The sequence below is a fragment of the Sciurus carolinensis genome, chromosome 2, assembly GCF_902686445.1.
Source record: "Sciurus carolinensis chromosome 2, mSciCar1.2, whole genome shotgun sequence".
NCBI lineage: Eukaryota > Metazoa > Chordata > Mammalia > Rodentia > Sciuridae > Sciurus > Sciurus carolinensis.
The window spans coordinates 195,879,467-196,019,745 of NC_062214.1; the positions used below are offsets into that span (position 1 = coordinate 195,879,467).

The 140,279-nt window shown below is 45.6% G+C and overlaps 1 long non-coding RNA gene, 16 other non-coding genes and 29 pseudogenes across 17 annotated transcripts; all 46 read left to right on the plus strand.

The window, feature by feature from the left end:
- Nucleotides 1–12,944: 12,944 nt before the first annotated feature.
- Nucleotides 12,945–13,021, plus strand: LOC124978545 (small nucleolar RNA SNORD112). Its single transcript, XR_007107521.1, has one exon. It is a non-coding gene; the product is annotated as a small nucleolar RNA SNORD112 (small nucleolar RNA).
- A 26,084-nt stretch (nucleotides 13,022–39,105) lies between these two features.
- On the plus strand, nucleotides 39,106–39,177 carry LOC124978472 (small nucleolar RNA SNORD113/SNORD114 family). Its single transcript, XR_007107479.1, has one exon. It is a non-coding gene; the product is annotated as a small nucleolar RNA SNORD113/SNORD114 family (small nucleolar RNA).
- Nucleotides 39,178–42,160: 2,983 nt separating this feature from the next.
- Nucleotides 42,161–42,236, plus strand: LOC124978470 (small nucleolar RNA SNORD113/SNORD114 family). Its single transcript, XR_007107477.1, has one exon. It is a non-coding gene; the product is annotated as a small nucleolar RNA SNORD113/SNORD114 family (small nucleolar RNA).
- Nucleotides 42,237–45,227: 2,991 nt separating this feature from the next.
- Nucleotides 45,228–45,302, plus strand: LOC124978468 (small nucleolar RNA SNORD113/SNORD114 family). The gene has a single exon (XR_007107476.1). It is a non-coding gene; the product is annotated as a small nucleolar RNA SNORD113/SNORD114 family (small nucleolar RNA).
- A 1,975-nt stretch (nucleotides 45,303–47,277) lies between these two features.
- LOC124978465 (small nucleolar RNA SNORD113/SNORD114 family) lies at nucleotides 47,278–47,354 on the plus strand. Its single transcript, XR_007107475.1, has one exon. It is a non-coding gene; the product is annotated as a small nucleolar RNA SNORD113/SNORD114 family (small nucleolar RNA).
- Nucleotides 47,355–50,210: 2,856 nt separating this feature from the next.
- On the plus strand, nucleotides 50,211–50,284 carry LOC124978464 (small nucleolar RNA SNORD113/SNORD114 family). Its single transcript, XR_007107474.1, has one exon. It is a non-coding gene; the product is annotated as a small nucleolar RNA SNORD113/SNORD114 family (small nucleolar RNA).
- A 1,956-nt stretch (nucleotides 50,285–52,240) lies between these two features.
- On the plus strand, nucleotides 52,241–52,311 carry LOC124978469 (uncharacterized; annotated as a pseudogene).
- A 3,961-nt stretch (nucleotides 52,312–56,272) lies between these two features.
- On the plus strand, nucleotides 56,273–56,344 carry LOC124978455 (small nucleolar RNA SNORD113/SNORD114 family). Its single transcript, XR_007107467.1, has one exon. It is a non-coding gene; the product is annotated as a small nucleolar RNA SNORD113/SNORD114 family (small nucleolar RNA).
- A 1,190-nt stretch (nucleotides 56,345–57,534) lies between these two features.
- LOC124978457 (small nucleolar RNA SNORD113/SNORD114 family) lies at nucleotides 57,535–57,606 on the plus strand. The gene has a single exon (XR_007107469.1). It is a non-coding gene; the product is annotated as a small nucleolar RNA SNORD113/SNORD114 family (small nucleolar RNA).
- A 1,716-nt stretch (nucleotides 57,607–59,322) lies between these two features.
- Nucleotides 59,323–59,394, plus strand: LOC124978456 (small nucleolar RNA SNORD113/SNORD114 family). Its single transcript, XR_007107468.1, has one exon. It is a non-coding gene; the product is annotated as a small nucleolar RNA SNORD113/SNORD114 family (small nucleolar RNA).
- An 8,388-nt stretch (nucleotides 59,395–67,782) lies between these two features.
- On the plus strand, nucleotides 67,783–67,850 carry LOC124978478 (uncharacterized; annotated as a pseudogene).
- A 497-nt stretch (nucleotides 67,851–68,347) lies between these two features.
- Nucleotides 68,348–68,415, plus strand: LOC124978479 (uncharacterized; annotated as a pseudogene).
- A 289-nt stretch (nucleotides 68,416–68,704) lies between these two features.
- LOC124978480 (uncharacterized) lies at nucleotides 68,705–68,772 on the plus strand (annotated as a pseudogene).
- Nucleotides 68,773–69,283: 511 nt separating this feature from the next.
- Nucleotides 69,284–69,351, plus strand: LOC124978481 (uncharacterized; annotated as a pseudogene).
- A 468-nt stretch (nucleotides 69,352–69,819) lies between these two features.
- LOC124978498 (uncharacterized) lies at nucleotides 69,820–69,889 on the plus strand (annotated as a pseudogene).
- Nucleotides 69,890–72,170: 2,281 nt separating this feature from the next.
- LOC124978462 (small nucleolar RNA SNORD113/SNORD114 family) lies at nucleotides 72,171–72,245 on the plus strand. The gene has a single exon (XR_007107472.1). It is a non-coding gene; the product is annotated as a small nucleolar RNA SNORD113/SNORD114 family (small nucleolar RNA).
- A 2,446-nt stretch (nucleotides 72,246–74,691) lies between these two features.
- On the plus strand, nucleotides 74,692–74,765 carry LOC124978458 (small nucleolar RNA SNORD113/SNORD114 family). The gene has a single exon (XR_007107470.1). It is a non-coding gene; the product is annotated as a small nucleolar RNA SNORD113/SNORD114 family (small nucleolar RNA).
- Nucleotides 74,766–75,760: 995 nt separating this feature from the next.
- Nucleotides 75,761–75,835, plus strand: LOC124978454 (small nucleolar RNA SNORD113/SNORD114 family). The gene has a single exon (XR_007107466.1). It is a non-coding gene; the product is annotated as a small nucleolar RNA SNORD113/SNORD114 family (small nucleolar RNA).
- Nucleotides 75,836–79,281: 3,446 nt separating this feature from the next.
- LOC124978463 (small nucleolar RNA SNORD113/SNORD114 family) lies at nucleotides 79,282–79,354 on the plus strand. Its single transcript, XR_007107473.1, has one exon. It is a non-coding gene; the product is annotated as a small nucleolar RNA SNORD113/SNORD114 family (small nucleolar RNA).
- Nucleotides 79,355–83,124: 3,770 nt separating this feature from the next.
- Nucleotides 83,125–83,192, plus strand: LOC124978475 (uncharacterized; annotated as a pseudogene).
- A 391-nt stretch (nucleotides 83,193–83,583) lies between these two features.
- On the plus strand, nucleotides 83,584–83,653 carry LOC124978459 (uncharacterized; annotated as a pseudogene).
- Nucleotides 83,654–84,245: 592 nt separating this feature from the next.
- Nucleotides 84,246–84,313, plus strand: LOC124978500 (uncharacterized; annotated as a pseudogene).
- Nucleotides 84,314–84,623: 310 nt separating this feature from the next.
- Nucleotides 84,624–84,691, plus strand: LOC124978476 (uncharacterized; annotated as a pseudogene).
- Nucleotides 84,692–84,979: 288 nt separating this feature from the next.
- On the plus strand, nucleotides 84,980–85,047 carry LOC124978484 (uncharacterized; annotated as a pseudogene).
- Nucleotides 85,048–85,553: 506 nt separating this feature from the next.
- LOC124978485 (uncharacterized) lies at nucleotides 85,554–85,621 on the plus strand (annotated as a pseudogene).
- Nucleotides 85,622–86,117: 496 nt separating this feature from the next.
- On the plus strand, nucleotides 86,118–86,185 carry LOC124978486 (uncharacterized; annotated as a pseudogene).
- Nucleotides 86,186–86,493: 308 nt separating this feature from the next.
- LOC124978497 (uncharacterized) lies at nucleotides 86,494–86,561 on the plus strand (annotated as a pseudogene).
- Nucleotides 86,562–88,375: 1,814 nt separating this feature from the next.
- On the plus strand, nucleotides 88,376–88,447 carry LOC124978503 (small nucleolar RNA SNORD113/SNORD114 family). The gene has a single exon (XR_007107483.1). It is a non-coding gene; the product is annotated as a small nucleolar RNA SNORD113/SNORD114 family (small nucleolar RNA).
- A 5,382-nt stretch (nucleotides 88,448–93,829) lies between these two features.
- LOC124978487 (uncharacterized) lies at nucleotides 93,830–93,897 on the plus strand (annotated as a pseudogene).
- Nucleotides 93,898–94,185: 288 nt separating this feature from the next.
- On the plus strand, nucleotides 94,186–94,253 carry LOC124978488 (uncharacterized; annotated as a pseudogene).
- A 510-nt stretch (nucleotides 94,254–94,763) lies between these two features.
- LOC124978489 (uncharacterized) lies at nucleotides 94,764–94,831 on the plus strand (annotated as a pseudogene).
- A 908-nt stretch (nucleotides 94,832–95,739) lies between these two features.
- Nucleotides 95,740–95,811, plus strand: LOC124978474 (small nucleolar RNA SNORD113/SNORD114 family). The gene has a single exon (XR_007107481.1). It is a non-coding gene; the product is annotated as a small nucleolar RNA SNORD113/SNORD114 family (small nucleolar RNA).
- A 1,242-nt stretch (nucleotides 95,812–97,053) lies between these two features.
- LOC124978461 (uncharacterized) lies at nucleotides 97,054–97,123 on the plus strand (annotated as a pseudogene).
- Nucleotides 97,124–97,296: 173 nt separating this feature from the next.
- LOC124976852 (uncharacterized) lies at nucleotides 97,297–98,540 on the plus strand. The gene is made up of 3 exons (XR_007107079.1): nucleotides 97,297–97,420; nucleotides 97,897–97,976; nucleotides 98,461–98,540. It is a non-coding gene; the product is annotated as an uncharacterized LOC124976852 (long non-coding RNA).
- On the plus strand, nucleotides 97,726–97,793 carry LOC124978501 (uncharacterized; annotated as a pseudogene).
- LOC124978490 (uncharacterized) lies at nucleotides 98,291–98,358 on the plus strand (annotated as a pseudogene).
- Nucleotides 98,541–98,666: 126 nt separating the features above from the next.
- Nucleotides 98,667–98,734, plus strand: LOC124978491 (uncharacterized; annotated as a pseudogene).
- Nucleotides 98,735–99,641: 907 nt separating this feature from the next.
- On the plus strand, nucleotides 99,642–99,713 carry LOC124978473 (small nucleolar RNA SNORD113/SNORD114 family). Its single transcript, XR_007107480.1, has one exon. It is a non-coding gene; the product is annotated as a small nucleolar RNA SNORD113/SNORD114 family (small nucleolar RNA).
- A 1,255-nt stretch (nucleotides 99,714–100,968) lies between these two features.
- On the plus strand, nucleotides 100,969–101,038 carry LOC124978466 (uncharacterized; annotated as a pseudogene).
- Nucleotides 101,039–101,644: 606 nt separating this feature from the next.
- On the plus strand, nucleotides 101,645–101,712 carry LOC124978502 (uncharacterized; annotated as a pseudogene).
- Nucleotides 101,713–102,209: 497 nt separating this feature from the next.
- Nucleotides 102,210–102,277, plus strand: LOC124978492 (uncharacterized; annotated as a pseudogene).
- Nucleotides 102,278–102,585: 308 nt separating this feature from the next.
- Nucleotides 102,586–102,653, plus strand: LOC124978477 (uncharacterized; annotated as a pseudogene).
- A 505-nt stretch (nucleotides 102,654–103,158) lies between these two features.
- Nucleotides 103,159–103,226, plus strand: LOC124978493 (uncharacterized; annotated as a pseudogene).
- Nucleotides 103,227–103,511: 285 nt separating this feature from the next.
- On the plus strand, nucleotides 103,512–103,579 carry LOC124978495 (uncharacterized; annotated as a pseudogene).
- A 498-nt stretch (nucleotides 103,580–104,077) lies between these two features.
- Nucleotides 104,078–104,145, plus strand: LOC124978496 (uncharacterized; annotated as a pseudogene).
- Nucleotides 104,146–105,320: 1,175 nt separating this feature from the next.
- Nucleotides 105,321–105,391, plus strand: LOC124978467 (uncharacterized; annotated as a pseudogene).
- Nucleotides 105,392–140,279: the final 34,888 nt, after the last annotated feature.

Here is a 140,279-nt window from a genome sequence, read left to right on the forward strand (position 1 = left end):
GTGCCCCGTGATGATGTTCATGATGTTCTTGTTCAGCTTCACCCCTTTGGGGGACACGACGAAGCCCAGGATTTCCGCCGTCTGTCGGTGGAACTGGCTCTTGTCTAGTGAGCAGTAGACGTTGTGGTGCCGGAAGCGGACTAGGACTTGGCGGACGTGCTGGAGGTGCTCCTCCTGACACATGGAGTAGACCAGGACTTCCTGGCCGTAAGAGAGCACAAAGAAACCTAGCATGTCCTTCAGGATGAAGTGAATCACGCTCTGCGGTATGATAGGGTCTGGGGACAGCGCGAAGGGCTGGTAGCTCTTCATGTCTTGAAGCTCCAAACCAAACGCTGCTTTCCATGTATCTTCTGTCCGGTGTGCGTTCATGCTTTCCTCCACTATGGTCCCACGCAGCTCCAGTTTTGTGAACCATGCAGCTCCGTGTAACTGGTCAAACAGTTCCGGAATCATCTGTATGTAGTCCTGTCTGTCGGTCAGCATGTCCTGCAGCTCCCAGAACTCCTCCTGCTGCCTGGCTTCTTCTTGCATCCTGGCACCAACAGGTTCCCAAGGCGCGGTGGAGGGACATTCGTAAAAGGTCTCGCTGTGATCACTGTCTCCAGCCTGCTGAAGCTCAGAGGGCTCTGATTCAGAAAGATCATCGGATCCGTCTGAGCTTGGCTGGTCGGAAGTCTCATCATCTGCTTCCTTCGGGTTAAACACGTCGGCCAGGTCTGAGTATGGGTGCGGCAATCCGGGCAGCAGGCTTATGCTGTGTCTCTCCAGTGCGATGCATGGTGGGGGTGGGCGGAAGCAGTTCTTCAGGCAGTAGGGAGAGTGGAAGGTGCAGCGGCCTTTGATCCAGTCGACTTCGGGGGCGTGGACTCGGAGCCAGTTGATGCCCAATACCACGGAGAAGTTAGGTGAAGGTACGATGTCGAATTCGATGGACTCCTGGTGATTCTGGTGAATGCACACCAGGGGCTCAGTGTAGAGCCAGATGGGCTCGTTGCCGATCAGTGAGCCATCCACAGTCTGGATGGACTGTGGATAGGGCTTCTCATACAGCTCCACGTAGTGCTCTTGGGCAAACCTCTCATCCATGAAGTTGCCTTCTGCTCCGGAATCCACCAGGGCCTGGACTGCCACGCTGTGGTAGGGGTTCACTCTCACCAAGAGCAGCAGGAAGAGATGGGCGCGATTGATGGCCGGATGGAATTCGCTGGGCAGCCAGCTGCTAACCATCCACCTCTCTGGAGCAGGTGAGTCGATCCAGGTTAGGTTCCGTGGGCGGGCCTCTGGGGGCAGCCTGAGCATAGCTCTTCTCTCTGCCAGCTTATCTTCTATTTGCAGGATGAGCACAATCAGGCTGTCCAGGGAATCCGGTTGTGGGACGCGAAATAGATAATGCCTGATGTCCTCGTTGAGCCCCTGGCACAGGTGGGCCTGCAGGACCTCGTCTGGCCAGCCCAGGGTAGGTACCAGGCTCTGGAACTCATTGATGTACTCGGTAGCACAGCGATTGCCCTGCCTGATGTTGAACATGGCCTCTTCTGCCACACGCAGTGTCTGACGGTACTCGAACACTTCTGACATGGCCTCCAGGAAGGCGGGGAAGTCTCCCATCAGGGGGCTGTTCTGCTGCAGCAGAGCTTTGGCCCATTCTAAGGCTAGGCCGGAGAGGTGGCAGATGACATACTTGACCCGCAGGCGGTCGCTGTAGAACATTCTCGGGTAGCTCTGTAGGATCAGTTGGCAGAGCACGATGAACTCGTGGTATTCTCTGCGATCGCCAGAGAAGCGCTTTGGGGAGGGAAGCTGACCTGCATTGATGCCCCGTACCAAGATCTCTTCTGCTACTCTTTGCTGTTCCTTGAGGTCTTGCATTCGGAAGTACAGTGAGATGATGGACCGCATCATGGTCATGATTTCTGCGGGAGAGCTCTCGGGCTGGTTTTCCTCTTCAGGATTCTCCTTCTTTTCTGACTCCTTCAGGTCAGTGTTGTCTGCCTCTTGCTCTTCCTGGGTTCTGGACGGGTTTACTGATGCTTCTCTCATTCTCTCAGATGCTTCATTGAGTGGATCCCCCTCTGCCTGGTGTGAACCGTTGTATGACTCCTCCAGGTCTTGGAGTAGGTCATTGGGTGGATCCTCTATTTCCTTATGTGGGCCACTGGATGGCTCCTCCATGTCTTGGAGTAGATCAATGGGCAGCTCTTCCATTTCCTGGAGTGAGCCACTGGGTGGCTCCTTTCTTTCCTGGGCTGGGCCACTGGATGGCCCGGCCGCCGCCTGCGCTCCACTGCCCGGTGTCTCCATGGTGGTGTTGGATGAGCCCTCGGAGGACTCCATTTGTTTTGATGATGGATTCTTACGCTCCATCATCGTCTCAAATGAGTCTTCAGAGGGTTCTATCATTTCGTCGGTTGGAAAGGAGTGTTTTCTGAAGATCGGTAAGGTTGCTCCGCCTCCGGTCAGCGACTGGGGCTGTGGAGATCAGAACCTAGGAACGGAGGGGATGGAGTGGGGAGTAAAAGCGGCAGTTTAGGGACTCATGAGGTCAGGGTCAGGTTCTCAAGGACAAATCAGATGCCCAAGCAATCAGAACACAGAGGAGCTAGGGAAAACCTTCCCGTGTCCAAACCAGCCTCCTTGGCTGGTCACTTGGGCACCCCCAGGGAGAGATTCAGTCAACCCTGACCTGCCTCCCAGGCGGAGTCTGTCTGCCCAGCCCGCCTACTTCCTCCATGGTGTGAGAAATTCACAGCCCATAAATTTTGTGGAGCAACTGGCCCAGAGCGGCCGCCGTGGCAAGCAGGCAGGCACCTGGCAGGGTGCAGGGCTGCCCCATTTCTCCCTGGCACGCGTGCCTGGTCAGTCCTCCTCCCCGTCTTTGGTCACCCGAAAGTCCCAGAGGTCACATCTCAGTGCCATTCCAAGCCACCCCTGGCAGGCGTGGGGCTCTGGAGCAAGCCCAGCCTGTGTGGTTGTGGAGGCAGGAGGCTCCTGCAAAGGCACCCGCTTTCCCTCCAGTTCAGTGGGAGAGGAGAACACGGGCACTTGGCCACTCTCCTGCCAGCTGGGTCAGCAGCTCAAAATAGCTCTTACTTCCTCCTCCAGGTTCAAAATAAAGAATACGGAGGGGGGAGAAACTGAAGTCTGGGTTCTGGCTTTTATTTTTAACGCCCCCCCCCCATAAATGTTTATAAAATGCCTACTATGTGTTGGATAACTCCACCTTGGTTACCTGATCCTAGGCCACACTTTTTGGGGATTTCTCTTTCTCGATTTGATCTCCTTCCAATGCCATGTTCTCTCCAGCTCTGAGCTGTGGAGGAGATCTTCAGGTAACCTCCCGCCCTCCTAAGGTCTGCACTCTCTCAGGATTTCCTTCTTGGTCTGTTGGCCTCCTGGAACGTCCCACATCTGGCCTCAATTCTATGCATGCAAACGTATTTGCGGGCCTCTCCAATCACATCTTCCCAAGTCCCCTCCTCTGCTCAGGAGGGGCTGGCCTCGTGCTGGCAGATGCCCCTTCTCTCTGTCCCTGATCGATTTCCACCTACATGGGGTGTATCTGTCAGAGATGTGACCTTGGGTGTGGCAGGGCATGAGATACCTTTGAAACCTGAATGTCCTGAAATTTTGGGAAGTCTGGCAATGGGTGGTTTTAGTGGGATGAGATGGAATTTAAAGAGTTGCCTTGGTTTGGGACTATTTGCATATTTCTTCTCTGGGGCAGAATAAATTCAGTGTTGACTATTCGATAGATAAGCCATAAAGTTATCACTCTTTATAAATTTAATGTTTTTTGTTACTTCTCAGTTTTCTTCTTAGGGCCACTGGTCTGGTCTATAAAAAAAAAAACAAAAAAAAAAAACAGGCATTCCCTTTTGTAAAATATCCTCGCTGGCTAAGATCCAAACTTTCCAACAGGATACAAAACTCAGATCTGCTCTTTCTCAGAATTAAGTATGCCCTTGTTAGCGTGACACTTAAATTTGATCATGCAATCCCTCTGATTAAAGCCTTTCACTGTTTATTTACTGTCTGCAATATTAAATCCAAACCTTTTAGTGTAAACATATCTGACATGTAAACTCACCAAAACCATTCTCTGGACAAAATTTAAAGGTCTTAACATGATATGAAATTCTGACATGTCATTCCTCAAAGCAGGGCTCACATTTTTTAGGCATGGTGTACAAATTAGGCAAAATCACCGTCATTATCATCATCACAGAAACATGTAGGTAGCAATTGCATAAATTAACTCATTTCCTCCTCATGAAAGTCCTCTGAGGTCTGTACTATTGTGAAATTCCAAGTCTCTGATATAAAATTCTAATTGAAACACAAAATTTGGCTAAGTAATTCATCTGCAGTCTCATCTATCAGAAATAAAAATCTCAGCATGTCTCTCACTTAAAATCCTTCATTGGCTAAAATTCAAATTCCTTAGCAAGATGATTTTAAAACCAGATTATATACCTTCTTAATGTAAAATCTATAGTAGATTAAATCTTTCAACTTTCCTGCTTTCAACCTAAAATCTAGTCACAAAAGTCTTTACACTCCTTAACCCTTAACATCCAAGTTTAAAATTTTTAGCAAGATAAATAAAAATCATCCCATATTTTCTGTGTTCAAAATATATAAAGGTCCCTTTTGTTGGTTCTGACCACAGCATAAAATGAAAATTTTCACCATATAATTAATTTGCCAACTGATCAATACAAAATCCACAATCTCACCAGGCCACTCCCTGAAATCTTTGTTTGACTTAATTCCAAACCTCTTAGCAAGATATAAAAATTGGCCATGTTATTTCTCAACAGTCTCCAAAGGTCACACTTCTTGCAAGAAACATGGAATTTGCTCTTGTAACTTGTGCTTAAAGCTTTATACTATCTTTGAATTACCTATGAGAGAAGGTCTGAACTGTTAGCATAAAATGATACATTATATCCTGTGATTTCTGTGCAGACCGTTTCATCCCCCACCCACATTCCCCATGTCACTCGCTCAGTCTCTTAATGGATGGAATCCAAATTCCTTAGCATGGCATAAAAATGTGATCCTGTCATTCCTCAAAACTGTGTCCCAGCTTCTTAGCATGCAGCATAAATTTAATCATAATTTTACTTCTCTGCCCGGTGTACAGATGACCCAGCTCCTCAGTGAGGGCCCAGGCGGGTGGCCTCTGGAGGAGGGGGCCAGTGCCCTTTAGTTGTCTGGTTCGTCAGCTTCAGACACCTTAGCTAGAGTGTGCTTCACCACCTGATTCCTCTGGAGACAAGACACTCTTCAGCCCACTCCCTGAAACCCTGTGCTCTCCCAACCCCAAGTGCCCCTGCACGAGGATTCAGAAATGAAGTCATTTCACTCCGGTAATAGCATGCTCCAGTGCCTTCGGCCTGCACATAAAATCAACCTCCTTAGCATGTTACAAAAACCTGATCATATCATCTTAACCGTAAAAATCCACTCTGGCCATGCTGAAATGCAGAAGTTGGAACATGTAACCCCCCAACTTAAACTTTTCAAAATTTCTTCATTTCCTGTAACATTAAGTCCCAAGTACTTAACATAAAACACAGCATTTTACCATGTAATTTATCTCCAGACTGGTCTATAAAAAACCCCCCAGTCTCACCCTCTCACTCTCTTAAGCCCTTTATTGGCTTAAATCCAAACTTATTAGCATGGTATAAAAATCTGATCATGCCATCCTTTAAAATCAAATTCACACTTCCTAGCACAATACATTAAATCTGCTCTTGTAACTCCACCTCTTTAATTGTGTATGACAGAAAAGTCTAGATTCTTGGCATGAAATATAAATTTTATTTCTTAATTTCACTGCATACTGTTTACCAAACACAAAGATCTCACTGCATCACTCCGTTTGAACTTTTTTTTGGATAAATCACATTCCTAGGCATGTGCAAAAATCTCATCATGTCAGAACTTCTAGATAAATCCCAAATTTCTTTGCATATTCACAGTGCTGATCATGTAACTCCTCTGATTAAAACCTTTCAACTTTGGTGTCAACATGAATCAGGTCTTGGCCCATACTGCAGATCAGACTTTGGCATTCCCTCGACATATAAAGTCAGAATGTTTGGGCATGATCCTTAAATTTGGGGCTGTTACTTTTCTGTTTACAATTTTTCAATGTTTCCTTCTTGCCTGTAATATAGAGCCCAAAGCTGTTAGCCATAAAACAGATTTGATCATGTTTTCTGCAGACCCATCACCCACAAGCCAAAATCTCACCCTCATGTTTCTTAAAACTTGGGCAAAAATCCAAACTCCTTAGCATGATGTAAAATTTCGAACCTGTCACCTTAAAATAAAGTCCAGATTTCTTTCCATGAGACCCAAATCTATTCATGACCCCCCGCCTGGAATCCGTTCCTGTGGTTCCAGCACCAGTGGAGCCCCTGGTCTCTGCATGGCACCCAGACTTAACATTGCTGTTCTCGGCTTCAGGCCTTTCATATTTCATGTACAGCATACGAAATCCAAATGCCCCAGCGTGAGATGGAAAGGAGAGAGAGAGTGTGTGTCTCATGCTGAAAATCTTTAGGGTGCCCTGTGTTCCTCAGGATAGAAAGCTTAAATTCCTTTGCCCAAAACCCTAGTTTTCAAGCATCTACAACGTGCTGCTCAGCCCCTCTCCCGAGGCTCCTCTCCAGAAAGACCGAGTGTCTGGTTCCTCACCCCCCATGTATCCTGGTTTGATTGTCTTTGAAAGCCCACAATTCCTGAGTTCATACAGCAGCATGCCCTCTTTCTTTTCCTGGGCCAGGCCCTGTGTAGAAGCCCAGCGCCAAGAGATGGAGGAGCCTGCCTCCGTGCCATCGCCAGCAAAGAGAGGGAAGCCTCCCCCTGGCGCTGCTGGAGGTGAGCGGGGTCTGTGCCCCTCTGTGCCTGGTGAGTGTCTCCCGGGAGGCTTGGCTCACAGCTCTGCCCTTTGGTGGTCCTCAGTCCTCTGTCCTGTGCCCCTGATGTGGCTGTGACAGTCACTGTGGGCTTCCTGTCTGGCTTCTACCCTCTGCCAGCCTACCCTACCTCCACTCTGGTCTCTGCAGAAGGAATATGTTCAGTCCTTCAAATGGATCTCCGTAAACATCATTCTCAAACTTCATGGACTTTTTGTGAGAAATAGCTATTGATTAGGAAATTCCCACCTTACCAAAAAAAAAAAAAAAAAAAAAAAGAAAGAAAAGAAATCTGGATTTGGTATTTGGGTTCAGATCTGCTCTTCAGATCTTTGCTGGGTCCCTCTGCCCCCCAACACTCAGACAGACACCCCAGCCTCACCACTGTCAGTGCCCAGAGCCTCGGTCAGGTCAGCTCCTTGCTTGTCTCTGAGCAAGTGGCCCATGGGGTCAGTGCTGCCAACGTGCATCTATGAAGGGTTGGGTTGGGGGGGGAGCGGGGGGGGGGAATCCCTCAGCAAATACCTCTCCCTGTACAGTAAAGGAAATCTGATTTTAAAAATAGAGCTTGGAAGAGGAGATGAGAGGATATTTAGGAGCAGAGTTGGGCACGGGCGGGGGGTGGGGGGGGTGGAGGAATTAGGGAAGAGGTGAGGACAGAGCAGGGGGCGGGAGGCCCTCAGGAGCTCAGGAGCAAGGTGAGCCCTGGGCGGGGGGATGAGGGAGCAGTGTGCACAGCTCCTCTCCCTGACTCCTAGACACCTGCCCAGGCATACCTACAGCCCCAGCTCTCCGGGCTGCAGGAGGGGCTCAGGTGAAGACCCCTGTCACTTGGCCCTCCTTGTGGGTGATGCTCAGAGCCACGTGATTGTGAGGGACACAGCCATGAGACTTAGGGTCTGAGTGGCCTTAAAATGAACATGTCCTCTTCTCCCACCGCCAGGCCTGCTGGTAGCCTGTGTGGGAGTCAAACCATGGGATGGGGGTGGGCACACAAGAACACGGTGAGGACCACGGATTGCTGTCTGCTTATTGTGTTAAACAAATGTCAAGGCAAGATGTGCCGAGGCTTGGGATTTGTCTTAGTTTCCCTCATAGGGAGCAGTGGTTTGGAGGGTCACTCTTCTATTCAACCCCCTGGGTGGCGGGGGCAGGCAGGTGTGGGACACTCGGGGTACTTCCACAGGCCCCACGAAGTACGTGGGCAGGACCCATGGTTGCAGTGGCCCTGGAGCCTGCAGGTAGCCAGGCGGACGTGGCACATGTTGGGGTCCTTCCTGCTGGCGTCCTTGCCTTGCCTACGTGACCCTGACTCGTGGCTCAGGACAGCTTGGGCCTTCACCCCCTCCAGGGTCTCCTGAGGGCCCCCTGCTCCTCACCTCCCTGTGCCATTGAGAGAAGGGCAAAGCCCTTGACCCAGTGGTGCTCCTGCGGCTGTGTCCCTGCCCCTCCACACTTGACTGGCAGCTCCAGGGGCAGCTGGCTCACTCTGCCCAGAATAACCCTGGGGGCGGGCGGGGGCGAGGCGGTCATGTGTGCCCCTCTGCAGGCTGCCCAAATTGTGGAGCCAATCAGCTGCTCCCGAGCCTGCTCTTGCCTTTCAAGGCAAGCGGGCAGCCACAGCCCTGTGAGCTCTAGGCCTGCATGACTTTCCGCTTGACCTTCTCCTCCCCAGCCTCAGTTTCCCCTTGTTTGATGGGGAGATGGGCGTAGATCCTCTCCTTTGTATCTGTAGCTCTGGGACTCCTTAGAGGTGGCTTCTGGGGTCCCCTGAGGAACAGTGGTATGTGTGGGCAGCGGCCGAGAGCACCGCCTGCCGCTTCGGTAGCGTTTGCCTCGACTTCACAGCTGTCTCTGGTGGGCTCCCTGCTTGGCCTGTGTTCTCCTGGCTGTGTGGATGCACCTGCGTGGTGGAGGCTTGGGATGTGGCAGTCCTCAGAGTCAGAAAGTGGTGACTTCAAGGCACAGGAGGAGGGCCTGACCCTGGGGCCGGTGGAACTAAAGCCGGCACTGAGGCAGAGTGGAAGATGGCGCAGAGCCTCAGTTTCCCCATTTACAAGACGCAGGGCCACCTCCTTCTGGAGTTGGGCCTGTTCTTGTCATTAGGGTTCATGGCCACTGTTTTTAGAACACCCGCTCCAGTGTAAGGGTCAGATTCAGAGCATTGCAGGCATGGAGTCACCTTCAACTTTCCCATTAGCCCCCAAGGGATGAAGCCCAGCTTTGAAAGCGGGTCCACGGGAGCCCAGAGGGTGGCCTGACTGCTCAGGAACCCTGACAACCAGTGGCAGCTGGACGCCCCTGTCCCCACTGGGGTGGGCTGACCTGTCTGGCGAGGGATGGGATGCAGAAAAGCGGAAGATGGGTTTGCTTCTTACGGTGGGGACTGTTGCCCCATGTCGTAGACTCGAGCTGAGGTGTGGAGGCCTTGGTGCTGGGCCTGGGGCTCTCGCACGGGGCTGCAGGGGCAGAGCTAGAGGTAGAGCGCAAAGCCCGCTTTGTCCCGTGACCCAGCAGATGGTGCAGGCCACAGCACACACCCAGGGAGGGGTCAGCGGTTGCCCTTTGGGACCTGGAGGGGGCCTAGTGGCCAGAGAGGCTGCCTTCATTCCACGGAGCTGATGCAGCCAGCGCGTGGCCGGATGGGCTGCCAGGTCGCAGAAGTGGGGCTCGGTGTCTGTCTCCATCTCCCCAAAAGGCCTATGCTCTCATTCCCTTCTCATTTTGGCTTACTTGGTATCGGCAGAGGGACAGGACAGCTGGCTGCAGGCCTTCTAATTATAGCGGCTCGAGTGTTTGAACAGAGGTATTGAGTACCTCTGACCATGTCCTGGTGTCTTTTTGTACAAATAACCCTTTAACCTTTCTTCTGAAGCATGGCCCACCCTGTTATCACCAGTCCGCCCACCTACTCCCTCCCAGTCCCGGGGGGAGGCCAGCATGGGACCTCCTACCCCCAGTCTTACCTTGGCTGCAAGGGTCCAAGTGGATCTCCTCCTGTCCCACTGGACTTGAAGCGAGCTTCTCTCTAAAAAGTTATTGGAAAAATGCATTTTCTTAACAGTGAAGGTCCAGTCCTCTTGACAGACAGGCCTTTTCCACGGTAGCGGGCTCAGAGGCACTTAGAAATCCCAGTTTTCTCTTTAATGAATACAGGGTTGATGTGAGTCTGGGGCCTGGGCCCGTGTGGGACCTGGGTCCAATCTCTCAGCTCCCTCAGCTCCCCCCCTCCTCCCAACTGCTTACCTCTACCTTCCTCATGCTGGGCCCTGTCCCCTGGTGTCAGTCCCTCCCTCCCCCCAACGCGCAGTAGGGCTGCTGGTGGCAGGCGAGGCCTGGGAGGAGGGCTCAGAGAGACAGGAGGTCTCTGCCTGTCACACCTGGTGAGCAGTCTCTCTTCTTCCTCTCAGGTGGCCTGGAGGTGAGATGGCTGCTTTCTCCCAGAAGGGAGCAAATGCCTGGACCAGGATCAAATCAAAAGGTCTGAAAAATGATTCCTGCCCCCGCCACCATGTGTCGGTTTAGACAATTTGCAAATTTGTAAACTTCTTAGACCAGAACTAACTCATGCCCTTCATTCTGCAGCCCGGGCTCACTGCCCCCCACGGGCAGTGAGTCAGTAGGTTCCTGAGGCAGCTCTGTCCTCTCCCAGTGTGGCCACCCTCCTGGCTGACCTTGGAGAACCGGCATCCCAGCGTCTGTGGCCTGCTAGGTGCGTAGCCCTCCTCTCGTGCACCGGAAGCTGCTTTGGGGAGCTTATACAACCTCCACAGAATAACCCTGTCTCTGTTACGTGTGACCCAGGAACGTCCTAAAACCTATCACCACGACAGATAGAGAGAAGGTAATCTGCCCCTCAAGGAGCTGGGTGACCTTGGACACATGACCGTGACCTCCTTCCCTTTCTGTGGGGTGGGCAGCAGTTTTCAAGGGCTGCTTTGATGCCTTAATGAAATACAAAAGGCCTGGCCCATGGTAGCTGCTCAACAAACAGGACGGCGGCTGCTGAGGTAGATTCGTCTCCCCTGCGTCCCTCTGAAAACACTTCTCATGGTTCAGAATTCAGAGGGACAATGAGGGGAACAGGTTCAAGAGGGAGGACTGTGTTGGCTTCCAGAGGGCATGTTCTTGAAGCAACTAACTTTTTGATTGGCATTGCCTGGATTTATGAATTAGTGAGGGACATTTGTTGCTCCATAGGGTCACCCTAACCTGCAGGTTGGGTGCAGGGAACTTCAGTCTGGGGACTGCATTTTATTTTTGTTTATCATAAAATTATTTCATATTTCCAAAACTCTGACAGTCACCTCAAGGTATTGACGAGGACAGAAACCAGTTCGTAATAAAGCACCTTGTAATAAATGGCAGAGTCGTGCGGGTGAGAAGGTGGTTGAAGGCTGGACACACAGGCAGCACAGGGCCATTTGGGCTGTCTCACAACTTCTGCACAAAGTTGTGCTTGGAAATATGGTTTTGCCTGGCCAAGGGGCGAGAAGTTCCCCAAGACCCCGTGGACCCCCGTGAGCCCAGAGGAGGGCTGTCACCAACTCCCTGACCAGTGGTCTGTACAGGTGGAGGCCAGGACAAAGCTGGCCAAGGCTTCAGACTGCTCTGAGTCTGAAGTCATCTGGTTGTGTTTTCTAGGGTCTTGAGTCTCAGTCTGCAGATCACCCCAGCCTCGTCACAGCCTGGGTGTTCACGGATCCTGACAGCCTGCGGCAGCTGCAGGGGCCCGGGTGGTTTGTATGTGCCTGGGAGACAGCCTGGGGGCCTCTGGGAAGGGGCTTCTGCTGGGGGCCGGCGTCCCGCCAGACTGCTTCCCTCTCACAGAGCTGACAGGCTCCTGGTGCTGGCGCCCTTCCGCCACGGGCCCTCTGGATCTGCTGCAGGGAATCGAATTGTCAGGGGACCTGGCGAGGCCCCGGCTCTCCGGCTGTTGGTGCGGCGAGCGGCTGTGGCGCTGTTCCTGGGCCCGTGCCCTTCTCTCCAGGGCCTATCTCGTGTCACATTCCCCCGAGTTCCCATTCCAGGCGGCTAATCCCCGAGAACATGGGCCAGGGCATTAGCTTTCTTAAAGACTGAAAAGGAAAGCGCTCCCCCATGGGTGCATTGCGGACATTGCCGGGCGGCGACTCGGAGGGATTTGGGGCTGTGAGTGGTGAAATCATAGCCATAGGCAGGCACACACCTGCTGGCTCCTGTCACTGACAGGCTGCCGGAAGGCCCCCGCTCCTGCGTTAGCACATATAAAATGAAAAGAAAAAAAAAGAAAAAGAAAAGAAAGGGGAAAAAGAAAAGAATGATAGAAGTCCAAATCCTCGGTGTCTATAGAGCTTGCTTTGGGCATATGTAACCGGCTTCTAGTTCGTCAGCCAAGGGCTCTTTGCATTAGTAACGACAACAGCAAAAGCAGAGAATGCCACAAGCAAGCAAACCAAACAACCAAAACAAAGAAACCCACACAAAATGTTTATTTTAATTATACAAGAAATGCATTGATAATTAATATACTCATTAGTAGAAAATCAAACATGCAGATAAAGTTAAAGCCATCTTTAACCCTCCCTTCTCCTCAAATTAGTCTCTGTGATCAGTTTCAGGTATATTGTTCCAGATAGTTCTCTGTGCATTTGCATATGTATGTAAATGTGCCCCTACAATATATTACTTTGTTTCTATTTTACATAAACTGTATCTCAGTGTACATTTCCCTTTGCGGTTTGCATCAGCTTGTTTTTCTTCCCTCCAGAATCGGCTCTGAGGAAATAAAGATCAACGCCATTCTTTACAATAGCCCCTTGGTACCCTCAGATTCATATACCCAGGATTTATTTAACTACCTCACTGCTGCCATGAAACCCTGTACCCCCCTCCGCCGGATTGGATTGCAGAGACAGGTGTAAGTAATTGCCAAGGTCTGAATTTGGGGAGTGGGCTCACGAGTGTTTATGACATTATTACAAATGAATATATGAATGCATAAATTAGCAAAATAAAAGGGGACATGCGTGGACCAATGATGAGGAAGTCTCTCTGAACAAAGGATCATGATTAATCCAGTTCTGCGCAAAATACTGAGGTCCATTAAAAGACAATAGGTCTCGGCTGTTCCATTCTTTTTAAGAGCTGTTTAATATTCCGGGGTATGTGGGCCCCATTCGTTATCACACCCTCCTCCATTGTGGAGAAGCCCAGCTGTACCTCCTCTGGGGGAGGAGAATGTGTGCAGAGACTCTTTGGTCCAAGTCCTCGTTGTCAGGGTGGGTCGTGGGTTTGTGAGTGCCCATTATGTTATTAAAAAAAATAAAAATGAGTACGTAAATAAAGGTGTTCCACGGGACTCAGCGAAGAGGGTACGGCATAAGCCGACATTTTAGTTACTAGGGTTCTGCTCAACTGATGCCAGTGAATACGGTGAAGCTGTCTCCACCTTTTGCCGTTACTGAGCACTGCGGAGAGCAGGCTTGTAGCTACATCTGTAAACACACCCCAGCTGCGCTCACCCCACCTTCATGGAGGTGGGACAGCTGTGTTAAACGGCTCACGCAAGTTTATTTTCATTGAGCGATCTTTCTAAAATGCCATTTTGACCTTGTTTCTGTCTTGCCTTCAATTCTCTATCTGACTTCCCGGAGCTTCCGGGACATGGTCCAAAAAAGAGAGTAAAAAAAAAAAAAAAAAAAAGAAAAAAATGAAGCCTTAGCCTAGCATGACGTCTCCTTTGGGGTCTGGCTAAACACCCCCTCCCACCTTGTGCCCCCGACCCCATTTCCCTGCCAGGCACACTCCAGCCTCGCTGACGCCACAGAGTGGTCTTTCAGCCAGCTTGTCCTTGACCTTTAAGAGCAGGCTTGAAATATCCGGGGTGGTGAACCCAGAGTTAGTCGAGTCTCCCCTCCACCTGTTCCACAGTCCCTCGAATTGCCACACCTCATTGGCACTGCTTCCGAGTATGAGAGGGTGTTCACATATTTCTAGAATTGATAAGTGGCCAAATGATAATCACCCCCTTTCCTTTGTCCTTTTCCAGAAGTCCCCACCGTGTGCGGGGTCCGACTTCCCCTCCCTGGGACCACAGCATGTTCTCCTTGGGTCCATCGAGCTGTCAGAGGGTCGTGCTGCCTGCTCTGTGGGGGTGAGTCTGTGGATTGCTGTACAGTCACACACACACCCCCCTGGGGGACCCAAGCCGGCACCCCACAGTCCCAGACTGCTCTGTCCCTCTCTGCAGGGCCCTGGGACCAGGACACAGGGCACAGGGCTTGGGCTGGGGATCCTGTGATGAGTGTTCCCGTGTAATCACAGCTTGACGTGGCTGATTGCATCTTTACAGCTTGTTCCTTGCCAGGGGCAAAGGGGGTCTGGTTCTAGGACGTGTGACAGCTGGGGACATGTGAGGACTCTGGGGACAGGGTAGGACTGGTCTGAGAGTGGGTGCTTCTGCGGCTGGGACAGTCATGTTGTAGAAGGAGCACAGGGAGAGGGGCCGGGGTGGGCTCAGCACAGGACTTTGCGTGTCAGGGAACCAGAGCTCCCAGCGTGTTCTCTCCCGGGCGCCGGCAGGCAGGGAGGCATCTCAAGCAGCCAGCCATCCTGAGCTCAGACCCAGCTACAGAGCAGGGCTGTGTGTCCTTGGCAAGTCCCCAATTGTTTCTGTGCCTTGGTTTCTTGATATTAAAAAAAAAAAAAAAAAGAACCATAATCTCCCTCACACAGGGCTATTGAGATCTCAGTGAGAAAATAACGCAGATAAATCATCCAGCACAGTAGCCAGCACAGGGCACGGCGTGCCCAGCAAAGACCCCCGCGGTCCCCAGCTCATCCATCCCGAGTGCTTAACCCGTCCTGTGGAGCCGCAGCCGCTCCTTTCAGAGAGTGAGACCCAACAGAGGAACAAAAAGGCCGACCCCAGAGAATGCCGCGCAGAGAAAATAGAGCGGCCCTGTGGCCCGCGCCCCTGGCCAACGCCCCCCAGGGACACGTGTGCCTTTTCTCAGACACCTGGGGCTGGAGAAGGGGCTGCCCCACCCCCCGCCGTAGCTTTTAATTGGGTTCTCCTGAAAAGTTTGGTGAGAGTTTATTTTATTTTTATATTCATACATATAAAAAGTCAGACTGCTCTCAGGCAGATTTCTTCAGGCTCATATTTTACAGAGTTTGGCCAAGGGGGCTGGGAAGGAGCTGTGGTTGCCGTCTCCAGAGGTAGGAATTCCTGGAAAAGTCCTGGCCAGCCCTGACTTCTCCTCAGTTTCACAGGAAATCCCCCTGGGCCAGGCCCAGTCTAAATGAGCTTTTTGTGTGTTGGGACAAGGTGGCTGTGAGGCAGGACTTGCAAGCTGCCTTCATGCAGAGGCCAGCCTCCTCGGCCCTCTGCGGGGCACAAAGGCCCCTCTCTCCTAGATTTTCAGTTTCTTTTCTCTGGAGTGTGAGCCTCACACAGGGAGATCTCTATTTTAGACCAGCTCAGGTCTCTGCAGCAGAGCCCCGGATTTTCTGTTGAGACCCCATTTCCTACCTTCCTCAAGCTTGAGAGTGGGAGCCAGGCCCCACTGGTAGTGAGAGCGTGGCCCTGTGTTCCTCCCTGCCCGGCAGGGCTAAGGGGCTTGTTGCCCTGCAGTCTCTGCTCCTGGTTGGGGTCTTGGGGTAAACATGCTTTCCCGATTCACACCAACGCTCCTCAGAGCCACTCCCGACCAGAAAGGTTTGTTCAAAAAATTCCACGTGCCAGTGCCTCCTGGTTCCAGGTCCCTGTGGTCCCCCCTCCCAGGTTCTGCCGCAGGGGCTGCGACACACATGCACATGTCGCAGTGCCAAACGTGTTTACATCGAGAGTTTCAGATCGATCCTTTAATAGGCGAAAACAACATCAGCCACAACAGCACAACAAAAAACAAGAGAAAGCAAACCGTTTCTCCCCGGCGCGCGGCGCTCAATCAGGCGGCCAGGGCAGTCTGTCTGTCCTTTGGCCCCGCAGAGAACCGGCCAGCCGGCGCTCTCACCTGCAACGCGATGCTGCCCCCCCACGGCGGGCTAGAGCAGCTGTGCGACCCTGAGGCCAACAGGCTGGGCTGTCGGAGCGGGACAATTAGGCGGCAGCCCCGGGATGCTCTTCCCGAAGGGCTCTGCCCTGGGGAGGTGCATCCCTGCCCCTGAGGATTCTCAGGCTTCCCCGTCAAGTTGTGCACAGGAGACCCTGGCTACGCACACATGCTGAGTGCCTGCCCTGGGAACAAAGACGAGAAACCCCTTCAGACGCTGCAGACGCAGGCGTGTCTAGCAGAGGCCCTCTGATGAAGGCCCCGTCCACCCGCAGCCCCTGGGAACGTGCTAAGGGGGTCGCTCTGGGCCCCAGCACAGGCTGCATTGTGTGCACGCAGGCCCCTCATCCCCAGTGCAGGCGAGGGGGCTGTACTGAGTACCCTGAGCATCCGAGACACAGTCCTTCAGCCAGCTGGACCTGTGGCTATGACCCAGCCTCCAAAACAGACCTTTTCCTTGACCGACTGGCACCTCAACTAGCCAGACACCCCCGCCCCACCATCCTTGCTCGCTCTGTAGTTAGCCACCCTACTGCCCAGAGATGACCCTGGCCAGCACTTCTGGGCCTGGGGGTTGTGCTGGCACTTGGTCACTCCAGTTGGCCCAGCCCTTAAGAGGGCAGTTAGCTCTGGGACAGCCCCCACCACTCCCACAGGCCCCGAGCACTCACCCCCATTTTCTGTGCCCCTCCCTCATTGCCTCAGTGGGACAGAGGTGCCCCCCAACCGTCTCTGTGCCTTTGCCATTTAGCCCCAGGGCAAATGACGGGGCAGAGGTCATGCACCCTTGCCCTGACCCCAGCCTGCGCCTCTCGGGCCGGCCCTACTCACTTGCTCAGGACTTAGAGCTGTGGGAGCTTCTCGAAGGCCTGGTATGTGGGCTGCCAGCATGGGTAGGAAGCTGCTCTGAAGCTTCCCCCCAAGTCCTGGCCTGCCTCTCTGCTTGGATGCCTCCTGTGACAGGGAGCTCCCTTCCTCCCTGAGCAGCCTGCTCAGGCTAACACGCTGGCTGCTCTTCTCAGCTCTCTCCTGCCTTCTGCCTCTGTGCTGCAGCACCCCGGCCTCTGTCCTCAGGTCTTTGCAGCCTGTCAGCTCACTTTCCTTTCAGTCCTCTCTGTTGTGCTGAATAGAAACCCCCATCCACCCACCACCGTTGAGCAGGTTTTGGGGCCTCTACACCTGTCTGGGGTACCTCTCCTCTGCCTCTTGGCACCTCAGACAGAGCCCTTTGCCCTGCGGTTCTGCCAGAAGCCCAGGGGAGGGTGTGACACTCCCCAAGGGGGCTCTCCACGTATGTCTGCTAAGCAGCTCTGAGCCCTCTTGGGTTTTTTTATGGCCCCTTCGCCAGTTGCCAGGGAGCAGGATCTCTAGGCAGAGCCCCCTGCCTTTCCTGCGGGAGCCGCTGGCTGGCCTTGGTCAGCCCTGCCTCGGCAGCAGCAGCAGCAGCAGCAGCAGCAGCAGCAGCAGCAGCAGGGCCGGGGGGGGGGGGCTCCCCATCCAGACCCACCGGCCTGACTCCCGTGCTCTAGCCACAAGACCACGCAATTCCCTTTACTTTTCAGAGTCTTGGTTTTTCCCCTGTGAAATGGAGATGAGAGTTTCTCTCTCACCGGCTTGAAGAGGGGACTCAATGAGATAAGAGTAGCCTAGCACACATCAGACACTTCATAAATGCTTGTGGAACGGTTGATAGGACCCAGGGAGGGAGGGATACATGTAACAAGTGTCCTAAGAGAGAAAACAGTCTGGCCTTTCAAGACCCTGCACCGAATACAAACGGGAGCCTTTCCTGGCAGAGTCCCCTCTGCCGGCTTAATCGCACAAATCAAGTCAGCCGCAGGCAGCCCCCGGCCTGCGGGACTCACAGTAGATGCAGCAGGCGGCAGAAATGACACACAGAGCCCACGTCTGCATTTAACGGACCCAGAATTTGCATCATATATATAACAGCACCGAAGGCAAAGCATGAAGACATAAAGGAACATTTTTCCCTGCTACTTTTTTGAAGGGCCAGCTTAGACAGAGAGGGTCTGTGGGGGAGAACCCAGCAGGGTCCAGCATCCCAGAGCCTGGGGAGCTGCTGCCCCTCCACTCACTCCCTTCCCAAACCCTGCAGTGCACCTACCTTCCCCGGGCCCAGTCCTGACCCGAGAGTGAGGCTGGGTTGAGGCGATGCCGGCCGGCTTCCTGTCCCCGAAGCTCAGTCGACCTGGTGGGGGAAACAAACAGGGAACAAGTCACTCTAGATCAGGGTGCTTGGGAGAGTGAGGGCAGTTGGCATTCAGGGAGCTCTGTCCAGGAGCTCAGAGTTGAGCTGCCTGCACAGGACACACTAGGCAGTAGTCTTATGATCCCCATTTGATTGATGAAGAAACTGAGGCACAGAAGGGGAAGTCCAATACTCACCGTCTCAGCTGGTGTGAGGTTGGGCCAGGATGGAACCCCAGGCTCTCCGAGGCTCCCCACCACACCCTGCTGCTGGAGACTGCTCAGCGAGGCTGTGCCGAGTGCGGGGGGTGTGGGTGGGCAGGGGATGGATCGATTAGTTATAAGCACCTCCCAGTGGTGCTTGAGATCCCAGCTCCTCTGTGGCCCAATCCGTTTGAAGGGCAGATTCAAAATTAGGTGTTAGCACCTATGGGCAGAGGCTTATGAAAATGGCATTATTAACCTGATGTGCAGAGGGCTCTGCCTGTCTGCAAGCAGATTGCAGATGGAGATGGAGGGGGCTGGGGTTTGTTTGTGTGGACAGTGAGCTAGAGAGGCAGAGAACATCCAGGGGCCCTCCAGGGCTTCCTGATGGGAAGAACCAACCTTGAGAGGCTGAGGCTTGACAGCTGGAAGCAGACACCTCCTAGGGCAGCCCCCTCGCCTTAAGGAAGGGCCCCACGCTGGGACCCCCATGAGGGGAGGGTACCCAGCCCTTGCTCTGACACACACAGGAGCCCCGCGCTTGCCCCCTCCTCAGTTTCCCATCTGGAGAGAGATGGAAAGCAACCTCATTGCAAGGAAAGACCCTGTTCCCACCACATCCCCTGGCCACTGCCACTGTTGCCAGACACCTGTCTGCTTGTCAGAGCAGTGTTCAACAGGAGAGCGCTGTTCCCTTCCTTGAGGAAGGAGGAATGATGCGGCCCGGGAGGGGGAGGGAGAGGAGCCCCCCACTCAGCGCAGCAGCGGAGCGGAGTTCTGCATCGGGTAGGAGTTGGGCCACTTAAGATTTGTGCCAACTCACGGTGCGGTGGAATCAGACAGTCTGAATTCTTCAGACACCAGCCAAGAGTCTGTGGCGCCCCCAAGTGCCACAAGGGGGCTGCCTGGGCCACATTTCTGAGTCCGTAAAGTGAGGAGGGGGAGACGGTCAAAAGGGACCCGCGTGGGGCGCTTTTTAACTACGGCAGAGGCGGGTGGGCGGGCAGGCAGGACGACTGTCCCGGGCTGGGGTCTGCGAGGAGGGGGTGGCCCCGGCTGCAGGCGGTGCTGCAGTGCAGCAGCCTGAGCCGCGGAGGGTCAGAGCTGGAGCTGTCCGGAGCTGGCCGGCGGCGCGCAGCTTCCCAAAGTGAAGTGAAAGCGCGGGGGGGAGAGCTTGCGGAGTGCGCAGTGGCTGCGCGCCCAGGAAGCCGGTGGGAGAGGGAAGAGGGGCCGGAGCCTCCGGCTGCCGCTGCAGAGGGGCCAGGAAGGTGGGGGCGATGGAGGGCTGGGGGCGGGTGGACAGCGGGTCGGGAAGTAGGTGAGGACCCCACCCCAGGTTGCGGGGAGAGTCCGTCTGCTGTACTGTGAGGGGCTGAGAATGACCCAGGGTGGTCTGGCACAGTTTTAGGGGAAAGCAAAGCACCAACTCTTGTTCCTTCAAAAAGGGGGAAAGGGGGACAGAGAGAGGGAGAGAGGACCAGAGGGAGAAAGAGAGGCAAGTGTTGGAAAGCTAGACAGCCGAATCCTTCCAGCAGACTGAGCTGGCCGCTCTGGGGTCTTCCCTCAGAGCATGTCTGATGGGTGACAGCATTGTCCCAGTCACCAAACTGGCACCAGCATCGTCAGGTGGCTGGCTCTGCTGCGAAGGGAAGAGAGACCTGCAGTCTTTTTAGAGCCAGGGAAGGGCCCGGGGGACGCTGAAGGGGCAGGGTGGCAGGAGTTGGGGTAGAGCATGTGGCACCCTTGCCCGTTTTCCTTGGTCCACCCACCCTTGAATCGTTTGTCCCTTTAGTCCCCGTTCCGTTCGAGGCATTTGCTCCCTGTCAGTCTGTACCCCAGGATTTTGTTTGGACCCCCACCCCTTTGTGCCTTCCAGTGTACCCTGCCCATCTCTTGCACTTTACTATTACTGGTAGATTAAAAATAAAAATCCTTTTATCATGGGAAATTTCAAATGACAGACATGTAGAGAAAATGAATGCAGTTTTTAAAATCATAATTTTAACTTTTCTATCCCCATGACCCAGATAGAGTTGCCATCAAATCCAGGCCTCTCCTGTTTCATCCAAACCCCAAACTGTACCCCCAATTCTAATCCTCCCAAATCCCACCCTCTGGACTGTTTTGAAGCAAATTCCAGATAATATATCATCTCCCCTGAGCATTTTTAAGCACGTATCTCTAAAAAGGGACTCTCTTTTTTCATAAAAATATATACCACAATGCCATTATCACAATTAAAAAATTAGCAGTGTGTCCTCAATGCCAGTCAACTTCTCCTCAGCACTGCAATATTCCTGATTCACCCATAAATTTCTTTTATGGCTCGTGCTCAGATCTGTGTCCAGATGATTTCCTGTACTTGCAGGGGACAGGTGGGGTTCTGGGAGGTCAGTGGAGCTATTGCCCAGACCTCAGGGCAGAAACACAACCCTGGCTAACCTTGCTTTTCTCACTGAACATGGGGCAAGCCTTGGCTCTCTCCAGAGGCACTGCGAAGCTTAGAGACGTCACACATGAAGACCCTAGCCCTGGGTCTCACACACAGTTGACACTCAGTAAAGAGTAGCTGTTAGAATTATTCTTTTTCCTAGAAGCCTCTGAAGGAGATTTGGGCTGGGGTAGGCAAAATAGAGTTGGCTCTCATCCACAAACAGGCTCCTGGCCGTCCAGGGCCCCGAGTGATGAAGGCAGTACGTGCACCACATCACAAGCAGGGCAGCCTGCAGTCTGGGGGTCTGGTCCACTTGGACCTCATAATGCAGTGCCTGGCAGCAACTTCTGTGACCTGGGATCAACAGGGGTCCCTGAGGGGTGCTGATTCATTAGGTGGAATCCTTCTCTGTGACTCCAGGGCAGACCATTACCCCTCTAGCTGGGCCCTGGGTGTTTCTGGAGTGTGCACACCATTGAAACATTGCAGATGTTTTCTCAGAAGCATTTCTCAACATGTCATGCAAGACACAGCGGTTTTTTCCCTGCTTAAATCCCAGCCTGATAGCAGAAGTAGAGAGAATGAATGTTGAAGGACAGTTGGCTGAGGGGAGGCCCTAGAACGCCACTCGCTCCGCCTCTTCATTCCAGAGACATCTGGTTTCTCTTTATTTTACAGATGAGAGAACTTGGGGAGGTCAGTGACTTGTTCACATTACTCTAAGACACGAGACCCAGGTTCCAGCCCAGGTTCGTCTGAATCCTTTGCCAAAGCGAGAGGCGGAAGGATAGAGGTTTCGATCTGATGGGTGGATGGTACATGAAGAGAGGGCTGTCTGGCTGATGAATGTTGGTCATACAGGTGAAGGATGGGAGATGAATGGGAGAGAATAGGCAGTCTCTCACCAAGGTCAGATACTTACTTGATTTTCCAAGTCGGACTTCCTCTGAATGGAGTTGCTGGTGAAATTCCTCACTGCTGTGCTGCCTCAGAGTGTACTGACTGGCTCAGGTGGTTCTGGGACACCTGGTAGGTGAGCTACCAGTTTTGGGACATGTCTCGCCTGCGATGCTGGAGCCGCTTCGTGGTGGTTCTCAGCCTGCTGTCTTCACATAACACTGGCGGCAATAGGCAGCTGCCTTTCCACTGCACTCCGGATAACTAGCCTGACCCCAGCCGCATGCTGAGTCCTTCCCTAGTGTTTGGCGTTATTTTATCTCCTCTTTGTCATCACAGTCACTCCATGATAGTAACTGCAATCCTTAATTAAGAGAAAAGGAAACCGAGGTGTAGGCATGGTACAGAACTTACCCAGAGACTCACAGAGAGCAAGTGCAAGCCCAGAATTTAAACGGTGGCCTCTTTTCCATCCAGACATACCCCTTAACCTCTTCCCTTTTCCTTATGGCAGTTCTTGAAAAAAGTTCGTACTCCTCAGGCTTCCCGCTGATCAGACTCGCTCTCTGGCCCTGCCTTAGCCAATCAGATTGTTAGTTTTCTCAAGTAACACCTTCCCTCGTGTACCCTATTTCCAATTATCACACAAACGGGGGCCACATGTGTCTCTCGAGCCACGTAGTCAGTGTCGAATGCTCACGTTTCAGCTGGTGACGAGATGCTAACAGAAGCAGATATAAAAATGATTCCAGAGCCTTCGGGTGTGCAACACAAGGAAGGAGGGGACCAAACAGAGGATGGAAAGGTGAGTCAGCACCCCCACCCCCCAAATTGGCTAGCATTTGCCAGGTGTGTTTTGGGAGCCTGCTTATGGGTCAAGCTGCTTTGCACATCCAAGATGCTGAGATTTCACCCCACTCTGCCCTCTATTAGTTTTGCAGTGTGTTTTGACAAGGTATTTAACTTCTGTGCCTCAGTTTCCTCAGTTGTGAAATGGAAATACTGATACAACCATACTATTAATGGGTACGTGTAGGTTAGAATCAAACATAATCAGGTACTTAGAAGAGTGATTCCTCAGGGTGGGCACTCAATCAATATTTCATTATAATGAAAATTATAATTGTTATAACCATTCTCATTGAGATATCATTTAATATCTATGGTAAGAACTGTTACCCACATTTTATAGATACCCAAACAGGTGCTCAGACAGGTATGTGAGTTTTCTTCTGGAGAATGAATCAGTGAAATAGAAACACAAACACAAATTTAAGACTGAAACATTTTAGTTCTGGCCATGGAAGTGAGCAGACCAAATGGATGTGATCATGTCAAATGGCCATGATCCATCTAAGGAAAGACTAGGCCACAGACTTGGTGAATTCCTAAGCAGCGCAGGGTGTGGAATGGAGGGAGGCGAAGGGCAGGATGCATATGCAAATTGTCGTCCTTGAAGCTTCCCAAGTAGAATTTAGTTAAATGATATCACTTCTGGAAATAGTGGGGAGACCCTGTTCTCACATGCAGCCTTCTTTTCCTTTCTATTTATTTATTTATTTTAGAAACTAGCCACTTTAGACAGGTTTCTTGGCCTGATCTTTTTGAACAGTTCTAAATCTTATATCATGTGAGGCAAGAGGACAGGTGACCTCCTCCCATTTTTGGGCAGGACCTTTGCAACTTGAGCCTAGGTGGCCTGAGACTGTGTGTGAGTGGCAGGGTGGCTACCACCGGATGCCCTGCAGGCTGGTGGGAGAGGCAGGCTTTGCATTGGTGCTGACTCGCTGGCTGCTGTTGAGTGGACACTGTGGCCCCTGCATGGCCTGGATTTGGAGTCTGAATGACTGTAGAAACTGTGGGCACTCTCTTTCTCCAAAAGCACAGTTGATGCATTCACTCGACCTCCTTGGGGCTCGATTTCCCCGTGTGCTGAGAGGACTTATTACAATATCTTTGCCTCAATGTCACCATCTTGGTAAGGCTCTCTGTCCTTTTCACTTCCTGCTTTATGTTTCTCCTGGGTTCTTGTTACCATCCCCTACCACATGTGTTACATGTATTTATTTTCAATATTCTCTGTTCCTGTCTTTACCTATAGAGATGTTAATTCTTAGAGAATTTGTCCATTTTGTCCATCGCTGTGTCCCCAGCACCTGGACCCAGTGCCTGGAACAGAGCACAGGTGCACTAAAAACTTTTAAGGACAGAAGGGTGGGGGGAGTTGGTGCCATTGAATCATATCCACATCTGAGTGTTGTGGTATGCAAAGCAGGAAGCGAGGTGCTGGGTCCTGAGTATGCATCCAATAAATATTGACTAATAATGATTATTATGTCTAATTCACAGGATGGTTGTGAGGATCAAGCGGGATAATGTATGCTAACCCATGCTGTGAACACTGCGTGCTGGGTACAGGAGGTACAATGTGAAAAGTCCCGGGTGCTGGGAGGGAACCTGCACCTCTCTGTTGCACCTTCCATCTTCATACCACGTGGGAGGGAGGGAGACTGCCTTAATTATTGCCCCCTGAGGCTCAGTGAGGGCACAGGCCTTGCCTGAAGGCAAAGGCAGGAGAGGGAGCCCGGCCTGGTGGTCTTTCCAGGGCGTTTTTGTGGAAGTTTCAAATGGATGTGTTTATGTATGCATAACATTCTGCTCAAACACATAACTTACAGAATGACTTTCATGTCTCTCAGTGGCTCTGGGGCCAGTGTGCTGGGCACCTGCCCAGGCCATTCTGGGAGGCCTGGGTGGAGACTGGCTGTGTATTGTCAGTAGGAACCTGCTTTGGTTCCTGGTAAATAATTGGACTTTTAAGAATCTTGAGGCATGGTCTCCCCAGAGAGCAACCCCATTACATGCAATGAATTTTGGCTTTCCAAAGTGCATTCCTTGGGTGGGTTTCTGCTTTCCAGGGCCCTTGTTTAAGCTTTGATGCCATGTCCAAAAAAGAACAGATTCCAACAATTTCCTGAGTTTGAGGCCCATCCTCCGTGAGACCCTCGGCTTGGCCTGAGCATTGAGACCATGTGTTTCTCTTATCCGACAGGGACCTGTTGGACTGGTGGGGCGGGCACGTGGGGTGTGCGACGTGCAGCAGGAGTGGGCATGGCCTGCGCAGGTGTGCAGGGCGGCAGCTGCGTGAGGATGGGTCCGCCCGTCGGTCGGTAGTCCTTCACTCTCGCATTGGACCCAGGAGGGTGTGGCCGTCCTCATTCTACAAATCGCACAACTCGGGCACAAGACAGAGAGGCCAGGTCACGTCTCTGCAGTTACACAGCTCATGAGTGCCTGCTGGGGTGGAACCTGGTCTGTCTGTCTGTCTAGCACCACAGCTCGGGCGCTGCTGCAGAGGGAGAGATCTGGATGAGGGGCTCAGGGGCGCGGGGGCTTTCACTGGCTGCCGTGGCATGCAAATGGTAACTAACTCTGCTGGAGCACTAGTTTTGTGACTGTGTTGCATGGAGAGGTTAGTGAGCTTTCCTAATGTCACCTGATTTAGTCAGAGCGGGGGCTGGCTTCAGAGTCAGGTGCAGTAGTGTGAGCCTGTGTGCTCCAGCCCCCGGGAGACTCTGCCTCAGGACAGTCCAGGGAGTGGGGGCCGGGGTTCAAGTCCCTGGAGGAAACACAGGTGGGAGCAGTTTGAGGTGGGGCTGGAGGATTTCCTTCCCCACGGGTGCCTGTGGCTGCCACAGACCCACCGAAACAGACTGCATGACCACACACAGGTGACCACAGAGACGGACTGCATGACCACACACAGGTGACCACTGAGAAGGACTTCATGACCACACATAGGTGACCACAGAGACGGATTTCATGACCACACACAGGTGACCACAGAGACCGACTGCATGACCACACATAGGTGACCACAGAGACAGATTTCATGACCACACACAGGTGACCACTGAGAAGGACTGCATGACCACACACAGGTGACCACAGAGACAGACTGCATGACCACACACAGGTGACCACAGAGACGGACTGCATGACCACACACAGGTGACCACAGAGACGGACTTCATGGACACACACGGGTGACCCACAGAGATGGATTTCATGACCACACATGGGTGACCCACAGAGATGGATTTCATGACCACACACAGGTGACCACTGAGAAGGACTTTATGACCACACACAGGTGACCACAGAGATGGACTGCATGACCACACACAGGTGACCACAGAGAAGGACTTCATGGACACACACGGGTGACCCACAGAGACGAATTTCATGACCATACACAGGTGACCACAGAGACGGATTTCATGACCACACACAGGTGACCACTGAGAAGGACTTCATGACCACACACAGGTGACCCACAGAGACGGATTTCATGACCACACACAGGTGACCACAGAGACAGACTGCATGACCACACACAGGTGACCACAGAGACGGACTGCATGACCACACACAGGTGACCACAGAGACGGACTTCATGGACACACACGGGTGACCCACAGAGATGGATTTCATGACCACACATGGGTGACCCACAGAGATGGATTTCATGACCACACACAGGTGACCACTGAGAAGGACTTTATGACCACACACAGGTGACCACAGAGATGGACTGCATGACCACACACAGGTGACCACAGAGAAGGACTTCATGGACACACACGGGTGACCCACAGAGACGAATTTCATGACCATACACAGGTGACCACAGAGACGGATTTCATGACCACACACAGGTGACCACTGAGAAGGACTTCATGACCACACACAGGTGACCCACAGAGATGGATTTCATGACCACACACAGGTGACCACTGAGAAGGACTTCATGACCACACACAGGTGACCACTGAGGACTTCATGACCACACACAGGTGACCACTGAGAAGGACTTCATGACCACACACAGGTGACCACTGAGGACTTCATGACCACACACAGGTGACCCACAGAGACGGATTTCATGACCACGCACAGGTGACCACTGAGAAGGATTTCATGGACACACACAGGTGACCCACAGAGACGGATTTCATGACCACACACAGGTGACCCACAGAGACGGATTTCATGACCACGCACAGGTGACCACTGAGAAGGATTTCATGGATACACACAGGTGATCCACCGAGACAGATTTCATGACCACACAGGTGACCCACAGAGATGGATTTCATGATCAAACACAGGTGACCACAGAGATGGATTTCATGACCACAACAGGTGACCACAGAGACGGATTTCATGACCACACACGGGTGACCCACAGAGACGGATTTCATGACCACACACGGGTGACCACAGAGACGAATTTCATGACTACACACGAGTGACCCACAGAGACGGATTTCATGACCACACACGGGTGACCACTGAGAAGGATTTCATGACCACACACGGGTGACCCACAGAGACGGTTTCATGAACACACAGGTGACCCACAGAGACGACTTTCATGAACACATGTGTAAAAAGTGTACACATGAACAAGGGGATCGGGAGGCCCCCAGAGACTTGAGTGGTTGCAGAGGTTAGCGGAGGCAGAGGGCGGGCAGGGGAGAGTGGAGGTGGGGTCCCGTGTGGCTGGCCATAACTAGTTTTAACAATCAATAAAGTAGGAGCAAGGCTCGCCAGGGGCAAGGGCAGAGTGGGTTGTCAGCCGGGGACTGTGACTAATCCACCACAACTGAGGGACACAGAGAAAGAACTCAGAATGGTTTGTGGCTGTTAATTTTATTATTAAGAAATAATAAAAGAATACGAAATAATGTAATCAAGGCCTTGAATGGAACAGTTGTGAGAATCCTCTGGACAAAAGATTGTGACTAATTCAGGCTGCTAACCTGACATTAACGAACAGAAGGGTCCAGCCGACCCTTTTCTTCCTTTCAGAGTGGTTTTGTGTTCCCTCAAACGGGCACGCTGGGGTTCCTCTGGCAGAGAGGAGACTGTGGACAGGTAAAAGCCAGGCCTAATGGATGTTCTCTCAGTAGGTAAAAATGAGTGACGGCGTACAGAAAAGTGAAGAGCGCCAGGCAGGGACCCAGGTTGAGCGGGCTTGTCCCCTCCAGCATTGTCGAGGTTCAGTTGGGCGTTAAAACTGTACATCCCTGAGATGGGATGTCTCCATTTCCCCATGTGCATCGTGGGGAAGCCATCTCCACATCCAAGCCAAGCAGCTTGTGACGCACATCACAGTTACCTCTTCTGTGAGTGTGGCAAGAGTACGCCTGAGGCACTCCTCGCAAATTCCGAGAATGGTTAGCTCGAGTCACTGTGCTCCAGAATTTTTCTCACAACTGCATGCTTGTACCCCTTGACCAGCCTCTCATGGTTTCCCCACTTGCTGACCCCTGTTAACCGCTTCCTCCTCTGTGTTTCTGTAAGGCTGTTTCAAACCCAAAGCTCTAGGCTGTGGTACTTCAGGCAAGAAGCTACCAACAGTGTCTAGGACTGGCATTAGCCTTGGGCTGAGGGACTTCAAGTGTATTTGCTGTATATTAAGCATGAATTAAATGAATGAATAAATAAAGGTCGGGATGCAAGAAGGTCAAAAATGAACCACCAAAAATGATGTATTCTGAACTAAGAATTAAGATTCACTTATGCATGTACAATTGTAGACCATTTAAACGATTAAAAAAAGTGAGATTTACTTCCTTCTGTGGATAAGAAGCATTTGGATGTACTGTCTAATCAATTTGTTGTGGATTAGTGCTGGGTTCATCTGTACTTATTGTATTTAAAAAATAAATAAAAGCAATCAAAGGATGAGTAGGAAGTCATGATGAGATTGTATGTGGCATCGAGGGTCATGTTGACTGACCTTGCATGCCTGTCTCAGGGAGGATGTCGTGGTTCCTCTGTGGATAAGAGGCGTAGGGGCAGATTCTTGTAACAATGCATGGTTTTGATTTGGATGCTAAATTAATGCCTCTCTATTGTAATAATAAAAATGAGTAAATACAAATACTGAGAGTCATGTCTGGGCCAGTGGGTGAGACTATGTCATGAACCAAAATCTGTGATCTGTCCTGTTCTGCTCCCCAGTGGCCACCAAAAGGTGTAGGCTTTGTCATCATTGTAACATCTGCCTTATGTCTCACAGAGCAAAGGGGACCCCGCTGTGGGCGCAATGCCACTCTACCAATGGCGACCTTGGTGGTGACCTCTGTGGGAAGTGCCCTGAACCAGCCAAGGTGAGTTGTGGCTAGTGCTGCTGTTTTGGTAGATAAGCTGCTGTTTTATTGAATTATTAAGCGTAAATGGATATGTACATAAAGTCAAAGGCGACTGTGCACAGGACAGTGATGAGATTGTTGGGAATCTGGAGTGACAAGTAGAATTAGACCCGAATGTCACCAAATTAAAGGCAACTAACATTAGGTTATTCTCTGTGTAGGAAGTAGCAAAGGAAAAAGGAATATATCTATACATCTGCTTACAGATAAATAATATCTATCAGATAACAGGTGAGATATATGTTTGTTTTGGAGTTGGGTGGTGGGTTCATGTGTATATAGATTTATTAAAATAAATGGATGCCTATATAAATAGGATCAGAGGGTCAAGGATGGAGTAATGAAGATCATGTTTAATGACTTCAAATTTATACCTATACAATTCTCCAAAGTTAAGAGAGATGAAGACAGTAACATCTATGCTTTCATTGAGTTTAATAGCATTTTACTATTTATGCACTATCATTTATGTAGACACTTCCTTATTGTTGAACTCTGGGATATTAACTGTGAAAGAGGCTCATGTAAGGAAAAAGGTATCGGTAGTCTTCTGTTTGTTGGGCATGATAATATGGATATTCGTACATGAATTTTTGTTTTTATTTTATTTTTTAGCACTAGGGATTGAACCCAGGGTTGCTTAACCACTGAGCCATATCCCCAGCCCTTTTTAATTTTTTATTTAGAGATGGGGTCTCTCTAATTGCTTAGGGTCTCCTGAATTCCTGAGACTGGCTTTGAACTTGTGATCCTCCTGCCTCAGCTTCTGAGCTGCTGGGATTATAGGCGTGGGACACTGTGCCCTGCTCTTTTGTGAATTTTAAGGGATACATAAAATTGAACAGTGCCAATCATAGACCAGTGAGGCTGATATTTATTAACTTTGGTGTTATTAATCCAACTCTACACCAGCGGGTGCGACTAAAAATGATCCAGGGTATTTCGTTTTCTAATAGTTGCTTCTTGTTGCATGGAAAGGACACATTCTAGTTTATCATGTAACATTTATGAGGACTTTGACTCTTACTTGGGTGGATAAGGTACATAAAGAAAATGTAGACCCCTGCTTTTTCACTGGGTCCGTGTGCATGGTATATTTTGCCCCATCCTTTCACCTTTAGTCTGTGGATGTCTTTTTCTAGGAGGTGAGTCTCTTGGAGGCAGCATATTTTTGGGTCTCTCTTTTTAATCCACCCCAGAAAGCATCCTGTCTCTCTGCAACTAGGGCTGGGAACACTTAAGGGTCTGGATCTTAGACTCTAATGGCTCATGGATATTGATTATCTTATTGTATAAGTCAATCAATGAGTGAATCATTAAAAATTGAATAAGTGTATAAACAAATTAATTAAACAATCCTGTAAATGAGTGACTAAGAGAGCCAGCAGGGACCAATGATGCCTGCATGTAGTGCAACAAGAACTGTTGCTAATATGCTTTTGAAGTACCAAGTCCATTAACGTAGGTGCACACTCTTGTTTCTAAAAAGAGAAACATTTTATATATATAAGAAAATGGAAGAAAACCATTATTGAGAATTGCAGGTAATAAGAATTTCTATTAATCCAGTGAAGATATAATTGATTATCTCTGTGGGTCAGGGACAGATTAGCAGATGTTAGTTTTATATAGAATTTTTGTCCTGTTTCTTTGGGTTCCCAGCTATGAATTATAAAGGAACAAGTGAATAAGTTTATGTCACAATTAGTTAAGAGAAGCAGGTGATGGGTCAGTCATGAGAATAAATTAAGAAGCACATATTGAGATCCAACTGTTCACATGTGGCTCATTTCCGTATAAATGGCATTAAGCCAGGCTCCTGTGTGTTTAAGGCTCCCATGTAGGTTCATGTGAAAAGACAGAGATAGCGTTAAATTTTCTATAACATTAAATGAAGCAATAAACAAACAGTTATATAGCGGGTCAAGAATGATTTGCCAATTAAAAATAAAATAGTACTTGGAGGACATGCCATTAGGACAAATGTTCCATGGAACAAAATTAATATGGCTTCAGTTGTGAACAGGTGGGATCAATTAAAAAGGATGGAGGAAGAAACTGTAGTTTAATATTTCATTTGACTTCCTCCCTGCTGGTACACACCTTCTGCCATTGATAAAGATTTAGGTCTGTGATTTATTAAGAGAAAGAAAACATAGGAAGGGTGGAAATACTGTTGCTGAAGTAAAATGAGAGGTTTCTGGATATTCTTTGTTAAATATTTAACAATTTGGGCAAGTTGAAGGAAGGGGGTCAGTGTTGCGTAAGGGACACTGGCTTGTCCCTGTGGACTAGTGGTCCCGTAGGGCAAGCTGCCCAGTGTGTTAGCACCTGGAGAAGCCAGCCCAAAGATTGAAGTGGGTAGTATTCCTGATCTTATTCTAGCTTTGTTGTGATATGTGGTTAAGTACTTATTAGCCAATTAATGACTAAACCAATAACAAATCTGGAAATGAATAGAGAAAATCACTCCCCAGCCTAAATCAGTGATCAGCACCCTGGAGTGTCTGAGTCAAGGATTTTGACTGAGCCTGAGGACAAACCTAATTCATTGTCCTAGTGGGACAAGAGCTTGTAGTCACAGGGAGGAGAAAAGGCATCATCTTGGTTTGGTCTTCAGTAGATCTTAGATCTGCCTCCAGTGAATTGGGATGGCGGTGGCTATGTATTCATTAATTATGACAGTATGTAATGGATATTGATTATTATTAAAGTATCTCTGAGAAATCGGCCTGCAGAAAGTCCACGGGCCAAGGGTGCTGCCATGTGGGTCAGTAGCATGCATGGATGTGTGCGAGCTGTGGTTCTAGCCTGGTGGTAGTTAAATCTGTTAGGAATCTTATCAGGGGCCTTGAGTGTACTGCAGTGGTAGGATACTTGCCTAGAGCCACCAGCCCTGGGCTCCATCCTCAGCACCAGGAAAATCAATTTTTTTAAGAGAAAGGAAAAAAGAAAAACATGGCAAGTGATTCAGAACTTCCTATCTGATAGAAGATCAAGTGCTGGCCCATAGAACGAGGTGTCGTAAGACAGGAGTCTGCTCCGTGAGTTTCCCGCCTGTGCCCTGGCAGGCGTTAGTGTTATGTAGGACTCTTTCCCAGGGTACGTAGGCTCACAGACAGTGACGGCATTCTTATCAGTGAACGAAGGAAGGGAATATTTAAAAGAGGGCAGACACGGACTGTGGAGGACGATGTGTCATTTGAGAAGTTAGTTTCAGGGCTGGGGATGTAACTTAGTGGTAGAGTACTCCCTAGCACGTGGGGGCCTCTGGGTTCCATCTCCAGTACTGCAAGTAAGTAACTAAGCCAATGCAGGAATGAAGACTCATTGTTACTCTTCTTCTACCCCACCGATGTCCATGTAAATAAAAGGAGCCTGAGATTCTGCCCACATTGGATCAAAAGCATAGAGACAGTTATCTGTAATGATATTCTAGGCCATTTTGCATTTTCTATGAAGATTAAAAAAGTCATTCTATGGGTAAATAGGAAATAAATGAATAATTGAATAAAATCCACAACGTAGGGTCAAAGGTGGACAATTGGTGAAGCTGTAGAGGAAATAAGAAGGTAAACTTGGTCACCATCAAGGAGGACCCATCGAGAGGAGATAACCCAACTTCTCCCCTGTACAGTGGCGTTTCCTAGACAGAATGAGACAGGCGTAGTTCTGACTCTGCTACTGGGGTGTTTAGTATCGGCAGTTTTTCTTGTACCACGTAAATGAACATGGGGGCCATGCGGGGCTAGCAATGGGAATGTGATAGGTCGATACTGCAGTAGTAAAGTCCTGCGAACAAAGCCTAAATCTGCACTGCCGGGATTTTCTAAAAACTGCTTTGCACTCCACAGAGCCAATATACCAAGTCTGATTCATTTATTGTCCGTGGCCATTGTTTCTCTGACTGAGGACCAAAGGGACCCATGTAAGTACCAGATCTGTGCTCGGGCCTGCAGGGGGCTAGTGACGCTGACAGTGCGCTGTGACCAAGGGGACTGCTGGTGAGAGCGGAGGGAGGTCGAACTTTGCACCTGGAGACCCTGACTGCACAGGTGCCTCACGTGTTAATTAGCTAGAGTCAGTCATCTCGTCTTGCCATATACTTGAAAACATCATGTGTGCATTACTAATGCACACACCTTTATCATTCAATCAAAGACTCAAGTAAACAAAAACAATCGAGAATGCCACACAGGGCACATTGGGAATGAGCAGTGAACCGTCGATCAGGCCGTCTCAGGCCACCGAAGTCCACTGGACACGGAGTTGAGTGTGGCTTAAAATCCCACTCTATTTCTGTCTCACGTTTTAAGAAATTACATCTGTGATTAAGGATCTGGGGTTTGGGCTTGAGGAGGAGGATACAGAGCGTGGGCCTTGCCCTAGCAGTGGAGTCGGAAGCCGGTTGGTCACTGTACTGGGTTTAGTTAGGAGGATGTGGAATGACAGGCAGAGAACAGAGAAGCCCCGGTTTGGGTAGGAAGCCCTGCTGATTGATCTGCAGGGGCAGCACTGAGGTCCGGTTGAGAGCCAATCTCCCCTACCAGCTCTGTGGGAAACGGTCTGTAAGCAGCTTTCTGCAGTAGGCAAAGGTTTGTTGTTGGATTTTTGTGGTGAAACCATGAGTAGAACAATCAATAGGTGATATGTAAAACAATACTGTATAAATAAGTAAATGAAGAAAAGTGCTGAGCTTGGGGCCATGATGCATTCTAGGGAAGACAAATCAAGAATTTTGATCAAATCTGAAACTGCAGTCCATTAGAACCCAGGTGTTTCCTCTAGGGGAGAGGAGTTCCCAGTAGAAAGTCAGGCCAGTCCTGAGTGTGGCTGGGGCCTCAGTGGGTCCTGGGTAGGGATCACGTTGACGTAAGTGAATAAGTAAATTCACGAGTATTGAGTGTAGTGAGGATAAATATTGTTATCTGTGGGTTATTTATGAGGGGGTGTCCTGAAAGAGGTCTTATCAGGAATGAATTTGTCTAATACTGAGTTCCCATGTGACACGCAGGTTAAAACCATTACTCCCTTAGGGACACACAGGAACTTGGTCAGGGGCACACAGATTCACAGACACAGGTGCATCTCCGTGTCCATGCTGGCATTCTGGATTTGCAGGAGTTGCCTAGTTGTTGGTTTTATTAAAGAAGCATTTACATAGACAGATGATTCCATGACTGTGAGTTGCAAAGGACCAAGCAGGGGCCAGGTGTAGAGAACGTGCTGTGTGACAGTAGTCATGATTGATTCCTGTTCACTGAAGTTCATGAAGAACAACAGCAAAAATCGACAAGAGGTGTATGGTTAAGTATTCCTGTGGGCCATGAGCAGGTGGGCAGTTGTTAACATTTTTGGTGTTCAAGGGTAAGGTCTGGGCTGGGGGTGGTGGCTCCTGTCTTGGCTACTTGGGAGGCTGAGGCAGGAGGATCACAAGTTTGAGTCCGGTCTAGGCAACTTAGTGAGACCCCATCTCAAAATAAAAAGGGGTGGGAGTGTAGCTCAGTGGTAGAGTGTGTCTCCCTAGCGTGTGCCAGGCACTGGCCTACAGCCCCAGTACTGAAAAGAGGAAAGTGTAGAGTCCACAGGTCCTCAGGTTCTTAGGTAACTTAAAGACTCACTTGAAGTGAGTCTTCAAGGTGCTCATCCAGTGACTACTTAAGAGGAGGCCAGTGATGGGCAGCACATGGCGTGTGATGGGGCGAAGCTGCTGTCTCCACTACATTCACAGAGACGGTTATGGAAGGAGAATATTTCAGTTTTGCATTATTTGTGATCTTACTATTTTTTTTTTTTAATTGTGAGAGGACCAAACATGAGCCAATATTGAGAAGGTCCTATCAGATCAGGGTTATGATTAATCCAAATACATTCACTGAGTTTTATTTTTTTAAAAATTCAGAGGGTTTAGTTGGTCACGTCCATGGGTCATGAGCACATGGGCAGATATTCCATATTCCTGCCTCTTGTTCTGACTTTCACTGCTCTCAAGAGAACCAAGGACCATGTTTGCATCTTGATCAGTTTCACAAAAGAAGGGTCAAAAAACCGAAGGCCATGGTTACTCCTATTGTACCCAAGTGGCTGTCCAGACAAATAAATAGCACTTGAGGCCCCCTGCCGACCCCCACTTTGGGTAAAGTGCAGGAAAATGCATAATTAATTTATTCTATGCATAATTAAGTACACAGATAAATACATGAGCCACTAGCCATGGAAATAAGAAAAACCTGTTCATCTTTTGTGTGGACATGCCTTGAAATGAAGAACTACATTTATCCAGTTTTGTACAAGTGAGGTCCATTAAAATCAATAAATTTAGTCCTTAAATTTATGGATAGAGAGTGTGTGGACAGATGTTTGCGATAGGACTCTTATTCTCATGATAATATTTATTATACTGTTTAAAAATAAAAATGAAGTAAATCAAAACTAAAAATTACCCTTCAGGGCAATGATGAAATTATGAGGTGACAGGTTTGCCCGATACTGCAAGATAAACTTCATTAAACAATACCTAAGGGTAGCTGCTTTCTTTTGATCTTTGTTTTACTTACCAAATGAACATTCCACTGTTGATTTAACGATGCTGTCATGCTAAAGGTCTTGGTTTTTATCTCTGTGGGTAAGGAGAGAAGAGATTTATGTAAGTAATAGCTATAGTTTCATGTTCTTTGCTTGGGCGGTTGGTTTATTGGTATTGTCTGCATTTTTCAAAGTAGTAAATGAATATATTCATAAGTAAAACCAACAATAGCAGCTCTGACCACTGATGAGTTTGTGCTTAGATTTTGGATTTAGGGTTAACCTGATCCAATAAACTTGCTTCATATTCTGTTTTATTTTTGCATCGTGATTCATTTATGTACTCCTCCCTATAAAGATTTTGACTAAATTGAAAGAGAATCACATAGGAAGATGGACAATATTGTTAGTGTTCCTTATGGAGTAAGATTGTGGCTCCTTGGTTATTGGCCGCACCATCTTTAAATGAAAAGGGCCCAGGTGAGTGGCTAGCATGGAGCTGACCGGAAACAAGAGTGTCAGTCAGTTTATGTGTGCAAAATGTGATCTTGTCTATTAGGTCCGTGGAAAATAGGCATTTAGACAGTTACGAGTAGCATTCAAGGGATGTTGCTTGCAAGGCAAGTACTCTACCAACTGAGCTATCTCCCCAGCCCCTGTTTGTGGACTTTTGATTCATCAGAATTTATTCTGTTTTTAGTGCATCATTGGATTAAAGAATAATCAATGTATAAACAAAGGAAGAAGATACAGCAAGCATAGAGCAATACATATTCTGAGATGTCTGAATCAAAGATTTTGATTGCATTCTGTAACTTAGAGGTCTATTAGGAAATCCCCTCCTCTTTTCTCTGTGGGGAAGGTATACAAAAGTTAGAATGGTCGAAGTCCTGGATCTTTGTTCTTCATGTCTTGAATTGTATCAAAATGGAACCAATTCAAGAATAGATAAAGATAATAGATAATAAATAGCAAATAACTTATTATTCATTGTTATCATTTTCTGAAGCAATGAGTCTCATAAACAGGTCAAGTCATCGTTAGTGTTTTCCCTGTACGGCATAACTTATTGCATGGGAGTCCTTGTTGTTTTTGTGGTTTGGGATAGCTGGTTGTTGGCTCTATTTAGAAAAGAAGAAAATCTTTCATGTTAGAAATGATCATTGAAGTAAGTACCTAATCAAAAGGAGGTCGCGCATAGACTGTGGTTGTGCATGTGATAGTTAATATTATTAATCCTGTTCTGTTCACTGCCCACTGTTTAGAAAGAAAAGCACATAGTTAGTGACGTCTGTGGGCCATGAGTTTATGGACGGATACCAGTACTGTTAGTTGTTGACCTTGTGTTGTCTCAATTTTGTTCATTTTGATGGATTGTTAAAAGTGAATGAATGTGTGAGTTCATATCTTAGTCCATTACTTAAAGGAAGGCATATCTTGGGCTGGTGAGGAGCAGGTGTCATGAAACAAAGTTTTGATTAATACTTTTTTTTCTTTGCATAGGAAGAAAAAAGAAATCTAGACTCATCCCACTTTGGAAAAAATGCCAAAAATCAGAGGTTGCATGAAATGGTATTTCAATCATGAACTACTGGTGGGTTTTATTCTTTCTTGTTTAAAAACTGAATAGGACCAAATTATTATTTGAATAAAGAAAATCACAAGTGAGTCAGTTAATGCATAAATTAGGGTAAATCTTGGATCAATGCTTCATGATACATTCTTAGCAATGCACAAAAGATTAATAAGGTTCGGGTCTCTGTGGTTAGGGAGTATATAGGTGGATAATTGTGATAGTATTATTTATTTCTCTTGTGTTGGGTGGTAGATTTAAGTGTTTATTGTATTAAAAATTAGACAGTAAATAAGTCAGTACATAAAAAGTAGCATTATTCTTAAGTCGGTAATGAGAATGTGAGAGGAACCAAGGCTTATGATTAATCTAATCCCTCATGACTCAAGTCTATTAAAAGAAGTTAAGTCTATCCTGTTTCATTTTTTTTTTAAAAAATGTGCATTTTACTTTGCAGAATGAGAAAACCATAGCTGATTTAATTATTCAGCAATAATATAGATGTTAGCTTTTCCTCTGTGGGTAAGAAGCTTAGAGACTATTACAGAGAACAGTCAGATTTCATGTGCTGGGTTTATGTGGTTCTTTTGTCACTAAATTTTATCAAATAAATGAATAAATGACTAAATACAGAGGTAAAACAGTACCATGCAGTAGCCAATAGTGAAAATGAACCAAAGTTTGTGATGAATCCAATTTAGCACAACTGAGGTCCATTAATAATGATGGGGGGCTTAAAATATGAAAATATTAAAATTTATTTTGCACCATCATTGATTTAATATTTCTTCAATCATAAATATTGAGGCCATGGATTTGTTCAGATGGGTAAAGACAAGAAGTGGGAGGTTGTGTGAGCGAGATGGTGGTTCATGATGTCCCTGGTCTAGGTTGAGCATCCATAACCTGAAAATCCCAAATCCGGAGTGCTCTTAATTCTGAAACTTTCTGAGCACTAACAAGTGGAAAATTCCGCAGCTGACCTCTGGTGATGGGTTGCACTCAGAATGCAGGCACACTAAAAGTATTGCTTAACATTACCTTCAGGCCATGCATATACTATGTGTATGAAATATAAATGAATTTCATGGTAAGACTAGGGTCCTATCCCTAAAATATCTCATTACGTGTATGCAAATATTCCAAGACCAGAAAAAATCCAAGTCTGAAATATTGCTGGTCTCAAACATTTCCAGATAAGGGACACCCTCCCCGTGTCATGTTAGCTACCTATTGCTGTGTAATAAATCACCCCCTGACTTAGTGGCTTAAAACATCAGTAGACCTTGTTCTTTCTCACATTTCTTGTAGTACAAGAAGGATTCAGGGGAGGTCTCTTGGGCAGTTGTGGCTTGGGGTCTATCGTGAGGTTGCAGGTGAGATGTTAGGTGGAGTCCCCTCAGCTGTGGACCTGATGGTGCCACGGGGTTGGCTTCCTGGCTCACACACAGGACAGTTGAATTCCCCAGAGCAGTCAGTCCAAGAGAGCAAGGTGGAACCCAGAGGAGGCATAACTATCACTTCTGCAGGGCTCTTGTCAGTCAGAAAGGCTGTCTAACATGAGGCCATGTGCATGCGGGGCTGCCCAGAGCCATCTTGGAGGCTGGCTTCCACATCTACTGTCTCTACACTGTGGACAGGTAACACAGAAGGAGGTTGAACCTGGACGGACTGTGGGCAGGGAAGGTGGGCCCTCTGCGTGGGAACATTCGTGAAGGGCAGACGCAGCCTCTCAGGTCGGTGGAGGTTAATCCAGGAGAAGTAGCGTGGTTGTAATTAAGGACCTTGTTCATAGGTTTGTATTTCATGTACAGTGGCTTTTTTAAAAAAAAACCTTTGATCTTTTTTAACTTTATTGTTTCTTCTTAGTTATGCACGACAGTAGAATCCATTTTGATAAAATCGTGCAAGCATAGAACCTATCTTATTCTGATTAGGAAGCCTCTTTGTGGGTGGGCATGGTGGTGGGGTTCACCTAGATATGTCCAGGTGTGTCAACTTTGCTAGCATTAGTGACTCCGTGAGCGAAGGGCACAGGGATGCCTGCATGAGGACAGGTGTGTTGAGCCTGGCCAATGATGAGTGTTCTGGGGTGTCTGAATCAATGATTTTGATTAAACCCTGTAACTCTGAGGTCCATTTTAAGAACAGCCTTTATGAATTCCTTCGTGATAAATTATCTCACAGCAGAAGGTAGGGACGTTCATTATTTTGTTCTTAGGTTACTAAGGTTCATAGGTCTGGATGTTATTACTATAAATATATCAATAAAAGAATAAGAAGGCAAATATGTCAAGGATTGAAGACAAAGGATAACCATTCACAGCCTCTTTATGAGAGCAGGTAATATATTTATTATTATTTTACATTTGAAGTGGTCAGTTCCAACACAAATTGATTAACTCTGATGCCTATCTGGGTAAGAAATAACTAGAGATTAAATACTGAGAAATTAATGTTATAGTCCTGCATTATCAAGTTGCTGGTAGCTTGGAAAATGAGAAAATAAGATCTTCTTGGTCATATCAGGGAATAATGAGCATGTGGGCAGCTGTTCCTGCTACTCAGATTTCTGCCTTCCTTCTTTCATTAATTATTTGGCTGGGGATTGAACCCAGGACCTCATGCATGCTAAGTACTACCAGCCAGCTCCATCCCAGTCCCACTTCACACTTCTAATGCCCTTCATTTCCATGCTCACAGATACTGATGATGTTGTGAGTGAATCTATAAATATCTTCATCTTTCAACCAATTATTTTGGAGAGGGTAAAGCAGTGTTTCTCAACTGTAGCAGTATTGGTATTTTGATCTGGATTTGTGTGTGTGTGTGTGTGTGTGTGTGTGTGTGTGGTGTTGTTTAGTAACTGATAGCTTCAAAATGTCAGTTCCCTCCACCCCCATCTTAATCTATAGATTCAAAGCAATCCCAATGAAAATTCCAGAAGGTTGTTTTGGGGATGTCAACAAACTAGAGAGACAAAAGATCCACCATTGTCAACACAACATTGGAAGTAGTGTTCCACTGGGTGCATAGACCATATTTCCCTTATCCATTCATCCACTGATGGACATTGGTGGATTACAACATATATTGACTCTTGGGAACAGTGCTACAAAGAACATGGAATTTTGTTAACAACTCCAAAATGATCTTGACCATCATTTTCACTGACTAAAGAATGGGATAGACAGGGGTTAGTTTATTCAGGATTCATTTCTACTATGTTTGCATTTACAGATTAATGTATTACTATTGTCAAATAAATAAAATTTTATTTGAAAGAAGACAAAACATAGATCAATGAGAATGATGTCTTATGAGAGAATGACCATTATTTGAGTTTCACCACTGATATTTATAGGAAAGTACCTAGCCTGCTGCCATTTAAAAAAATTTTTTTTGATGCAGATGGACTTAATACCTTTATTTGATTTATTTATTTTTATGTGGTGCTGAGTATCAAACCCAGTGCCTCACACGTGCTAGGCAAGTGTTCTACCACTGAGATACAGTCCCAGCCCCTACTGCCATTTTTTTGATAAAGTGTATGCAGATCATTGCCCAGAGATGTTTTTCAGTTGTGAATTATTGGCTCAGTTACAATTTTGGTTATTCTTTAGATAATAAACATGGTCAAATCATCCATGAGTGATTAAATGAGTCAATAAATTAAGATGTAAGATAGAATTAAGCATAGACTACTAGGAATTGAACGATGATTTAAATGTCCACAAATTCTGCAAAAGTAGCATCCACGAAAATGATTTTTATGTTTGTTGAAGCTATTAAAATATTTTTCACAGACAGTTGTTATCTTTCTTAGTTAGTGGTGGATTCAGTAGTATTTTTCTGTATTATTTAAATTTATTAAATACATAATGAGGAGAATTGGACATAAAATAGGGGTCTGATTAACTTGGTCCCTCTGACAAGTATTGATTGAAAATAATCTAAGTCTGTATCATATTCTTATCATTTAAAATGTCCTTTCTCTCTTTTTATATTTATTAAATGCCACCCACCTGCTTTAGCCAGTCTCTAACTGGCTTTGGCTATGTCTTTGGTGAATAAAGATCGTGGATGAGCTTGCAGAGTGATTAGGTACACACCCAGAAGTACCAGTAGCAGGCAAATCTTGTAGCATAGTGAGGACATGCTGTGGAATAGGTAGGCAAATGTTCACCCCACGAGGAGTTTGCCTGGGTGAGGAGGGTGTTTGTGTGGCAGACATTTTTCACAGGGATAGATCTTATTCTTGGGTGGTAGATGCAACAGTGACTATTACATTATTTAAAAGCAAAAATAAGATACTGAATTAATTATAAATGATCAGTGTTTATTACTATCTAGTTCCACATAATTAACATTCATTACAAAATCCGTCTGGCTAAGTCTACGCTTCTTCCACAGGGAGACCACAGGAGAATGACTTATTCCCGAGAAACACGACCCGGGTGATTAGCTCTGTGGGTAACAAACACAGAGAACAATGTAAGTGAGACCTCACCTCCACGTCCTGATGCTTTGCTCCTGTGTTTAGTACTAGTGCAGAGACACCCATGTGCACACGAGAAATAAACGTCACCAAGAATGGACCTGTGATGGGATCATGTCAAACCCAAATGCATGCTTCATCTAATTAGATGCAATAAAGGTGACTTTATTTTCATTTTTAGTTTTGGGGGTGATTTTTAAAAGGCTGTAGTTGTTTAATTTATTTTCAGAACTGATTAGCTTTGTATCTTATTTCCACCACCGATGATTTGGACACTCCCGTTCTGTGTGGTCCTGAGTGATAACTGCGCATGGCACCGAGGGAGAACGGAAGATGCCGAGAGCGTTACCGGGTGGTGGTGTCATGACTTTTCCTTAGGCCACTCTTGGCAATTGGGCAAATGGAGTCCATGAAGGTCATGAAGGACAAGGGCCCCGGGCAGGTCTGCTGTGCCACACGGGTGTCATTGATTCCGCATCTTCCTGAAGTCCTGTGTTGAAGGGCTGCAGTCTATGAGGGAAGGGCAGCTCTGCAGGAGATCTGGTTCCTAGAATTTTGTGATTGTATTGCTCATTAACTAACGAATCAATAAACGAAGGATGATAAAAAGGAAGAAGGATGCGCTTGGACCAGTGATGAGTACCATGGGGTATCTGAAACAGGATATTTTGATTAAACCCATATGTATCTCTGAGGTCCATAAAGAGACACCTAATCATTCCTCCTTTGGAAATGAGTTAAGGTAAGGTAATGTTTCCTCGGGTTTCTATGCTTTTGGGGCTATATTTTCATTTTTTTTTAATTTTTTTTATTGGTACAGTGCTAGTGATCAAGTTCAGCAACTGCTCCACCACTGATCTACACCCTCAGCCCAGAGTTTACTGTTTGTTTAAATTAGAAAGTCAGCCCATCAATTAAAAAATGTGAAAAAAAGAGGGCACATCATACAATTCTTATAAAGGAATGTAATAAAACTTGTCTGAGACTCCCAACAAATTAAGTCAAGGCTCTTGCCATTTTGGCGAAGGTGCCGGTGGTCATTTGTACACAAAATCTCGTGTTCTATCTTGGTGATGGTTACTGACTGGTTATTTTGTTAAGGAAACAAAGTGCATTTATTCATATAAATAGTTGTTATATAACACATAATTGTGTGGCAAGCAGAGGTCAATCATCAGACTGTTTAATCTTTTCACTTTACTAATTTTTACTAAAGCGATAGAAAAAGAAATGGGTCTGTTGTCCTGAGGTCAATGACTATGGACATGTAAATACTGTTTCGTGTTGTGACCTGATGCCGTGACATTACAGATTTTGGTGTCTTTGAAAAGCAAGGCATGATTTTTTAAAAAAAATTTTGGTCCTTTTTGTTATACATGACAGTAGAATTCATTTTGATATAATTATATAAGCATAGGATATATCTTATTCTAGTTTGGATTGCATTTTTATGGATATACATGATTTTATGACTCCATTTTTTTTTTTAAGCCAGCAAACCATGTCATAATATGAGAATTCCTATCCACGTTTTTTGTCCACAACAAAAGAGAAACCAGGAGCTCTTGTAAGTTTTGGAAAGATGTACATGGAGTTTTAATCTGGTTCTTTAAAACATGAGGACATTTTTTAAAAGCAGGCTCCCTGCCACCACCCCATACCGCAAACCACATCGGAGATGTTATCACTCTCTAATCAGGGAAACCATTGCTCTCACTTCTCAGACAAGGAGCATAAAGACCCATGTGAGTAAGCATTAGAGTTGGTGCTCTGGGCACAGATGGCCTTTCTTCAAGGGAACCCCCTAAATTATTTCAATAAAATAATTGTTAATAATACATGAATTTAAAGAATGCCAGACACAGACTTGTGATTGGAACGTGTCATGAACAGAAGATTTCAAGTAATTCACCTCAGCCCAACTAAAGACCATGACTAACGAGATGGGGTGCCTTTCATACATTTAACCTCCCACTTATGTCTTTTCCGACCATCACTTGGTATAGTCTCTTATTTACCAACATGGAACTTGCTAACTCCTTGAGGCAGGATGCCTTGAAAGGTAGCCAGTGTCAGTTTTGAAAAGCGAGGGCTTTGTTGAGGGGTCCGTGGCTGCTGGTTGCACCAGCTCTGAGGAATAGCCAATCAGAAGTGAGGGTCTCCCTACAGCATGGCATGCTGATTGATCTGGAGGTTGGAACCAGGGGCTCCCTGTGGTAAGGTATCTCCTCTCTGCTCTGAGTGAAAAGGAGCAGCGAACCCAGTTTGGTTCCCTTATATCCTTTTGTCCTCAGTCTTCTTGCCATTACAGGGTTCTGAATGTATAATTATTATTTATGAATCAGAGGATGACTGAACTGGTTCAAGGAGGGATAAATACACGAAGAGATAGAAAGCCAGCAGGTCAGTGGTTAGCACTGGTGGAGGTGCCTGAGTCGACCTTCTGATGAAGCCCCCTGTAACTCCGGGGTTTCTTACAGAACAAGAGGTGGCCCGTATGTTCTGTAGACATTACCTAAGAGCAGAAGGTAGGATAATGCAATAGACTTGGCCCTGGGATTTTGTGGTTTGAAGATACAGAATGTATTATACCAAGTAAATCAATACCTATGTGAGTTGAGAAATGTACATGAAAGATTAACAGACCTATTCATGGAGCAATTAGTAGAGTACAATAAAACAAATATTGTTAGCATTATGACTTGCCATAAAGAAGTGCAATTATTAATCTGAAGTAAAACGAACAGTCTATAATCTTTTTTTATGTGAAGCATTATGATACTGATAGTAACAAGACTTTTTTTTTTCAATTTGCATTTTTTTTTTTAATTAAGAAAAGGGAAAATGTATCAGCCACTAATCCTCTGAATACTCATCTACTTATGAATGTTTATCTAGGCAGGTATTTGTAATGGTTATAGATCTTATTTTTGGGCTAGGTGGTGTACTCAATAGTATTTATCATATTATTTCAAATTAAAAGTTGAACACTGAACTAATGAAAAATTGCATTTTTGAATGAAAGTTTATTGCTACCTAGTTCTGCTTGAATAATTCATTAAAAATAAATCTAAATCTCTTCTAAATCTTTTCCCTCCCCAGGGTGAACACCGGTCTGCTGATTTAATCATTTAATCAAGAATTATCATCCTGAATGAGGAGCAGAGATGCTGATAAAGGTAAGACCCTTGGTTCATGATCTGTGCTTGGCTCAGTTTTTCATGGTTATTAGCCAAAGAATTTCAAAGTAATAAATGTCTTCATACATAAAACAAGTAAAATTCTCCAAATATGGAGCCGTAATGGGAATGTGTTAGGAAAACATTCCACATTAACACAACTGAAGGTATTTTAAAAGAAGATAGAAGTTATTTAAATTATTCTCAGGAGAGTTTAATATTATTCTTTATTCTGAAATCATTATGGTTGATTTCAGCATTCCCACGTGTGTTGAGATCCTGACTGGTACCGCCTTTGGACAGTCCACAAGAACACAGATGACCTGTGAGTGTCTCAGGTGATGGAGGGCTGTGGTGTTATTATTTTTCATTGAGCCATGTTTGCCTATGGACAAATTAAGTAAAATAAAGCCTTTGAGTGCCATTGAAGAGCTTTAACCACAAGGCAAACGGTCTTGTCTTGGGGATTTTGTGACTGTGTTGTTATTTCTGAGTAGGTGAATCAATCACAAATGGACCCATGATGAATGGCATGGGGTTTCTGACTCGAGGACAGTGATTAAACCCATCTGCAACTCTGAGGTCCATTGCCAGGAGGTACCGGTGTTTATCCCATTGTGGGGAGAAAGCCTACAGATTCTGGTTCTTTTGGTTTGGGGGTATGAATGACATTGTCATATCCATAACTAGTCATGAATAAAGACTATGGCAATGAGTGAAGAATAAGAAATACACACATGTGATGATTTTTTAAGAGATGTAATGGAACATGGATCATGATTAAAACCATTTTGAGATTCTTAGCCCCAATGAATTAATAGTTGAGTCTCTGTACAGTAGGACCATGTGGTCATCTGAACATAAGAGGCAGCGATTTTGTTCTGTGCCCACTGATCATTTTATTAAGAAAGTGGAAGAGCATTTACATAAATACGTTCTTGATTGAATATATAAGTGAGAATTTGGAGCAAAGATGAGACTTTTATACAACTGCACTTAAAATGAATGCAAATTTACTGTGCAGTTTTACTTAAGCAAACAAATTGATCCAATTTGCTACTTTTTGGGGTAATTACATAAGAAAAATGTAAATGTTATTCAGGGTACTTATCTAGTATAGTCGGGCTCACGTATAATGAATTACAATTCTAAGAGAACAAATTCATAAATTTGTGTCTTAATTTTTCAAAATGTTAGTATTCAAAGTGCCAGTGGAAAACATGTTATTGTGTATAAAGATCTTGATCATCTTATTATTTGTAACTCATATCCATTGGAAGGCGAAGATTTCTAGGCCTTTCTAGTGGTACACATAGACGTTTCTTATATTAGTGTTTCAGTTTTATCTTGATGGTTGTTTAAACTTCCAAGAGTTCTCTTACACAAATGATCTCATGAGTAAATTAATAAATCAGTTAGTGAATTAATAAGGTTCCACCTTGTACCATCAGCAAGAGTGTATCAGGAATCTAATCTCCCGTGTATCCAGTTTTGCGCAAAATTCAACAAAAAGAGGATCTTGGTCTCACCTATGTGGGCAGCAGTAACAGAGAGGCAATCCTAAGAGTTATTTTTGTTGTTTTCAAAGTTGGATTCAGTGGTGTTCATTATATTATTCTCAACAAAAATATTATATATACGTTAATAAAATATTTTCCTTTCTTCCAAATTAAAGAAATTAACAAATGTAAAGTAGTGCTCTCTTTTCCAATGTTCAGAATAGAACACAAACCAAGGTTTATGGTTAATTGATTGCTACACAAGTATGGTTTGATTAAAACAAGTAAATTCAACTATTCAATCCATTTGACCACTTGCTTTTTACTCTGCAGGGTAACATTCCACCTATCCCATCACTGTTTTCCTGTGAAGTCCTTCCCTTTCCCCTCTTTGGATAAGGAGAGAAGATGTCTATGTAAGTACAAATCAAAGTTCATGTTCTTGCTAGGGTAGGGCTTGATCGTGTATGCGCAGAATTATTTAAAGGGATCAGTTCAAAAGTGGTCATGCATTGACCAATGGTGAGATTTTTATAAATTAAGATTATGTTTGATCCAATTCAGAACAATTTGTTCTAAGGTTAGAACGAAAAGACGAAAGGCATTTCTGTCATATTAAGAAATTTTAATATGTAATTTTGCTTTTATACCCCAATGGATTTAAACACTTCTCCCTTGATATTGTTATAGATTCTTAACTCATTGAGGGGAGTAGGGAAGGAAATGGAGACTCTATTCTTTTTCATTAGCTGTGATATAAGTTGGTAGTTCATTGCAGCATCTTGAAAATATGGATGTACTTTAAATGAAGGCAGCCCAAGCATGGACCAGCAAATCAGAGCAGATGGATGTAGTGCTTGGGGGTGGATTAATTCATATTTGCATCTCTGAGGTTTATTGCAGAGATTAAAGTCCCCAGCTCTTTGGGGGTGTGAACTTTGACAGACATAATTGTATCTTCAGGACCCCCCCCACCCCCGTTCATGGCCAGTGATCATCTTATTGGAGAATCAATGAATAAGTCAGGACTATTAACATTGAATAAAAGCACAGAATACCACGTCTGGATCCATGATGAGTATGCGTGGGGCATCTGAATCAAATATTTTGATTAAACCCGGTCTATCACTCTGAGGTCCATTCTATCTATTCGAAATGTGCTTATAGAGGAATTTAGAAATATTCAAGGGGACATTTTTTTTTGGTTTTGTTTTGGTTATACTGGGGATTGAACCCAGGGGCACTTTACCACTGAGCTACTTTCCCAGCTCTTTCTTCTTCTTCTTCTTCTTCTTCTTCTTCTTCTTCTTCTTCTTCTTCTTCTTTTTTTGCGGTGCTTGGGATTGAACCCAGGGTCTTATGCTTGCAAGGCAAGCATTCTATCAACTGAGCTACATCCCCAGAAAATGTTTTATTTTGAGACAAGGCCTCTCTAAGTTGCTGAGGCCTCCGACTTCAGATCCTCCTTCCTCAGCCTCCTGAGTTGCTGGGATTACAGGCATGTGCCACTGTACCTGGCTTAGGGAATGTATTTTTTGCTCTTTTGTTTTTCATGTGTATAAACTGTATTATTTTAAGTAAATCAATGCATGGAAAAAGACAAGGAGGGCCATAACTTATCTAATAATGAAGGGAGCGAATGAATCAAGGATTTTTTTATTGTTCATTTCTAAAATTTTGAGTTCAAATAAAGTGGGTGCTGATAGAGTTGCTCCCCATGTTGTTTTTGGGCTAGTGGTGAGTTGCTTATTGCATGTCTTATTTTAAGCTGTGGCACACAATTTATATAATTAAATTTTGTATTTGACATAATAATATGTATTATGTCATAATAATATTTATTATTATGTAATGTCATATTTATTATTATATCATAATAACATAATAATATAATAGCACTTATGCCATAACATAATAATATAATATTTATGATTATGTCAAATACATTGATATACATATCAATTATGTATATTCCATAATAATTCTAAAACCAATAATTCTGCTAAATTCATTAATATAATAGTATTTTAATAAATAGTTATTGAAACATGGAAAAATCCTAAGCAAGAAATGTTAAAAATAAATAAAAATAATAAAAGTATGAATATAATTACCACAAATCCTCTTGTTCAATGATTTTTATTTAGAGGAAAATTATAAATGCGTTTTTAACTGATTTTGATAATAATTGAATGTGGAGATGGGAGCTTGCCCATTGTACTTAGGGTTTATGTATATTGCTTTTTTTTTTTTTTTTTGGTACCAGGTATTGAACCCAGGGGCACTAACACTGAGCCACCTCCCCAGCCCTGTTTTGTATTTCATTTAGAGACAGGGTCTCACTGAGTTGCTCAGTGCCTCACTTTTACTGAGACTGGCTTTGAACTAGCGATTCTCCTGCCTCAGCCTCCTGAACTTCTGGGATTACAGCGCCCACTGTTCCTGGCTTGCTTCTGTTTTTATAATGAGTGAAAGAATAACATCACAATTCACTATTTAAAAAAAAAAAAAACAAGCCATGGCCCAGTAAGAGACACCTTGCCATTTGCATTTAAAGTTCAGTCTTTGGTCATACTAGCCACTTCCCAAGTGGCACGTGCATCGTGGCTGCCATATTGGGTGGTGCCGACAGAGAACTTCTGTTATCACTGCAGAAAGTTCCCTGAGGGAGAGAGGGCTGGTATAGAAAGTGGCAGGAAATGGTGCTTAGTTTTAGGTAGCAGGTAAATTATTAATTATTGTTATATTAATGAAGCAGTAAATATAGTAATTAAAGTACAGTGTGACCCATTGTCTAGATTGTGCCATGAAACATGAATTCAAATTCATCCTATTTTGTAAAAGTTTTCTTCATTAAAATATTATCCGACCTTGGTGGGTATGTTGGTGCATACCAGTTATCCCAGCAACTCAGGAGACTGAGGCAGGAGGATTGCAAATTGGAGGCCAGTCTCAGCAATTTTGTAAGACTGTCAGCAATTTAGGAAGAGTGTCTCAAAAATAAAGGTCTAGGGATGTATCTCAGTGGTAAAGAGTCCCTGGATTCAATCCCCAGCAAACCCCCCCCCCCCCCCAGATTATCTGGTCTTTTGGCTGTAAGGTAAGATTATCTAGATATTTATTAATCATCTTTTTTATGTTGGGTGATAGAGTCACAGAATTATATGTATCTTTCATACTAAAAGTACTTCAGTACATGAAGATAACATCACTGCTGGATTGACGATGATTGTGTGATATAAACCAATGATTGTGATTAATCAAATAATGCAGAACTAAACTTTATTTAAAAATATTAAAATATTATACTTTTTGTTTTCTTGGAAATCTGTCTTTTCCTCCTGAATGAGCACAGTACCATGGATTTGGTCCTTCTCCCACGATGAAGACCTTGACAGTTTCTGTAGGTAAGGACCAATGTTAGTAACAATCCTAGTCTCTGTTCTCTGTTCATATGTGGTTCTTGAAGTATGGGACCAAAGACTGTAATGCACAAAAATTGAATATAGGAAGTATGGACCTGTCGGAGAAATGTGTGAAGGGTCAGTGAGCAGGATGAATCCTTTTAGCTCAACTTAAGTAAAACGATAGAAGGAATTTAACTTCCAGAACTGTTTGATATTCTGCATTGTTCGTGCACCATGGCTGGCTTGGATCTTCCGTAGTGGTGGCGATCCTGGCAGTTAACTCTTGGGGGAGGCTCTTAACAGGTGACACGTATCATTTGGGTCCTTGTTGTGGGGCACTGTGTGGATTCTGATTGCTCATTATATCATCTTCAGTGAATGTGGCCCTCATGGATCATGGGTGCGGATGGTACCAATGTGAAGCCAGATTCACTGAATACTTCACAGGATTGGCACTGAGCCCTCGACTGTGCACTTTGTGGGATTGTGTGTAGGGACATTTCGTAGTCATACCAAGGATCTTTTCTTTTGAGCCTGTCACTCATGGGGAAATGAAGGAATAAGGGAATGGAGAAAGAGCATGCCAAGTCTGGACCAATGATGAGATTGGAGGGTGTCTGAATCAAAATTTTTGATTAAAGCCATCTGGAACTCTGAGGTCCGCTTTAAATAGTAGCCTCCTGTTCTCCTCTAGGAAAATGAGCCTAGGGCAGATGCTCAGACTCTTCAGGTGTCTTGATTAGCAGTGTTTACACTTTATGGGAATAGACTGGGTTTATAAGTAATTCAGTGCATGAATAAATAAAGAAATGTAGAGATGGGTAGATCTAGAGAGAGCCGAGTGTGGTTCAATTCCATAATGCACTGTGCTTTATTACTGTATATTTCTATAGCCAGTGCTATAGAAACTCCACTGCTTTATATGAACAAAGCTGTTGCTTTATTGGAAAGAAGTATGTGACTGATGTATGTAAGACCTGATCTAGTATTTTGATGTAGGGTGTTGTTTGTTAATTGTTTTTGCTCAGTGAAAGGAAAATCACATAAATAAATAATAGAATAAGTGGTAATGTAATCGGAGAAATGAATGCACATTTTCATCTTGAGGATATACCTATGAAAGGAATTATTATTAATCGAATTCTGAATTATATTAGAAATAAATAAAACCATCTGTTTAATTTGATTTTTGATTTACATATGCTAATTGTATACATTGTAAGTTGCCCAGGCAGCTCTTGAACTTGTGATCCTCCTGTCTCAGTCTCCAGAGTAGCTGGGGTTTCAGGTGCATGCCCCCATACCTGGCTCACATCTTAATTTTTAAGAGTGGGCAAAGCATGGCCCAGGAAGAAGTGAAAATGACACTCTTCCTTGTTTGAGTGTGGGAGTGTAGGCACTTGAACATGAAAGCCAGCTCTGCCCGGGTGGCTCTTGAGTTTACCACTGTGTGTCTGTGTGTCTGTGTGTGTGCATGTGAATAGATGAGCAAACATTCTGTGGCTCATTGTATAAGCAAATAAGTAAAACAGTGGATGATAAAATTAATATGTAAGTAGGGTCAATACAGATTGTTGGTGAGGACAGGCAATGAACCAGGAATTTAAAGTCATGCATTTATTTTTAAGACTACATTAAAAAAAATTATCTGTGAGTCAGGGTCTGTAGACATATGTGTGCAAAAGTATTAGTTCTTGCTTTTGATTGATCAATTTAATAGTGTTAATCTTATTATTTAAAATTAATAGGTCAGTAAATAAAAAGGAGTCCTTTAATAATGAAAACTGGACTTGAATCCACAACCTGCTATCCAACTTCATGTCTTTTAAAATATCTAACCCTGTGCTGTTTATTCTTTTAAAAATTGATATTTGATGCCACAGAATGAAGACCAAGGCTGATTTATTTAGTCTCTACTGAAGAAGATCTTGCTGTTGCCTTTGTGAGTAAGATACCCAGTGACTAAAGTAAGTAATAGCTAACATTTTGTCAATTTGGTTGAAATTCTCATTAGTGGCTTATTGAATTGCTTGAATTAAGCTACACATGGAAGAAGGATTTGTTATGAATCTAAGTTAAAGATTGATCCAGTTAACCACAGTCATAGTTAAAACACAGAAGACAGTCCACTCATTTTCAGAGCTTCAGTAATAAAGTCTAGGGTGGCCATGTCCAGTAGGGTCTCCTCTATCCATACGTGGCCATTTGTGTTTTGAATGATTGGAGTTAGATGAATTCTTGCGTTCTGTCTGCCAGTTGCTTTAGTCCTCTGTGCTCGGGGGCTGTGTTAAGGAACACAGCTGAGAGCATATTTAGAGCATCACACGAACTCCTCTCGCAGCTCCTCCTTGAGGAGGAACACAGGGCGAGAAGGACACGTGGAACAGGCCAGCTGTGGGTTAGGGTTAGGGTTAGGGTTAGGCCATCAAGAGACCCTGTTGAGGTAGAAGGCCTAGTGTAGGGAAACCACCTCTAACCAGATCCTGGTAATATTCCAGGTTGTTGTTCTTAGATTTTTTTTAAAAAATATTCATGACTATTGATATTTTTTAACTCTAGTGAAGCAGTGCATAGATCAATAAATAAAGGTAGAAATTAAGAAAGAGATGGTTTATCATCCTGAATCAATGGTGAACACCCGGGGTGTCTGAATCAAGGATTTTGACTAAACCCTGTAACTGTGAGGTCCATTGCAAGAAGATTGCTATTTGTTATCTCTATGGGAAATGAGCTTATTCTAGGATTTAAAAATAATATGGATAGTGTTCTTGGGCTTCTGAGTGTGGAATATATTATTTTCAGTAAAACAGAGCATAAATAAACCAGGAAACCTACAGATGAATGCAGAGGGAATGGATTATTCCTGTTCTAAATGTGAGTCTTGATAAAGCAGTGAGAGACATCAGTGACACGTTTTAGGAGAACCGTTCCAGGGACAGAGACTGATCAGAGCTGTCCCTCTGGGGTAAGGAGCATTGAGACAGTGGATGCTAGAGGCTACGTTGTTCTATATTATGTTGTTTTCTCTTTTATTAAGAAAAGGGCAAAATATTTACTTAACTTCGCTATTGATTAATTGAAAGAGGGCTTAGGTAGGGATCTGTGTTGAGCCTGTCACATGACCAGTTCTGATTAATCTGGTGATCTTCATTGTGTTTAACGTCAGTTCCTTAGTTGAATTAAAAAAAAAATGATAAAGACGATTGGATCTTTTTTCTGTGTCTAATGAGCATCTAGAGAGGCATTAATATTGTGCAGTTCCTGTGGAGTCACAGAAATAATGGTCTCATTATCAATTTGAAAAAGACTAAGTTAATGCCTCAGTTAATCATTTAATAAAAACAGCAAATCATGGACCAGAGAGGGCCCTGGGTTATGAACTAGGAGTTCAATCAGTTCAGTTCCACACACATGCTCCAGATAATGAAAACAGACCTAGGACCTTGCATTTTTAGAATGATGGTTACATCTATGTATTTAGATAGAATTTCCCTGTTTTGACCTGTGGATGCAATTTCCTTAACAATGGAATAGCTTAATGACCTCACATGTACCTATATGAGTCCCGTGTGTTCACGTGCACATGGATCATGGCTGAAAATATGCTTCGGTCCCGGTCCTGCACCAGGACTCACTCAGAAGGGCCAGCACCTGTCTGGTGGGCAGGGGTGTGCAGATAGACATGGGAGGTAGTCAGGGTTCTCATTCTTTTGTCTGGTGCTCATTATAGTAAATTTAATATTTATTTATTTAATATTTGCCCAATCAGTGAGTTCATAGATATGCTATCCAGGTTTAAATGTATGCCAAGCTCTGAGGTTAATGCTGATCAAATACCATTGGCTTGAACAGAATTAAAAAAATCTGTCTATATCCATCTATCTATGTAACCTGCCTTTTTTCTGTTCCCTTTCTATTCAACAGAATGGATGCACAGAGATAAATCTTTCTCCAGTGAGGAAGGTTTTGGTTGTTATCCTTTTGAGTGATGAGCTTAGAAATCTATGTAAGTAACAGATTAATTGATTCTGGTTTTATGGTTTATCATGGGTGTTAATTCTGTCATTGAGAGGGAATAAGTGGGTACATATACAAGAGAAATGAATGAAGGTCATACCTGGGCTAATTCATCATATCTTTGGTCCATTAAGGAGAAAGAAGCAAGACCATTCTATTTTCATAGTTAATTTATTTGTGAATTAATTAATGTAACATTCATTATTCAGTATTATTTCTGAGTGACAGTTGATTTATCCTCCCTCTGCTTATGAAAACATAGTTCAGTCACATTCCAAGATGTAAGATATTGTCAGCACTGCACGTGTGGAGTGAAATGGTGCACTCATGCTTGTTTTTGTCATATCCTTAAAAATGGGTGAAGTAGCCAAAAGATGATCCAGCCCTGACTGGTGAGGGTATGGGACTGATATGAAGCAAGGGTGCTCTTTAATTACTGATCCATAAAACCGAGTCTGTTACTTAAAGAGAACTATTTACTAGGTACTCCTCTCTATAAGAAATTTATTTATTTGTTTGCAGTACTGGAGATTGTACCCGGGGCTTTGCACATGCTAGGCAAGTACTACACCCCTGAGCTGTAGCCCCCGTCCAATAAGAAACTTCAGTTTCTTATTGTTGGGTTTTATGATCCATAAGTATTGATTATATTATTAGTGGATTTGAGCCATGAGCAAATGTATGAGTGAAGATGATGAAGAATGCTGAACAGGGACAGCGCTGGGTTTTTGTTGGATATAAACCAAGTTTATGGGGCGTCCAAATGTGGTCAGTGCCAAATCAGTATCATTTATACCCATGAGGACCCCTGTGGCTGAGAAGCATATAAACAGATCCCAGTAATAGGCATTGTTCTTATTTTTCTAATAGGGTGATTTGGTAGCTGTTCATTTTATTACAAAAAAGGAAAAGAAAAAATGTCAAATAAATAAATGAAAGATTCACCTAGTAACTAAGGAAAAGATGACCAGACAGTACAGGGAAGACTGGTTTATGGAACAAAAATGATGATTTATCCTGTTGGTTGCAACATCTGCCCAGATACAGAAGACTCTGGCTTCCTGTGCCGTGGGTATTACAAATGCAGGGAGAAGCACTCATTTATTTTACTTCTGCATTGCTGGTTTGTTTACCCCATTGATTTTTCTTTAGCAGTGTGAATGCATGATTAAATTAATCAATGAGAAAGTACATATAGCATAAATACAGATGCTCACCAACTTACACATTTCATCGACAGAGGTAACCATGGCCCAATGGTGAGACTGTTCTATCAGTCCTTTAGACTAATTAGATTTGAGAACATTCCATATTAAAAGTAGACAAACATTGTGATCCATATAGGAAGGGCATCAATATAGCTGCTTATAGTAGATGTACTCTTTCTCTTGCCTTTGCTGATTAATCTTATTCATCATGCAATTAAAAAGTATGTATGAGAAGATCCTAAGCCAATCATAAGCCAGTGGCAAAACTCTGTCACATCTCAGGGACTTTAATTCTTTCATTCATATATGACATCCACAACACAGAAAACAACCACAGAGTTTCCTTCCTTCTGAGATGAGTTTTCTGTGTCACAGCCTGAATGCCTGACAGCTGGTTTCATTAGTCTCTGGTGATGGGGACGTGGACGTGTGCCAGTATGGATGTGTTGTGCAGAGCTGACCCCAGTAACTCTCAGTCTTCTCATATCTGAGCACAAAACTTCTGTCAGGTTTTGAGTTAGAAAGTTGTGATTTTATCATTGTAAGTTGATCCATTACAGAACCAATAAGCAAATCTATAAATAAACAAAAGAGGGTGAAACATTGTCCAACTCTGAATCCATGTGGTGAGGTAAGGAGTCCACGTGATACCTCCTTGAGTAGCTTTAAGGTAGTGACTAGGAGTAATAGTCAATGTAATTTTTCTGGGTCATATCAAGTTTGACAGTGTTAATTTTATCATAGAGGAAATATGTAGATATTATCACAGATTAATAGATACCTAAAGGGAAAGGGCAACAAACAGACTAATAAAGTCAGATCTCCATTTTACCATTCACTCTATTCTGAGCCTCCAACCTGATTTCAACCTTGTGCTCCCAAGCTGCTGGTCTGTTAGCATGAAGACACTTGTTAATAATAGTGAATGTCTCCTTTTTGGATTAGTTTGTTGAAAGCAATTCTCTGTACCAGGGAAAAGATGTTCTCACGATGGTCTTCCCAAGTTGGATATTCCCAAGATGGTGACTGCATTCTTCCGTGGTCATGAGGTCCTTGGCTCCCACCATGTGTTCCCAGCGTAGGAATCAACGTGAGTTGAGTCGAATTACTTGTCCTGGATCGGGTGGTATTGTAAGTATATTTGTGATATTGGCAAATGGGTTACATATAATCTAAAAAACATGTCTGAATGATAAATATGGTATGAACATGAAATATTATATTGATTAGTCAATACTTGTACAAGTAACATTTATTAAGGAGGGATGTATGCACTATGGAGAAAGATCCTATAATGGGCAATGCTCTGTTCTTAAGGATCTTGTTCTCAGAGATTTGTTACTCATAGTTACATAAATATGATCAGGAGAAGATAAATTGGTCATTAAGCAACTATAGGTATTAATGGAGAAGAGATGAGATGAACTTGGATCAATGATGACCACTGGTGGCATATGAGTCATGGAGGATGACTGTAGGCCTGGAAATCTGAGGTCCAATCCACAATGACATCGAGTATACACTGTGTGATGTTAGGCACAGAAGTTAGGAAGAGTTAAAGATGTTTTTCTTGGTCTCCGGATTCTTGAATTTTGATTTTATTTTATAATTTGTTCAATAATCTGAATTAGTAATGTAGAAGAGGCATTCTCCAAAGGATAAATGATGTGGGAAGGCACAAAACACTAATGGTGTATATCAAAATGAAGATATCCATTAGGAAGTGAAAGATCAGAGGTGCTATCACATTGGATGAAGATGGTGTATTCATGAAAAAAATGTCCTGTGTCTTTGTTCAGAGCTGGTCAATGTTTGTTTTCTCAAGGAAAAAGAATCACAGTTCAATATAATAAATAAAATGAAATAAAAGATTCATGCAGAGGGCTGGGGAGATAGCTCAGTTGGTAGAGTGCCTGCCTTGCAAGCACAGGGCCCTGGGTTTGATCCCCAGCACCGCAAAAAAAAAAAAAAAAAAAAAAAAAAAAAAAAGTCATGAAGAACAAATGGATGGGGTAAGAGTGTCTCTAAAAATCTGTTGTACTTTGTTCCCTTCAGAATGAGTATTCCAAAGAAGACCAAGGGTTACGAGGTCCGTGGATCCCTCTTGTGTTCTTGGAGCAGAGACCCATGTAAGTGGAGTAAGGTTTTCTTCCCTGGATTGGTTGGTGTTTCAGGAGACTCATTGTATCTATAAAAGCAGTATATATAATTTCTGAAGAGCAAAAATTTCCAGAAGATAAACATGTCTTGGACGGGTATTGGCCAGGTTCAGTGTTGTTAGTTTCTTGAGCAAAAGTGTGATGTAACTCCTACTGAATGAATTATGAAATGGAAGGAGGAAGGCACGGGTCAAGGGATGTAAGGTCAGTCTTTTCCTAATCTCTTGTGCTCTGTACTCAGAATGGTCACAGTCACAGTCTTAGAAAAAGCATTACACATAATCCATGAAAATCAATGGCTGAATGATAAATAGAGCCCGGCTGTGACCATATTGGTTGATCACAGTTTGCAAAATCAACATGGCAAGGGGAAGAGATGTAGGCCATGGGGCCAAAGGTCTTGTAGAAGGCCACGTCATGTCCTTAGGGTTCTTGATCTCAGATACTCGAGACTCATAGTTTTTTAGTTGCTGTGAGTGACAATTTGTCAATAAGCAACTGAAGATATTATTGAAGAGGAGGGTTGGTCTTGGATCAATGATGACCGCTGGTGGCGTATGAGTTGAGGATCGTGACTACAGGTCTGGAAGTCTGAGGTCCAACACCATGAGATAGCAGTGTATACTTGTAATCCTAGGGATAGATGTTATCAAGAGTCAAGTGTATTGTTCTTGAACTTTAGTTCTACTTGTTATAATTGTATCAAAAATAAAAATAAGGAAAGAGGTGGGCAAGGCTTTCTCCAGAAGTCTAGCTGGGAGGAAATGTATGAGTTATGTTTTGTCTGGAATGGATGCTGTATCCAGTTTAAAAAAATGGTGTTTGTGTTATACAGGAAAAAGTGTGATAATTTAGTGCACAGTTCTTGAAGAAGTAATGGAAGAATGAATGGTCAGAATGCCAATGTCTTTAAAATCTGTCCTGCTCTGTACTTTCAGAGTGGGTGCTCCCAGACGACGAAAGCATTCTGCCCTGGCCACGAGGTCCGTGGAGCCTGCTTATGTTCACAGCGTAGAGACCAATATGAGTTGAGTCAAATTTCTTGTCCTGGGTTGGGTGGTTTACAAGGAAGTTCACTGTGTTCATCAAAACAGTACATGCCATCTAAGAAGAGTAACCATGGCCAAATGATGATCTCGTCATGGCCATGAATCATCACGTGAACTAATCAACAATGGCTATGTTATTATTGAGTGCGGAAAGAGTCTTACTCAGAATAGGGAAAGCTCCTGTAGATGGCTGTAAAGTACACTTCAGGAAGTTATCTTAGGGGCTTTTGATACATAGTTATCAAAATATTATCATCGAATGGATGGTTAAGTCAATAAATGAAGGCAGAAATTAAGAGTGAGGATGAGGGCCAATCTCAGTCTGGTCAATACTGGTGACATATGTGTTGTGGATGATGGTGACAGCTCTGGAAGTCTGAGGTCCACACCAGAAGACATCTCGCTTCTGATCCTAGGGATAGATAATAGGTGTTGTCTAGGATGTTGTTCTTGGTCCTATGGTTCATAAATTTTCATTCTGTTTTCTTAATTGGAACAATGGTAAAATCTTTACATCAATATGTACAGTATTTATTGATGTAAAGATAAAGTGAGTGAGGCATTGTCCGGTTATGAAAATATTTGTCAAGGCCAGAAGTAGCAAGAAAATGTTTGAAAAACATGGGAATCTATTCAGAAAGAAGCAGTACTGATGTTTTAAGAACCTCAGGCGAGGATGGCATGTGCAGTAAAAATAATGGTTCTGAATCCTTGCTAGGGTCAAGGCCATGTTCACTGTTGTTGGTTTCTTGAGCAAAAGTGTGATTTAACTCCTACTGAATGAATTGAAATGAAAGGCGGAAGCCAAGGATCGAGGGACAGAAGGTCAGTCTTTTCCTAATCTTTTGTGCTCTGTACTCTTAGAATGGACACTCAAGATAATTGAAGCATTCTTCTCTGGTCCTGTGACGTATGGTTCCCTGTGTGTGTTAGGAGCAAGGTGAGTAGAGTCAAGAGCTCTTGTCTTGACTGAGGTTGTTTCTCTAGGACATTCACTGTCCTAGAAAAATATTGCACATAGTCTATGAAAATCAACAATGGCTGGATGATAAACAGAGCCTGGCCATGACCACATTGGTTGACCACAGTTTGCAAAATCAACATGGGGAAGAGATATAGGCCAGGGGGCCCAAGATCCTGTCAAAGTCTGTGCTGTGTCCTTTAGGATCTTGGTCTTAGATGTTTGAGACATGGTTGTCTAGTTGCTATGAGTGACATTACAAATTCACAAGTACCTGTTGATATCACAGGAAGGAAAATGGCAAGTCTTGGATCAATGATGACTACTGGTGGCGCATAAGTCAAAAATGATGACTGCAGGTCTGGAAGTCTGAGGTCCAACACTGTGAGACATCTAGTGTGTACTTTGTTATCCTAGGGGCTGATGTTGGCAAGAGTCAGGATATTGTCCTTGGTCTCTGTGCTCTTGAACTTCTATTTTTTGTAATTGTATCAGAAAATAAAAATAAGGCAAGAAGTGGGCAAGGCTCTCTCCAATGGGGAAAAGCATATGCTATGCTTCCATGGGCGATGACTTCAGCTCTGGAAGTCCTGAGCCGCCATCACAAGTGTTGCTCATTTCTTCTCCCGGATGTGGCCTTGTTACCTGATGCAGGAGTAGCAGTTGTGTTCTTGGCTGTTTGTACTAATACTTTTGTTTTATATTAAGATAAACAGTCCAATGAAAGTGTCAGTATTTTACTATAAATGAATACATATGAATAAGTGAAGCATGATAGCATTTTTATAGTCAGCTGATTTTTGAAATGTGTCATCAATTTTTATTGAAAATGTAAGTGTATTAATGATACATTCTTCCAGTATTTTACCTCTATCTAAAGCTGATACAGATGATAAAACAAATAGCCACTCTTCTTATTCTGAGTTTTTGGAAATCATTTTTTTTTAATTTCTAAGGAAAAGTAGAATGTGTGTTACTCCAAATCAAAACCTACGTGTGTGTCTCTCTGAATTGCAGATTGAAGCGTCAATGTCAAGAGCATGTCCATATTTGATCCCCTGCTTTTCTCTCATTTCTAGAATGGATGTTCTCTATCTGATTGAGGATTTTTGGAGGGTCCTGACTTCTGAGGTTGCCTGTCTTGTTGGGGAACTGATAGAAATGTGAGTAGTGGGGATAGTTTAGCTTTTTGAATGTTTTTCAAGTAGGCATTCCATGTATTAATATCACGTGTTTAGTATTGTCAAAGAAAGCCGGTTGTGATGATAGACATGCGTTCATGTGAATTCACCTTTCATGTGCCTGGGTGAGGAACACCCTGTGAGCAACCAGAAGTTCCAGAACCAAAAGCAACCTAGCATGCTGCCTCAGCAGAAACTGATCCTGCAGCGGGATTGTGAGATGCGAGTATTGCATTCTTGATCTCTTACGTTCACGGATTTTAATCCCATTATTATAGTTGGATGTATTAAAAGTATCAGCAAATCAATATAAATTAATAAATAGGTAAAGTGTCATCCAATTATGAAAGTGTGTCGTGAAGGAAGAGAACCCATTAATATAAGTAAATTAGAAATGTTGAAGTCTATTTAGAAAGACATCATTTAAGAATGTTAGCTAATGATCATATAAATTGTACAAGTAATAATCATTATGATTAGGACAAATAGGGCAACGAAGAATTAATAAACTAAGATGAGCAAATATGTGAAGTATTTTCCAATTATATAAATGAACATGCATCTACGGGCCTGAGCTGGCGGCAAGTCCAGGGCGGCCCTGGCTCAGCACGTCAGTCACAGTGTTTCTTGGTCCCCCTTGAGTAGCTGTGCCGGCAGGGGTTACGGATGCCACGGGGGTGAGTCCTCGCCCCAGACTTGCTGCTCGTATAGGCTACTGTCAAGGGTGTCCCCTCTGTATTAAAGTGTGAAATGGAATCATTGAAAGCCATCCAGGATGCAAGAGCATATATATGTGTTACAAATGCGTAGATAAAATTTAAATGACGTATTACATAAACTAATCCATGTATGAACATTAAGAGCAAAAGCACCTACAGATGTAGCAATTGAGTCTACAGAAAGCTACAGCATCACAAGACGCCTGCCCTTTAATTTCCTGTGATAGCCATTTTATTATTATTAGAGAATTAATGAATGCAGTCGTAAGGAACTGAATATGAGAATGAAAAAAGATAGGCCCAGCCAGGAGCCATGGTGATCCTGTGGCACCTGAGTCAGGGTGATGACCACTGTGTTGGGAAGTCCGAAGCCAGAGCAGTCTCCCCTCTGGCCACTGCTCGAATTGGTCCTTTTGGCAGATGCTGGGAATACAAAAGAACGCGGTTTCCATTTTGTGTTTGTGGATTTAGTTTTCATTACAAGTAGATCAGTGAAAGAATTGGCAAACACGAACGAATAAATATGAATGAGCGCAATCTTGTCTTATATAAATCACATGAGATCGGAGAAAGTAATAATGTACATTGAAAACAGTGCAGTCTCCTAAGAAATTAATGATGGAAAGGTGTCATTGTGTGGGATAAGGGGGAGTGAAGAAAATACATACACATAAATACGCGCACGTGTGTGTGTGTGTGTGTGTGTGTGTACGTACATATTTTAATGTTCTTATTCTCTTTGTGCCAACATAGATATTGTTGGTTTACTAAAAGAAATATCAATACATATTAATTCCAAATAATAAGTACCTAAATGATTAATGATTGACAGGTGTCCTGCATGGAGAGATGGGGATCAGGCATTGATTTTTACTTTTGTTCTTTGTTCTGCTTTATACTTCCCTCAGGGAGCACCTGGGCTGCTTTGAGCATTCTGCTTGGTCATGTGTTCAAAGGCTGCCTATCTGGGTCTGAGCTTGGGCACCTATGTGCATCCTGGCTAATGTTCTTATCATGTTGTGGTGGTTTGTTTAGGGCGTTCCCTGTAATAAATAAGTACCAAAAATAATCAAAGAAAAACCTATCTATAGACCCAAATAGATAAATATAGGGGGGGCAAGAAATATGTTAATTAATATTTACAGTTTCAAGTATGATTAAGGAGAAGAATATAAAATGAAGTAAATGATTCTGTAGGTGGGCGTTGAGGATGTTTAAGGATCTTGTCCTCAAGGATTTTGGGAACTTGTTTATGTTTTTCAGTCATACGTGTTTATTGTTGTTAGATTACTGATAAACCAATCATCAAAGACACAGAAATGAGCTAGATGTGGTGACAAGCACCTGTAGCCCCAGGTACTTGGAAGGCCGAGGGTGAAGGATCACTTGAATCCAGGATTTTGAGGTCAGCTTGCTCAACTTACTAAAACCCTGTGTCATTTAAAATAAAACAAAACAAAACAAAACAAAAAAAGATATGTAGAAGTAAGTATGAGAAAGAGGCCCAAGCCTGGCCAGGCCTGGAGAAACGATAGTGGTTTTTGGCTTGTAAGTCAGTGCTGATGACAACACATGCTTGGAGCGTTGAGGTTCATTATGATAAGAAATATAGGCCATTCGCTAAGTTGCAAATAACCTTTGGGTGAGATATTAGGAACATACAGAGAGCTTGTTCTTTTTTTTTTTTTTGATTTATGGGTTTAATAGTATTGTTATAAATAGATCAATGATGAAACTACTAAATAAAAATATAAATCAGTAAGTATGTTTTGCTGTACTGTAGGGAGTGAAACATTGCTTAATTATTAGTGTAGGTGGTCAAGCAAGAGAGATCAGGAAATGGGGGTGAGAAAAAGTAGTGTTGCTGGTGCCTGAGTCACAGGTGCAGAAGATGTTCTGAACTCTGAGGTCCAAAATGAAAATGACGTTTGCTGTCTCTCATGGAGATGACTCTGGAGATGGATTTAGGATTTCATCAGTGTCTTTTTTTTTTTTTTTTTGGTGAATTTTGATTCTTCTGCAATAAATCGATCAATAGAGAATCAGTGTACAATTAAAATATGTTGCACTGTTTCAATGTATGGAATTTCTATTCAGAATAATTTAAAGATGAAAAAAAATCAATGTACAATCAAAATAAGTAAAAAATGAAGACATTGTGGCATCGTCCTATTATCAGGAGTAGGTGAGGCGAGAGAAAATATTAATGAATAGTGGTAACAGTCAGGTAAGGAAAAACGTTTCTGGGTCTGATGACGGAGGTAACGTGGGCAACGCCAGCCTCTATTTCCACATTGACGGAAGTTCGACATTGTTTTTTCTTAATGGAATGTGAAATGCATATCAAGCCAAATTGGGAGTAGCCTCAGTGACTGAGCAATGACCATGGGTGTGCGATCAGAGGGGACACCCCAGACACGCTGCCGTCTGCTCTGCTTTCTCCTAGAGTGGACACACCCCAGCTCGTCAAAGCCTCTGGTGTCGACTGAGACCTCTGTGGTGTACTCCAGGTGCATTAGCATGGAGACCAACACCGGTGGTCATCAGTTACCATCTTTGGGAAGTTCGTTGACTTTGGAGCAAAGTGAACATAAAAAAAGTGTTAAATATAAGTAAAAAGAACAATTGTAATTCCAAAAAGCGAACACGGGATCAACACGAAACATGATGTTGTTTAATCATTTTGCTGGCAGTCGGGATGATTAAAGACATAGGTACCCAGTGGCAAGTGATTCTGGAGACGTTTCCGTGGACACTTGAACCACTCTATCCGATCCATCCAAGAAACACTGAGGACCACGTACGGATAACACTGGTGTTGACGATGGTTCTGCAGAAGCACGTGGGTACCAAGCCTTAGTTCTGTTTTCTCTTTGTCCCTTGATGTTTTTGTCTCCTAGGACCTTTTTTCCTCACAGGATTGTAAGAAATTAATATTCATGGATTCATGAATTAATCAATGAAGAATTGTGGATGAGAATTAAAGCATGCGACACCTGGACCTTTGATGGAACTGGTGTCATGTGCGTCCTGGGTGTTGAGAGGAGGAATCCAGATAGTTGTTCCCAGAGGCTGGGGAGGGGAGGGAGCGACGGGCCGCAGTTCACAGCACAGCCGGCGGCTGTCCGCCCATGAGAGCGGTCACGAACCATGGGTAGCACATTTCAGAATTGCTCCAAGATGGGACTGGTAAATATGGGACTATTTACAAAAATCTACCAAAATATGTACAAAAAATTACAAGGCTGTGACTTGATAGATGTGTTTCATTAGCTTGATTTCACCATTCCACAGAGTAAACATATGTCAAAACAGCACATTTTATCCTGAAAATATATATAATTATTTGTCAATTAAAAATGGTAAAAAAAAAAATAAAAACCCAACTAGAATGTTATACTCACGTTAGGCAGATTTAGGAATATGAAAGGATTGTTTTTTCGGTTTGTTCATGAATTTTGATTCACGTCATTTGTGCACCCTCGGAAGAGCCGGTGTGTGCTGTGAACGAGGCAGGGCAGAGGTAGTGGGCAGCGGGCACAGGGTCACCTCTCAGTACCTCACTGAAAACTGACAGTATGTGGAAACAACCAAGTTCCTTGAAGAAGTCGGATGGTTCAAGTGTCATATCTCCTTGGCCAAGGGTGCTGTTGAGAACTGGCTCAGTTTTTATCTGGGTCTGTGGCAATTTTGATATTTCTCATTTTCTTATGGCAAAATAACAAACATGAACCCAAAGTAATATATACTGAATTGCTCACTAAACAAAAGGTGTACTGGTGCTCGGACCAGGCTTGGTCATCGACTCTGTCTGTCTTTCTCAGGATGGGCACACCGTGGTGGGACAGGACTACGCCGTGCTGTCTCCTCTGTGTGCTGGACCGTGGAGGCTAGTGCCGGTAATGGCCAACGTGCTCCTCATGGTCTGGTGGCTTGTCCAGGATGTCCAGTGTGATATCACAGAACGTAAGTGTGATCAAAGAGGGCAGCTGTTGCCCAGTGATAAATGTGGAGATGAAAGGGAATATTATGTTGATCCATTGAGCTGGGATTTTTTTCTGTCAGAGTGAGGGTGGATAATGATGGAAGAATAGTCAACTAAGGTGATTCTATTGAAGAATATTAAGGATCTTTTGTGGCTTTTAGTGATCAACAGCTCTTTATTTTATCATTATTAGAGAATTATTAATTAGTTAACAAAGGTGAACGAGGCTATAGAAGAACTGACCCACACCAGGGTGATGATGACCAGCGTTGAGGTGTGTGTTGTATGCAGTGAGCGCTTACTGTGTGCCTCATCAGATGACCCAACAAAAACAAAACAAAGTTTATTCATTTTGTTTGACGTGATCTCATATACAGATTCTAGGAATGTGAAGGGACCATTTTCTTGGATTTTATTTTTGTATAGTTGTATTCTATTATAAATAATTAATGTAAGAATCATTGGAGAAATGTAAATAAGGGAAGATAAGAAGTGTCCACTCCGTAAACGCAGCAAGGCAATAAAAATATTAAAATATATTGAAAATACTGGTTTCTATCAAAAATATTATATTTTATAAAAATTAAAAACATTTTATTAAAAAACAAGTGTCTTCTTCAAATGGAATGATCTAGACAATTTAAATTGTCTCTGGATCAGTGGACATTCTGGTATTCCTCATTTTCTTAGGAGTACACTTAGTATGTATTACCTCGGTCTTGTTTCCTTGTTTCTACCAGCTCGACTCCTGCCCTGCTGACCTGGCCCCAGCACCTGCCCCACCCTGGGTTCCCTACCACCTCACGGGGCAGAGGTCCTCGGTCCATTCTGGTCAAGTTTCTGTCTAGGTTTGGCTTGTGTTCTTAGGGCATTCACTGTAGTACTTAAAATCGGTATGAAGTAGAATTTTTAAGAGGCCAACCATGACCCAGTGAGTGACCTGGGACTGCCTGAAGCACAGCCACTTTTGACAGTTTGTGACAGGAGGCTGGTCATTCAGAGGCCTAGTCAATCAGGCAGGCGGTTCCCAAGACAGAAGGTGGGCACACAGATTTCATCCTTGAGCGTTTGTGATTCACAGGTATTTATTTGTTAGTGAAGCACGGGATCAATAAATCAGCATGTATATCAAACAGTAAATAAGTGAATGAAGCCTTGCCCAACCATGAATGTTTGTGATAAAGCAGGAAGTAATGTTAATATAAGCAATATACCAATACACTTCAAGAAATACATGGACCAAAGATGTCGTGACTTTTACTAAGGACTGTGTAGGCAATGACTCTGTTCAGCAGCATTCAGACACACACCCACCTTTATATGTTTACATCTGTTTATATTATGAAAATAATACCTCAATGGCTGCTTGAAGGAAGACAATAAGGACTACTTAGGGACCATCTTGATCTTTATGCATTTTCTTTGTCTATTGTTCTCAGGAAGGACACTCCCTCTGAGTTCAGTGTTCCTCCATGGTCCGAGTTTTGAGTTCCCTCCATGCTGTGGGCGTAGGACCACTGTGAGCAATGGTTAGGGTTCATATCTTTCTGGGGGAGGTTTTTCAGGAGTGGTCACTATGTTATTAAAATCGTGGAACGTCATACAAAAGGCCAACCTTGGGCAACAATTAAGGTGGACTTAATATGAAATATTATATTTATAAATCCAAATGTGATGAAAATTAAAGGAAAAGATACAGGAATGTGCTGAATGATTCAGCAGACATGCATGGTATTCATTGCACTGCTTCTTAGGTTATTGTGAAACAGTTTTAAAATTAATATTAGTATGTTAATTAATTGATCAATTAACAAATACAGATGAGAATGGAGAAAAAGAGGTCCTTATCTGGACCAGGGATGAAGACTGGTGGCATCATGAATCACAGGAGGAGTGTCCCATGTCTGAAACCCTCATGTCCAATAAAAAAGTGGGTGGAGTCTACTGCCTCTATTTAAAGCATCCCATGGACAGATATCAGGAAAGTTTAATGCTCTCTTTCTTGGAAATGACCCAAATAAAGAGTTAGTGCACAGATATGATATGATGAAGACTGTGAAGCATGCATACCATTCCTGTCGGTGGCTAGGTAGTTAAATCCATTAACACATTGGATATACTGCCATTTATTAAGAAATGCTGATGTTTCCACTATCCTCCCCTCTCTGGATGGGCATGGTATATAAAGCCAATAATCAAGTTCTGTAGTGTGGGTTTTCTGCAGGGAAGAACAGTGAATTTCCCACTTCCCTGTGCAGTACAAGACCGAGCAAGGGCAAGATGAAGTGCCTGGGTCACAAATAGGAGTCCCAGCCTTGTGCTCATGTGCTCTGCATCGTAAGCTGAGGCTGCGTGGTATAGCAAGCGTGGTGTTAGCGTGTACAGCAAGTGCTAGGTTACGTGTACAGACACCAGTGCAGTTCACACGGAGGCAACTGGTACGAGCATGTCTCCTTTTGACTAATGGTGGTACAAGTATAATTATGGACAGTGTTTGGGCCAATGGCAAGTTCAACCTTGTTAATTTTATTAAGAGAAAATGACATTAATGTACTCCAAATAATAGTTAAATGAATTGCACAAATCAAGGATGCATAGTGAGAACATCCCATTGGTTGTCAACTTCTCTTCTCTCTCCTCCTCAGAGTGGACATGGCCTGTGGACAGGAGGACTGACTATGGTCAGGTGCTATAGCAGCCTGCTGAGAAGGCGCTGCTCACCAGTGAGTCATAGTTAGCATTCCTGCTTGGGATGGGGTGGCTTCCTGAAGACCATTTGCTGAATTCTTAGGAGGTGTACAGCATGGTCACACACGTGAGGTTGTGTACTTTCAATAGACAACAGGAAAAGTAGCAAGGGTTGGGAAGATTGAGGCCCCATGCTGGATCGATGATGACTGCTGGAGGTGTCTGAGTGAGGACGGTGACTAGCCTCTGGATCTGAGGTCCTTCCCTATCCCCAGTCAAAGGGGACTGTGTAATGTGTCACTTCAACAGGTGATGAGTAGGACTCATCTCCATTTGCTGTCATCTCCTCTTCTCTCTCCTCTTCAGGGTGGACGTGTCCTGTGGATGGGAGGACTGCTTCATGGTCCCTGCTGGGAAGGAGCTGCTGCCAGTGTGAGTCGTGACAGAGTTCCTGCTTGGGACAGGTGGCTTCCTTAAGACCATTTTCTGAATTCTTGGGAGGTGTACAGCCTGGTGACACGTGGGAGGTTTTGTACCTTCAGTAGATAACAGGAGGGAGAGGAAGCATGGCACTGATGATGTACGTGTGACATTAAGTAATGACACAGAGGTGTCAGTGTTCTATGATTCCACATGCAGATTAGTAATAAAAAGGCACTTCAGATGTAGTGCACTATAGCACTTATAATTACTCAATTAATGAGCTAATAAGTTAATTAGTCACAAACTAGCAATGGTTAGGAAGACTGAGGCCCCATGCTGGATCGATGATGACTGCTGGAGGTGTCTGAGTGAGGACGGTGACTAGCCTCTGGATCTGAGGTCCTTCCCTATCTCCGATCATAGGTGATTGTCTAAATGTGTCACTGTGACAGGTGACGAGTAGGACTCATCTCCACTTGTTGTCATCTCCTCTGTCCTCTGCTCCTCAGGTTGGGTGTGGCCTGTGGATTGCAGAGTCCTGCATGGTCCCTGCTGAGAAGGAGCTGCAGATAGTGTGAGTCATGGTCCTCGTTCCTGCTTGGGTCAGGGTGGCATGCAGAGGGCTCGTCGTTGATGAATTCATAAAGTAATGAATGAGAAAGTCGCAGTGGTTGGAATAAAGGAGGCCCCATGCTGGATCGATGATGACTGCTGGAGGTGTCTGAGTGAGGACGGTGACTAGCCTCTGGATCTGAGGTCCTTCCCTGACTCCAATCATGGGTGGATGTGTAATGTGTCACTGGGACAGGTGACAAGTAGGACACCTCTCCATTTGTTGTCATCTTCTCTGTCCTCTGCTCCTCAGGATGGACGTGACCTGCGGACAGCAGGACTTCTCCATGGTCAGGCGCCATTAGCACCCTGCTGGGAAGGAGCTGCTGCCAGTGTGAGTCATGACAGAGTCCCTGCTTGGGACGGGGTGACTTCTTTAAGACCATTTTATGAATTCTTTGGAGGGGTACAGCATGGTCACACATGTGAGTTTCTGTCCTTCAGTAGACAACTGGAGGGACAGGAAGCATGGCACTGATAATGCATGTGCGATAGTAATTAATGACTCATGTTTCCATGTTGCAATGATTCCACGTGCCGACCAGTAATAACAAGGCCCTTCAGCTGTAGTGAAGCATAGGGCTTGTAATTAATTAATTATTGAATTAACAAATTAATTAATCACAACATAGCAAGGGTTGGGAAGACTGAGGCCCCATGCTGGATCGATGATGACTGCTGGAGGTGTCTGAGTGAGGACGGTGACTAGCCTCTGGATCTGAGGTCCTTCCCTATCTCCAATCAGAGGGGACTGTGTAATGTGTCACTGTGATAGGTGACGAGCAGGACTCATCTCCATTTGTTGTCTTCTCTGCCCTCTGCCCCTCAGGTTGGGTGTGCCCTGTTAAAGGAGGGCTGCTCCACATCCATGTGTGTCAGAGGCGTGTTCTGTCTTGGTTTGGTGGTTTGCGTGAGTACGTCCTCAGTTATATAAAATGTAAAATATATTAAAAAATGGTTAACTGTATTCTTGTGATAAATGCAGGTGCAGCACGAAGTACTGTTACTGCATACATGAAAAACCGAGGGTCATTAATGAATTAATGCCACCATACTGACATTGCAATGATTCTATTACAGATTAGGAATAACTCGGGTCTTCCTTGGGTTTTATGAATCAAGGGTCTATGATTATAATTATTGAATTAATGAATTAATAGCAAAGTAGAAGTCATTGGACAAACAGAGGATCAATGCTGGATGGAAGATGAGTACTGGTGGCTCATGAGTCATAGAATGTGAATGCATGTCTGGCATTCTCTTCTTGAAATAGTCCTGTTAGACAGGTGGCAGTAATATAGAACATATTTACTTCTGGTCTGTGTGTTTATCTACTTTCATTCTATTTTTGTAATTGGATCAATGAAAAATTTACATATATGCATACATATGAAAATACTTAAGTGGGATGACAAGAGTCTGTAGTATATATGGAAAATAGCAGCAGCAGTGTAAAGAAATGTTATGATGCTGTACCTTCCTTGGGTGAGGGTGTTGTGCACAGTTTGATTGATAGGCACATTAACATCTGGGACATGGAATGTTTCTTGTTATTCAGTTTCTTGTGAAAATGATACAAATATCCTCCAGGAAATATGAAAGGCCAAGATCAGGGGATAGTCATCCTGTGTTAATGGTCTGCTTTCCTCTCTCTTCCTCAGAGAGGATGATTCTGATCCTACTCATGCCACTGAGTCATGGAGTTTGGATTACAACATGAGTAATAACCGATGTTACATTTTTACTGTTTTTAAGAGGTATTTACTACATTTAAAAAATTAAATATAACCAAAGCAGGTAAAATATTCCCATATGAGGTATTCAATGAATGTTGTTACATTGAGTGATCCATAGGAGAGCAGGAAGCTCAGTATGTGACAGATATTTGTTCCCTGTAAATGTTAATATAAGTGAAGCATGGTGACATTTAACAATTCTCTTCTACAATTTTTTAAACAAATAAAAATTAACTGTGGCCCAATAACAAATATGATGAGGAACCTTACATTTATGAATTGATCATGAGCCACACACAGGTTGAATATTGAAGGAGATGTTGTCTGTGTGGCAGAGGACTCCACAGACAGACGTCGGATTTGTCCGGCAGCTTAGGTTTGTGTACATCATGTTTCATTTTATTCTTATACATTAATTAATAGCTTAATCAAAACACAGTTGCGAATGAATGAACATTAAGGGACCACGACATGACCTTGTGCTCTTGACTGTTTTCACATGAACCACAGGAGAGGGAGAAGGTGGGTCTGGGACATGATGTCTAACACGAGAGGAACAGAAACTGCTTTTGGTAGGCACCACCTCTAGGTGCAGGCTGGGGATGTGCAAGGATCCTGGTCTTGCTCTTGGTGGTCACACTTGCAAATTCTACAACCGTAGTTAGATGAGGAACACCAAAGAGGGAACAACTGAAAGGTTGTTCAATGACAGAACTGCGTGGTGGGTCACGGAACACGGCTCACGCATAGTGGCAGTGCACAAGTCCAGTCTGCGCTGGCGTTCTATGACCAAGGCTTCTTGGCTTGGAGGACGGAGTGAGCGCAGGGGTCACACAGCACTCATGTTGTAATCTGGGGCCATTTTGAATTTGTGGCTTTTGATAAGATCTAAGAAAATACACTTTTAGTTAATATGCAGAGGTCGCACAGGTGAGTTTCTCAGTGCAGATGAGAAGCAAGTGGAGAGCATGTCTCAGTGTTGTTTTGTTTGTTTGCTTTTCCATGCTGGGCCTGCTGTGTACTTGTCCCAATGGACACGTTTGAGCTGGTTCAGAAGTCCTCCGTGGTCAGGTGCTCCCTGGCTGAATCTCCACTGGGATGCTGGAGGTCAGTGTGAGTCCTGGTCCTTGTTCCTGTCTTGGTGTGGGTGGTGTGTTTAAGGGAACTCCCTGCATCTTTGGAATGTGGGTAGCACAACCACATAAACACCCAGTGTACTCACTTTACATTTTGGAGTAAGATGAATCTTGATACGAGTAAACGAGATATAAAAAGTGTGGATGAGCAGCAATAGATGCGCATTTCAGTGAAGATCTTATTGGATCTCTATCTTGCAGAGTTATGCCCTTGTTGGGTGCTTGTGAATCATAGGCTTTGAGGAACATTATGAGTGAACTAGCAGATTAACCATGACTGCAGTTCAGTAAACCCATTATATGTTTCATTAACAAGTACAAGAGGTATGCACAGAGTTTCCAAAGTGAGAGTAATGATGGCAATGTTAATGATCCTGGTGGGATGAGAGCAGTTGTACACACGCTCTGAAGAAGTAGCACCCTGTGCAGAGAAACTTGTGCCGTTTTCACATGTTCATCAGATGCAGAAGAATGTTTCTGATGATGCAAGTGTTAACTACCTCGCCTACTTCTTGCCTGTGCTGCACACATGGATTACGTTTTCATACTGCTTCCCCTAAATTTGTACAGTTAAAATAAGAATTAGTACACAACCCAAGTGGTCAAAGTGAACATACTCATGCAGACACTAAATGTAGACATGAAAGATGTAGGTTCCATGAGGTGGGCCTCTCCTTGGACCAGTGATGATCAGTGCCGGCGTATGAGGCTCAGGTCATGAATAATACGTTTCTGGAACTCTGAGGTTCAACCTTAAAGGTCATGGGATCAGCGAAGGTGGGTGGAGGAGTGTCTCACTCCTTGCCACCTGCTTTGCTCTGTACTCCTCAGCATGGCTGCTTCTGAAGGAGAGGAGCCATATCTCCCTGGTCATCGGCCTGTGGGTTCCATCTGCACGTCAGAACTTGGGATTGATGTGAGTTGTAGGCAGTGTTCTTGGGTGGCTCTGCTGGAACATTCAAGGATCTTTGCTACCTTTGTAAGAAATGTGAACTATGATGCATCAGGCCACACCCAAAGCCAAATACGGAATGAATGGTGAGTGATATACTGGAGTACGCATGTGTGCAAAGCTGAGGGTGCTTGGTGACGGGGCTCTGTGGTGGGAGATGGTCCACATTCAGATGAGGACCACCAGGTCCATCCATGGGCTTTCTAGGAATGAGAGGGGTTTCATTCATCATTAGTGAATCAGTGGTTGAATCAGTAGGCCACTGGTGGTATGTGGGTCATATGCTATCAAGGTGTCTGCAGCCAGGTGCAGTGGCACACGCCTATAATCCCAGCGGCTCAGGAGGCTGAGGCAGGAGGATCGAGAGTTCAAAGGAGACTCTGCAAAAGCAAGGCACTAAGCAACTCAGTGATACCCTGTCTCTAAATAAAATATAAAACAGGACTGGGGATGTGACTCGGTGGTCAATTGCCTCTGAGTTCAATCCCCAGTACCCCCTTGCTCCCACACACACACAAAAAAAAAAGTGTCTGGAATTCTGGGTCCATTCCACAAGAGGTTAGGTCTTTATTTTCATGCTATTATATTAATTGGACCAATAAAACAATCAGAGGTCCAACAGAACAGACTCTTGTCCATTCTTGCCTTGGAACGGTTCCTATTTGCAACATCAGGAGATGGTAGAACATGGACCCTTCTCTCCAGGCATTTCATGTATACTCTTGTACGCTAATTCAGGGTGGGCACAGAAACACGTTCGGTGTTGCAGCATCATCCACTGGCATGGTACGTGATGGGGAAACTGGAAGCACAGAGGAAAACAAGCACAAGCTGATCCTGTTTCCTCTGGGGTCAGAATATTGTAGACAGTGATAGATTATAGTTGGGCAATGCTCTTGATCTTTTGCAAGTTAGAGTTTATCCTATTTTGAGAAAAATAAAATTTGCCATAAATTGGTGAAAGCCACAATCGGTGGGGAGAACTTCACAGGCTTACTGCGATCTGGCCTGCTTTGTGCTTCAGATTGACTGTCCCCACCTGGTGTGAGCATCTTACTGTACTGAGGACTTCCTGTAAGGACCCTTGTTAAGCAGGCGCTCACTGGGGGTAATAGCGACGATGGTTTTCCTCCTCCAGGGACTTGTGAAAAGGTATCACAGTATTGTCAAAATTCTTAAAAAATTAAAAATTAACTGTGGCCCAATAACAAATATGATGAGGAACCTTACATTTATGAATTGATCATGAGCCACACACAGGTTGAATATTGAAGGAGATGTTGTCTGTGTGGCAGAGGACTCCACAGACAGACGTCGGATTTGTCCGGCAGCTTAGGTTTGTGTACATCATGTTTCGTTTTATTCTTATACATTAATTAATGGCTTAATCAAAACACAGTTGCGAATGAATGAACATTAAGGGACCACGACATGACCTTGTGCTCTTGACTGTTTTCACATGAGCCACAGGAGAGGGAGAAGGTGGGTCTGGGACATGATGTCTAACACGAGAGGAACAGAAACTGCTTTTGGTAGGCACCACCTCTAGGTGCAGGCTGGGGACATGCAAGGATCCTGGTCTTGCTCTTGGTGGTCACACTTGCAAATTCTACAACCGTAGTTAGATGAGGAACACCAAAGAGGGAACAACTGAAAGGTTGTTCAATGACAGAACTTCGTGGTGGGTCACGGAACACGGCTCACGCATAGTGGCAGTGCACAAGTCCAGTCTGTGCTGGCGTTCTATGACCAAGGCTTCTTGGTTTGGAGGACGGAGTGAGCGCAGGGGTCATACAGCACTCATGTTGTAATCTGGGGCCATTTTGAATTTGTGACTTTTGATAAGATCTAAGAAAATACACTTTTAGTTAATATGCAGAGGTTGCACAGGTGAGTTTCTCAGTGCAGATGAGAAGCAAGGGTCAGTGGAGAGCATGTCTCAGTGTTGTTTTGTTTGTTTGCTTTTCCATGCTGGGCCTGCTGTGTACTTGTCCCAATGGACACGTTTGAGCTGGTTCGGAAGTCCTCCGTGGTCAGGTGCTCCCTGGCTGAATCTCCACTGGGATGCTGGAGGTCAGTGTGAGTCCTGGTCCTTGTTCCTGTCTTGGTTCAGGTGGTGTTTTGAATCATAGACTCTTATCAATAGTATCAGTGAATTAGTAGGTTAATGATATTGCTCTTGTATTTTAATGAATTGACTAAGAAATCAATTTCTATTAGTTTTAGTTGAAAGAGGGCTTAGCGCTGGACCAATGATGACAACTGGTGCATGTGAGTTTTGCGCGATGAGTACTTGGTGTCTGAAACTCTGAGGTCCGATGACTGCGATCCTGTGCCTTCTTCATTTTTATGTGAACTTATCTTTAGATATCTATGTTTGAGGGTCTTATTTTTGCTACTTCTATTCATGAGTTTTGAAAATATTATAAATGACCAAGAATGGATATTAAAGATAGAAATTAAGAAAGATGAAGATGGTCAAGTATTGTTTTTTTAATAAAATATGTAGTTATTTAAAAATTAACACAGATATAACATGCAGATGAACGCTATCATAATAGGCAATAGTTAATTATTACTCTTGGTAAATTTGACATTTTATTAAGAGGAAAAGACATTATAATAGATTAATCAATGTATACATTTCTCATTTATAGTAGAAAGTATGGATCAATACAGAGAAGATTTTTATCAACTCCCCTGCTTTGAATTCTTTGGAAGTGATGCAGTCACCTGATTGGAGCTTCTCTTGCTTCCTCTAGGTTAGGAAAGACTGAAGGTAAGTTTCTGCTGAAATTCTTTCTTGGCTTTGCTCATTTGAGTGTGTTCTTTTTAAATTAAATACTATTAAGTTAATCCAATAAGAATAAATTCAAAAGATACTTTATGCAACATTATGACTATTGTCAATAGTATATATTCTATTCATAAAATGTGAAGAGAGAAATTCTATGTTCTGATCTCAAAACACATGAGGTGAAGCATATGTTGATTAGCTAGATTAAGTCATTGCACATCTCGTGTAGACTTTTAAACCTCATGTTGTATAGGAGGGATACATAAATTTTATCTCTCAACTAAAAACTTTAAAAGTTTTAAAGGAATGAAATATTTACCATGGCCTAATTATCAATATCAGATGAAACGTTATGTTATTCAAATTAATTTTAGTCTGATGTTGACAACAGTTCCTTAAATTGATGTTCAGAAACCTTGCTGGTTTGTTCTAAACCATGCAGTTCTGTTGTTATTAATGTTATGATCTTTTTGTTTATCAACATGTCAGAATAAATGGAGAAAAGGTGACCCAGTGATGGACCAATGATGACAACGGGTGGCGTTTGAGTTCTGGACTATGAATAATACGTGTCTGAAACTCTGAGGTCCAACACACTGTAAAATTAATCCTTTTTCTCTATTTGAGTTGGCTAGAAAAATATCAGGGACGTATGCAGATGATGTCATTGCATTTATAGCAATAGGGTTATTATTAATGTGTCATTAAGCTAATGTAATAAATGCATGAAGAAAAAGGTGATGTGTTCTCTATGAGCATTTATACTGAAGCAAGAAATATCGGTTACAATATAAAACACTTTGTGGCTATTTAGAAACAGTGTTACCTCTTAGGTGAGAATTGCATAGACAGTAAATAAGAGTCAAATTTATTATTCTGGGTTAGGCTAAAGATAGAAGTATTCAGTTGTAAGATGTGTGTGCTTGCATGCATATGTATGTACACACAAACACAATATACACATACATATGCATACACACAAACACACTCAGCACAAAATGAAATAGCAATAAACAACTAAATGACTGCATGAATGAAATGCAGAACATAAGAATCGGTGCACGCAGAGCTTCCTTTTTTCTCTCAGAATGATGTACTGAGGTACCTTACCCATTCTTCCCTGGTTACTAGCTCCGTAGTTGCTTAAGTGTGCTGAGATTCACATGAGTTAAGGTTTTTTTCCCTGGTTTCACGGTCTTCATGTTTTGTTAAAAATCTGAAATTTTGATTTGGAATTTGGTCAGAGAGAAAAGCATTTAATATCAGTCTTCTCCTAGAGGAATGTCCACATTGGGACCTAGGTAATAGACAGTGTTTAAAACCTAAAGCAAACCTGGAAGGACAGGAAGGAAAGGAGTTTATCAGGGATGGGAAGCATAGTCTTTAGGAATAAAAACAATACTAAAAAACAAAACAGAGGGCTATGTAGAATTGATTCTGTGTGGAGAAAAAGATTCAGGATTACAGAGGACTTTTTTAAATTTTAAAATTAACTTGGACAAATAAAAAATAAAAAAAAATTAAATTAACTTGATCTTTTAAGCTCCATATAAATATAAACTTGAAAAAGAGAAAGAAAAGTCTCTTACTATTTGCTTATTTTTCAACTATTTTGCCTGCTTAGATTCCACCTAAATGGAATCTATTACTATTTTTTTTTAAAAAAGTGTGAAATAGGTTAAAGAATACAATTTTTTCTTGTGACATCTATGGATATTAGAAGCATTGTAGTAATGAATGTAGCTATAAAAAACAGGATAAAATGCAACAATGCACCAGTCGGAGAGTGGTTCTACATATACAGATTAGGGTTATAAAGCGTCTTCTAATGCAAAAAGACACTCCTAACTCTTCTGAATGGTATTTAAAGTTTTAAATTTATATTCTCAAAATTTCATTACTAGATAGAATAAAATGACTCATGAAAGGAGGCAGGTGACTGGTGGGAGAGGGCCAGTCTGAGCCAGGGACAACTGCCCGGGTCATGTGAATTGTATGCATGGAAAAGGCACTTGGAGCTCAGGTCCAGAATCTTATCCCCTTCTGGTGGATGCGGTCCTGTTGACAGGCATCAGGGTTCACAGGGACCTTGGTCTAGTACCTGTGGCCATATGTCTTCAAACTCTTATGCTTGTATCAATGAACGAACCTATCAGTAAATATAAATGAATAGAGAGGAATGGACTAAAACGTTGCCCTAGTGTGAAAATATACAATGATTCAAAATATCTGTTGAAGTAGTGTGCACCCCACATCCAGCGTAAGGAAATGTCACAGCAGTGCTCCCCTTTCTGGCAAAGGACCATTTGGAGAGAGCAGGTTATAGACAACGTTTCATTTTCTATGTCAGGAGTATGCTCAACATTGTTTGTTTTTGTAAGAATATCTATTTTAAATCACTGATCACCTCGATGACTGGCTATATGCAGGGTGGAGATCAAGACCCAGTACAGAGAGTGTCCCCATTTAAAAAGTCCCTTGCTCTCATTTATGCTCATCAAAATGGACCCTCCCCCTGGCCGAGGCCTCTGCTTGGGGCTCATTTACGCTGGGCACCTGGAGAGCCTTTCTTACCTTGATTTGGGTGTTTATGTAAGGACAGTAGTTCTTCTGGTCCATCTGGGATGTGTTTCAAGACCCCCAGTGGATGCCTGAGACTCGACAGCATGTACCCCACACACTTAGTCTTTTCCTATATGTATATACTTAAAACAGTTGAATCACAAACTAGGAGTAGTGAAAGGTCAATGATAACTAATGACAAAATAGAGCAGTTATCACAATATACTCGAATAGAAGTTATTTAAAATATGATTTTTTTTCCTGAAATTTTTAATTAAATATTCCAGGACCATTGCCATCTGTGAGTAACTTAAACTGTGGAAATTGAAACCATGAATTATTAAAAAGCATGAAAAATAATAAGAAGGTGACTTGTTGCCTAGTGGCAAATAAGGGATTCATATGAAGTATTATTGATTTTGATTAATGTATAGAAGAAATACTGAGGATGACCAGGGAAAGAGATCTAGTGAAGTGAGAATGGTCTTCATTGAGTATCTGGGATTTTAAGTCTCTTCTTGGACTTTGGTCATTCAAAGTGTTTTAAAATTATAATTACTGAATGAATTAAATAATTTAAAGCAAATGAAGACAGTGGGTCTCCCCCAGGCCCACGGTGACATGCTAGTGTCTCTATGAATGGTGCACATCGGGGACGCTGAGGCCCCACAGAGAGGCAAGCTTGTCTGTGTTCTCGTCCTCTTTCTATCGACTATTATTATTGGATCAATGAAGGAGTCAGTGAACGCGTGGATAGATGAGTCCACATAAAATGGATAAAGCATTGTCCGCATACAGAAATATTTGCCAAGGCAAGAGAAACGGTGAACACATGTTGGAAACATGGAAGGCAGAGAGCAGTGAATGCTGGGACCGGCAGCTCTTTGGCTAATGGCGTGATGGGGAGGGTAGGCAGGCAGGCAGTGTCCGAGGGCTGAGTCGGGCAAGTGTGAAGTCATTCATTTTCTTGAGAGAAGAGGAGCGGCTTACTCAGAATTACCGATTACCCAAATGACAACAGGAAAACATAAAGCAGGGATCCGCAGACTGAGTCTCTGTTCTTGATCGGCAGCTCTGATGTGCTCATGGAATGGCCTGGCTGAGGATGGTTCACACGTCCTTCGTGGTCCCATGTTCTATGGCTGCGTCTGTTCCTTAGAGTTTGGAGACCAATGTGAGTAATGGTGCCCTTGTGTTCGTTTCTGAGTGTCCACTGTGACATCAATATGTAGAAGGCCAGCTCAGGGTCCGTGACAAGCGTGTGGTAGCCATGAAGCACCCTATGTATTGATTCGTTTATGAAAAGTGAGAATTTTAGTAAAGATGTTGGCCAGGGAATGATTTCATATGTAGGTTAGGGATATTAGGACTCTTCATGGGTTTTGTGGATCATAGTGCTTTAAAATCATTACCAGTGAATCTCTGAATTACTCAACAAGATACCTAGAAATAAATCAAGGACGAGCAGTCCACTCTTGGACCAATGATGACGCCTGGTGGCGAATGAGTCAAGGATGATGACTGTCACGTGTCTGAAACTGAGTTCCAGCACCAAGGAGTCTCATCCAGTCCCCGTGTGAAGGGTTCCCACAGGCAGATGGTGGGCCTGCCGAAGGATCTAATTGTGGTCTTGGTTTTTGTGCTCAACACAAAATGAGTTACAGCATACTGCTCTGTGCCAATGGCAGTTGCAAAGGTGTTCACTTGGTTAAGAGAAAAATGCATACATTTTGAGGAATGATTTTGCCTGTGTGGCTGGCTAGATAAAGGATCTGTGCAGAGCGGCAGTCTGTGTCCTCTGCTCTGCTTTGTACTTCTCAGGACGGCCCTGCTCCCGCCGATCTCAGCCCTCTTCCAGGGGCAGGAGCTCTGCGGCTCTCTGTGTGTTAGAAACATGTTGACCGATGTAAGTAGACAGCCATTCCCACCTGGGAACCATCCAACCAAGCAGTGCCAGGGACATACAAGGATCTCGTATGAAGCTTTTGTGCTTATGAACTCATAGCAATGGTATTACAAGGAATCAGTGGTAGCGAAAGTGAACATGGAATGATAAAGTTAGAGGTGGCAAACATGTCTATTCTTACACTCTGTAATAAGGAAAATGATACTAATGAATTGGATTGAATAATAACGGAACAAGTGTACTTCATCCCCTGTATTTTGTTTTGACTAAATATGATAATGGAAAGGGAATACATAAAACTGGTTGATCAGAGCCATTTACACATTTAGTGTTTGATTTGTTAAGAGAAAAGTAAGTATCATCACAAATAGCCTGGGAGCCTATGAACGTAGAGGGAGCACTGGGGATCAGTTGACAGAATGTCTCAGTCTTTCCCGTCCTCTTCTCTGCTCTGTTCTCCTGGAGTGACGTACCTGTGTTGGTTTGAGGATGATCCACTGGAGCAGCGCACTCTGCGTTTGCCTGGGCATGCTGGGAACAGAGACAGCAGCATGGGTAATATTCTGTTCTTGTCTTGGTTTGTGTCAATGTTTAATATTTGTAGACTGATATGAAATATTATTTTAATGTATAAAGGAAGCCCAAGTTTCATTAATGAAAGATTTTAGCTCTTTGTAAATATAAAGTAATTGACTTCTGGGGACGTTGAAGAGCTTACTGTTTGTGATTTGCATGATTCTCCTTCCTGGTTCCTCTCCCCCTCTTCAACTCTCTGACTCCTGGGAACTCACTCTGTTAGGTTGCCCAGGGTAATCTCAGACTCCTGGCTCAAGGCGTCATCTCCTTGGCCTCCTGAGTAGCTGGGACTGTGGGTGTCTTCCACTGCACCCAGTTTTAAGTGGGGCTGTGGATCCATGAAGAAGAGTAGATGTGGGTGCTGAGAAAGGTCATTCCTGAGCACTGAGGACAGGGTGCGCTTGTCTGCACGTGAAGGTGTGGCGCGGATGCTCTACGTGGCACGCTGAGCACCACTCAGAGAGGATCGAGGCCTTTACATACTCACGGTGATGCCGTAGACAGGTGGCAGGAATACCTCGGGCCTGGCTCTTGGTCTTGCTCTGAGCTTTGAAAATATCATCCTAAAAATATCAATGGTAGTATCAAAATGAATGTATAAATGAATAACGATTAAGAGGCAACACATTGTTCAGCACTGAAGTAGTAACAAGGAAGAACACCCGTGCGTATTGGAACAGGTGATTAATGGGCCAGGCATCTGGCTGTGCTGACTGTTGATGACATACCACCAAGAACAGTGCTGCCCTGAGTTCTGGCCAAGTTTGAAGCTTTCTAAGAAGAAAAATAAGTAAATATTACCCTAAATTAAAAAAGACCTAAATGATAGGTAAATTGAAGATAAAAATTATGGGTCAATGGACAGAATGTCCCCATTTTTTTACCATGATGTCCTCTTCATAGTCATCAGAGCGGATTTACTGAACTACTTTAAGCTCTCTGTCATGTTAAGTTCTCCTGAAGGAGATCAGTGTGTTTTTTTAAATGAAATGTGGACCAATTCCTCTGTTTGGAGGATCGTAGAGACAGATGGTAGGAAGTTAGAATATATTTGATATTTATCTCTTGCTCATGGATTTTTACTCTACTTTTTAATTAGATCAAAGAAATAGTCATATAGTCAATGTTCATGTCTTGAGTTCAGTCATCTCTTTCTTTTCTGCATGTGTATGTGTGGCACTAGGGATGGAACACAGGGCCTCACACATACTAGGCAAGTGCCTGACCACTGAGCCTTGTACCCAGCGTCTGGAACAGTCTTTTTCGTGGGAGTATTTATAGTATGATTAGAAGATATCAAACAAACCATGCACCGTGACACCCGCCTGTAATACCAGCTACTCAGGAGACTGAGGCAAGAGGATCCCAAGTTTGAGGTCAGTCTCAGAAACTTAGCGAGACTTCGTCTCAAAATAAAATTAATTTTTATTTTTTTAAAAATGCTACAGTGGCAAGAATATTTTTTCTAATTAAGAAGGATTGGAAAATATATTTACCTTCTAATATTTGTCACATAGCAACATTCTTTATGATTATTTTTGTCATTATTATTTTTTTATTAGTGCATTTTAGTTATTTTAATTATTATTTAATTTATTATTTATTATTATTTATTATTTTTTAATTATTATTATTAATTAGTGCATTTTAGTGTTCATTTGTGTTATCATGTGCATGGAATAAACTGACTTCACTTCAGTTCCCAGTAGTTCCTGTTTCCCTCCTCTCCTCCCTCACCTCCCCTTGCTCCCCTTCCTCAATAAAGGGCTGGGATGCAGCTCAGTATGGAGCCCTTACCTGCATATGTGAGGTTCCGGGTGCCTCACCAGTACCACCAAGGAAAACAGTATTAGATATTAATCTGATAATTAATATCTCTCTAAAGCCTCTCACTAAAGTCTGGTTCATGCCCTCTGTGTGGAGGATCCTACAGATAGATATAAGGAATGCAGCATGTATTTGATTTGTACCTTGTGACTGTGCATTTTCATTCTTTTATAGTTAGATCAATAAAAAAAATCTATATACATATGGAGCATAAAAAGATATGCTGTGTGAAACAGTGCCTTATTAGGAAAAGCTGGTGAGGCAACAAATACTGTTAACATACACTGAAAACAGTCTAAAAAAATTAAAGACACACACTTGTCATCTATTTGGGTAACAACTGCATAGACACTATTGAACAAAATTTATGGTCTGGTCCAGTGATAAGTTCAGAATCATTCATTTTCTTAAAAGTAAAACTTAGACTGTCGAATATCTCCATAACTAACTAATGGTAGGTGAAAAGCAGAGACCGAGGGTAAGAACATCCCATTTCCTGTCATCTCCTCTGCCCTCTCCTCCTCAGGGTGGACGTGGCCTATAGATGGGAGGACGGCCCAGTGGTGAGGAGCTGCAGACCAGTGTGAGTCCTGGTGGGTGTTCCTGCTTGGGATGGGGTGGCTTCCTTAAGACCATTTACTGAATTCTTGGGAGGTGTACAACGTGGTCACACATGACAGGTTCTCTACCTACAGGAGATAACAGGAGGGACAGGAAGCAGTGTATTGATAATGCCTCTGTGAGTAATCAATGACACAGAGGTGTCAATGTTCAATGATTCCACATGCAGACTAATAAAAACAAGGCATTTCCAATTTAGTGAATCATGAGGCTTATAATTAGTGAATTTTTTTTTTTTTTTTTTTTTTTTTTTGCGGTGCTGGGGATTGATCCCAGGGCTTTGTGCTTGAGAGGCAAGCACTCTACCAACTGAGCCATCTCCCCAGCCCATAATTAGTGAATTAATGATTCAGAAGGCAGCAATGGTTAGGAAGACTGAGGCCCCATGCTGGATCGATGATGACTGCTGGAGGTGTCTGAGTGAGGACGGTGACTAACCTCTGGATCTGAGGTCCTTCACTGACTCCAGTCCAAAGATTGGAGCGTATGTATTTCACTGTGAAAAGTGAAATGTAGTGCACACCTCCATTTGTCATTCTTGTGGTCTCTCATCCTCAGGATGGACATCCTGTGAGAACCAGATGATTCCCCCACAGTCGGGGGCTATTCTCATGGTGCAGAACAGGAGCATCCAGGGCAGTGTGAGTAATGGTAACCTTCTTCTCTTGTCCTGGGTAGTTTGCTTGACATTTTTTAAAGTAGCAAATATGAATGATAGGCACAGTTCATGTTCATGTTCATTGGCATAATTGCATTGCCTAAATGGGAGATTACCTAGAGGGAGAAAGCATTACTGGATTAATGAATTAATCAACAGTGTAGAAAGTTCTGGATAAAAGGACCAGTCCTGGATCGATGATGACTGCTGGTGGCGTATGAGGGATTTTATGAATACGTGTCTGGAACTCTGAGGTCCTTTGCAAGAAACCTGGTCCAATCTTCTGTCCCATGCTCAGACAGACAGATTTCAGTGACATAGGATGTACATGTTCTTGTCCGTGGCTACATGCTTTGATTATTGGATCAATGTGAAAACACGATCAATGTGCTCCACATAATTATTCAGTGGCCAGTGATCAGGAGGGATGAGCAGTGAGAACATCTCCATTTGCTGTCATCTCCTCTGCACTCTCCTCCTCAGGGTGGACGTGGCCTGTGGACAGAGGGTCCTCCACGGTCCCTGCTGGGAAGGAGCTGCAGCCCAGTGTGAGTCATGCCAGAGTTCCTGCTTGGGTTTGGGTGGGTTGCTCAGAGCATTTGATGAGCTAACACAGGGTATGGTACAATCACAGTGATAAAAACGGGGTTGACACAGGTAGTCTACTGAGAATGCGTTTGTGAGAAACAGGATGATAGGGAAAGAGGTTTATCAATTTAAAACCTGTCCAGCCACACAGTAGGCACGTCGGCACTTGGCTTGAGTTTTGTGAACAATAGCGTTCAATCGTTATTAGTGGACTAATTAATCAACACACATGTGGAGATGCTTAGAGAAGAGGAGAAGGTCTGTGGGATCGATGATGACTGCTGGAGGTGTCTGAGTGAGGACGGTGACTAGCCTCTGGATCTGAGGTCCTTCCCTATCTCCAATCAAAGGGGACTGTGTAATGTGTCACTGTGACAGGTGACGAGTAGGACTCATCTCCATATGTCGTCATCTTCTCTGCCCTCTGCTCCTCAGGATGGATGTGGCCTATGGACAGGAGGATGGCCCTATGGTCAGGTGCCATTAGCAGCCTGTGGGAAGGAGCTGCAGCCCAGTGTGAGTCCTGATGTGTTCCTGCTTGGGATGGGGTGGACTGTGTCGAGCTCATCATTAGTCAGTTAGTGAATTCACAAATTCATGGGTCTCAAAGTAACATTGGGTAGGAAGACTGAGGCCCCATGCTGGATCAATGATGACTGCTGGAGGTGTCTGAGTGAGGACGGTGACTAGCCTCTGGATCTGAGGTCCTTCCCTATCTCCAATCATAGGTGATTGTCTAAATGTGTCACTGTGACAGGTGACGAGTAGGACTCATCTCCACTTGTTGTCATCTCCTCTGTCCTCTGCTCCTCAGGTTGGGTGTGGCCTGTGGATTGCAGAGTCCTGCATGGTCCCTGCTGAGAAGGAGCTGCAGATAGTGTGAGTCATGGTCCTCGTCCTGCTTGGGTCAGGGTGGTGTGCAGAGGGCTCGTCATTGATGAATTCATAAAGTAATGAATGAGAAAGTCGCAGTGGTTGGAATAAAGGAGGCCCCATGCTGGATCGATGATGACTGCTGGAGGTGTCTGAGTGAGGACGGTGACTAGCCTCTGGATCTGAGGTCCTTCACTATCTCCAATCATAGGTGGATGTTTAATGTGTCACTGTGACAGGTGACAAGTAGGACACCTCTCCATTTGTTGTCATCTTCTCTGTCCTCTGCTCCTCAGGATGGACGTGACCTGCGGACAGCAGGACTTCTCCATGGTCAGGCGCCATTAGCACCCTGCTGGAAAAAAGCTGCAGACCAGTGTGAGTCATGACAGAGTTCCTGCTTGGGACAGGGTGGTTTCCTTAAGACCATTTTCTGAATTTGTAGGAAATGTACAGCCTGGTCACACATGTGAGGTTCTGTACCTTCAGTAGGTAACAAGAGGGACAGGAAGCATTGCACAATAATGCTTATGTGACAGTAATTAATGGCACATAGGTGTGTCAATGTTGCAATGATTCCACATGCAGATTAGTAGTAACAAGTCTCTTGAGATGTAGTGAGCCATTGACTTAGAGTTACTCAATTAATAAATTAATGAATCCAAAAATAGCAATGATGGAAAAAACGAGACCCCATCTTGGATCGATGATGACTGCTGGAGGTGTCTGAGTGAGGACGGTGACTAGCCTCTGGATCTGAGGTCCTTCCCTATCTCCAATCAAAGGGGACTGTGTAATGTGTCACTGTGACAGGTGATGAGAAGGACTCATCTCCATTTGTCATCATCTTCTCTGCCCTCTGCTCCTCAGGATGCACGTGGCCTGTGGACAGACCTCTGCTCCTTGGTCAGGTGCCATTTCCTCCTGCTGAGAAGGAGAGGCAGACTAGGGTGAGTTGTGGACACTGTTCCTGCTTGGAACGGGGTGGCTGGCTTAAGACCATTGGCTGGATTCTTAGGAGGGGTACAGCCTGGTCACATGTGGGAGGTTGTGTTGTTCAACAGACAACGGGAGGGTCAGGAAGCTTGGCATTGATAATGCACATGTGACCTAATTAATGACAGGTGTTACAATGTGGCATGATTCCATATGAAGGTCATTTGTGACACGGTGCTTCAGATATGGTGAATCAGGGGTTATCAGTGAACTAATGAATTAATGATTCAGAAAGGAGCAATGGTTAGGAAGACTGAGGCCCCATGCTGGATCGATGATGACTGCTGGAGGTGTCTGAGTGAGGACGGTGACTAGCCTCTGGATCTGAGGTCCTTCACTATCCCCAATCAAAGGGGACTGTGTAATGTGTCACTGTGACAGGTGACGAGTAGGACTCATCTCCATTGTCGTCATCTTCTCTGCCCTCTGCTCCTCAGGATGGACGTGGCCTGTGGACAGGAGGACGGCCCTATGGTCAGGTGCCATTAGCAGCCTGTGGGAAGGAGCTGCAGCCCAGTGTGAGTCCTGGCGTGTTCCTGCTGGGATGGGGTGGACTGTGTCGAGCTCATCATTAGTCAGTTAGTGAATTCACAAATTCATGGGTCTCAAAGTAACATTGGATAGGAAGACTGAGGCCCCATGCTGGATCTATGATGACTGCTGGAGGTGTCTGAGTGAGGACGGTGACTAGCCTCTGGATCTGAGGTCCTTCCCTATCCCCAATCAAAGGGGACTGTGTAATGTGTCACTGTGACAGGTGACGAGTAGGACTCATCTCCATTGTCGTCATCTTCTTTGCCCTCTGCTCCTCAGGATGCACGTGGTGTATTGACTGGAGGACTGGCCCATGCTCAGGAGCCATTAGCAGCCTGTGGGAAGCAGCTGCTGCCCACGTGAGTGTGACAGTTTTCCTGCGTGGGTTAGGGGGTGGTCTTTGGAAGTTTTAATGAAATATAACACAGTATATTTTACATCTGAACTGAGCAGCTGTTTCCCCATGATAAACACGGGGTGATATGGAGCAGTCAATTGAGAATGGAGACAGACTATCCATGTTAGAAATATTCCGTGTCCACAGTAGGCACGTCAGCACCCTTCTCTGGTTTTGTGAATAATAACGTTTGGAATTATTATTGTGAAGTAACCAATCCACACACATGGCAATGAATTGAGAAGGGGAGAGGTTACATGGCATGGATGATGTGTGCGGAGGTGAGATGTGAGGAGGGGGACTGCCCTCTGCCTCTGAGGTCTTTCACTAACTCAAACTTTGCTGTTTCAAAATATTGTATAATAGACTAGAGCAATACTGGCGAATTTCGTTTTGATTCTTGGTTTAGGCATTTTCATCAATTTTCTATAATTGGACAAAGTGAGAGTCCATAAACAAATGTAAGTAAATTGAGATGAATAAAGAGTAAGTATTCTTCAATATGAAACCACGTGGAGAGGCAGGAAATAATCTTTGGTTCATAAAGTAATCATTCATACCTCCTTTTTCTCTTGGCTAAGGATATTGACAGTATAGTCAGTATTTATATTCTGATTCTTTTCAGAGTTTGAAATTATTCATTTCTTTAGAAAGAAATGAAATAATAATGGTCTTTATTGAAATGATTGCCTACATGACTGCATTAATGTGGAGGGGCATTTGTGGCCCATGGTGAATGTCTCATTCATTATCGTCCTATGTTCTGTTTCTTAGATGGAATGGCTTTGCTGGTCATAGGATTCCTCCTTGGTCACTGCTGTTTGCATCAAGGTTGGGAGGTTGGAGGTTGCTTCACTTCTGCCCTCGTGTGTTGGTGTGCTCAGCAGGACTCACGGATTGCCAAATAGGTCCAGTGTCATCAACAATGGCCACTTGGTTTAGTCAGATTTTTTGTTGTTTTGACCAAATACCTTAGAGGAGGATAAGTTCATTTGAGGCTCACAACTTCCAAGCTCTCAATCTATAGATGGCCAAATCCATAGCCCTGGGCCCAAGGTGGGGCCGTAGATCATGGTGGAAGAGCCCAGTGGGGGAGTGAAGGTGCTCAGCTCATGGAAAAGTCAGGCTATAGAGAAAGAGAGGAGTCGAGGACATAGGAGAAACAGCCCTTCCGCAGCACACAGTGGTGACCAGTCCACTGCCACGCCCCACCTTTCCACCTTTATCTCCCAGTCAGTCATTCAGGTAGGATGAACTCATTACTTTATCGCTCATGCAATCTAATCTTTTTTTTCTTCTGAATATTCCTGTTGCAACACAGGAACTATTGGGAGACATCTCACATCCAGTCATAACACCACTGTGTCCCAGGGAAGGATATAGTAGTGATTAGAAGCATTCAATGATTGCTAAGGAATGCAGAAAAATTAATGAAACTAATATTTCATTGTTGGAATGATTCCATATACAGATTTGGAGTAGCTATTCTTTTCTGTTTTTTTTTTTTTAAATTAATAGGCTTTCAAATATTGTTAGTGAATAATGAATTAATCAGGAAACAATATAATAATTTTTGGAAAAAGACATCTGAACTAGAATTAATATTGTGTATTGGTAGCATATGAGGCCTAACTGAAGAATAGGTGTTTTCAACTCTAAGGTTCATTACAGAGTAATTCTGGTCTTTTCATTTAAACACTACATTGAAGATTACAGTAATGTAGAATTAATTTGTTTTTCCTTGTGTTTATATATTTTATTCTCTATGCACAGTTGGGAATATATGTGTATGAATAATCAAGTATAAAAATAAGTAGATATAAAATGGTTAGAACATCGTCCAGTTCTCTAAATATAATGTCTGGGATTTATTAACATTGGAAGATATCAGTGAGGTCAAAGGAGAAGTGCATGTTACATACCTGTCAATGTCATAGATATTGATGGTGTAGACAATATAAAGTACACACAGTTCAACTTCTGGACCTGGGGCAGATCTGAAATTCCTCAGTTCATGTAGAGAAAATGAAGTCAGTACTCTCAAATGAATGATTATCTGTGTGATAAATAATGATGAGAGGGAAGTAATGGTATAGTGAGAATTTCTCTGTTTTCTTTGTCATCTCCTCTGCTCTCTCCTTGGAATGGACGTGGCCTATGGATGGGAGGATTGCCCATGGTCAGGTGCCATTAGCACCTTGGTGAGCAGAACTGCAGACCAGGGTGAGTCATGGCAGAGTTCCTGTTTGGGTTGGGGTGGTTTGCTTAAGAGTATTTACTGAAATATAACACAATGTGTAATATGAACACTCTGATAGATATGGGATTGATATGAAGTAGTCTATTGATTCTGTGTCTGTGAAAACATGAGGCTAATTAATGAAAGACGTATCAATGTTAGAAAAATTCCATATGCAGATTAGCATGCCAGCACTCTCCTTGTATTTTGTGAACAATAACATTGTAATTATTAGTAGTGAAGTTTTTAATCAACACATGTGGCAATAAATTGCGAAGCAGACAAGTTCTGTGGGATCAGTGCTGACCCCTGGAGTTGTCTGAGTGAGAACTATGAATACTCTTTGGATCTGAGATCCTTCGTATACTCAAATTTTGCTGTTTCAAATTACTTTATTCATAGATGGGACCAATAGAGTGGATTTTTTTTTGTTCTAATATTCATACCTTCTCATGGTATTCTTATAAATGAGTCAGTAAACAAATGTGTAAATTCATTAAGATGGCTAAAATTAAACATTCTTCAATAATGAAACTACGTCTTTTGATTAAAAATTGTACTGAAAATATAGTCAAAATTCTAGTTCTGGTTTATTGGTAACTTTGAAATTATTCACTTATTTAAGAGTCAATGCCATTAATATACTAAATGACAGAGGGAAGAAGGCTGGCAATCTGGGAGCCATAGTGAAAATGTCTCTTTCCTTATCTTCTTTTGTCTCTGTATTCTTGGGAGGGGCGGCTTTGCTGGTCATAGGGTTGCTCCTTGGTCACTGCTGTTTTCCTCAAGGCTGGGAGCTTGGAGACCACGTGAGTCACAGACTTGACCCGTCCTCCTGTGAGTGGTGTCCTTCAGCAGGACTCTTGGGTTACCAAATGCATCAAATTTCATCAATGATAGCCACTTGCTAGTTAGCATTTTTGTTCCTGTGACCGAAATGACCTACAGGAACAAGTTAGAGGAGAACAAGCTTATTTGGGGCTCAGGGTTTCAGAGGTCCATTACCCAGGGCCAAGTGAGACAGTACTCATGGTGGAAAAAGCCAGCGGAGGAGGGAAGCTTCTTAGCTCATGGAGGGTTCAGGAAGCAGGTGGCAGGAGGCATAACAGGAACCACCCTTTCAAGGTGTGCCCCCAGTGGCCCTCCTCCTCCAGCCATGCCCTACCTGCCAACACTTACCACCCAGGCTGACCTTTCAGACTAGAATGGACTCATTGGGTTAATCATTTTACTCTGCTATTCACTTCTGAATTTTCCTGCATTAACACAGGAGCTTTTGGGGGACTCCTCACATACAAATCATAATACCACTGTGTCCCAGAGAAGGATATGGAAAAGATAAAAAAATTCAATTGATTATTAAGTGCTAAGGGTAATTTATGAAACAGACATGTCATTATTAAAATGATTTCATGTGAATAGCTGGGATTTTTAAAGTATTTTTTATTAACAGGCTCCAAATTTTTATTAGCAAATACTGAATTGATCAGCAAGCAGGGTGTATAGAAATGATTGGAAAAATAGGAGCAAATCAGGATTAATGATGAGTATAGGTGGCCATAATTGATGGAAAGGTTCCTGGAGCTCTGATGTCCTCTGTACAAGAAGCTGGTCCATTGTCTTCATATAAATACTCCTTTGGAAAATTTCTGTAATAGAGAATATATTTGTTTATTTTCTTGTGTTACATGTTTTTAACCTATATGCATAATTAATTATGGCAATGCAAGTACCAATAATGAAAGATGAATAAATCAATATAATATAGATAAAGCTTTCATTTTCCAATTGTATAAATATGTGGAAGGCAAGTATTTTATTAATATCTAAAGCATTCAGTGATGTCCAAATAGGAGTAAATCTGTACCTATATGTCACTGTGTTGAATATGGATGGTGTAGACAGTGTGAATTATACAGTGTTGGGCTTCTGGCCCGTGTAATCTGAAATTGGTCATTTTTCTATAGAGAAAATGAAATCAGTATATTCCAATGAATGACTGTCTAAATGGCCAAGTAACAATAAATAGAAAGCAGGAATGAACAGTGAGAACATCTCTCTCTCTCTCTTTTGTCTTCTGTGTTCTCTCCTTTGTGGAATTGACATAGCCAGTGTCAATACATTAGGAGTATTTAATGAAATATAACTCAGTGTATGCTATAATCAGAGATGGCCAAATTTACCCAGTGATAGACATGGGGCTGATATGAAGTAGTCTATTTAGAATGCATATGTGAAAACTGCGGATGATCGGTGCAACAGATGTATTACCCTGGACGTGGTGGCACACACCTATAATCTCAGTAACTAGGGAGGCTGAGGCAGGAGGATGGCCAGTTCAAAGCCAGCCTCAGCAAGTTAGGGAGGTACTTAACAAATTAACGAGACTTTGTATCTAATAAAATATGTATAAAAAAGGACTAGGGATGTTGCTCAGTGGTTAAGTGTCCCTGGGTTCAAACCCCAGTACCGGGGTTGGTGGGGGAAGGGGGAGAAGAAGAAGAAAAGGAAACACATAAACAAACAGATATTTCAATGTTAGAAACATCGATGTACAATTCAGGTATGTCAATACTCTTCTTGGATTTCATGAACACTGGTATTTGAAATTATTACTAGTGAAATAATTCATCAGCAAACACGATGGAAATGAATAGAGATGGAAGGTCATGTGGGATCAGTGCTGACCCCTGGAGGTGTCTGAGTGAGAACCAAGAATATTCTGTGGATCTGAGAACCTTCAAAACACAAAATTGGTTGTTTAAAAATACTGTACAACAGATGGAAGCAATATAGGGGAGTTTGGTTTTGGTTCTTGTGTTCACGCATTTTCATCCTTTTCGTATAAGTGGATCAATGTGAGAATCAGTCAATACGTATTTGACAAATTGAAGTGAATAAGATTAAGTGTTCTTCAATTATAAAACTGTGGAGAGAGCAAATACCCTTTAGTTCAAAGAGGAGCACTCATACCTACTTCCTCTCTTGGCTGAAGTTATTGACAATATAGTTAATATTCATATCTTGATTTTTTTTCAGTGTTTGAAATTATTCATTTATTTAGAGGAAATGAAATAAATATGCTCTATGTATAAACGATCGCATGTATGACAGTAAAGGAGGGGGTAATTGGGATTGATGATGAATGTCTCTTTTGTTGTTGTCTTTGTCTCTGTATTCTTAGAAGGGCTGGTTTTGCTGGTCTAAGGACCTCTCTGGTCACTGCTGGCTGTCTTAAGGCTGGGAGCTTGCAGACCAAAAACATGAGTCACAGCCTTTGCTCAATAGTTTGCTTAGGAAGACTCATGGGTTATTTAAGTGTCCAATTTCATCCAAGACGGTCACTTGTTTTAGTCCACTTTTTTGTTACTTTAACCCAAATACCCTACAAGAACAACATAGAGGGAAAAAAGTTTATTTGGGGCTCACAGGTTCAGAGGTCCATAGATTGCCAAATCCATTGTTCTGGGCCCAAGCTGAGGCAGCACAAAATGTAGATTGGGCTCACTGTACCGGGAAAACTTTCAGTACCAGGGGGAAGTGTCAATAGATTAGAACCTGCAATAGGATCAACACCCCCGTGGCCTGCTTCCTGTAACCACATCCCCTGCCTGTGTTTCCCTCCCAGTCAGTCCTTTCAAACTAGGATGGACTTGTTAGGTTACAGTCCTTAGAATCTCATCATTTCAGGTCTGTATACTCCTGAATCAGCACAGAAATCATTATATCACTATTCCAGTGAAGGGCATCAGAGTGATGGGAAGTGGTCAATTGACTATTGAGAGTTCAAAAGAATTAGTGAAAGAAATATATCATAGTTAGGATGATTCCATACACAAATTATATGTATTAGGCTTTTCTAGTTTTTTTTTATTAATAGATTTCAAATTATCATTAGTGAAAAACAATGAATGATACAGAAATGTTAGAAAAGTGGACCAATCAAGGATTAATGAGCAATGGTTCTATACGAGTCGTGGTTGGTGAATAGGTGTGTGGAACACCAAGGCTCATTATAAAAGACACGTGGTCCATTTCCTTTAGAACCAAACATAAATACACATAGACAAATGCATGGAGCATTGCCCAGTTCTATGAATGTGAGACGTCAAGGATCATATTAACATCTGAAGATACCATTGAAGTACACAGAGAAGGAGATGGAGCCTACCTATCACTGTCTTGGCAGTTGATGGTGTAGAGACTAAATTGTAGTAAAGTGTTGAACTTCTGGGCTATCGGAATGTCTGAAATTATCCATGTTCTTTGGAGGAATGAAATCAGTGAAACCCAGTGAGTGATTGTCTACATGACCAGCCACTGATAACGAGAAGGCAGGGATGAGCTGTGAGAGCATCACCAGTTTTTGTTGTCTTATCCACTTCCTGTGATTTCTGTTCTGTGGAAGGGACGTGGCCTGTCGATGGGGGATTTGTCCATGGTCAGGTGCTGAGGAACCCTGTGGAGAAGGAGCTGAGGACTAGTGTGAGTCATGACAGAATTCCTTTTTGGGATGGGGTGGCACGCTTAAGACCATTTACTGAATTATTTGGACGTGGACAGCTTAATCCCATACGTGAGCTTATACATAGTCGGTAGATACGAGGGGGGACAGGAGGCATTGCACTGATAATGCATTATGAGACAATAAATAACGACACAGAGGTGTTGATGTTGCAATGATTCCATGTGAATTCATAATAATTCATTTCATATTTAGTGAACCATAGGACTTATAATTAGTCAGTGAATTAATTAATGAATTAATGAGTTGAAGATAGAAAGGATAGGAAGACTGAGGCCCCATGCTGGATCGATGATGACTGCTGGAGGTGTCTGAGTGAGGACGGTGACTAGCCTCTGGATCTGAGGTCCTTCCCTATCTCCGATCATAGGTGATTGTCTAAATGTGTCACTGTGACAGGTGACGAGTAGGACTCATCTCCACTTGTTGTCATCTCCTCTGTCCTCTGCTCCTCAGGTTGGGTGTGGCCTGTGGATTGCAGAGTCCTGCATGGTCCCTGCTGAGAAGGAGCTGCAGATAGTGTGAGTCATGGTCCTCGTCCTGCTTGGGTCAGGGTGGTGTGCAGAGGGCTCGTCATTGATAAATTCATAAAGTAATGAATGAGAAAGTCACAGTGGTTGGAATAAAGGAGGCCCCATGCTGGATCGATGATGACTGCTGGAGGTGTCTGAGTGAGGACGGTGACTAGCCTCTGGATCTGAGGTCCTTCCCTGACTCCAATCATGGGTGGATGTGTAATGTGTCACTGTGACAGGTGACAAGTAGGACACCTCTCCATTTGTTGTCATCTTCTCTGCTCTCTGCTCCTCAGGATGGACGTGACCTGTGGACAGCAGGACTTCTCCATGGTCAGGCGCCATTAGCACCCTGCTGGGAAGGAGCTGCTGCCAGCGTGAGTCATGACAGAGTTCCTGCTTGGGACGGGGTGACTTCTTTAAGACCATTTTATGAATTCTTTGGAGGGGTACAGCATGGTCACACATGTGAGTTTCTGTCCTTCAGTAGACACTGGAGGGACAGGAAGCATGGTACTGATAATGCATGTGCGATAGTCATTAATGACTCATGTTTCCATGTTGCAATGATTCCACGTGCCGACCAGTAATAACAAGGCCCTTCAGCTGTAGTGAAGCATAGGGCTTGTAATTAATTAATTATTGAGTTAATAAGTTAATTAATCACAACGGAGCAAGGGTTGGGAAGACTGAGGCCCCATGCTGGATCGATGATGACTGCTGGAGGTGTCTGAGTGAGGACGGTGACTAGCCTCTGGATCTGAGGTCCTTCACACACACAGATCCCTAAAGAATCTCACCCTTTCCTGCTTTTCAAATGACCTTTCCAAGAGAGATTAACATCACAGGATGGGTTTGTTTTTCTCTGTGGTGACATATTTTGACCCCATTTGTAATTGGATCAATGCAAACTTAGTGGACAAACATATAATTAAGTGGGGATAAAATCAGTGAAGCCTTGAGCATTTATGTGAATGTGTGTGGCGGGTCATGAAATGATATTAAATATGCTAAAATCAGTGATGGCAAGGAGGAGTGACTGCATGGTACAAGCCAGTCACTTGGGCTGATGATGGTATCAACAGAGAAATCATGGGTGACCTATGTTCTTGTCAGTGGCAGCTCAGACTCTTCATTTCTCTTATTAAGAATCCAGTGAGTGTACTTGGAAGTGTTTCCCCATGCCAGGTGAGACACTGGAGGAAGGACGGCCGGGCAGTACCTCAGCTTTGTTATCTTCTCTGCCCTCCTCTCCTCAGAGTGCACATGCTCATGTGGACCGCGGATCATCCCCCAGGGTTAGGGGCTGTTTGCAGGGTGCAGACCAGGAGCCTGCAGAGCAGAGTGAGTAATGTCACCTTCTTCTCTTGGCTTGTGTGGTTTGCTCGAGATATTTAGTGTAGTGTTTAAAAGTGTAACATAATTAATCATGGCCCCCTGTGGGTCACTGATAGGTACAGGGTTGTAGGAAGTGTCCCAGTGATAATGCACATGTGAAAATGAGCTCAATTAATGAGACAGATGTAGCAATATGGGAATGATTGGGTGCAATGTGGGTGCAGATTAGGAATGTCAAGCACAGTCATGAGCTTTATGACTCTCACAGTATTAAAATGATTAGTGAAACAATGAATTAATGAACAAACCTGGTAGAATAATTGGAAAAAGATAATAGATCCTGCATTCACGGTGACCACTGGTGACATGTGAATCATAAATTATAAATACATCTCCAGAACTCTGAAATCTGTCACAAAATCAAATTTAGCAAAGTCAAATGTTTCAGATGGTTATGTTGATTGATATCAGAGATAGAGCATGATTTGTTTTGGCCTCTGTGTTCATGATTTCTCGTTATTTCTTAGAATGATTTCATGTGAGACTCAACATATATATAAATAAGAAAGGTCAATATGATTGATATTGTTCAATTTCTATAAAATGAGGTGAAGAAGGAAATTCTATTCTTGACCCTTACTTAAATCAGTTTATTTCTGAGATAAAGTACCCCTATCTGTTATTAGATAGGCTAATTGAGGTAAGATAATGTAAATTGTAGACACTGTTCATGTTCGTGTTCATTGTCATGATTGAGAATACTCATTTTTTTCTATACAAGCTATTTACTTGAAGTACCAACTATATGTAAGATACAGTCAGTGTTACATGCTTATTAGTAACAGTAGAAAAATAGAAGCAGTGAAACCTCTGTTCAACTGCAGTGGTATGAGAAGAGCAATGTGTCATGCAATGTTGCACACAGACGAATTCAAGATTGGGGAACCCACATCAAAAAACTATATTTCTTTCAAAAACACTAGGTACAATTGAAGTGTAAACAAGTATTACAAAGTACTGTTCTGTAGGTTGTAGAAAATTTTAAGAGAAAAATTAAAGTACATAATCTTTGTTTGAAACACTGCACGAGCGATTACATGGAGGGGGGACGCATGGATCAGGGTGAGACTGTCTGAATGTTTTCATCTCCATTTCTGTTTGCTATTTCTTGGAATGAGCGACTTGCGTCCATGGGAGGATTCCTCCATGGTCAGCTGCTCTGGAAGCACGCCACAGAGGAGGCGCTTGTTGGGCAGGTGAGTCTCAGGAACTTTCCTGTTTGGGTTTAGGTGGTTCATTTAAAAGGATTGAGTGAAATGTTGGTCAGTTTGTTGAAGAGCAACAGGGAACACTCCTGAGTGGGTGTGGGTTTTGCTTAAGGGCATTTGAAGTAGCATGAAAACATCAGTATTTAATCGGTGCTGGCTGCCCATATCCAGGGACACTTGGAGGAGTTGGGTAAAGTATTCTGTTGATAATGTTCCTATGAAAAACTAAAACCTAATGAAATGCTGTATCAATCGTAGAATGATTCCCTATGCAGAGTCGGAATACCAGGCCTCTTCTTGAGGATTTATGGTCAATAAGGCTTTGAGATATTATTACTGGGTTAATCAACAAACAGTATAGAAAGTTCTGGATAAATGGACCAGTCCTGGATCGATGATGACTGCTGGTGGCGTATGAGGGATGTTATGAATACGTGTCTGGAACTCTGAGGTCCTTTGTGAGAAACCTGGTCCAATCTTCTGTCCCATGCTCAGACAGACAGATTTCAGTGACATAGGATGTACGTGTTCTTGTCCGTGGCTACATGCTTTGATTAATTATCGGATCAATGTGAAAACACAATCAATGTGCTCCACATACTTATTCAGTGGCCGGGCCGGTGATCAGGAGGGATGAGCAGTGAGAACATCTCCATTTGCTGTCATCTCCTCTGCACTCTCCTCCTCAGGGTGGACGTGGCCTGTGGACAGAGGGTCCTCCACGGTCCCTGCTGGGAAGGAGCTGCAGCCCAGTGTGAGTCATGCCAGAGTTCCTGCTTGGGTTTGGGTGGGTTGCTCAGAGCATGTGATGAGCTAACACAGGGTATGGTACAATCACAGTGATAAAAACGGGGTTGACACAGGTAGTCTACTGAGAATGCGTTTGTGAGAAACAGGATGATAGGGAAAGAGGTTTATCAATTTAAAACCTGTCCAGCCACACAGTAGGCACGTCGGCACTCGGCTTGAGTTTTGTGAACAATAGCGTTTCAATCGTTATTAGTGGACTAATTAGTCAACACACATGTGGAGATGCTTAGAGAAGAGGAGAAGGTCTGTGGGATCGATGATGACTGCTGGAGGTGTCTGAGTGAGGACGGTGACTAGCCTCTGGATCTGAGGTCCTTCACTATCTCCAATCAAAGGGGACTGTGTAATGTGTCACTGTGACAGGTGATGAGAAGGACTCATCTCCATTTGTCATCATCTTCTCTGCCCTCTGCTCCTCAGGATGCACGTGGCCTGTGGACAGACCTCTGCTCCTTGGTCAGGTGACGTTTCCTCCTGCTGAGAAGGAGAGGCAGACTAGGGTGAGTTGTGGACACTGTTCCTGCCTAGGACGGGGTGGCTGGCTTAAGACCACTGGCTGGATTCTTAGGAGGGATACAACCTGGTCACACGTGGGAGTTGTGTTCTTCAACAGACAACGGGAGGGACAGGAAGCATGGCATTGTTAATGCACATGTGACCTAATTAATGACAGAGGTGCTACAATGTGGCATGATTCCATATGAAGGTCAGTTGTGACATGGTGCTTCAGATATGGTGAATCAGGGGTTATCAGTGAACTAATGAATTAATGATTCAGAAAGGAGCAATGGTTAGGAAGACTGAGGCCCCATGCTGGATCGATGATGACTGCTGGAGGTGTCTGAGTGAGGACGGTGACTAGCCTCTGGATCTGAGGTCCTTCACTATCCCCAATCAAAGGGGACTGTGTAATGTGTCACTGTGACAGGTGACGAGTAGGACTCATCTCCATTGTTGTCATCTTCTCTGCCCTCTGCTCCTCAGGATGGACGTGGCCTGTGGACAGGAGGACGGCCCTATGGTCAGGTGCCATTAGCAGCCTGTGGGAAGGAGCTGCAGCCCAGTGTGAGTCCTGGCGTGTTCCTGCTGGGATGGGGTGGACTGTGTCGAGCTCATCATTAGTCAGTTAGTGAATTCACAAATTCATGGGTCTCAAAGTAACATTGGGTAGGAAGACTGAGGCCCCATGCTGGATCGATGATGACTGCTGGAGGTGTCTGAGTGAGGACGGTGACTAGCCTCTGGATCTGAGGTCCTTCACACACACAGATCCCTAAAGAATCTCACCCTTTCCTGCTTTTCAAATGACCTTTCCAAGAGAGATTAACATCACAGGATGGGTTTGTTTTTCTCTGTGGTGACATATTTTGACCCCATTTGTAATTGGATCAATGCAAACTTAGTGGACAAACATATAATTAAGTGGGGATAAAATCAGTGAAGCCTTGAGCATTTATTTGAATGTGTGTGGCTGGTCATGAAATGATATTAAATATGCTAAAATCAGTGATGGCAAGGAGGAGTGACTGCATGGTACAAGCCAGTCACTTGGGCTGATGATGGTATCAACAGAGAAATCATGGGTGACCTATGTTCTTGTCAGTGGCAGCTCAGACTCTTCATTTCTCTTATTAGGAATCCAGTGAGTATACTCGGAAGTGTTTCCCCATGCCAGGTGAGACACTGGAGGAAGGACGGCCGGGCAGTACCTCAGCTTTGTTATCTTCTCTGCCCTCCTCTCCTCAGAGTGCACATGCTCATGTGGACCGTGGATCATTCCCCAGGGTTAGGGGCTGTTTGCAGGGTGCAGACCAGGAGCCTGCAGAGCAGAGTGAGTAATGTCACCTTCTTCTCTTGGCTTGTGTGGTTTGCTCGAGATATTTAGTGTAGTGTTTAAAAGTGTAGCATAATTAATCATGGCCCCCTGTGGGTCACTGATAGGTACGGGGTTGTAGGAAGTGTCCCAGTGATAATGCACATGTGAAAATGAGCTCAATTAATGAGACAGATGTAGCAATATGGGAATGATTGGGTGCAATGTGGGTGCAGATTAGGAATGTCAAGCACAGTCATGGGCTTTATGACTCATAGTATTAAAATGATTAGCGAAACAATGGATTAATGAACTAACTTTCTCGAATAATGGAGAAAAATATAAAAGATCTTGAATTCATGATGAGCACCGATCATGTCTGACTCATAAACAATGAATATTTTTCTTGAATTCTGAGATCCACTCCAAAGACAATTTTTCTGTCAATGACTCATATGATTACAGGGATAAATATCAGCTATATAGCTGAATTTTGTTTTGGCCTATGTTTCATGTGTTCTCATTCTTTTTTAGAATGGACTCATGAGAATTCATAAACATATGTAAGTAAATAAAGGTCAAAGAGATTAAATATTATCTTATTACCAAGTAAGGAGTAAGGCATAAAGTGTTATTCATATAGATTGAAATCAACATTATTCATTTCTGGAATACATGGTGAACTTGCTGTTCTTGAAACAAAGATTGTCTAGATAATTCGACCTTCACCTTACCTCCTTTTTTAAGTTTATTACAGTTACACGTAATATTGGGTTCATTTTGACATAATTATATACACATGGTGTTTTAGTCATGTTTTGCACTGCTGTGACTAAGGCACCCAACCAGAACAATTGTAGAGGAGGAAACCTTTATGTGAGGGCTCTTGGTTTCAAAGGTCTTAGTCCATAGATAGCAGACTGTATTCCTTGGAGCTCGAGATGAGGCAGAACATCATGGTGGAAGAGGGTAGCTGAGGGAAGCAGCTCACCTGATAATAAAGAAGCAGAGAGAGAGTCCATTTGCCAGATAAAAATATATACTCCAAAGCCACACCCCAATGTTCACCTCCTTCAGCCACACCCCAGAGGCTTCAGTGACCACTTGGTTCCTATCAGGGGACGAACTCACTGATTATGTTAAGACTCTCACAACCCAATCATTTCTCCTCTGAATCTTCCTGCATCATCTTACACAGGAGGTATTAGAGGACACCTCACATCCAAATCCCAATACATGAAATGTAATTTGCCCCAATTTTGTGCCAAGTACTTACTCCTTCCCTTTCCTCCTCCCTCTGGCTGTTCTTTGTGTATCCTGGTCTGTGTTTTCCTGATCAATAGTTTTTTTTTAAATTAGTATATCATAGATATATATAAAGGTGGCAGTCATTGTGGTACATGTGTTACATATATACATACACATACATGTGTACACACAGATGTGTTACATATAGACACACCTATGCACACACATTTGTGCTTTCCATATACACACACCTTTGCACACACACATTATGTATATGCACGCATACCTATGTGTAAAACATGCACACATGTACACAGTTATGTGTTACAAATAAAGACACATTCAGGATTAATATGACCTTAAGTTATTATTGCAAGATTAATGAATTAGCAACAGACAGTATAAAAAGTCCTGGAACAAGGGCCCAGTCCTAGATCAATGATGCCTTCTGGTGGCGTACGAGTGGTACCATGAATCCGTGTCTGGAACTCTCAGGTCCATTGCAAGAAATCTGGTCCATTCCTATATGTCAAAAGCACAGACAGACAGATTTCAGACACGTAAGATGTATGTGTTCCTGTCCATGGCTACATAATTTTATTTTACTTAGATTATTGGATCAATGTGAAAACATGATCAATGTGCTCCACATAAGTATTCAGTGGCCGGTGATCAGGAGGGATGAGCAGTGAGAACATCTCCATTTGCTGTCATCTCCTCCGCTCTCTCCTCCTCAGGGTGGACGTGGCCTGTGGACGGAGGGTCCTCCATGGTCCCTGCTGGGAAGGAGCTGCAGCCCAGTGTGAGTCATGCCAGAGTTCCTGCTTGGGTTTGGGTGGGTTGCTCAGAGCATTTGATGAGCTAACACAGGGTATGGTACAATCACAGTGATAAAAACGGGGTTGACACAGGTAGTCTACTGAGAATGCGTTTGTGAGAAACAGGATGATAGGGAAAGAGGTTTATCAATTTAAAACCTGTCCAAGCCACACAGTAGGCACGTCGGCACTCGGCTTGAGTTTTGTGAACAATAGCGTTCAATCGTTATTAGTGGACTAATTAATCAACACACATGTGGAGATGCTTAGAGAAGAGGAGAAGGTCTGTGGGATCGATGATGACTGCTGGAGGTGTCTGAGTGAGGACGGTGACTAGCCTCTGGATCTGAGGTCCTTCACTATCTCCAATCAAAGGGGACTGTGTAATGTGTCACTGTGACAGGTGATGAGAAGGACTCATCTCCATTTGTCATCATCTTCTCTGCCCTCTGCTCCTCAGGATGCACGTGGCCTGTGGACAGACCTCTGCTCCTTGGTCAGGTGACGTTTCCTCCTGCTGAGAAGGAGAGGCAGACTAGGGTGAGTTGTGGACACTGTTCCTGCCTAGGACGGGGTGGCTGGCTTAAGACCATTGGCTGGATTCTTAGGAGGGATACAACCTGGTCACACGTGGGAGTTGTGTTCTTCAACAGACAACGGGAAGGACAGGAAGCATGGCATTGTTAATGCACATGTGACCTAATTAATGACAGAGGTGCTACAATGTGGCATGATTCCATATGAAGGTCAGTTGTGACACGGTGCTTCAGATATGGTGAATCAGGGGTTATCAGTGAACTAATGAATTAATGATTCAGAAAGGAGCAATGGTTAGGAAGACTGAGGCCCCATGCTGGATCGATGATGACTGCTGGAGGTGTCTGAGTGAGGACGGTGACTAGCCTCTGGATCTGAGGTCCTTCACTATCCCCAATCAAAGGGGACTGTGTAATGTGTCACTGTGACAGGTGACGAGTAGGACTCATCTCCATTGTCGTCATCTTCTCTGCCCTCTGCTCCTCAGGATGGACGTGGCCTGTGGACAGGAGGACGGCCCTATGGTCAGGTGCCATTAGCAGCCTGTGGGAAGGAGCTGCAGCCCAGTGTGAGTCCTGGTGTGTTCCTGCTGGGATGGGGTGGACTGTGTCGAGCTCATCATTAGTCAGTTAGTGAATTCACAAATTCATGGGTCTCAAAGTAACATTGGGTAGGAAGACTGAGGCCCCATGCTGGATCAATGATGACTGCTGGAGGTGTCTGAGTGAGGACGGTGACTAGCCTCTGGATCTGAGGTCCTTCCCTATCTCCAATCATAGGTGATGGTGTAATGCGTCACTGTGACAGGTGACGAGTAGGACACCTCTCCATTTGTTGTCATCTTCTCTGCTCTCTGCTCCTCAGGATGGATGTGGCCTGTGGACAGCAGGATTTCTCCATGGTCAGGTGCCATTAGCACCCTGCTGGAAAGAAGCTGCTGCCAGTGTGAGTCATGACAGAGTCCCTGCTTGGGACGGGGTGACTTCTTTAAGACCATTTTCTGAATTTGTAGGAAATGTACAGCCTGGTCACACATGTGAGGTTCTGTACCTTTAGTAGGTAACAGGAGGGACAGGAAGCATTGCACAATAATGCTTATGTGACAGTAATTAATGGCACATAGGTGTGTCAATGTTGCAATGATTCCACATGCAGATTAGTAGTAACAAGTCTCTTGAGATGTAGTGAGCCATTGACTTAGAGTTACTCAATTAATAAATTAATGAATCCGAAAATAGCAATGGTGGAATAAAGGAGGCCCCATGCTGGATCGATGATGACTGCTGGAGGTGTCTGAGTGAGGACGGTGACTAGCCTCTGGATCTGAGGTCCTTCCCTATCTTCGATCATAGGTGATTGTCTCAATGTGTCACTGTGACAGGTGACGAGTAGGACTCATCTCCACTTGTCATCTCCTCTGTCCTCTGCTCCTCAGGTTGGGTGTGGCCTGTGGATTGCAGAGTCCTGCATGGTCCCTGCTGAGAAGGAGCTGCAGATAGTGTGAGTCATAGTCCTCGTCCTGCTTGGGTCAGGGTGGCGTGCAGAGGGCTTGTCATTGATGAATTCATAAAGTAATGAATGAGAAAGTCGCAGTGGTTGGAATAAAGGAGGCCCCATGCTGGATCGATGATGACTGCTGGAGGTGTCTGAGTGAGGACGGTGACTAGCCTCTGGATCTGAGGTCCTTCCCTGACTCCAATCATGGGTGGATGTGTAATGTGTCACTGTGACAGGTGACAAGTAGGACACCTCTCCATTTGTTGTCATCTTCTCTGCTCTCTGCTCCTCAGGATGGATGTGGCCTGTGGACAGCAGGACTTCTCCATGGTCAGGCGCCATTAGCACCCTGCTGGGAAGGAGCTGCTGCCAGCGTGAGTCATGACAGAGTTCCTGCTTGGGACGGGGTGACTTCTTTAAGACCATTTTATGAATTCTTTGGAGGGGTACAGCATGGTCACACACGTGAGGTTGTGTCCTTCAGTAGACAATGGAGGGACAGGAAGCATGGCACTGATAATGCATGTGCGATAGTCATTAATGACTCATGTTTCCATGTTGCAATGATTCCACGTGCCGACCAGTAATAACAAGGCCCTTCAGCTGTAGTGAAGCATAGGGCTTGTAATTAATTAATAAGTTAATTAATCACAACGTAGCAAGGGTTGGGAAGACTGAGGCCCCATGCTGGATCGATGATGACTGCTGGAGGTGTCTGAGTGAGGACGGTGACTAGCCTCTGGATCTGAGGTCCTTTAAAAACTCAGATATTGATGTTTCTATTCATCTTATTCATAGAGCCATTCATGCTAGTTCATCCTATTTTTCTAATGAATCAACAGGAGAATAAACAAATACAAGTAAATGAAGTGAAGAAGATTACCTGTTCTTCCATTGTGAGAACACCTGGAGGGAGCAGGGAGTACTCCTAAGTCACAGGGAGGCACCCCCACCCTCTGTCTCTTTGGCCAAAGATGATTCTCAGAGTACAGTCACCACTGCAGTTCTGATCTGCTTCTGAGTTTGAAATTTTTCACATATTTAAGAGTCAGTGAGATAAATGTATTAAATGACAGAGCGAAGGAGGGTGGCAATCTGGGATCCATAGTGAAAATGTCTCTTTCCTTATCTTATTTTGTCTCTGTATTCTTAGAAGGGATGGCTTGCTGGTCATAGGATTGCTCCTTGGTCACTGCTGTTTTCTCAAGCCTGGGAGCTTGGAGACCACGTGAGTCACAGCCTTCACCCGTGTCCTCCTGTGAGTGGTGTGGTCAGCAGAGCCATGTGTTACTAAACGTGTCCAATTTCATCAAAGGTTTTCACCTGTGTTAGGCCACTTTCTGTCACTATATCCAAAATGCCCTATGAGAACAACTTAGAGGAGGAATATTTCATTTTGGGCTCATATTTTCAGAGGTCTTAGTCCTTAGATGGCCAAATTCAATGCCTTGGGCCCAAGGTGAGACAGGACATCATGGTGGAAGCGGCCAATGGAGGAGGGAAGCTGCTCAGCATGTGGGGGTTCAGGAAGCACAATGCGGGCTGGAGGGGATGGACAATAAGAGGCACAATGCTTCTACGATGTGCCCCTTGGTTTCCCTCCTCCAGCCATGGCCAGCCTGCATTTACCACCTAGTCCAACCATTCGGCTAGGCTGAATCCATCAGGTTATCTCCCTTGTGAATCTAATCATTTACCTGCGAACATTCCTTAATTAACACTGAACTCACATTCAAATCACAACACCACATTCCTCCCATGAAGATTATAGTTGTGATAGGAAACATTCAATTGATTATTAAGAACTTATTCCATATATAGATCAGGAATTGTTGGGCTTTTTTGTATTTTAATAGACTTCAAATCATTATCAGGAAATAATGAATTAATCTATAGACAGCATAGAAATGATTGGAAAAAAACATGGATCCAGGATTCATGATGGCCGTTGGAAACATATGAGTCATAATGATGAACAGATGTCTGCAAGTCTGAGGTCCACTACAGAAGAAATCTCCATTCTTTTCTTGAGGTTGCATATTTTTATTTTATATTTACAATTGCAATGATGTTAGAATCAAAGAATCAAATGTATGAATAGAGAAAAATGGTGAAGTATGTCTAATTCATATGAAGTTTTCTGTTGCTCACGCACATTAAAGCTGAGGATAATTATATTAAACATTAATGAATATTTTAATATTTGAGTCATTTTATATATACAGTAGGAATAATAATTTTTTAGTATTTTTGGTTTATAGGCTTAAAATACCTAGTGTGTTAAGACTGTCTATAGACAGCGTAGAAATGAATTGTGGGCCAGTTATGGATTGAAGATGGCCACAGGTGGTTTATGGGTGTCTGGAAGTTTGAGGTCCATCCCCAAAGCTAACAAGTTTCTTCTCCCCGTCTCAAATGATCCTATAGACAGGGGTCAGGAACATAGACTACGTTTCTTTTTGTTTTGTGTTTACGCCATTAGTTCTACTTGTTTAAATGGGTCAATGTGAGAATCAGTAAGCAAATATATCAAGATTATAGGCATTGTTCAATTTATCAAAATATGTGGTGAGACAAGAAATACTCTTGAACATTTTGAATTCAGTGTGGCCTGACATACCTCTCACCTGCTTGGCTAATGGTGGAGTAGACAGTGTAAAATATAGATGGTGTTCCATTTCTGGGTCGATCACAAGTTCAGCGTTCTTTGTTTTTTTCTTAAAAGAGGATGAACTGCTTATACTCCACATTATTGCTTGTTAAAGGAGTCACTGTGCAAGCTGAGCCGCAGGGGTCCCCAGGGAGAGGACTCTTGGCTGGGTCCCTTCTGCTCCTTCTCGTGCCTCATGGTCCTGACTGCTTGAGGAACTTGCAGACCTAGGAGTGAGGGTCAAGCACTTGTGCTGGCCTAGGTTGTATGCCGAGAGGAGTAAGAAAGACATGAAGCAGAACAGAGCCGGGGTTTGACAGGGAAGGGTGTGAGCGCCGTGTTGAGGCACGTGTGTGGAGTCAGGGTGCTAGTGTTTGACACGGCGTCCACATGTGCAGGTTGGCGACATCAAGGCTCTTCTTGGAGTTTTGTGGGTCACAGTGTTTAAAATCTACTAGTTTTTTAAGAAATATTATGGTGATAAACGAAGAGATGCTGATCCTGGGTGGGTCGCAACTGGGGGCCAGCTCAGTGAGGCCTGAGCGTTCATTGCATGGCAGCCAAGCTCCTTCTGCCCTTAGAAGTGGTGCCACAGACAGGTGCCAGGGACGCACAGAGGGCTTGAGGCTGCTCTTGTGGACGTGCATTTTCAGTCTAATGCTACAACCGCGTCAATGACAAGTCCTTGATCCAAACACGTGCTGTTAAGTAGGGGTCGGCCCCATCCAGCTAGGAAAGTGTTTGTAGGCAGGAGAAGTTTTCTCTGTGTTGGAAGCTCTGACCCCCATCAGGGCCTGGGCACCATGAAGATGCTAGTGTCTTTAGTGGAGGACCAGGGCGAAGGCAGAGGCCGGTGCAGACGACGTCTCCGTCCTTTTTCTGCGTCTGCTCGGCAATCCTGAGAACCAGCCGGCTGGAGTTGATTTCGGCATGCTCATGGCCAGCCTGTCCACGGCCCATCTGCGGGGTAACTATGGAGGCCTGTGAGCACTTCATGGTGACAGTTCTTCTCTTGGTGTCAGTGTTTTGAAAAAGGCATCCACGGTATTATAAAGTGTAAAGTATGATCACCAAAAGGAAACTTTGACTCAGTGGTAAAAACACTTTTTATTAATATAAAACTCTATGCTGATTAATGCAAAGAGGGTGGTAAAACTTATTAAGGAAAGAAGTGTGTTGCTGTGAGTAGTCATTATAGAAGAAGGTGTTAGAGATGTTCAAGGATCTTACTCTTAAACTTCGTGTCTCTTAGGTAATTACTTTTAGTGAGCTGATGAATTAATCAATAAAAATGCAAAGAAAATGACCACGGAGCCGGAGATGTGGTTGCTGCTTTGGTGTGTGCGATGTGGGCCACTGGTTACTCCTGTCTGGTACTGAGTTCAGCACAGTAGAAATTCCGTCTACCCTGGGTTGGAAAAACCCCGAAGGTCATGATGCGTTAGAGACCGTCTTGTGCTGGGATTCCGATGGCACGAATGTAAGTCAAATTAAAAAACAACACGTCGATGCAGCTAGCGATGAGAGGAGTGAGGTGCATTCCAAGGGTTCATACGCACAGCCAGGAGAGGGGTGGTGTTCACTGAAGGGAGTGGGAAGAAATGACGGCGAGTCAGATGCTTGGTAAGCCACAGTCAAGGCACCTGCTCTGGGTCATTTGCACATTTCACATGTGTTGTGTATGAGGAATACTGCACAAGTAAACAGTACAGGGTCACTGTGCTGTGGCCACAAGCTCTGTGGGTGTCTCAAGTGTGAGCAGGAGTCACAGTTCCTGGTGTGACCTGGTCCCCTGAAGGGTTTCCATGTATCACAAACAAGTTGGCAATGTGACCTAAGGCTCCGTGATGGATGTGGGGCTGACGTGAAACCTGTTAGGAACACCGAGTTCAGATTTCTGTGGGCAGCAATCTGTGGACAGATGTCAGGGATAGAGGGGCTCTTGGTCCACCCCACAGCGCATGAACCTTTCCTTGTTATAAACGAGAAATGAATGAAAAATGAGTGGACGAGGTATAAAGGAAGAGAGGATTCGTGATCCTGGGTCTGTGAAGAGGCCTCGCAGCTGGAGTCAGGCTGATGAATCCTACTTCAGGAAGTCTGAGCTCAGCATAAGAGAAAGGTAGTCTATTGTTCTGCTGGAAATAATATCCGCTCATCCAGTTCTTGTGCTCTTGTGGCTCATGGCTCCTGATGAGATTAGAAGTGAATTAGTGGCCTGAAGAACTCAGGAAGCAGGAATAACTGAGCAGAATTGCGGCTGTGTGAGGCCAGCCTTGGCTCGGCCATGAAGCAGGCGGCCCTGCCACTCTGCCCCCCAGGAGCTGAGGCACCTGTGTGTGCTGTGGGTGTTGATGTTAATCTCTCAGAAACGCATGGATTTTCAGTGTGTCTGTGGTTTCCTATAACTAAATAGGAAAGTCGTTTACCTGAGTTCTCAAATGTTAACCTTCAGCGGTCAGCCTAGAACCCTGAAGTTTATTAACACATGAGTCAGTCGGGGATGTTCCCTCTCTGGGTCAAGGTCACATAGCCAGAAACAATAGTTAATGTTCTTACTCTGGGACAGTTGTGAGTTCAAATTTATTTTATTAAGAAAAATGGAAATAAATAATTTCACTAATTAATCAAGACCTGATTATAAACAACTAAATAATTTGAGAGGAAAACATGGATCATTGGAGAGAAGTTCACGTGTCCGTCCCCCTTTTTTGTGAGTTACTTGGATGTATAGAAGACTTTTAAAGTCACAGAATAATGCATGTTCATCCCCCTCTTCAATGTTTTCTTGCTTTTTTCTTGCCATCTGCTTTTCATTCTGCAGAATGTCTACAACTCCAGTCAATAATCTTCTAATAATCTTTCTATAATGTTGACATCCTTTGTTGTTTAATGTGAGTTGTAGTTCAAGATTTTGTGTTTTGGGTGCTGGTCTGTTTAGAGTTTTCAGTGTGTGATTTAAAAATCTGGGAAAAAATCAATGAAGATCACACAAGGACCAGTGATGAGATGGTTATCAGTCAAGGTTCAGGATGTATCCAGATCAACACAATGGAAACCCTTTTTAAAGAATTTTCTAGAGGGGTATTATGGCCATGCCTGTGATCTTGTGGCTCCAAAGGCTGAGGCAGGAGGATTGAAAGTTTGAGGCCAGCCTAGACAATTTAGCAAGACACTATATCTAAATGAAAAGATAAAATGGAGTGGGATTCAGCTCCTGGATTCAATTCCCACTACTGGGTGGAAAAAAGAAATAAAAGGAGCCCTGTGCTCTCACCTTAGGTAAGGGACAGCACCAGATGCCTGTGACGCTCCTAGTTCTCGATGTTGGGTGGGTGGTTCACTTAAGCATGTCCATGATATTATCAACGTGGATAACTGCCTACATTAATTAATAAAATGAAGGCCCTTTCATGAGTCAGAGATACAAATGTGGCATAAATCATGGTTTGTGATTAATTTCTGTGATGGGACCTCATGTTCACTAAATTAAGCCTGAATCTCAGATTTTCATTTGCTGGTGCCTCTTTATGTTCACAGGTGCCTGTAGCATATCTGATTAAATTATCCTCCAGTCGTGAAGGTCTGTGCCATGTCCCTCTGGGTAAGGAGAATATCATGTAATGTGAGTAATAAAGCTCTTGATTTGGGTCGTTAGTTCATGGTTTCCACTGTGTCATTATAAAGATAATTAAATTTTAGGAGGCCATGTACAGTCCTATGATAAGAAAGTATTATGAACCAAAATTAGTCCAATTTAACACACGATGATGTACAAGGGGGGAAGAAAACCTTGGTTTTTCCATTAATTTTCATAAGTTTTAAACGTCTTATTATTTAAACACCCCCTCTTGATAGGAGGCTGCCCCTTTCTCAGGAAGTCGGGGTGGTGTCGTCGAGCAGGACAGCATCTGTGCATTTACATTCAGCGCAATAGGGCCTCATGTGGCCCAGGGATGTGAGTGGCTTGCTTCCAAGTGAAAATCAGAGTCAAGCATTTTTTGTGTAACTGATGTCCACTGCCAAAAAAGAGTTTGGGAATTGCCTTGGGAATGATTTTAGGGAAGTCTATGAATCAGGGTTTTTGTTGTTGTTGTTGTTTTGTGGTATGAGGGTTGGAACCGAGAGCCTCACACATGCCAGGCAAGTGCTCTACCCCTGAGCCACATCCCCAGCCCTCCTCCTGGAGTTTGGGAGGGTTCGTGGCTATCATTTCTAAGTGTTTAGTGAATCAACAAATGGGTCAATAAGCAAACCTATTCATGAGGAAAGAAAAAGAGGTCAAAGCTTGAGCCAATTTGGAGGATATATTATGAAGCAAGGGACACTTTTGATTCAGTCAGTTCTGAAATATCATGATTTTTCAGAAAGGGAAAAGCACTTTAAAGTAGTTACCCCTTCTTACGAGAGGCAGCTAGGTAGGTAGATGTTCTGTCACTGAGGTTCTGTTTTTAGTTTACTGTGGACTCCTGGGTTTTTGATTTATCATGAAAAAAGGGTTAAAATGAAACAAACAAATGAATAAACAAATGGTCAATTATGTGAGTGTGAGGTGTGAACCAGGGATAAGGACATTCCTTTCTTCTTTGTGTCCGGTCTGTGTGCACACAGGATGGATACACGTGGCTGTCTTTATCATGATGTGAGGATGAAGATCTTGTGTGTTACCTTTGTGTCCAAGGACAGTCTCAATGGGGTAAGTAAGAGATTTTTATTTTGCTTCATCTCTTTATTAGAGTCTACCACTGTTTATTATTTTAAAGAATGAGTGACTTCATGAAATCACAGAATGACAGAAGCCCAGACTGGGCCAGTGAGAAGAATGTGTCCTGAATAACATGGAGACCCGTTCACTTTGCTAAATGGTGTAGATGAACCTATTAGTAGGTTCTGGATTCAGCCAAAGGTCTTGCCTTATTCTTGGCTGAATTGTGTTTCCTTTTAGTTTTGTTGTTTTACTAAAAGTAATAAATAGCAAAACAAGTCAAAATGTTAGTAAATACAGTGTCCACGCATGAGACCATGTCATGAAACAAGGATTTGTTCAGCTGGGGTCAGCTGTTTTACCGTCTTCAAGGAGTCCGGGCAAAGACTTACATCTGTCAACCCCCCCGCTCTTGTTTGGCTGTAGATTCTTTGTTGTCGAATTTATTTTCTAAAATGGGTAACTGACTAAATTACTAAACAAGGAAAATTTATATATACAGAAAATTAAAATGACCAGGATTATCCAATGATGAAATTTTTTCATGAAACAAATATTCCCATCAACTCAATTTTGCTCCTCTGAAATTTGTTTAACCAGAAAGATTTAATCTGTTACCTCTGTGTATAAAGAAATAAGAGACATGTGTCAAAATATTCATTGTTTTTTTTTTCTTATATTTTGGTGGGTTCACAGAATTAGCATTGTCATTATTATTATTTAGTAAATCAGTCTATGAAAACGTAAATCAGAAGCAATCAAATCAGGAACCAGTGATTAAGATGTGTTCTGGAACAAGAGTCATAATTAATATGCTTCTGTCCTGCCCACATGCAGGAGAGAAAGCCTCTGTCTTTGCCATCTCTCTTCTAATGGCATGTAGTGATCGGACCCCCCTGCATGTACTCCTGAATTTTTATTTTTTATTTTTTATTTATTTTTTTCAGTGCTGGGGATTTGATCCTGAAATATTTTGGATATTTTCTTGGTATCTACATGGTTCGTCTTTGTCTCTGGCACAGACTGTTGGACTTGTTTGTTTGCAGGCGTTGGTAGGAGGCCCTGATGCCCCCTGGTTCCCCATGTTCTGGCGCCTGGTATCTGAGGGCGCTGATGCACCTGCACTGGGACCCCGCCCTCTTTTCTCAGCTCTGCTTTTGTGCCTGGAACCTTGGGCGCAAGCAGGAGCTTGCTGAGGAGTGGGTGGATAGAAGAGGAGAAAGGTCAGAGACTGAAGGTCACGAGTGCCCAGGTGCAAGGTGGCCATGAGGCTGAGCCCCGGGGCTTCTCCAGCTGATGGATACACAGAGCCTAGCCAGTGGCGAGGGAACAGAGGACCCAGCGCGCCCGTGTGCAACTGGGCAACCAGGGGTCCAGGCGTGAGCATCTAGGTGGAGGACTCTATCCATCAGTGCAGGACGAGTGAGTAAATGAAAAAGTCAGGGGAAGAAGAAAATATGCAAAATATTAGCCGAGTCAATGAGTCAAAGAATGAAATGATAAATCAGTGCCTGAAGAGGCAAGTGGACGGCCGGGTGAAGCCCCGGTAGCCAATGAATGAAAGAGCCGATCGGAGAGCGGAGGAGCCAGTGACGTGGGGTCCGGGGCGTCAGCCTCTCTGTGAATGAACGAGTGAACGGGTGTCCGCGCCAGCTGCCGCCCGCCAGAGGGGTGAGCTCGCTGCTCCTGCCGCCCCGCCTCCGCCTCGGCTCCAACAAACGTTTGGGCAGGAGCGCCCTCCTCCTTGGTCACGGGTGTTGTTTACGTGTCATTACTAAACAGAAGTGCCTTGAGGGCCGGGAACTGGGTCACATTCTCCTCCGTATCCCCAGTGCCGGCCCAGCCCGGAGCCTAGTCGGCGCCCAGTAAATTACTGATGAATGAACGAGCAAGTAACTAAAAATACATGTGCTTTTGTGGAAGCGGCATGGCCTGGGAGCCGTTCTCTGGAGAAGCGTGTTGCCTGTCAGATGGTCTGTGGCATCCTCCCATTCAATCCAGATTCCCGCTGGAGTCCAGCGTCCCCTGCCAGACAGTGCACCAGAATACTGGCAGTTCTGACTGCCCTGGCCATTGGCCCATCCTTGGGCAACGCTGGCTTGGCACGGAGGAATGGAAGCCCTGGGTCTTCCCGAAAGCTGCCCTTGGCTCTGCCAAGACAGGAGATTGAAAATAACCCAGTCTTGCTTTTATGCCTCCAGTGAGTGGGCCCGCTCCTTGCCTTTCCAAGCAGACCACGTTCTTCTTGTTCCTAATGGCGGGACTTTGGGTTAAATGTGAGGCCCCTCTTGACCTCAGCTGCATCTGGGGGTGGGGCAAAGGTGCTGAGCTGACTGGCTTGTGTCTTTACAAGGGCTTCTTACAAGGGTCCTTAAATGTCCTCAGATGTGTTCTGTACTCATCCTGGGAGGCACCTGGGAGGAAACGGCTGCCTGGGAAACGTCACATGCCACCCTCTCCTTCTGCAGCCCAGCACCTTTATACCTGGCAATTTCAGCTGCCCTGGTTTAAAAGCTCCCAAATAGACGTGGTACCCGAATTCTCCTGGTCCAGAAGACCAGAGGGTTCATCAGAGTTCTGGGAAGAATGCCAGTTGGCAGGCCAGGCCAGGCCAGGCCCTGCACCTGTACGGCAGGGAGCAGAGAGGAAGGTGAGCTGGCACCACTTTGCTGTCCCCGGTTCCTGTGCCCAAGACCCACTTCCCATCCCATCTTCCCTCTCTTGCCCCTCCTGCATCCGCCACCTCCATGGCCTCACACTGGCCATTCCTCTTCCTCCGCTGCCCCTGGATGGCATCTTGCCCTGGTCTTACCTCCCTCTTGGGGACTTGGGGGTCAGTGCTTGCTCATCTGGTGTGGGATCAGCCTACTCCTTTGTGAGGGTTTCATCTGGACTTAAGCCATTGGCCTTCCTGCTTCAGACCAAACCGAAGAGCCCTTTCTAATTTTGGACATCTGAAATTCTGAGCATTCCAGTTTGGCTATTTCCCGCCTGGGAAACTCTCGCCCCTCGTGAGAAGAGTCCAGGCATACCGTGGCAAGCGGGTTCTCTGACGCTGAGTTGGGCAGCAGCCTTTGGGCTGGAATCTGGGATTCGCTTGGTAAATGTGTGCAGATACAGGGAACTGAGTTAGGAGCCCACCATTTCCCAGAATTCCCGGGTAAATGAAGCCTCCCAACCTCACCGCGTTCAACTCTGAATTGATTCTAGATGTCTGCTCCTTCCTGCTCAGTCTTGCTCATGGCTGACAAAGTAACTCACTTTTGAGGATTCAGTGTCTTACCCACTTGGCTCCCGAGTCCCTTGGTAGGGTCCATCCTTTCTTCCCCCTCCACCCCACTCCATGTCCCAGTGGAACTGTGTATGTTATTAGTTATGAGCTGCCAGTACCTCCCAAAGGGCTACGTGCTTCTTGGGAAGAGGACTTTTTTGCATCCTTAGAGCCTGAGAAGGTCTAGGCATTGGGCAATGTTTGCTGAGTTAACCATTCATTCATTCCTTCATGGATTCAAAAAGTATTGGGTCTTTTCTGTGTCAGAGGCTGTATAAAAGCAGCAAGGAATAAGACAGATGCCACCTCTGCCTTTGCAGAGTTCCAAGTCCTGGGTGGGAATTAGATTTAAAATTAAAATTCATTCAGGGCAAGATTATTTAATTACACTGTGATAAGTGCTATGAGGCCAAGCTGCAGGGGGCTTGGTTAATGTGGCCAGCTGGGCTGGTCTTGACCCTCATAAGTCTCCTCTGCTTTTCTACCTAGTTTTGAGGAAGGATTCAAAGGGCAAGGCTTTAGCCATGGTTGGCGCTTTCTGGTGGCTTTGGTTCCTTGGGGTCAGGAGAGTGGGCTTTTTGCTCACTGTGGAGGAAAGAGAAAAGATTTGTGGATTTGGGTGGTTCTTGCAGCTGTGGCAGGAGACATTGCCCTTCACTTAAGCATCGTGCGTATTGGTGAAGTCTTTGCCAAGTGTTTGGTCTTCTCTGGTCTCTGGTCAGCCTTCAGGTATTTCTCTAGATGTTTTGCCAGGTGATACACTGAGGGTAGAATGGACGAGGAGTTGACATTTCCTTCTCATTCTGAGCTTCTCAGCGTGTTGCAGAGGAAGAGCTTGGTTTAATGGCGTTGCGGCCTGCCTGGCTGCACCATCGCCCCGGTCTCCCCAGGTCTGCCTCCACTGTTCCGTCCACACCAAAGCACCCTCCCACCCCGTTAGCGTCTCCTGAGCCCATGGTCCTTTCTCCTCATCTCCTCCTCTGCCACCTCCGCCACCACTGTGCCAGTACAAGCTTCCCAGCCTTTGAACTGGCCTTCCTACTCGCTCCAATGAGGCCTCCTGGGGTGCACCCTGCGGGCCCTGCGCCCTGTAGAGCCCTCTCTCCAACCACCAGGCCCCAGGAGAGGGCCCAGGCTCCTTGGCCTCACCCTGAGGCTCTTCATGGCTGGCTCCAGCCTCGCCCCACCCCTCCCTGGCCTCGGCCCCTCGCACAGCTCCTCAGCAGCGCTGGGACACCTCCCCCAGGCGAGTTAAATCTGAACCCAGTCATTCGCTTGACCTGTGTTCAGACACATCTCTGGATCAAACCAACCTTGAGTGCCCTGGCCGAGGTCCACCGAGCAGGACAGAACCTGGTGGTGAGGAGGGACAGCAGTGGATACCAGGGAGGAGGATCGCAAGTGCACTGAAGAAGGACGGCCAGACCCCACTAGGGACAAAGGACATCCCTGGCAGGGCCCTGGGAGCTGGCGAGGGGGCAGCAGAACCTCCTCATGGTGAGGCCTGGGCCCCTCCTTCCGCCAGCTCCACTTTGCCTTCCGTCTGTGACTCATTAAGAGATGTGTAACCATAATCCTTGGAATCGCCTGGGATGGAGCGGGTTTTCGCTCAGTGGCATGAACATGGGGATTTTGTTCCCTCCTTAAGTAAGTCTCACTCCCCAGGGGTCTGGACAGGATGTGGGCAATCCGACTAGGGCTTGAAGCCCAGCATTTTGCAAAAGGCCTCTTTCAAAATTTGAAACCCCGTGGCCACTGGCCAGGGCTGAGTCTGGCTTGAGGGGTCCCTGGGGCCTCCTCTTGGAGAAGGGATGGGGGGAGAGAAGGCTGAGGAGCTGCCTTTGGCGGGATGGAATTCCACGCTTCGGTTTTGCTTGCCATTGAAGCTGGAGTGTTTGTGCCCCTCGTTGGCTCCCCTCTCAGGCTTTTGGCCAAAACCCCAAGTCCTCCTTGAGCCAGCAGGGGTTGGATGGGTCCTGTAGACAACAGGAGGAGTGGGTGACAATAGATGGGCCTGGGACTTTGGCCAGGAGAGGAGAGGGTGCTCAGGGCCGCCGGGCCCACAGGAGCAGCACTGGGCGGTGCTGGGGCCTTGAGACGAGGAGGAAAACAGGTTAGATGGTGCCTGTCCTGCACCAGCGGAGCCTGATGCGCTCCCTGTAGTCTGTGGGAGGGACCTCCGTTTCTCCTTATGCGGATGGGACATTGAAACCCGCGGACAGGGAAGCCTGGGGTGGAGAGTTTGGAGCAGAAGGGGCCGGGGGCCTCTGCCTTGGGCTGGGCCTCTCTGTGAGGACCAGCTGTAGCCCCCAGAGCAGCGTTAGTGGTTTGCTTCTTGGAACGAGCTCGCGGACGCTCTCCCGCCAGCTTCACCCCGCCGAGACCTTGCCCCAGGCCCTGCAGCAAAGCACTGGAAAACTCTCTGTGGTTCTGGAGGTGCGGAACACAGGGGCTGTGGCAGCTGCTGGGCTCCGGTGGGGGTCACCCTCGGCCTGTCCAGGCTGTCCTGCCAAGCACCTGGCCTTTGGTGCCTATTTGTCCCCAGACACCTCCTCCTGTGACCTCAGGGGAGTCCAGATGGATGCGCACTGGTCACTGACAGCAGTCCCCATCCCTCCACAGCAGGAGGGAGCCTGCTGAGCTCAGCCAAGTTCAAGAGTATGTGGCCAGACCGGGAGATGGCTTCCGAGCCAGGACTGGAGCCCAGCCTGGGGTCCCTCAGACTGACCTTGGAGCCTGTGGCCCGCTGACCAGCCCAGGGAGCGGGCCTTGTGGATGTCAGTCACAGTGGTGTCCTCACAGGTGTGCTCTGGAGCCTCAGAAGGTTAAACGAAGATGATAAAAGAGCCACTCGCAGACCACGGCTGACAGGTATGGAATAACACCGATTAACCCAATGCCATCATCACCTCTGAGCTCAGGGACAGGAACAGTGATAGTAATGATGCTAATAGCGACAACTCAGCTGTGCCCATCGTGAGTGCGTGATCTCTGAGCCAAATTGCAAGCCCTCCTGGGCTCCTTTATCTCATATCTCAATCGGCCCACCACTCCCTCCTTCCTCTCCTGCACACTCCAGGTCCCCCCGTGTGTCTGAGTGTCTCTCCATCCCTCCCTGCTTCCTCCCGGCTGCCCCTGAAGTCAGGGCTCACCTCTGTCCCGGACCTCACTTGACAGCCATTCTTCCCTTCCTCTGCCTCCTGTGTCCCTGCACCCACAGAGCGCCCAGGCCACGCCTCAGGATCTCCTGCCTCCCTGAGGCTCTGGAACTCCCCAATTCACGGTCCTATCCCCTGTCACTCTCCAGATCTCCTTGCCATCCTCCAGCCCCGCCCAGACCTGCTGGGGGGCCATTTGTCCCAGTTCCCATGTTTAATCCCACACTTGCTCAGCGTGGATTGAATTAAGGGTACCCAGAGGGCAGGAGCCACCTGGGTCCAAGTGGCCACACCCCAGATCCCCTCCCAGGGAATGTTTACAGGTTCCCCTGACCCCACAGCCACCAGCTTGAAAGGTCGAGTCTTGTCTGTGACTTTGTAACTCTTGTCTTGGAAGGTCCTTCTGCACGGAGCCCTGGAGGTGTGGCTTCCCAGAGGATGACTCCATGGGCGCAGTGGCAGCTCTGCAGGGTGAGCTCTGCTTTTCCTGGCTACTCTCTACAGCTGTGTGCCTGTGACAAGGGCCAGTCTAGAATGTGCAGAGACTGCAGGTGGTCGCAGATGACCTTTACACAGGGCCAGAGTGTGTCTGAGTGCCTCTGAGAGGGGCCACGATATACGTGCTTCTCCAGCCTTAGTGAGCAGAGGCTGCGCCATTTCTGGCAGCTGCTTCTCCGAGTCCAGGCCAGGGCTGGCCAGAGGAGTCCCTCATCTCCACCGTGGGGTGGAGGCCACGTCAACTGTGCATCTTTTCTGGCAGCTTGCGCTGGGGCTCAGGGTTACCTTCTCACCCGTGTCCAGAGCGCTAATTACTGTCATGGAGAAAGCAAAAAGTAGGAGCATGTGAGATCTTCTCAGCAAAGACCCTAAGTCATTAGGGGCACAAATAATAATGATTTTAAGTAATATATATTTTTTCTGATTGAAAAAGGGAATACATAATTCTTGCCAAAGCTTATAAAATATTGAGAACAGATGGAAGAATGAGAATCTTCCTGGTCCCACCATTCAAAGATAATCACTGCCAACATTTGGTGACCAGCCTCTGTTTTTTTGTTTACTTCTGAAAATTAGGTCTGTGTGTGTGTGTGTGTGTGTGTGTGTGTGTGTGTGTGTGTGATTGAACTGGTTGTTTTTCTGTATCTCAACCTAACTATATATCCTGAACATTTCCTATGCTACTAAGTAGTTTCTTATTCTTGTTCCTTAAAGGTCACAGAGTCTTCTAGCTACTGACTGTATCATAAATAACTTTGTGGATTTGCTTTTGTTGGTATTAGAATGCATTTAAAATCCGAGTTGTGCAGGTCACAGTGGGCATCTGTGCATTTATCTGATTCTTCTCCCGCAGTTCATTCCAAAAGCCCAGTGGCGTGAGTGCCTTGTGGCCAAGCTGCCCCCACAGACTTCACGGCCACATGTGTCCTGGAGGTAGCTGGAGTGGGGCCCAAGTTTGTGCCTGTGCGGCTCTGCTGCGGGCTTTCTGTTCTCGTCTGAGCACGCAGCCCTCCCCCCGCTTCTTCTTTGGTTATTTGTATCCTAATTGCCAGCCCAGGCTTTGCACTTTTCATTTCTCATTTAGTTTTTATTTTTGTCAAAGTCATGCACACGCCTCACTTAGAGTCAGAGAGTTCTGTGACTCTGACAGGGAAGCATCAGCCCTCCCACCCTGCCGACTCCACCCAGGTTTCCTGCTCGGGTGCGGCAGCTTGCAACTCCCTGACTGACTCTCCTGACATTTACATCCATAATCCTAAGCAACATTCTTATTTTTCTACTTCGTGATTTTCTTTTCTTTTTTTTTAAGCTTAGCCATTATCTTTACTTTTTTAAAGCTCAGGCATTATCTTGACTTATCTCAGAAGAGAAGACTTTGTCTACTTTGCATATGCCCTTGGCTTGACCCCAACACTTTCCTCTGTGTATCATCCTCTCCATATATTTATTTTGTGGTTTTGGTTTAATCAACATTCAGCGTTTACATTGTTCTAAGAATGTAAATGCTCTTGAACGCTAAACAAAGGAGCAGGGTGAGGATCTTCTTCCTCCCGATTTCCCCCTGGAGTTAACGCTCACCTTCTATGTAGGTGTGCCTGTGTTCCTTTCTCTTCAATGTGTTAGTTTTTTTTTTTTTTTCTCTGAACAGAGCTCAGATTCCTTACAAGCCTCTTCATACATGCAATTACATTACTTGTGTTTTTTTTACCCAACTTAAATATGTGGAAAAAGATCTTTGTGAAGAAATTTCTTCCTGAATCCTCCTTGCCTGTTGTGTTATGGGTCAGTGAACACTGAGATATCCTGGTGCCATCTTGGAGGGGGGTCCCTGGATCCTCTCTCCTTGTTTGGGTCCCTAATTTCATAGATCCCATGTTCTCATTCTTTCTGGGTTACTTCTCTGTTTTACTAGAGTATATCCCCACAATTTCTAGAGAGAAGTTCATGGGAGGTAATTATTGGAGATCTTTCACCTCTGAATAGGAAAATGTCCATACCAACATTGATAATTTGGCTGGGTATAAAATTTTAAGTCGGAAACCTTTTTGATTTTCCTCCTCAGATTTTGAAGTCCTAAATCATGGTCTTATAGCTTCCAGAGCTTTTGATCAAAATCCTACACCTCTGTGAGTCCACAACCTTTCTCAAACGTGTAGGGTCTTCTCGTTGTCTCCCATCATTTTAAGATTTTGTGTGTTGTGTCTTGACATGAATCTGTGTTCATCTATCTTGCCAGGCCCTTTTTATCTGGAAACTCATCTCCTTTCAATTCCCAAGACCTTTCTGTGTGTGTGTGTCTGCAGTGCTGGGGATGGACCCCGGGGCCTTGCCTGTGCTGGGCAAGTGTCCCTCTGCTGAGCTATTTCCCAACTCTAGAAGGTTTTTAGGGAAAACTGCTTGGCTGCCTTCCTCACCCCTGTTCACCTTCCTAGCACTGGATTGCATGTTGGGCCTGTTTGGCTGAATCTCCAATATTCCCCTTCCCTCTGATTTTCCTCCCTTTACCTGTCTTCATATCTCTCATTTTAAAATTTTATTATGCCTTCAATATTATTCTATGACTTTTTTTTCATGGATATAATTGCTTCATTGATGACCCTCATAATATTCATGGCAGGTTTTTTTTTTTTTAAATGTTTCTCTTCCCTACACAGTCTCTAAGATTATATCTTTACTTTTCCAACTGTGTGTGTCTCTAGTTGGGTGTTAGATGTTTTTCTGAACTCCCTGTTGATGGACAGAAATATAGGTATGAATGAAGTGTGCACATGCATGCGCGCATGCGTGTGCACACAGACACACACACACACACCCTGGCTGCTTGGGGTCTTCTGCTGCTTCTGGTTGTTCTCTGAACTCTGGACATTTTTGTTGACTGAGTAGCTGGTCTTTCCATCAGGAACCAAATTTTAGCACCGTGGATTCTTTCTTGTGAACTGCCTGCCTGTTCTGAGTTCCTCCTTTTCTGGCCCAGCTCTGAGCAGCATGTGGAGGACTGGGGTTCTCCGTCTCCAGCTGGTACCATTCTCCCTGTTCCCCTTTTGGGTTTGAAGTCTTGTCCTCAAGGGCACCTGCTGGCTCTGCCGCAGACCCTCTGCTTTGCCTTCTCTGAGGGATACATTTTCAGGCTGACCTTGGGCTCCTGGAGGGCTCTTCACACGCTGAGAAATTTGGGTTCTAGCTTCTTCTTTCACAGCCTTCCAGCCAACTCCTCCTCTGTAGCCCAGCTTTTCCTGCCCACCCAGAGGCCCCTGGTTCCGTCCGCTCTTTTCTCTTGAGTTCCTGTGAGAGCTCTGGGGTTCAGCCCAGCCTTCTTCTCCAGCAGTGCAGGGTTCTGCTGCCCTGACCCCTGTCCTGTGCAGGTTCAGTCTGAGAAGCTCTTTACCATCTCCTGGCCCCGTTTCGGGGTGCACAGCAAGCGTCAACCTGCAGTCCACCAGCTGCCTTTCCTTCTTTATTGGTGTGCTCATCTCTTTTTTGTGTGTGTGCTTTAATTATTGCATTGTAAGTGTGCACAGTGGGGTTCTCTGGGGCGTATTCACAGGTACATAGGGATCCGTTTGCTCCAGCACTTTCCTAGTGATTCTCTGTCCACCTTGTGTTACTCTTACCCCCTGCCCCCACCCCCACTGCCACCCCTGCTTCCATTTGCTATGCAATTTTGTTTGTGGAGATTTTAAATTAGTTTTTAAATTGTCATGTAATAATCTATCATTTGTTTTTCCTTATATTTTCTTTATTTGCATTTCACTTTCTGATAAGGACCCTTCCCAAATGGAACTCATTAATAGTCAATTTTATTTCTTTCTACTTCTTTCATTTTTTTATATTTGAATCCTTAATCAGTCAATTTAACTCTTGTGAGAAATAATTATTTGTCCCATTTCCGTATGTGCCACATGGTAGACACTTGTATAGTTTGGGTTCTTATTCGGGCTTTTGATTATTCCATTGACTTGTTAATTTTTAGGCTAGTATTGCCTTTTTAATGTGTTATGTTATAACATATTATTATTCAGTGGCAATAGTCTTCTTTCATTCTTATTTTAAAAGATTTTCTTGGGTAATCTCATTTATCCTTTGAATTTTAGATATTTAGTGGAAAATTAAAGAGAACTGATATTTTTGATACTTGGGCTTTGCATTATATTTTGCAGTTTTACATTTATGTATATAAAAACAATTTGTCAAATTTGACAAATTCACAATTTGTCATTGTTTATTTTAAGGAATAAAATATTCTATTGTAAATTTGATTCTTTGTTCCTCATATTTTCTAACTGGTTGCAACTGGTATGTAGGGAAGCGTTTATTGTAGTTATTGTCTGTCTCACTGGATTATTTAATTTGTTCTACAAGCTTTTAGCTGAGTGTTTTGAATTTCTAGGTTAAAAGTCATTCATATCTATATAATGCAAATTTTCATTTTACCTTGTCAATTTCTCTTTCTTACCTTATAGCATTGGTTAGATCTTCTAAAACACTATATTGGTGATAATGGAAATCTTGTCTTATTTTTAGTTTATTGTTAAGTTGATTACTAAACATTTTTCAGTCTAGAATTTTTTTCATATTGCTAATGAAGTATTCCTAGTTCATAGATGACTTTAACATCAGGAATTGATTTTGAATTTTATGAAATGCACGTTTGATACCTAAGATATTTGTGTTGTTTTTCTGTTGATCTGTTGACATAGTGAATTATAATGTTTCATAGCTTTGAAACATTTTTAGATCTAATTCTATTTTTGTGGGATATCATTCTTTTAATAAGATTTTCTTTGCTAGTATTGTGTTTAGGATTTTCTAAATCTATTTATTGATCGATCTGGGTGTTGGTGATGCTGGATTTGTAAAATCAATGAGAACATTTCATTTTTTCTTCATTCTGTACCATATTGCATCATTCAAATGATCTTTTCCTTGAAAACGTTAAAGAACTCGTCCACATAACTCTCCAGGTTATGTCTTTCATAATGTTTCCTATTGCTTTTATATTTATTGGATTCTTCAGATTTTCTACATCTTTAGAACTTTTGCTTCTTTTTCTAATTAGCTCAGTGTTTAAGCCTGTAGGCACTGAAATCAGATAAATTTAATTCATTCCTTTCCTCTATGTTGTTGGGAAAACTGTGACTCCTCCCCCACAATTCTTAGTTTCCTTGATTGTTAAGTGATGAAAATGAGCTCCTCAGAGGACCGCTGTGAGGACTAAGTGACCAAGCCCCTTGCGTGGTGTATGGCACGTCATGCATGCTCAGGAGTTGTTTTTAACTATTGTTTATTTAATTTTTAAATTTGTTCTAATTAGTTGTACATGACAATAGAATGCACTATCCTAGAAAGTAATCTACTTTTGTAATTTAAAATTTTATTGACAAAGTTATGAATAGTATTCTTTTGTACTAGAATCCTTGTCTATTTCTATAATTATATCAGTTTTGATATTCTTAATTTTGTATGTGCACACTCTATCTCTTGTGTGATGAGCTAAAAGACTGTCTAGTTCAGAGGTTTATCAAAGAACTTTGGAATAAAGTATTAATTCAACCTGTGTGTGTGTGTGTGTGTGTGTGTATGGTGTGTGTGTGTGCATGTGTGTTCAAATGCAATACTATCTGCCTTTATCTTTGTTGAGTTCTTCCTACTGCTTTCCTTAAGCTTGTTTTATGGTTTTGTCCTATTGTCTTTCTTCCTTAATAATGAAAACAGTTATGGTATGAATTTGCCTCTGATTACAATTTTAACTGCGTTTCCTAAGTTTTATGTGTAGTCTTTTGGGGATTTTTAAATATTTATAATTATGTTTTTCATTTCTTGTTCTTAGAAGACATGATTAAATGTGAAAAGCTAGAGCCCATTTTTAAATCGACTTATTTGGGTTGTGTATTGTTTATTATGCCTTTTAATTCAAATATGGTTATGCTATTGTGGCTAGAGAATGTGGACATATAAATTCTACTTTGGGGAAACTGATTGATGTATCATACTACATCTAATTTTGTACATACTACAACTAATTTTGTAAATGTTTCATGGGCCTTGAAAGTAAGATATGTTACTTGTTTAGAGGGCATCGGTTCTGTTGTAAAGATATTTATTTTTATTAGCTTTTCTTTTGGTCCTTTTGGATTTTTTTTAGTAAAGAATTATGAAATCTAAAAATAACCATAATTAAAATCTCATTCTAGTACTGTACAACACTTACCTGTTTTTTTTTTTTTTCTCTTTATTATGTTAGTTAGAGCTTTTGGGACAGCATAATCTATAATTGATGAAGTGATCATCATTTCTTTATTTCTCATTTCTGTTAAGAATGAAGTTGCCTCTAGATTTGAAGTATGTTTATCATTTACCTTTTGCCTATTTGATGTTTTCAAGGCTGAGTGGATTCTGGAACTGAGTTTCTGTTATTTTCCTCACTTTTGGATGTTTTATTATCCCTAGTGTGATGTTTGTGACTGCTGTATCATTGTTACGTACATTCCACCTGAGAGGTGGCTTTTACTGACCTGTTTGATGACTCTGAGTTACAGAAGCATGTCTATTTGCTCTCGATTTGTCTCCCTATGTCAGGTGACCCTACCTCTTCTGCTTGTTTCTGGAAGCCTGTAATGAAGGCAGAGTGTTCTTGAAAGTTGGATTGGAGAATTGCATGTTCCAAGGAATTCTGCTCCTTGAGAGCAGAATATTCTGCACCTTTCCAGGGCAATTTCTAACATTCTGGAAATGTTCTTTAGTTTTTTTTTTTTTTTTTTTCCAAACACCGTTGACTGCCTTAAATTCAATTATTGGAGCTAAAGATGGGCTGATTTGGGTGTGCCAAATGATTTCCACTTTCATCTGAATCCCTTAAGTATTTGCGAGACCTATGCTCTTACTAGTGATAGCAGCAATTTTATTTTCCCATTTTCCACTTATTTATAAAACAATAAGAGCACATGTAATTAAATACTGACTGTCAAATGCTGCTAAACCCCTTATCAGGACAAATAAGTACCATAAACCAGAAGCCCAATAAGTAAGCTAGATGAAATCAGAGTTGCTCTGTTGGGTTTGGGGAATTGACCCTGAGTTGTGGGTGCTGGGCACCCTGTTTCGGTGCCACGTGGCCCCAACACCTTTGGAAAGCCTTTCCACTTAGGCATTCAAATGACTGCACAGCGAACGAACGCGTTGCTGAGTGTGCAAGGCCAGGGTGTGGCGACAGGGCCTGCTTGCTGGCGGTCAGCTGCGGTGAGACCCGTGTCCTGGGAGGTCTGTGCATGGTTGTGTGGTTACGTGCATGGAAATTAAGGCCTTCCTACTTTTCTGTGCCTTTGCTTGGCTTTGAAACTTTTGAGTTCATCTATGTAAATCATGTGTCTCAAATCGGCAACAGATAGTTTGGATTTGAGGCTTTTGACCCAAATTGAAAATCCTTTTTTTTTTTTTTAAGGGCATACAGTTCATTTGCATTTTTTCTTGATTACCATGTTTTGGCTTTTTTTTTTTTTTTAATTGTACCTTATGCTTAAAAAAAAAAAAAAAAAACCCTTTCTCTCACATCTTTTGTTATAGCATAGGGACATCATTTTTCCTTCATTTCCGTTTCTCTGGTGATTCAGAAAGCACATAGCCAGCTTCCAGACTGTTTCTGCTTACATTTCAGCTCCTAAATGCCACGTTTACGTCTCTATTGCTGTGCGGTGATGGTGTTCTCTGACTTTGCCCTGCGTGAGAGGTTTACATGTAGTTTTTATGGGTTTCCTCCTGTTCCTCCTGTTTCCAGGCTCCTGTGACAGGTCCTGGTGGGGTCTGTCACTGCCTTCTCTGCTCACCTCCCTGGCCCAGCGCCCTGCCCTTGGGAGGTGCAGTGGCCTCTGTGGGCTGTTGACGGTGCAGACCTCACAGGCCTGTGATGGGAAGGAGCGACAGGTTGGGAGAGGACAGGGAGGACACATGGAGCATGGCTGGGCCAGGGGAAGTGGGGAGAGCTGGAAGGCGCTGAGCAGCCCAAGCTGGCCGAGCAGTGGTTGGGCCCTGGTGGGGAGGGTGGCTGGCCCACCTGGGGGACATCCTGGAGGCTGATGGGGACCCGTGCTACTTTACCTGGGAGGACAAGGGTGCTTCCGGAGGCCGTCATTTGGAGTTGTCTCTTTATTCCTCGTACTGCGCGTGCATCCCCGGTGCCGGATGCTGGGGATACAGACTGAGCCCTGTGACCCCTCCCTGCCCCAGTGAGTTCCAAAACCAAGGAGGAAACCTGAATGGCTTCCTCTTCAGTGAGGGCTGCAGAGGAAACCAGCCATCAGAACATCTTCCCCGCCTCCCACCGTGAACATCAGCCCAGGGTCTCTTTCCCTGACCACTAGGTGGCTTCTGCTTCTGTCCCAGTGCCAGGCTGGCCCTGAGTTGAGCTCCCTCCTCCAGCTCCTCAGGACTCTTACTCCACCCTCCTGAGTCTCCCTTCTCTCCTGAGCCTCCCCATTGGCTCTCAGGACCGTGCAGCCCATCAGGATCCACCTTGGGTGCAGCTGCCCTCCCTCTTGCTGCTGCCCTCCCTCTTGTGTGTTGGCTTTGGCCCCGTCAGCCCTCCGAAAGCTTTCCTGGAGGTCACCAGTGACTTCCTCCTGCCTGCCGACTGCCCAGGGCATCTTTCCCGGGCTTCAAACTCTGTGTGCTCAGAACTAAATCCTGCCCACCCAACCTGCCCCTCATCTAGTGTCCCCCGACTCAGAGTGGGCCCTCTCTGCCAGCTCCTGTGGCAGACACACGCAAGGCTTCTTGCGTGCCATCCCTCAATCACGCCTGGGCTCTTCGCATCAGTTTTCTTGAACACGTCCTCTCTCCCCGTCTCCGTGACTCCCACCCCATCCGGCGCTCTCTCTGTGGGCTCCTGTGCTTTCTTCCCGCACCCACCCTCGCCCCCAGGAGCACTTTCCTTTCTTGTTGGCAAAAGAAATTAGAGCAACATGAAACTCAGTGTGTCCTTTATTAACTAATCCTGGCTTCTCCTTGTTCTCAAGGTGAAGTCCAGAGTCTTCCACAGTGGCTCCTGGCCCTGCCCTGCAGCCCCTCAGACTCTCCCCTGGCCTGTTTGATTCTCCGTCCTCCATTCGCTCGGGTGCCCTCGGGTTGCCATGCTTGGTCCAACCCGCGGTCTCTCGGGTGGTATTCCGGCAGCACTCCGCTTGCCCCGCCTGGCTGCCCCTGCTCTTCCTGGCCTGGGGGCCTCATCCTTCAGCGTCTGCCTGAACGTCAGCGCAGCCTCCCTGACGCTGGGCTCCTCCTCTCAATGCCCTGCTCCTTCACAGCCCTTTGGTCCCCAGCAGTCTTGAACTTGGCACTTCAGAGTAGTTCTTTGTGGGTTCCCCTGCGAGGCTAAAAGCTGCAGGAAGGCCGAGGGTCTCATTTGCTGCTCTGGCTCCAGCTCCTCAGTGTTCAGTGACCACAACTGGCCATGTGGGAGCTGAGAGCCAGGCCGTGGGAGGAGCACCTCGGGAGGGTCAGAGCGACGCAGCAGAGCCGCACTCCGAGATGGAGGAGCGCGTGGGCCACACGTGGGCAGTGCCGGGCCAGGCGAGGCTGGCAAGCTGAGGGAGGAACTCAGTGCCATTGTAGGAGCTTGGACTGCACCGTCCGGGTTGTGCACACGGGTGACACCATCTACCCTGGGCTTTGGGACTTCGCAGGACAGCCACGTCCTCCTGCAGGGAGCGTAGGAGCCTGTTCTTGTCCTTTCTTAGACGAACCAGCCCCACGGCCTTGCGTCTTGTGCACAGAGGGTAGGGTGTGCAGAGTGGGCTGTGAGGGGTGAGAGACTCCAGGGAGCTCCTCAAGGAGGGAGAGATGTCGAGGGAGAGCTGGGGGCCCTGCCTGCTTGGCTCTGTGGCCTGGGTCTGCAAGGTGGGCATAGTGAGTGGCCAGTGCCCACCTTTCTCCTGAGAAGCGCTGCCTTTAGAGCCCTGATCTGCCGTGGGAGCTGAGCACTGCCCTTCACTCTGACTGACTGATGGTTGAACACATAATGGCTAAAGCGTGGTCAGGTTGCTTTCTCAGTCTCCCAGTTGGCACGGCCTTCCCAGAGGGCTGCCCCTTCTGAGTCCTGGCCCCTTTCCCCGTGGCGCCACTGGTCCACACTGAGCGGGGAGCTGTTCATGCTCACCACATGCCTGGGTTCCACTGCCAATCAGGCCTCAGAGAGCTTTCTGGAAGTGACGCCAACTACAGGGACAGGCCCTGTTTCTGGGGTCAGCACCATTTCATGGTTCCTGAAGAGATGGTAGACTATGGAACGTAGGCGTTATGATTTTTGACCTATGTAACATGGTCCACTAACTCTCAGTATCCACTCCATCCTCGGAGGGCACCCTGGAGGTGTTGCCGACGTCAGGGAAGAGAATGCCGGGCGTGGCCTCAGCGCTGCTCGGGCAGCTCCGGGTGCCTGTGGCCCGTGCCTGACTGGCACATCAAGACCTCTCTCTTCCTCTGGGCATTTTCTGGAGGTGATGCAGCGTGGGGCAGACACCCTGGCTCCCGTCTCAGCCATGGTGCCTGAAGAGACGGTTTCCGTGAGGCAGAGGCACAAGGAAAGATCTGCGTGACGCGGTGCACCGCTTCCCAGCAGCCTGGCTGGCCTCGGAGGAGCCGCCGCTATCTTGAGGGGAGCCCATCGGCTCGGCCTCCTCCTGCTCTGTGGCCTTGCAGAGACGCTTCCCCACGTGACTGTCTCCTCTGTGCGTGCTGATGTCCACCTCTTACCAAGATCCAGCCCAGTGTCAGAGGCAGCGCCAAGTTGGCCCCTAGGGAGGGAGTTGACCCAAGTGAGACCTTCTTTGTTCATGAAGATGGCGTGGTGGTTACTGCTCCAATCCAACCCAACCTCAGGGGCCTCCTGGAAGTGCCCCTGACTTTGAGGCAGCCATGCCCGTCAGCCTCTCCTGGCAACACGATTCTTCTATGCCTAAGACTAGGGCTGACCAATAGGTAAGGACCGGGCCTCACCAGCCCTGAAATGTCTGCTCGGCCTACGTGGTCTGACTAGACCAACGCTCTTCCATCGCACTTGGGCCATTTAGTCTTATTTTGCTCCCTGCTGCCCCACATGCAGTTCTGTAGCCCACGTGCCAGGCCTTCCCTCCCACTGTGCCCGCTCCCCACCCCTCAGACCCAGCGCAGTGCCCGGTCCACAGTAGGCACCTGATCAGCATTTTGGAACGATGAGATCCATAAAGTCATCCGTCTCCACCCAGTGGGACTTCTGGCCTTGGAGGGCTTCCTGGAAAAGTTGCCGGTTTGGGGGATGAGCCACCGGTGCCAGCGCTGGCGCTGACCCGCCCGTGAAGACGCGGCTCCTGGCCCGTGTGTGCTTGTGGCATGATGCATGTGTTGTGCTCCACCTGCCCCCGGTTCCACCCAGCTCAGAGCCTCGGAGGCCTTTCTGGACGCATCCTCGGCCCTTGTCCTCGGCGGCGTCTCTGTGTGGTACTCGGAGAGATAGTAGACCGTATAGCGTACGCTTTATCTGTGACGTATGTAACACGGTCCACTAACCCTCAGTATCAAATCCATCCCCGAGGCTCCTGGAAACGCCGCTGTCTTCCGGGAGGCGCCACCGGCCCCACGGCGGGGCTGCTCCGTGCCCTTGAAGAGTCGGTTTCCGTATGGCATGCCTTTTGTTGTTTTCTCCTGCATGATGGGAAATGACATAACCTCCCTCTTCTTGTATCAAGCTCTGCCTTGGGAAATCTCACCGTCTGGGGAGGAGACCTTGATTCTTTCTGGGCTCACTCTGTGCCATGGCCTCAATGGCCTGGCTGACCACACAGCTCTTGTTTAGGAGACACCGTGACCTGCTCCTCAGTGTCAAATGCAGCCTCGAAGAGGTGCCCGGAGCCAGCCTGGTGGACATTAGCCTTCTTACGGTCTCACTGCTGTCCTGCGGTACTTGAAGAAATGGTTTACCGTCCCACATACATTTTGAGTATGTATGTGGGACGGTAAACCGCTTCTTGGTATCCAGCCCACCCGTCCAAAACGTCCTGAAGAAGAGCCCGAAGCCAGAGAAAAGCCGCTGGTCTCGAGCACCACACCTGACAGGACAGTAGACGTTAGACCCGTGCCGTGTCTGTTAACTCTCGTGACATGGTCTTCTCCCCGTCGGATGCACCTCTGGGGGCTTCCTCAGCACAGCGAAAACCTACAGGAAGGTGTCCTGCTTCCAGCCCGGCACCCTCTCCCGGCACGCGACCTGAAGACATGGTGGTTGGTTCCGCAGATGCTCACGGACGGGGATGCTGCCTGCTCTGCCTCTCATTTCCCGCCACGTTGTGCTCAGATGACCTCAGGATGCTCACGGAGAGGCAGACACGAGCACATGAGACAGCGCCGCTCCAGACCCTCAAAGACTCGCTTGGCCATTGATGATTCGCGAGCAGTGTCTCTTTCCGTGTCAAGTGCAGCCACCTGGAGGAAGACACCCCAGCTCTGGACTCAGCACTGTCCTCTGTGGTGCTCTGGTCGACCCCGCCATGTGTGTTTACAGATGAAGCACATTCCACAGCCCTCTTCCCTCTCTGCAGTCCAGTCTTGGAAAACTTGCTGAAGATGCTGCCAACTCAGAGACAGGGCACTGGTTCTTGCATCCGCAATGACCTCACGGTACCTGAAGAGGGTTCAGTCACACTGCATGTCTTTCTTAACAGTGTATGTAACATGGTCTACCATTTTTCAGTGTCAAGTTCAGCCTTGAGGTCTCTAGGGAGGTCGCGTTAACCTCAGGAGACCAGGCACCCAGCAGGAGTTGACCATGCTTCATATGCTTTACTTACAACGCATGCTACTCTGTCCACCTTTGCATAACAGCAAATGCACCTCGAGGGCTTCTTGCGGGCAGTAATAGACAGCAGGCACAGCAGTACTTCTGGCATTCTCTCCACTTGGTCCTTGGAGGGCCTCTTCTGTGCTGCCTTTTCTGCAGCCGTAGCACACACTGCATGGTGGCCTCTTCTCAGTTCTGCATCTGGCCTCAGAGGGCTTCCTGGAGGCGATAGTAAATGCCAGGTCTGACATTGGCCCTCCGTGCGGCACCTGAAAAGGCAGTTGGCATAGAACATGCGCTATCTCTGTGTCGTATGTAATATGGTCCGCGTCTTCTCAGTATCAAATCCAATCGTGGAGGGCTTCCCAGAGGCAAAGCCAACTTCGTGGGGGACACACTGGTCTGGCTTCTGTACTGTCCCACAATCTTGGAGAGATGGTAGGCCACAGCGTATGCATTGCCTAAGACTCACTGGTGTGGTCCACTAACTCTCACCAGCAGCCAGCCCCAGGGGCTTCCTCAAGACCATGCCAACTTAAAAGCAGGGCTGAGGTGATGGCTGCTGTCCCCACGAACCATAGGTGGTTGGCCGTAGACCATGTTCTTTATGGTGTAGTCACCTGGTCCCCAACCATTTTGCGGCACCCAATCCCAGCCTCACAGGGCATCCTGGAAGTGGTAGTGGCATTGGACATGGGTTTGCGGTCACTGCCACACTTGCCGACTGTGGACAGTTTATGATGTACATTGCCAGGGCTTCCTGGAGGTGACGCCAAATTAAGGGAAAAGAGGCGGGGGTCATGCCACTTCATGGTATTTGAAGATGCGGTTGACCATGGTGTGTACGCTTTATTTATGACGTAGGACACATGGTCTACTTCTTCTCAATATCACATCTCGCCTTGGAGGACTTCCAGGAGGTGATTTCAGCTTTGAGGAAGAGCCACTGTCCTGGTGTAGTGCTGCTGCTGCTTGGTACTTGGAGAGAGGTGGTCCGTGGCGCGTTCGCTTTATTTATGGCGCACATTACACGGTCGACCTCTTTGCAGTATCTAATCCCGCCTTGCAAGCTTTCCTGGAGCTAACACCAGCTGTGGGGGGGTCGCTGAGTCTGCGCTGGTGCAAACCAGCGGGGTGTGGGCTGTTTGTCTTCTGTGTGACAGTAACTGTGTGGCAGCCTTCTTCTCAGCAGTCTGCTCTGACTTGGCGACTTCGAGGGCAGGGTGACTTGAGCCCAAGGAGAGGGGCGTCGACGAGTGCCTGGATACATGAGATGGTTGACCAGAGAGCACACGCTGTATTTGTGCCGTTTGTGACCTGGTCCACTAACCCTCAGTATCTAATCCCCACTTGGAGAACTTCTGGAAGAATGTCAACTTTGGGGGAAAGAGACAATAAACCAAGGCCAACTGTGCTCCGCTAGACTCGGAAGAGAGCACCTGCGAGGCGTGGCGACGCGTGCCAAGTGTGGGGAGCTGGGTGTGTCTCCAGTGCTGCCTGTGTGGAGCCATCCAGATCCAGGGCGAGGAGCGTGCTGCCTGCACCACCCCAAAGCGCCCATGTGACCCGCTGACCAGAGTGTGGGGGCTGTTGACGGCCAAGGCCACCTGGCCCAGCACACCTCTGAACTGGGTGTTGGGGAGGACCTTGGTGGAGTCAGCCTTGGTTTGGTGCTTTGGGCCCCTCTCTGGTAACTGAGAAAAGCTTACCTTGGGGACTAACCATGATGGGACAGGTCCTGGGACCAGCCTTTCTACAGTATCACCACTGTCTGGCCATGGTGCTCCTTTGAGAACGTGCCATGGGGTCTGCTCCATGGTACCTGGAGGGATGGCTGATGGACGGCATGCATTCAGCCTATGGCTTCCTCTAGCAGACTGACTGATGGTCAGTGTGCAATTCCATATGCAACAGGACTTCTGGTACTCAATGTCAAGTTTGGGGGGAGTCAGAGGTGGTCTTGTCAGTGTTAATTGGTGGTACCTGAAGAGAGGTTTTCTGGGTTTCTGTTTCTTTGATGAGGATGAAACACACCTGGTTAACCTCTTTTCCAGTATCAGATCCCATCTTGGAGGCCTTCTGGTCCAGACCTCAGCTGCAGTGAAGGGCATTAAGTCAGCACCCATCAGAAGGCAGAATCTCTGCTGGACCACCGAGTCTGTACCTTATTATTTTGACTGACTAACATCCTCTGTTTTTTTTAACCCTCACTGTCCAATCCGTATTCAGCAGGACTTCTAGGACTAAATGTCAAATTTGGGGGAAGAGTCAGAGGTGGTCTTATCAGTGTTAACTGGTACCTGAATAGAGGGTCTTCTGGGTTTCTGTTTCTTTCCTGAGGATGAAACTTACCCAGTTAACCTCTTTTGCACAATTGGATCCCACCTGGGAGAACTTCTGGGCTAGACCCCAGCTGAAGTTGAGAACATGCTCCACATGAGTACATGGTTCTTGGCCAAAAGGCCTGTCCCAAATACCTGCCTTTTCTATTCCTCTAACCCTCGATGTCTTATCCATTCTTAGGAGGACTTCTCAACCAGCTAGGGATGCCAACCTGGGGAGGCAGCAGGCACCATGGAGCTCCAGAGCACCCAGGTGGGTTTTGGTATTGCATTTGTCTTACTCCTGTTGGATCATGCCAGCCAGCCCTGTGCAGCTCTCCTTTGGAGGCATGGCTCGTCTTTGCCATATTTGGCAATGGGATTGTGGTTAGCTCAACACATAGCACATGACTGACTGTTGCTCAAAAGCCTGCTTTGTACAGACAGTGCAGGGGTCGAGACCACAGCCCCCACAGCCTCCAGCTTATTCTGAGAGATGTTCTGAAACCATGTTGCCTTAGGGTTGCCCCAAGGAGAGACCTTGGGGTCCCTGGAATTGATCTGGACTGGCACCTTTTTAGTTCCAACAAGAATGCTAAAGTTGGTACATTTGAAGTCTGGAGGATTTCAAAAGGTGACATCAACCCTGATCCATGAGAAGCAAGTGGATGGCTAACCACAGGCCATGGGCTCTTCTGTGGGCTTTCCTTCCAGCTCTGGGAAGCAGTGCTGGCATTCAGGAAGAGGCTATGTTTGTCTAGGTGATTCTGCTCGGTGGCACTGAGGAGAGATTTTCTTTGCTATATTGTTTTTCTTATGGTAAATCATTTCTGGAGGCTGCTCTTCAGAATCAGATGTGAGCTTGGAAGCTCCTGGGCAAGGTGAGCCTGCCAGCCCTGTGCAGGGTGAGTGGGCACTGTATACTGTGTCTGCCAGGAAGTAGGTGGCCAGGCCCTCTCAGGGCACTTCCGGGAGTGATCCACCCTTGTAGGAGGGAGTGGTCCTCAGCTTCCTCTAAAGCCAAGGCACAGAAGTGGGTTGCTGTGGTATATTTGTTTCAGTGGCAATAGCTCTTGACTCTGGGCTCTGGATTCATCCGTGGCACTTGAGAAAGGGGTGCGTTCAGGTGTGGGGCATTGGGTTTTGGAGGAAGGTATGTCTTTCCGCTTCCACCCACTGATTATGTTCAGAACAGATGAGGTGGCAGGGTTGCCTGGCATAGTTGGCTCCCTGCCAGCTGATGCTCAACGCCATTGCTCCCCCCTGAAATGATCCCAGGAAAGGTGCTCTGGGGAGTGCGTCCTTGCCTCTGAGGCCTCCAGGACAGGCAGCTGCTGGTCCCCTGCAGGCTGGGCACTCTGGTAAGCAGGGCCCAGAGACAAATGAGAGGCTGCAGGGAAGCAGCAGGGCTCAGAGACCCTCTCCCCCCTCCATCCTGGGCAGAAGGGAGGACGCTGTTGCATAGCTTTGTTCTGTCCCGTAACTCCTGACTCTGGTCTCTCCTGTCCTGCCAGGGTGGGTCTGCTTCTTGTGATGAACAGGAGTCTGGAGATACTTTCCCCCTATAGTCAAAAAATAGTGGTTAGCAGAGTTTATAGCAAATGGAAAAGCCAACCTGGAACTGGCATCAACATTTGGCACACAATCTCCAGGAAACGGAACTTGTTCTTGTCTCTGAACTGAGTGCAGTGGAAGGCAGGGGAGGCCTTCCCTGCTCTTCTGTCTGGGGATGCTCCTGGTGGTCCTCCTGCGCGGGAGGTTGTTGGGATGCACCCTGCTGTGGACTAACCTGATGCTGTGCATCTGCTTTTAGAATCCCGCCTGGCCTGGATGCTGCTGGGACCCACAGTCGGCTTCCCACCCTGGGGCCTGGGCGTTGGCTTACATCAGACCACCCTTTGGACCTGTGGGTGAGCTCTCCTGACACACTGACTCCAGGATGCAAGCCGTTGTGCCCAGGGGCACTCCCGAGGCCTGCTGGACTTCCAGGGACCCTGGTTCCACTGTCACAAGGTTGGGCACCAAATGGTCTTGGCGACGGTGGGCAGTGTTTCATGGGTGACTTGAGGGTGTTTGGCAGACACATATACCAGACTCTCCTTGCATAGACCTAGGACATCTGGTCTACCTGGGGCAGTGTAGACCTGCGACAGTTTCCTGGAGGTGACACCAACATCGGCGAAGATTCGGCAGTTTCGTTTTCGTTTTTTGTTTTCATTTTTGGGTTTGTTTTCTTTCACTTATTTTTTGATCCGTGCTCATCTTCGATACTTGAAGGAGAGGTTGTCCGTGTTGTCTTCTCTTTATTTATGATGAAACATACACGGGAAACCTCTTTTTTAGTATCAAATCCCACCCTGGAGGCACTTCCTGTTCCTGATGCAGCCTTCAGGGAAGGGACATTGCCAGCTCCATGGGGTAGACTTGAGGGAGGAGGACTGTGTGGCATGTGTCCTGGGGGTGCCCTGGGCCAGCCCTGTCCTGGAAGGGAAGCCATGTTTGCAGAGGAGCCAGGCTCTGCTGGAGGGAGGCTGCTCACTGTGGCTTAGTCCACCTGATGACCGGTGGTGGGCGGTGGCTCTTCAGGGTGTGGTCCTGCTCTGATGACGTTCAGGACACGCCAGCAACATCACTGAAGGCACCGTGGTGCCAGCCGCTCTCCAGGGTGGCTGAGGGGATGGTAGACCGGTGACGTGCACTTCATTCACGATGTAGGTCACCCGTTTCACTATCCATCAGCACCCAGTCCACCTGTGGGAGGACACCTTGGCACACCTGGCAACTTTGGAGAAGATGTGGGAGGATGCGGGCCAGTGTGAACCTGTGGTTTCTAAAGAGGGGCTACACTTCAGGGGCCCACCTTTTTACAGTAGAGATAAGCAACCATTAGTGTCAAGTGCTGCCGCGGAGGCTACTGGCATGACCGCAGAGATGTTGGGGAGGAGCCCTGGACGTCTCTGCCCGGGGAGGCCCGCCCCACAGCCCGTGTTGCATGTAGGGTGTGTGCGCTCTGCCACAGCCCAGCCCTGGGGGGCCGGGGTGGGGAAGTGGAGACAGTGCTGAGTGTGGTGTCAGCCCTGGCTGTGGCACCTGACAGGCTGCTGGACAGATTGCCATGGCAGGCGGACATTGTGTGGTCCGGTTAACAACCCCCTGGAGGATTTCTCGGATGTGAAGCCAAAACCCAGGCAGGGCCACTGGGTCTGCAGCCCTTCTGGTGAGGGAGGGAGGGGCTGAGGAGCTAGCAGGGTGGTCACAAGGAGCCCCTCATGAGTGAGCCCTGGTCCAGGGGCCAGCATCACTTGGCATCTCGCCCTCCCCGCCGGGCTGACCTCAGGTCCATGCCTGGGATCGTGGCAGGGGCTCGACGCCATTCTCACCCGTGTCTGGTGTCCAGCTCTGCCTGTCGTGTGAGGACTCAACAGTGGACGCTTCTCAGCACCAGCTGCGGGCTGCAGTGCCTTCTGGATGGAACCCAGCTTGGGCAGGGTGTCGGGGCCTCGGTCTGTGGAGAGGTACGAAGGGGTATCCACTGGGGAGCACACAGGCTACTCACAGCAGGGGCCTCCTGGTCCCCAACCCCAGGCATGCCCTCCACACCCAGGGCGGGCCGAGCAGAGGCCTACTCCTAGGGCGTCACCCTCCTGGGCTCCTGCAGAGCCTGAGGCAGTAAGTGGAAATGCAGAGACTCCTTGAGACTGAGGCTGCAAACTGGCACATTTATGCTCGTCTGTCTTTGGCCAAAGCAAGTCATGTGACCAAGGCAAAAGGTGGGGGTGGGGGGCTGGGGGAGGTGCCCCGGGCAGGCGGAGGGATGCGCGGATGTGTGTGCAGGCCCGGGCCGGGTGGGTTTGGAGCCACCTGGGCGCTGTCTGCCTGGGCTGGGGACACGTCGGGTCTCACTCTGTCTCCGTCCTGAACTGTCAGCCCCCAGCTCCCTGCCCTGCACCCAGGCCTGGTCCTTCCACTTCATCGACGTGCTGCTGACGGGGCGGCATGTTCTGGTGTTGGTGACCATTCAACTCCCTTCTGGCACCCTGCCTTGAGGGTGGCCTGGCCCCTGGGGCCACAGCAGGGAAGACATTGCCTTCCTCCGATGGGGCGGGGTTGGAGTCCAGCAAGGGAAGTCACTGTGACTCTCCTGCCCTCCTCTGTCCCAAGAGGACTTTGGGGAAGCCACGTCAGCCCTTCTGTGCCGCGGGCACTCCGCCATACTTCAGAGATTCAAAGCGCACACCATGGGCTTGTGCACAGCCCGCCAGCAGGGCCTCCCGGACCCAGGGCTCACCCGACCCTAAGGATGCCTGTTCACTCTCGGAGGTCAGCAGAGGTGACGCCACCTCGGAGGAGCCATGTCACCTGCAGTGCTGACGTGCGGTGCTCAATGAGAAGTTGCCCGTGTCTTTTTCGCTTGATTTGTGACGAAACATTCGCGGTGCACTTCTCCTTCAGTATCCTATTCTGCCTCGAGGACGTCTTGGTGCATTTGCCAGACTGGAGAAGGATGGTGGCCTTGGAAGGGACCGGGCCAGGACTTTACCACCTGTCTTTGCTCCTGGTTTCCCTTAGCAAACTTCACTCTTCCCTCCCTGTGACTTGAGTCTCCCTGCCCGCTGGTCCACCAGCACAGGTGTAAGTGCCTCCGCTGATCCCTGCCCTCTGCAGCTGTGATGGCTTCGTAGCTGGGCCCCTTCCCCACGGGATCAATGACATGCAAGGAGATATTTGCTAAGGCTTCTGGGAAAGGAAATGGTTCTTGCTTTCCAGTGAGAGCTGCCAGAGCAGAACCTCTCTGTTCCCTTTAGCGGTGCCTTGTGGTAATGTGAGACTTCAAGTCCCATGGCCATTTAAAGACCTAACTAGAAGTGCGTGGGACTGTGCAGACACAGAAGGGGAGGACTGTACCGTGAAAGGAACCTAGCTGGGGACCTGGGTGACAGAGGTCAATCTGGGACCTAGATCAAACCTTGCCTGAAGCTTGAATGTTCTGCCTACATACCTTTCAGCTATTTAAGTCTATACGTCCCTTATTATTTAAGCCACTGTGAGTCGGGACTTTTTTTTACTGTGACATGAGCGGATGGCGCCGTCCTGGTGTGCTTTCTGTTCTGCGTTTCTCTTGGTGATCGTCCTCATTGTCCTCTCCCCGAGAGGTGGCTTTTTCTTGCGGATTTACTGTGTGTGTGCTTCGAGCGCAGTGCCCTGGGATTTTAATTTACAAATGACAACACACACTGACTGTGTGGAGTGTCCAGGGGAGGGCCACTGCCCCTCTCTAGAGACCCGACCCAGGGCAGGCCGGAGCCTCTCCATGACCCTCACCCCAGGCTCCGCCTCTCCCTGGGAGGACTTCCTGCTAGCTGTGCTGACTTTGGGGGCTGCTGCCATGTCCTCCTCCCCGCTGTTCCTTGGCTCCTGTGATGGGTTTGCTGTTTGTGTCGTAAGTTGTAAGCCACTGCCAGCTTTTGAGAAGCTAACTCTGCCTCCCTGGAACCAGGGTCACAGGGAGGAGACCTGGGAGCCAGACCAAGCTGGCACGTGGATGGATGGGCACCGAGAGAAACCCTGTGGGGCCTTTTGTCACCTCATCCAACGTCCTTGTTTTCTCTCTGGAGAAGAGGACTCTGTCGAGAGCCTCCAAGAGGAGTCTGCCTCGGGTCCAGGGACCACCCCCTTCTCTGAGTGCCGCCTTCCGCGAGCGTGTGCGGGTGGAGCCCCCGTCCTGCTGCTGAATTCCGAGGTCCCCTGGGGGGCCTGAAGCAGAGGGAGCTGGCCGGCTGGCCTCATCTGCAGTGGATGCTGCTCGGACGGCCTCACCCATGGCCTGTGTTTCCAGCTTCCTCCAGGTGAGCCTGAGCTGTTTTCTCCTTCCGCCAGGCGTGTGGTCACCTGTGTCTGTCCCCCTGCTGCCACGCCCTCCCCAGGGTCCCTCCCCCAGGCGCACTGTTGGAGGGAGCAAGAGCTGACCTCTGGTACCTGAAAAGAAGTTGCCCATGTTATTTTCGCTTTATATGTGACGAAACAAACATGGTGCACTTCTTTTTCGGTATCAAATCTCACCTTGAAGAGCTCCCTGGCCCCGTGGAACTCTTGGTGGCACAGCCCGTCTTGGTATGTACGCGGAGGGCTTACCCGGGGCAGCTCCCACTGGCTCGCTGTGGCTGGGATCAGGGACACCTGGTGTCTGGCCACACGCTCACCCCCTGCCAGCAGCCCGTGTAGCACCCGTTCTGGTCTGTGGTACTCAGGGCAGGTTCCTGCCTCTCCTCTGTGACGCGTGAGGCTTGGCCAGCCTCCTCTTGGCGGCACGTCCTCCTTGGAGGGAGAGTGCTTGAGCTGAGACCCTTAGTGACACTGGCAGCTCTTGGACGAGGGGGGCGATTGCTCAGTCAGTGCTGTGGACCTCCTGGTCCACTGACTCGACCCCAGGAGGATGTGGAAGCGAGGCCCACTGGGACCAGTGGCCAGGGCTGGCTCCTGGACTGCGCGCTGGTGCCCGAGGAGAGATCGTCCACCTTGCTTTGCTTTGTTCATCATGGGCAGCCTGGCTGACCTCTGTTTGAACATCGTCACATCCACCTCCATTAGGGCTTGCCCCGTCTGGCCTCAGTGCACACCGTCCTCTGGGCCTGTGCTCCCCCAGGGGACCAAGACACCTCTGGAAAATAGTGGCCATCTGTGTCAGGAGGTCCACGGGGACAGGCTGCCCAAGACGTGCCCCCATGACTCTCCTGGTCTGCACACTGGCAGGGTGTGTCCCCCTGTGTATCCTGGGTACAACACAGGCCACCTGGCCCAAGGACCCTCAGCCTCAGGCCTCCTAGAGGGGACTCTGGTTCTGAGTCACCTGGGGGATGTGAAGAGCAGCTGTCCCGTGGTGCCCAGGCGAAGCTGCCAGCTCCTATCCTTCCAGAAGCAGCCTCCTGTAGCCCCTCGGGGGGCTTCCAAGCCCCGCTGCTCACAGCGGGATGGGCACCGTTACCTGCACCACCCCTGGTGCGTCACAGGCAGGTCCCAGGGGAGCACTCTTGTTGGTGTTACCTGTCCCCTATGCATTGACGTCATCTGCTCTTTCTCTTGCAGGAGGATGACCTGGGAGCTGGCAGAGACCCAGGACGGTGGCATCTGGCCTGAGGGGCTCAGAGGGGGTTTTGTGACATGGCTGCTTTTGACCCCTTTTTAGCATGACGTGCCTCCTCAAAGGACTTGCCGTGGGATGTGCTGTTGGCCCCCATGGAGGGCATGTGAGCAGATGGTGTGCCAGGTGGAAAGTGTTTCCTTTATTTAGTTTTTACTTTGAGAATTGAGACTATCGAGTGAATTACCCTGTGATCTTGTTTCGGAAAGTAAATATACGTTAAAAATTGGGTTTTACGATAGCAATTTCTTTTTGAAGAATTGACAGAGATATGTGAACAAAACCACATTTAACACGATTTTCAGATTATTGAGAAGAATCCTAAAACCTACCCTGTGCGATCCCTG